This window comes from Salvelinus alpinus, chromosome 4, assembly GCF_045679555.1.
Source record: "Salvelinus alpinus chromosome 4, SLU_Salpinus.1, whole genome shotgun sequence".
In the NCBI taxonomy this organism is placed as follows: domain Eukaryota; kingdom Metazoa; phylum Chordata; class Actinopteri; order Salmoniformes; family Salmonidae; genus Salvelinus; species Salvelinus alpinus.
Window position 1 is genome coordinate 46256518 of NC_092089.1, and position 144179 is coordinate 46400696.

The window sequence follows — 144179 nt, forward strand, 5'->3', positions numbered from 1 at the left end:
ACATTTTGCTTTTATGAATTTTTTTTTTTTCAATAATGAGGATAACTAATCTTTAAAATATCTTAATTACAATGTCATTAGCCAACCTATTGCCGGTGCAGGTTGGTTTGAAAACCATGCGTAAAACCAAATATTCAGTAGGCCTAAAGTATAAACGGAATACAGCCTGGGTTATTCACATTCACATAAATAAACTGTGCGAACGGAAAAACGTCATTAACGTTGAAGTGATTTCCCCAAAGGAAAAAAGCGCGAAGAGGACGGGACCCCACTTAGCTTTTAGCCAGGTTGAGTGCAGTGCTTCAAGTGCCCCGGGCGAAAAAGTTGGCCTCGCGCTCGGCATAATTGTTGTCACATGTAACCTTACCTGTCTTCCAATTAGCCCCTTGACTCGCTATTAGAGTGTTCCACTGGCTATAGGCTAGTGACCAAGGGCAATTTTTGGTTTGGGGGCCTAATAATTAGGGTGTAATTCTATACATTGAAGGCTTATGAGGAAGGCTGGAGGAGTTATCAAGTAAATGTAATTGAGCAAAGCAACATTTAATGAGGTTCAACCAAAATTGTTATTTAAAAAAAAAATGCATATTATATGTACTCCTCCTCCATTCTTCAACGTAAGTAGATGGACCATTACTAGTTGTATATTATGTTTTCATTGACTTAAGTGAACTGTTGAAATTTGGAACTAGTGAAATTGGATCAGTTTCCATGGCAGATGAATTAGAAGGCATAAAAACGATCCCTGAAATTCTAATTGCATTTATTTGTCACATGGTTCGTATACAATAGGTGTATACTAACAGTGAAATGCTTACTTATGAGTCCATTTCTATAAATGCAGAGTTAAAGATAAAGATATAAAATAAAACATAGAAATACTGACAGGAGGAAAAAATTACACAGTAAATAACGAATACCAATGAGTAAAAATAACATGACTATATACAAGGAGTACCAGTACCGAGTCGATGTGTAGTGGTACGAGGTAATTGAGGTAGCTATGGACATATAGTTAGGGATAAAGTGACTAGGCAACAGGATATATAATAGACAGTAGCAGCAGCGTATGTAGTAAGTGTGAAAGTGTATAGGCTGTGTGTGTGTGTGGGTGTATGTAGTGTGCATGTGTGTGTTGGTGTGTCAGCGTAAGTATGTGTGAGTGTGTGGGTTGAGTCAAGTGGGTGTGCATAGCCAGTTCAAGAGTCAGTGCAAAAAAGGGTCAATGCAGGTTAAGATGTGCCACCTATAAAGAGACCTGATTTTATGGACCTTGATAATTGCTTATTAAGATGACAATAACATTTTGGATTGTATTTCTAAACATAAATTAGGGTTATTTTTGTTGTTATTTAGCTGTATGATTGAAATTGATATTACAGCTCATACCAACCTAACCCATGTCAAACTAGTTAGTTCTAAGTGAATGAACCAATACCTTTGCATGTTTAAGTGATAGACTACCACAACAACTGGCGATCAGGTTTGGGTTTAAGGGGTAAGAGGGGTTGGGGGGGGGGGGGGGGGGGGTAAACATGACCGCATAGGATTGCCCAACAAATGCAAAGGCAACAGGTTTACTGGGTCATTTAAGGAGGCTCTGACAACGCCAGAGGCCCACAGTGCAATGCTTCTTCTGGCTATGCTAAATATGACCCATTTTCAGAAAGGTGTCCATAAACTGATCAGGTATGTGAGCTGAGTGTGGGGCGAAAATAGAAGCGGGACCTGAATGACCTGTTGGACAGGGCCTCGCTAATCCCCTTAGAGAGACAAGAAGTGGTGTTTGGACTCTCTATGTACGTGATCGAGTCCAACTAGTTACATGGAGTGTAGTGTTCAAGAACTAGGCTAGCACAGAGACAGACATACATGAAAATCCAAGGAAACGTGCATTTGTTTGTGTGTGTGTCAAAGTGAATGTGTGAGCATGTTTACTTTTTGTAGTGGTCTGAGCCGACAGTTTTTAGGCCTCGCTGTTTCCTTAGGCCGATTGGGGTTGATTAAGAGGTTAACCATGGAGAAGCACGGCGTCTTTAAGGGAGATTTATTTGTTCCTGCGCTGACCCCTTAGGGGTTGCTTCCCTCACCCCAGTGTCCTTAGGATTTATTTAGTTATTTGTTTATATGTTGGAAGGGGTCACTCGTTTCCCCACTCCATTTTCCCCGTTTGTCCATCCCAAGCTCATTCCTCATCCTTTTTTTTGCAGTGGTTATGAAGTTGTTGCCATTTTGCTGAGCAAGCTATGTTATGACATGAATGAAGTCCCTGCTAAGTCTCATGACCTTTACAAAACCAGTAAGACACTCCCTAAAATGTTGTATTTTTGTTATCAGTTCAACTTTGACACTCGGATAAATGACTGTGTTTGTTTTACAGCATTCACTGCTTATTTCAATTCAGTACCATCTTATGGTTTTCAGTTTCCTACTAAATTTATTCCTACATTATTTAGTTTTTTACATTTTTAACAAACACGCTCACTAACTTCCTGTACATTTGTCCAAAGAGGAAGCTATGACACATGATCAAGCTTGTTATAGTTATATAGATAAGGAGTTAATAGTTCTAAAACCATCTATTATAATTAAGTTATTCTAACTACTGATATTAGGACTTGGGTTGGAAAAACTACACATAAAAAATTCTAAACACATGGACACTTTCTCCCAAAAGTCTTAAACATTTTCAACCGACTATCTTTCGAACACACACACTTACTCACACCTATTGTGTAGGGTCCTGCCACAGCCTAGAGTCAGTGGGCCTTTTCCAGGGGGGCTATACAGGGAATGCTATGTGCTAGCATGACCTGACATGTCTCTGAAGCTGGAGGGGGTCTCGACCTCTGAACTCAGGCTCCAGAACTAGGAAGATGAAAAAAGGGATTGGGTGGGAGGGTTGCTCCTAAACAAGGGCTTCTGTTTCGACCACTCCAGGAATGTCAGTTCCATAAAAAGATGCCTACAGAGAGAGAGAGAGAGAGAGAGAGAGAGAGAGAGAGAGAGAGAGAGAGAGAGAGAGAGAGAGAGAGAGAGAGAGAGAGGTAAGATACCACACTTTGCCCATAGTCCTATATACTTATTCACCAAAAAAAGATACCCTATCACAATTCCACACTATTTATGATACCATCAAATTGTCCACAGTTTAAAAAGTTGTTAGTTCACATTTATGTAACAAACAAATAATAAGCAGAACTCTTGTGAAATATGAAGTGCATTTCAAATCTTCAGTAGTGTGTTACTATTTCCTCTATACCGTCTATTGGCTGTGCCACATGAGGACCATGTAAGTGTGTGACTACCTAAATCCATACATACGACTGTATAAGGAGGCCTTGTGGCAGGCAGCCTTGTGTCCTGGTAGACACAATTATAAATGATCAGGCATTGAGGCTGTGACCAATGGGCTTAACAAGACAGTGTACTGGGGGCAGAAACAGATACTCTTCCCCCTAGCCTTCTCCACCTTCATAACGTAATGTTTACAGCCATTTCTACCCTGAACTGCGGTCATGTGATCGGGCAATAAATGAACCCCTGGCCCCTGCAGAGGGAAGGGAAGCCCTTGTGACTTGCTAGCCTGTGCGCACTAGGCTAGCCCGGAACAGTTCTGAAGTCGCATGGCTGGGGCCAAGTCAGGAGATAACCTTGTGTGACACTGTTTTCCATTGAAACAACCATGAAGAAGACAGACATCTGGAGAAGAACACCCAGCACCGCCTAGCAAGGCATTCCCAGTGGAACCTGGCTAACACAGGCCTGCCAACTGTACGTCTCCTGGAAGCGGCTAGCTTTTTAGTCAAATGTCGTCTTTGTGCTCTTATGGTGATAAGAATGCCAAAAACAGGAAATGAGGCAGCATACGAGCACAATGCGGAAAGATTGAGGATCCTGATGCCGTTTAAAAAAATTATTCATCTCCAATAACTCCTGCATGAGATTAATTATCTTCTTGTGTAAGGAGGTTTGTCTGTGTGAACGATGATTTAGTCTATTCAATCTAGTCTGTCTAGACGTCATGCTTTTGGACCACATGCTGTTAGATTTACCTCATCAGGCCGTATAGATTATTTTGTGATCATGATTCACCAATGGCCATGTCAAGGGCCACCCAGACTTCTGACTGGTCCCAGACCTGCTCTGGTGTCTGATTGCATTAGATGTCCACCATGTGACGTCCTTATGATGGAATCTCTACTAGCCAGGCTACAACCCATGGTCCAATCTCTAGGCACAGAAGACAAGAACCACCAGCAAATGTTTGGAGAAATCCTCTGTTCTCAGTAACAAACATATGGAGAATACTCCTCTCTTCTTAGTAACGTAACATTAGGCCAGCAGGCCAGGTCAGTCCAGCCATCTCTGCGTAGTTAACGTGTGCAGGGGTGGAAAAAGGCCAAATTCCCTCCCCACTGTTAAAATCTCAGATGGTGGTCTTTAACACATTCTCCCTCTCCCTCTCTCCTCCTCTCCCAATAAAAATCTCTGACCAACAGTTGACCTTTCGCCGTGGCCCCCTCCGTTTCCTCCTCCTCCTCTCCTTCCATTCCCTTCTTCTCTCCCTCTAACCTCCACCACTGAGGCTCCACTGCCGGCCAATAGGGACCAGCAGCTGTGGGGAGGTGGGAGGAATGGGTGGGTGGGGGTGGGGGGGGGCAGGTGTGGGGGGGTTGAGGTCATGAGGGTCATGGCACTGGTAAAGTCATCGCTGGGGCTCCGATGCGGGGCATCACTTCCCCCTTCAAAGGCAGTGTGATGACGTCCATAGCCCCCCCCGCCCCGTTTTCCCCCGCTGTTCCTGGGCTCTCAGGGTCGAGACAGCCGAGGGTTAATAAAGTGATACCAGGTGTTGGCCAGATAGGCTTTTTTCTTCTTCTCTTTTTTGTTTTACTCCGCCACCAAACCGGGGCCCCCCTGTATTTCACACTGCTGAATCCTGCTGGGGATCAAGCATGAGAGCTAGCTAGCCAGGAGGGGTGGCCACGTATGTCAACATGAAAACACCCCTCAGGTAGCAGTGAGTCACAGAGACATGGTGGACGTGTGTGTGTGTGTGTGTGTGTGTGTGTGTGTGTGTGTGTGTGTGTGTGTGTGTGTGTGTGTGTGTGTGTGTGTGTGTGTGTGTGTGTGTGTGTGTGTGTGTGTGTGTGTGTGTGTGTGTGTGTGTGTGTGTGTGTGTGTGTGTGTGTGTGTGTGTGTGTGTGGACATCCTAAGCAGAGGGGAGGACACATGTCATGTGATGGCAAGCTGAATAGCATCAGAGTTCCAATGGGCCTCTATGACAATATGGGTTAACTGAGCCAACAAAGTGTCTGATTATGTACCACGGAGGAGGATTTTAGCCAAAAAGATCCCAAGCCCAAATCCCACCAGTCACTTTCCCGGCTCAGTGGATACACAAGCACAGATCAGAGGTTTATAGGGTGGTACACTGGGGCGGCAGAGAGCCTAGTGGTTAGATCGTTGCGCCAGTAACCAAAATATTGCTAGTTCGAATCCCTGAGCTGACAAGATAAAAATCTGTTGTTCTGCACCTGAACAAGGCAGTTAACACACTGTTCCTAGGCCGTCATTGTTATATAAGAATTTGTTCTTAACTGACTTGCCTAGTTAAATAAAGGTTACATTTTTAAAAAATGAGTTGTGTGGGGTGGCTTGAGCCCAGGAACAGTAGAAAAGAGGACCCCCTGAAAAGCTGTGAAGATCAAACCCAGTGAAAGGGAATCATTGTGGCCAGAGCAAATTGCCTCTGACAACGAGTGAAGAGCAACAGAGGGAAGCCGCTAGCGGCTGCAGCCGCGATGTTAACTAAGGGAGTCCTCGGCTTGTGTGTGTATATGTGTGTAAAGCTGAAATTACAGTATATACAGCAAACAACCACCAGATTTGGTTCCAACACCCTCAGAACCAACTCATTGTGAGTATGCCCCCACCCCATGGCCCAACCAGCAATTCATATCAGTTCGATGTGGTCCTGATGGCACGTGAAAAAAAGGGTCAGTGCCCGAGGCCTGTTTCATCAGACTTGTTGTGTTTATAGGCTGCAGAAAATGTACCTGTCACAGCAGGAAAAAAGTTACCACCTGAAGAGATGATATATGCATTGTTTGCACTTTGCTCCATCCATATTGAGATGTGCTGTTTTTCCCCACGTGGGACCAACGCCATGCTTTGGGAATGCTTTCTCGCCCGCTCTGTACTGATTGGCTCGTGATTTGCTAATGTCATAGGATGTTGAACTGACGAGACCGGACGAGACGATCAGATTCTCCTGGAGAATTTCTACCAACGCACTCCCGACATTTTCCCAACATGCTCCGAATTTCATTCACATTAAAGCGACGGTACTTAACTCTTCCGAGTCGCCCAGGTCTAAATTGACCCTATGGGCTCTGAAAGAAAGCCTCAAGCGTACACACACAGGTTCCATGGCCGTACCCCCATCCCGTTTAATGAGGGGCACCTAATTAACACTAATTAACGTCAATGACAGGCAAGGGGCCATTAGTCAAGCTAATCCGTAGTTTACATTTTCCCCTCTCTTGGAACCCTGCTGGCGAATTCTCACCCCAATCACAGAAAGGACACATTGTTAAGAAGCTCAGCTGGCATCAAAGCTACGGCCCCCTCAACAAGTTGCCCCATTAGGACCTGAGAGAGAGAGCTGGGCCTGATCAGAACACACCACTCACACAGCCCTAGGACTGGAAGGGGTGGTTGGGTGTGAGGTGGGGGCTGTGCCCCCCGGCCCCCCGAGTTTAGACCCTCGCCCGATCCATCAATGACTCGTTTGCTCTCTTTCATGATCCCTGGTCGTGTAAAAAATGTTGAGTGTGAACGTGGGTAGTAAGGGATCTGAAACTGTAAACAGGCCTCAGTGTATGGGCTCTGTTGGGACAGGATGGGAGCCTGAGAGTGGAGGGAAGTGTGTGTGGCTGAGGGGCGAGGGGTGGGAGAGTCTCTGGTTTTGGAAGGGGGACAGGGGGTGGTGGGAGTAGGTTCTGACCTTTGTGTGTTTCTCTGTGTGATAGCACTGTTCTCTGGGTCAGGGTTGTGCAGTGGAAGCTGTGAATGGGACAGTGAGTGGAGCACTTGTTCACTGTTAATTTGTAATAAAGCCGACACTTCTATTGGCAACCACACAAAACCCCAAAACCGCATGATCTGCAACACACATTTTGTGCATTAATCAAAAGGGATAATTAAAGTAACTGTCCAGTGTTTCCAGATTTCTATAAAATATTACCTATGATTAATTACAATATGAGTAAAATAGTTTTTTTAACCAATTTTTTTTAACTGAATGGATATTTTGGGATTTTGGCAAAGAAGCACTTTATCTACTTCCCCGGAGTCAGATGAAATTGCAGATCCAATCACATGGATCACTAATCAATTTAAACAATGTCACTTTAAATAATGCCACTTTAATAATGTTTACATATCTTACATTACTCATATCACATGTACTGTATATACTGTATTTTATACCATCTACTGCACCTTGTCTTTAAATGTACATGTTCTCATTCACCCCTTTAGATTTGTGTCTATTAGGTAGTTGTTGGGGAATTGTTAGATTACTTGTTAGATATTACTGCACTGTTGGAACTATAAGCACAAGCATTTCGCTACACTCGCATTAACATCTGCTAACCATGTGTATGTGGCCAACAAAATTGAATTTGATTTTGGATACCATGTTTATGTCTCTGCATCCAGTATGAAGGAAGTTAGAGGTAGTTTCGTTAGCACAATGACTGGATATCTATGGTAACAGCTAGCATGCTATAATGCTATATTGTAACATAGACATCCAGTCATTGCGCTAATGCTAGTTAGCAACTTTCTTCAAACTGCAAGCAGAGACATAAAAATGGTATCCACGTTTTTATCTGACTCATTGCCAAAATCTCGATGTATCCCATTAAGTATGTTAAAAAGCAGATTTTCAGTGTTGGAATGGTGTCGGCGTACACCAACAACAGAATGGTGTGGGCATATACCGGTCATTAAAAATATTCAATATATAACATCATCCTCTATGAGGAAATAGCTAATCTTTTTTTAACAGTCTGAGATAAGTTTGAGGTGTTGTTCTTGAAGTGTTTTTTTCTCAAATGTATACTTTGGCCACAAATACGAGTATAAAATGAGTCAACAACATTATTTGGTTATGAGTTAACAGAATATGAACTTTTAAAAGTTAGATTTACTTCAACGTTATGTTGTTGGAGTGTCACTCAAACTTCTGGAGACATTTCTGAATAAGTTGCTATGGGCTGCTGTACAGTATGCAGCATTCACAAATTGTTTTACTCCTCAATAAAGAAAATATTGCCTGGTGGCTCATTGAACATAAAATCAACACTTCCTTTATATGGTATGTTAATATTACCCACATGATTAAATAGCTATTACATCCATGGATTGGTAATATAACAAACATGGCTTAAGGAAGAGCAGTCATAGTTGACTGACTTTCCCCATGTTTGCACACTGCAATAATAACACACTATTCAGCTAATTCTCCATGGGTTTGACCTGACATGTCCCTTTAAACTCTCTTTAGTTCTCTGTGTAACTTTATCGGCCACAAAGAAACTGTGCACCACCTGCATGTTCATAAATCAGTCATTCTTTTTGAAATCATAAAAGTGAGCCCCCACGTTTACTCTAGCGCTTCCTACACGTCAACTGTCCAACACCTTTTTCACTCATCTCCTCCAAGTCTTGGAAAGTAAACGTTATAAATTCCAGCACATAGCCAGGCAGTAGGCTTCAGAGTGTTGTGTTATTTTGTGGCTCCATGGATAAGTACAATGGAAAGACAGCTGTGCTCTCTATTTGGGGTCTTGGAGCCACTGGAGACTTGGGAGCACATGTTCGTTAATGATCAATTACAAAGGCTACAATGGGGGAACTAGTCGCTGAGGGCTGTCGTGCTTTGCATCTCAAACCATTTGACTGACCAAACCTTCTGCTAAATGTATAACCGAGGATGTCGTCTTAAATTGATCGTGGATGAGTCGACGGTTTAAGCCCATTAGGGCTGGGTGTAAAAACAGTCATTAGCTATTAAATATTGATTTACTGAAGATACGAGTCAGCTAGTTACTTGCTTCCCCTCAACTTTCCTCTAATTATAAAGAAAGGCTGTCATTAATAATGTTTGGAGAAACTTCTACATCTGAAAACACCTCAGATTGTTTAAATGCATTTCAAGTTTTCCTGATCAAAATAGTTCAGTTACATTTTCAAACACAACTATTTTGGCAAAAACAATACATACTGAACAAAAATATAAATGAAACATGCAACAATTTCGAAGACTTTACTGAGATACATTTCATATAAGGAAATCAGTCAATTGAAATACATTCGTTAGGCCCTAATCTTTGGATTTCACATGACTGGGAATACAGATATGCATCTGTTGGTCACAGATACCTTTAAAAAAAAGTAGGGGAGTGGATCAGAAAACCAGTCAGTATCTGGTGTGACCACCATTTGCCTCATGCAGCACGACACATCTCCTTCACATAGAGTTGATCAGGCTGTTGATTGTGGACTGTGGAATGTTGTCTCTCTCCTCTTCATTGGCTGTGTGAAGTTCCTGGATTACATTTTTTTTTAACCTTCATTTAACTAGGCAAGTTAGTTAAGAACAAATTCTTATTTACAATGATGGCCTACTGGGGAATAGTGAGTTAATTGCTTTGTTCAGGGGTAGAACGACGGATTTTTACCTTGTCAGCTCGAGGATTCGATCCAGCAACCTTTCATTTACTGGCCCAACACTCTAACCACTAGGCTACCTGCCGCCCCAAATTAGAAGGGAACAGGAACATGCGGTCATCCACGTCGATCCAGAGCATCCCAAACTTGCTCTATGGGTGACATGTCTGGTGAGTATGCAGACCATGGAAGAACTGGGACATTTTCAGCTTCCAGGAATTACTTGCGACATATGGCCATGCATTGTCATGCTGAAACATGAGGTGATGGTGGTGGATGAATGGCACAACAATGGACTTCAGGATCTCGTCATGGTATCTCTGTGCATCTCAAGACATTGGAGGCGGCTTATGATAGAGAAAGGAACATTTAATTCTCTGGCAACAGCTCTTGTGGACATTCCTCCAGTCAGCATGCCAATTGCACAACACTTGAGACATCTGTGGCATTGTGTCATGTGACAAAACGACACATTTTAAAGTGGCTTTTTGTTGTCCCCAGCGCAAAGTGAATCCGCCATATATCGAGCCTGTGTTCCAAGTTATTTTGAAGAGTGCTTAAATCATTTGTTTGGATGAAGAGGCATAGCTTTGGTTCCCAAGTCCTGTCTTGAAATCTCTTCACACCATAGTCACTTTATCACTAAAGGTTTAAACTACAAAATGCATTACAGTATGATAGGGGTGTTCTAATCTAGACACCAAGTTAGGAGTGTTAGATTTGCAACATGTTGGGCAAGTTTTCCCAAAAGGCTTTTGCTGAGCAGTACACTTCAAGAGAAACTATCAAATGCTGTGAGCACTAAAGCTGTAAGGAGAAGTTTTAAATAAAGAGCTGTCCGGACAAGCTCTCTCGCTCTCACACGCACGCACACGCACGCACGCACGCACGCACGCACGCACGCACGCACGCACGCACGCGCACACACACACACACACACACACACACACACACACACACACACACACACACACACACACACACACACACACACAGAGAGAGAGGCACCTATCCCTCTAGGGCAGTCCACGTCCCTCCCCCACCCCTGAAACCCGATCTGTAGGCATGCAGCAGGAATTCTCCAATCGCCCTGACTTTTGACCTCTGCCCTTTTTGGCAGCAGTGAGAAGAGAAGATGAAGTGTCCAAGCCTCTCTTTTCCCCCAACACAAAAAAATCCCCTGTTCTAGCAATCCTCCCTCTCTCTCTCTCACACACACACACACACACACACACACACACACACACACACACACACACACACACACACACACACACACACACACACACACACACACACACACACACACACACACACACACACACACACACACACACACACACACACACACACTCACACAGAGAGAGATGACCCTGGCATAATGAGTCTTAATATCTTGGTCTCTAACTAAGGTTTGAGTGCGTGTGTGTTTGTGTGTCTGTGTGTGTGTGTTCATGCTTGCATTCATGTGGGCTTGCAGACGTGCCTGTGTGTGCATGCCCGTTGTTGTGTTTGTGCGTGTGCGCACACGTGCGTAAGTGTGTGCGAGCGAGTGTGTATGTTTGCGAGATGGTGCAAGTCCTCCGTTCCCATGCCGCTGCCCCAACAGCCCCAGTACGAGCTGCCCCAACAGCCCCAGTACGAGCTGCCCCAACAGCCCCAGTACGACTCTAAAACCCTGTGGTGCACCACCTCTCTTTCCATCATCTGACCACTGCCATTTGTGCATTGTGTGTGTCCGGCATGACTGCTCTCGTCATTTTTCTCTTTGATTGGCCCTCTCACAATGTAATCAGTGTTGCAGCTGTCTGAAAAGGCCTCTTGTGCAGTATCTGAGCAATGTCGATCTGAACGATGTGTCCGCACTTCTCGTTTAGTTCCATTCACGTCCATGACAAACGGCAAACTGTCTGGTGAGCATTTGTCAAACCACTTGATTTACTTCTTTGTTGGACTGTGGTGGCCTTTTAATGCTGTCTCGTTTCTGTATTTCTAAGAATTGCCATGGCCATAAGCTTGAAATTCTAATGTACAGACTGATAGACTGGAGAATAGGACCACAGACTGAGAAGAGAAAGTCACGTGATCTTGCTAAAAAACAAGGCTTACTTTTTCCCCTTTTGCTAATTCTTTGAAGATTGCCTCATTTTGAAATGATTGATGGACTCATCAATTGAAAACATGGTTGACCAATATCCTTATTAACTAACCCAGTCTAACGTCTCCAATTATTAAACAACACCGTTTTTAAAGTTTGAAGCCCAAAAATACGAGAAAAATTCCAGGAAACACCATGTGGTTTGAGTTAGTTTGTTACTGAGTGGCATGCCTTCATCTAAGGTAACTCGGTGTGGTGGATCCCTAAACTGTAGCCAATCCATTAAGACAAAGGTCTCTTGATCCCTTTCTTTAAACTCTGCACCGTGTCTGATTAAATGTAGCTGATTTTTACGCCTGGGCTGTGGAGGCCATGAAGCTGAATGGGTCCTCACAGTCAAACCACCATGTGCTGTCACTTCAATAGCCTGAGGAGAATAAGCCAAATAACCACCAGACTGGTTAGAACTGCTAGCTTACGATATGAAGGTACATTTCATCAAGAGCAGTATGAAAGGTCTGTTTGTAGTTTCTCTCAAAGAGCTGTAACATGAAGACATACTGGGGCCAAAAAACTACAGTAGTATGGATATTAACAAGAACAAATGTGATTAGGGGAATGGTAACTGGAACTACCTTTTCAAATGTGTCGGTCCAAAAATCGTAGTTAAATTAACCATATAAAAGGTGAATAATGAAATAACTATATCCAATTGCAACTGCATTCAACTGTCGATTTTTGTTGCCCAAACTATCCATGTAAAATACTAGGCCTGTAAAATACTTGTCTTTACGGGATACCTTCATAGAGAACGACCCAATTAAAGGCCAAATCAGTAAAATCACCCAAAATTACCCCAAACAACGCATTCATTATGCATCACTTAACGCCTAACACGTGACCCCTGGACAACAACAACCCACCCCCTCCCTCCATTCATTTGTCCCCCAATCCCTCCATCCCCAAAAGGGCGTTAAGGCCTGTATACTCTCTCCCTTGGGAATGCTGGGAAAGGAAGGCCTCCGCATCTGTCCTCAGCCCCAGGGGGAGAGGGGGAGAGAGACGGAAACAGAGAGAGGAAGAGAAAAAGAGAGGAAGAGAGAGAGGAAGAGAAGCCAGAATTCCTTCACCACCACGAGCCCCTAGTCTCACCCCAGAAAGCGAGAGAGAGATGGAGAGAGAGAGAGAGAGAGAGAGAGAGAGAGAGAGAAAAAAAAGGGAGAGAGAGAGACTGAATCACTAATCAGTGTCCCAAAGCTGAGGGAGTTAAAATTATTGAGGGTGTAGGGGCTAACTCGACCCTCCAATAGCCACGTCAACCGAGCCAGCTATGCTGCCAGCTTCACAGCAAAGTTGTAACCCAACACACACCGCAATATGTTTGGAGTTTGCATAATTTCATACAGAAGAATGGAGAGGCGTGACTAAATATATGACATTGATTTCCAGGTGTAACACATGTAACAAATGAAATTATTTAAGTCACGGCTGTGTCCCAAAGTTGATGGGTTTATTTGATCCCCTCGCCACTCTGGAAGTCACCCTTTGAGTTTCGTCAGCAACATGTGACAACGGAGGGCCTTCCGAGCAAGTTGGTAGGGGCAAGGGGCTGATTTGGGATTCAACAAGAGTCTCTTTATGAAGCCATCCATCACTTCCTCAATACCCCAGTGGGCAGAACTAGAGAACCAGGCACCCCGGGCGTCCTCTCAATGGGATGGGGAGGATAGAGGGAGGAGAAAGGAATACAGGAGGGAGGAGAGGGAGGAGTATGGGACTGCTGCATTGTGCTAGCGGGGCTGTGATCTGTCACTCCTTCCCCTCTGAGAAGTCAGCGGGGAAAGTGATTAGGCAAAGCAGCCGCTCCTCCTCCTTCTCCTCCTCCTCTTCTGCCTTCTAATGCAAGTTGTGACAGTTTGCACTGTTAGAGAGCCTTGTTGCTATTTTCCTCACCTCTAAATGGATTGGAAATGCAAAATCGTCCTATCTCCACCTCCCAATACACATCCTTGCTTTGCCCCAATACACATTCAAGCGCGTGCGCGTGCGCTCTCTCTCTCTCTCTCTCCTTCTCCTCTGTTTCCCTAGCAGCAGGTTACCACTGATCATCATTCTATTTCAGACTTGTCATTGACATTGGTTATTGAGCTAGCCATCTACCACAGGTTCCCATTGAAGAGAAGTGCAGACCAAGGCAGCACAGAGCAACACTCAGTCAGCACTCTTCATTCTCGCCATAGTGTTTGACCTGCTTACTCTGTACACGTTGTCAGAAGTATGTGACGTTGTTGACCTTAGCTTGTCCCCTTCTCTCTCAGGTTTCCTAAACATTCAGGTCACAACTCAGCAGGTTTTATTGTCCCTCTAAAGTCATCAGCGCTTTAGGATTGGGTGAAAGCCTTCTGATGGAGTTGATAATTGGGCCAATCAGTTTATTAGGTGCTCTGGTGGTGGGAACAGCTTTAGAGAAAAGTACACATAATTAGCAGAATACTAGTTTATTCAGGCAAGGTAAATGGAATTCAGAAGCTGAATTTTTTGGATAAAGTATCTGTATTGTAAGAGAAATACATACAGCACTGAAATGAGAGGAAAGGGGAGAGGTGGTCTAGAATGGTGCAAATTTTGTACAACATCATAACTGCTTCATCCACTTTGCCGCTAACTTGTCGTGAAAGTATATTTCCTGTGCTCTATTTGCGGTTGGTGCTCAGAGAATTGACAGAGTTGTTAAGAATCTCGCCACTGTGCCTCTGAAAAAAAAGAAAGCTTTGGTCTTTAGCCTTTCCCTTTATCTGTGTGACCCGTCCTCTTAAAACACAGGGATGAGTGAAAGGTCCTGACTCTGCATTGAGCCTCAGCTTAGATGTCAAACTATGGCATTCAATCTGCAACACCCCATCCTCTAAGACAAGGAAGCTGCACCCCCCGTCCCCCCCCCCACACTTCACACACGCATGCACACCCCTCGATAAAACCACTGCCGATCTTCTCAGACCAAGGGTTCTGGATGAGCTGACGAGAAAGAAAAAGAAAACAAGAGTGGGAAAAGCCCCCGAAATAGCCCCCACACACAACCCCCTAACCCATGGGGGGCTTTCTCCTCTGACCACTGTTTGGGAGCACCCCCACGCCCCCGGCCCTTTCACCCCGGCACAATGGCGGCCTGGCCGTGTTATTTGAGGCACTAAAGAGGTGGACCTCCTCGCCGCCCCCGGGACAATAGCTCCCCCGTTGAGGCCTTTCTTCCCTTCACCTTTCTAATGACAGGTTTCATCCTCTCTCCCCTGACCTCAGGGAGGGGCCTCGCCCACCACCACCACCTTCCTCCTGCTGACTGACCCTCCAGCCCTACCGCCTACCACTCCTAACACACACACAATCACAAACAAAATGGAGACCATAAGAGATACATACTATCTGTGAGTGGACTTGTTTTGGGTTGTTTTATGGTTACTGTACTTGAAACTTTATCAACTATGTTCATGTTTATGTAATAATGTGTAATTGCTCATGGTCTTTAATTTCCTTTTGCAAAGCTGTTAAAATACATTTTTACCATCCAACACACGCCCACACACACCGCCAGGTCCTCGCACACGCACACACCCCCTGGTCCTCTGACTGACCTTTACAGTAAATTCCTCAGTCGTCACTTACAAGCTTCTGACCGTGGCTACCATAGCTTAATAGTCGTTCATTATGTGGACTTTCAGCATGGTGGGGCTAAACTACGCTAACAGGGGAAATCACTCTCCATGCTCTTACATAAGCTTACATAAGGCCTCTCTCACGGATGATCGATTATAGTTTGGATTCTTCTGAAAGAAGCCAGCTCTGACCAGTTTAGTATTTTAGATTAGTTTTGGAGGGAAATTACCATAAGTCATTATGAACATAACACAACAATCTTTGGTTTTGAGTTCATTAACATCCCAAATCCTAACTTAAGATGTGTGTGCATTACTCAAGTTGTCACGTAAATCTTAGTTTGACATCAGTGCATGACAGTCTTACGCAATGGTCAGAGTTCAGAGTGTTCAACTCAAGTTTTTGGACAAGATTTGGGCGAGAAAGGGAACACTGAGTCTAGGACTCCATGACACTCTCTAGGACCAGAATGGCTACTACTTTAATGAGTCAATGTGATGTTCATTTAAAACACATTTCAAAAGGAACAGTGGTCACTGGTCAGTTTGCGTTTGGGGGACGTACTATCTGTGTTGATTGCAACTTGTTTGGCCTCAGTGTCCTACTGGAAAATAAATTCCCTTCTTAGGAAGTCTCCTTTATAAGAATTAAAATAACAGTTTTAAGTGCTAACAACGTCTACCTACACTGTAATTACACTTTCCCTGTCTACGTTACTACAACCATCAATGTAAAAAATCTTAGCGTTTAATAATAAGCATTGAGACTAAATAAGGATTTACAGGAGAAGACAATCCCCTAGTAAACAATATGTGAGTAACCATAGCGGTAGTACTGTAGGTGAGTGCTGACGTGGAGAGAGTGCAAAAAAACCCTGCCAAGTGGGGCGACATGAGGCGACAGGGTATGACAAGGATGAGTTGTTTGACTGCAGGGCGGATAAAGAGGAATCCCCGACCTAGATACGCGCACACACACATACACGCAAGCACACACGTACGCACACGCAAACATACATGCACACACACCACAAAACATGAATAGAAATAGTATACACACACACACTCAACATGAACAGACATACTATTCTATCACGCACTCGCACACACCCGCACACACCTGCACGCGCACATACACACACACACACACACATTCCTCTCCAGTCCTCAAGACTCCTCCCTGGGGGGTCACAGTGGCAAAGAGGGGGGAATTTCACGGTTGACCTTCTCCTCACGCCTTTGTGAGCCCCTTCACCCCCGTGTTGATTCTCTTGACCTAGTTGGCCGTCCAGGAGCAAGCCACTTATATTACTCACATCTCTCCTCTCAGCACCATCTCACATCTGTCTGTCTTCTGCTGTCGGCCGCATCACAGAATTATGATTCTGGGTGTCGATTATTTTCAGATGAAGAGCTAATCGATTTTTATCAACCCTTGCCATGTTGGTGATCCTGTCTTGGTTTGGTGCATTTACAAAACCTCTATCAAGTATCTCACCTTATTCAGTAATGAATGGGTCAAATCTTTCTTTGAACAACCTGTGCTAGGCTGTTGTGTTCTGTGCTAGGCTGTTGTGTTCTGTGCTAGGCTGTTGTGTTCTGTGCTAGGTCGTTGTGTTCTGTGCTAGGTCGTTGTGTTCTGTGCTAGGCTGTTGTGTTCTGTGCTAGGCTGTTGTGTTCTGTGCTAGGCTGTTGTGTTCTGTGCTAGGCTGTTGTGTTCTGTGCTAGGCTGTTGTGTTCTGTGCTAGGCCGTTGTGTTCTGTGCTAGGCCGTTGTGTTCTGTGCTAGGCCGTTGTGTTCTGTGCTAGGCTGTTGTGTTCTGTGCTAGGCTGTTGTGTTCTGTGCTAGGTCGTTGTGTTCTGTGCTAGGTTGTTGTGTTCTGTGCTGGGCTGTTGTGTTCTGTGCTAGGTTGTTGTGTTCTGTGCTAGGCTGTTGTGTTCTGTGCTAGGCTGTTGTGTTCTGTGCTAGGCTGTTGTGTTCTGTGCTAGGCTGTTGTGTTCTGTGCTAGGCTGTTGTGTTCTGTGCTAGGTCGTTGTGTTCTGTGCTAGGCTGTTGTATTCTGTGCTAGGTTGTTGTGTTCTGTGCTGGGCTGTTGTGTTCTGTGCTGGGCTGTTGTGTTCTGTGATAGTCTGTTGTGTTCTGTGATAGACTGTTGTTGTCAGGTTCTCCCTAGGAGAGGTGGGTGTGGAGTCAGGCGCAGGAGAGAGCAAATTGCAAGAAAGGGCGTTTATTTAGAGGCCGGAAGTATGGGGGTGGGATTGATGGACCGCTCCTCGGTATCGTAGAGACGGGACAGTGCGTCGGCCTTAGCATTACGGGAACCTGGTCTATAAGAGATGGTGAAACGAAATCTGGTGGAAAACATCACCCACCTTGCCTGACAAGGATTCAGTCTCCTCGCCGCCCGGATGTTCTCCAGATTACGGTGGTCAGTCCAGATGAGAAAAGAGTGTTGCGCCCCCTCAAGCCAATGTCTCCACACCTTCAGAACCTTTACCACAGCCAGCAACTCCCGGTCCCCCACATCATAGTTTCGCTCCGCCGGACTGAGCTTCATCGAAAAGAAAGCGCAGGGGCGAAGCTTCACGGGCATGCCCGAGCGCTGTGATAGCATGGCTCCAACACCAGCCTCGGACGCGTCCACCTCCACTATGAATGGCAAAGAGGGGTCCGGATGGGCCAATACGGGAGCATCAGTAAACAACGCCTTCAGACGACCAAAAGCCCTGTCCGCCTCAGCCGACCACCGCAAACGCACTGCCCCCCCCTTCAGCAGTGAGGTAATGGGAGCAGCCACCTGCCCAAAACCCTGGATAATCCTCCGGTAGTAATTGGCAAACCCTAAAAACCACTGCACCTCCTTTACCGTGGTCGGAGTCGGCCAATTACGCACGGCCGCAATGCGGTCACACTCCATCACCACCCCAGATGTGGAAATGCGATACCCCAGGAAAGAGACGGCTTGTTTGGAGAACACACATTTCTCAGCCTTGACGTACAGGTCATGCTCCAACAGTCGCCCAAGTACCCTGCACACCAGAGACACATGCGCGGCATGTGTGGCGGAATAGATCAGAATGTCATCGATGTAAACCACCACACCCTGTCCGTGCAGGTCCTGGAGAATCTCGACTACAAAGGATTGGAAAACGGCTGGAGCATTTTTCAACCCATACGGCATGACGAGGTACTCATGATGGCCAGATTTGGTACTAAACGCGGTCTTCCACTCATCTCCCTCCCGGATTCGCACCAAGTTATACGCGCTCCTGAGATCCAGTTTTGTGAAGAAGCGTGCTCCGTGAAATGACTCCACCGCCGTGGCAATGAGAGGTAGCAGGTAACTGAACCCCACTGTGATGAAATTTAGACCTCTATAGTCAATGCACGGACGCAGACCTCCCTCCTTCTTCTTCACAAAAAATAAACTTGAGGAGGCGGGTGACGTGGAGGGCCGAATGTACCCCTGTCCCAGAGATTCGGTGACATATGTCTCCATAGCCACCGTCTCCTCCTGCGACAGGGGATACACGTGACTCCTGGGAAGTGCGGCGTTCACCTGGAGGTTTATCGCACAATCCCCTCGTTGATGAGGTGGTAATTGGGTCGCCCTCTTTTTACAGAAAGCGATAGCCAAATCGGCATATTCGGGGGGAATGCGCACGTGGTGACTTGGTCCGGACTCTCCACCGTCGTAGCACCGATGGAAACTCCCACAAACTCCCCCCTCAGGGAAGGAGACTTGCATTGTCAGATATCCCTCTCCCAGAATGAGCGCCTAAGTACTCCTGTCTTGCATCGCAATTTAACGCCAGGCATGCTGCTGGTATACAGAGAGTGTACAAAACATTAGGAACACATGCTCTTTCCATGACATAGACTGACCAGGGGAATCCAGGTGAAAGCTATGATCCCTTATTGATGTCACTTGTTAAATCCTCTTCAATCAGTGTAGATGATGGGGAGGAGACAGGTTAAAGAAGGATTTTTAAGCCTTGAGACATGGATTGTGTATGTGTGCCGTTCAGGGGGTGAATGGGCGAGACAAAAGATTTAAGTACCTTTGAACGGGGCATGGAAGTAGGTGCCAGGTGCACCGGTTTGGATGTGTCCAGAACTGCAACACTGCTAGGTTTTTCAGCCTCAACAGTTTCCCGTAGCAATCAAGAATGGTCCACCACCCAAAGGACATCCAGCCAACTTGACACAACTGTGGGAAGCATTGGAGTCAACATGGGCCAGCATCCCTGTGGAACGCTTTCAACACCTTGTAGAGCCCATACCCTGACGAATTGAGGCTGTTCAGAGGGCAAAACCATTTTCTGCTTAGATGATCCCAAACAAAGACATGCATGTGAGGAAAGAGGGGGGAGGGCTGCAAGAGAGTCTGTAGGTCTGTTTAGTAAACAGTCGAAAAGATGATGCGAGAACCAACTGTAAAGTGGAGGAACAGGGGAAGAGGAGGGAAGTAGAGGAGAGGGAACAAGAGAAGTGGGCATACAAGCCCTACACAGGTTCAGTGGAGCGGAGACCTATGTGGAGAGTGTTTACTGTAAATTGGATTCAGGAAGGGGCAGGGACTGCCTACCTACCACCACTATTCACTAGGTCAATTCAGAGTTAGACAAGGGGACAACAGCCCCCTGGCAATGAACATACACCACACCAGGACTGGTGGTGTGTGTGTGATTTATTTGATTTAATCCCCATTAGCTGTTGAAGAAAAAGTGTGTGTGGGGGGGGGCATACCTTTCCCATGTGTTTGTTTGTGTGTGTGTGTGTGTGTGTGTGTGTGTGTGTGTGTGTGTGTGTGTGTGTGTGTGTGTGTGTGTGTGTGTGTGTGTGTGTGTGTGTGTGTGTGTGTGTGTGTGTGTGTGTGTGTGTGTGTGTGTGTGTGTGTGTGTGTGTGTGTGTGAGTGTGAGAGAGAAAATAAAAATAACAACCCCTGCATTGGTCCTTGGTCCAAAGTGTGAGCCCATATGGTCACCAACCCCCCTCATTCACTGACGTCAAAATGTGATCTGGGGTCTCCAAGTCCGCGTTTTTCACCATTTGAGAGCTCCAAGGTCAAAGACAAAAACGGAGGGGTTCCTAAAATCAAACACGGTGACAACCCCATCTGACCTAGAGCTTCACCCGAGCCCCGTTGTTTAATTTGAACCCTAATAACTCTTCAAATTAAAAGGCTATCCTATTATTATTTTTTCTCTCCTCCCCTTTAAAAGGCCTGGGTTTCAAAGTGCTAATAAAATAAACTGGAGGGCCCCATTTCTTTATTTGTTTGTGTGAAGGGTGTGTGGGAGAGTGAGGGCGGGGACTGAGGTTTTAGGTTCAGAGGGGGGGTAAAAGCAACAGAGGTCACTGGGAACAAAAGAGCAGAGGACCCGAGAGGTCAAACACCCTGGTGTCCAAACTCCCTGAGCTGGCGTTGTTGCAGGCCAGTGGCCCCGCTTGTATAATCGCCGGGTACGTTTTGTCCGAGAGTGTAGGATAGAATATATCACGGGCGCCCGACAGATGAACAATAGATCACATTTTGTCGGAGCCCCGAGTCAAGCGTTCTGGCTCTTTTCAGCTTGACCGTACATCTGAAGCGATGAAGATTAACCCTCTATTCACTGGCCTTGCGTTGGGATGCCCTACGCCCGGCCAAACAATCTCTCCCATGGGTTTTTATAGGACACTACTACCACTAGCAATGCACACCAGGTGCCTTTTCTCAGCAATTCAGCAGGTTGGGATAGAATGGGGGGCATTCATGAGAGTTTACCGCAACGTTAGGTTTGGGTGACCCGACCGTGACCACTTGTTTTTCCAACAGGAAAAATAGGCCCCATAGCACTGTGTGGAATAGCTACTGTTTGCTCTTAAATACTTCCTCAACATCCTGAGAATGAAGCATTCATCTATTCAGTATCTGCGCATGGTCTGATCATTTCCTATAGAAAGGGAATGAATTATGAGTTGAAGTTACATTTATGAGTAACCATCCATGTCAGTGCATTTTGGTCCAACAAACTAAACCAGAAAGAGACCATAAGGAAGAGAGAGTTGATGCCAAAGCAGGCGCCGCACCCTACAGCCATAGGCTCATGTACTCTGTCAGCTGTCACTCAAAATACTAAAAGATTCCTAACATTTATGTTTGAATAACTTACAACCTCTGACTAAAAACATGAACATTAAGTAATACTCAGGGGGCAAAGCAATAACATCACATGGTAATATGATAATAGCTTCAGGCTGTGCATTAAACATAAATAGGCTCTGTCAGCTCTCTGGGGGGCTCAGCATTGGTATTCCTCTATAAGAAGCGGAGCATGGAGCTCATTTGAATGGCAGGGCTGGTTGAGAAAAAGTTAAGGGAAGGTTGGAGGACAAAGTGCAGCCAGGCTACGTTAGGTGGTCTACAGAGGATTGAGATGAGGGCCAGCTAAAAAGTTGAGAGAGAGTTGAGGAAAAGTTAAGAGTGGATTGGAGGTTGAGGGAAGGGTTGAGAAAGGTTAGAAGAAGGCTGCGAGAGAAAAAAAAGTTCAGAGAGGATGAGCAAGGCGGGTGGAAGTGGATTCAGAGGGGGTGCTTTGAAACAGTTGAGAGACAAGGTTGAGGGAAAGTTGAGAAAAGTTTGAAAATAGTAGGACATCGAGAGAAACTACGGGTGGGGGCCGAGAGCAGATCGAGAGCGGATTAATAGGGGGTTTAGAAGGACGATTAGAAGAAGAGGGAAGGTTGAGAAAGGAACGGGAACAGGTTAAAAGACGCATCATAGATCAACTAAAGATCAGAGGTTGCTCAAACGCTGACAGGGGGCTGAGAAAGAGAGAGCTTGAGAGAGGCAGCAGGGAGGACAGAGAGAGACGAGGTTGAAAGAGGGAGTCTTATCTGTGTCCCATCTGTCTTGACATGTACACTCCTCTAGTTGAAGCCCTGCAGGGGAGAGTGTAAGAGGCATGCATGTCAATTACTGAGTGTGGATCCTCCAGAGGGCTTAGGGGTAAGGCCTGTGCACTCTGGCCCAAAACCAGCCTTAACCAGCCCCAGCCTCAACTCTGATGTCATGGTTTTCCACTGTCATGTGAGTCAGCGAACCATGCGCACCAAAAGTCGTCATCACACAAAGGCAGATACTCTGCGTGGCACATGCAAAATGTTACTCGATTTCATTATTTTTTTGTGTTTGGCGATTGAGTAGATATTTTTACACAACTGAACATTTTGTCTTCTTTGGTTGAAAAGGGGGAAAAAAACTATCGATATGACCTGCTTATTTTATGACTGGAGTTTGTGAAGAGGTCAAACGTTCTTGCACCCAGAATAAAATAAGTGAAAATGTAAAAGGGCAAAGGTAGAAAAATGCTTCTCATCTAATGACATGATTGACAAATGTGCAGAGGAAAAGGTGCAAAAGGGATTACGTGTGATTGATTGTTTGAGATTGTTTAACTCATCTCCCATGAAGACTGAAATATGCTTAGCCTCATTCTTAGTCTCAAATCACAACCCTTATCAGTATGACTATTTACTGACCATTATGAAGTTGAGATCCAAGATGTTTCTCATTAAGCAACCCTCCGAGATGTTTTGTTTGACTTGGTTGCACTGCACACCTGGGAGATCTGCCTTAATAAATACCTGATGTGTAGTGCCAGTTAATTCCCCTATAAAATAACTCCCTTCCTTCTTCCTGTGAGCACGGCTGGTGTTTATCAAACGAGGTAACGTCCTGTCATGTGACCCTGGTTTCTCCCAGAGCCCACCTGTGTGGACTTTTCTCTTAATCCATGCAGCCCTTTTACTCTGCTTTGAATACTTAGACTACTGAGTGTAACTAATTCTCCCACACAAGGATATTGTCTTCCCCTATCTCTTTCTTTGTCCTTCTCTTTCAAGGCGCCCATTCACTGAATTCATTAGTAGGCAGTGTGGTGTGAGAGAGAGAAAAGCTTTCCAATTAAAGGACTTAATAGGCTATTACCATCATCTTAAATCCAACATTTGTTTTTTCTCACATTGTGAAACCAGATAATGATTATTTATCAGATCAGTGTGAACTTTTAAAACCCTTTCTGAAGTTTCTAACTTATAATTAGTGTTTTGAATGTGATGTATTCCCTATTTTGACCTACGAGTGTACTGTGAAGACATGCCAAAGTATGTTTTTAATGCAAAATAGGATAATAAAGCTAGTACAAATCATCCCATGTAATAGTCATAGGTCTGTGTAACATTTCCTACAATGATAAATAGTGTTTAATGTGTACCACCCCCAGTTTTATCATTCAAAACACGTAAATTTAACAATTGTTGTTTCTAGTGGGGTTGAACTAAATGTGTTAAACAGGCTCTTTTCCCTCCACACACATGCTGCACAGACACTGCAGATGACCAGGGGGGCTGTGGAGGCAGATAGTCCCCTGGGACGGTCAAGCAGGCCCCAGCAGGGCCTTTTCTCAGAGTAGACACCCATTTGGTGCCTCCCTCCCTCCTCTCCTCGAACCCCCCTGACCGCCAACCTGGAGGGGTCAGCTGTGCTAAAGGAGCCCTGGTCCAGAGCCGGGAGCGTAAATCAGGGGCCATCGCGGGAACCCTGCCTTGCCCAGGGTCCCAGCCCGGCCTGGCACCATCACTCCTGGCTCTGACGTAGAGCAGGCTACCACTGAGGTGGGTTCCCACTGACCCAGACCGGGACACGTGGGCAACCCGGGACCCCCTGAATGATCCATCATCACCAGGGACCAGCCAGAGGGAAAGCAGCCTATCTACCAGGTTTGGCTTTCATTTGTTTTAGTTTTTAATATTTAATTTCCATTCAGTTCATGAATTGAAGATACCACATATGTCAACATTATTTATACTTTTAATGAATACATTTCAACGTATTACCAATTGGAAAGCAATTGACCCCAGCCCATGCTACCTATACACCATCAGAATTGTCTGATTGAGTTGTGTACTAGCAGTTCAATAAACTCTGACAAACTCTAATCTCATAAAAACTTATGATGGATATCAGCCAATCAACTTTGTCATTTTTGTTGCAACAGCACTATGCTATGCTAGCTTAAAATGGTTGACGTGTCCTCCTTGCCACTCCCTCATAACAGCACCTGGAATTGTGACAGGTAAATCTAATTTGCAGAGACAAGTCTTTGCTTCCCGAGGCAGTAGACTTTATTGCAATTGCCTTCACCCTTCGCTTTTTGCCCGTGTAGTAGTTTACGTCTCCCCCTGAGGCCTGACTCTAATAGACAGGGTCATAAAATGGTTGTGTTACTGTTTTCAAACCAGTGACACCAGTTGTTCACCTTCCTCACAGGGCCTTTTGTAAGGCCTGACAGGTCGTCTATTCCAGACAGGGACATTTGTAGAAGTCAACCTTGAGTCGTCTCCACATTCAATAAGGAGCTTTCAGCACTTAAAAAATTCATGGGAAAAATGGCCGCTTGGATGGTTGTTTTGATTTAGTTGCATATTTTAAAGTTATCCTGTTTGTTGATGTACTGAAATATTTCAATAAAACCTCCTAAAACATTCAAATGTTTACTAATTTATCGGAAAAACAACACATTGGGAAAAGACGTTCGTTCACTGTTTGTTTGGGCTATCACCAACAATGTTTTTCGTGCCATTACTCTTACATGTTTTTGTAATAACAGATATTTTGACAGGTCCTGGGGTTGAAGGTAGGACAAGAGGACCTTCACGTTGACACATACAGCCGAGACAGAAATAGAAACACACGGCCATGATGGGGTTAGGACATGTCATTCTGAGAACCACCAACATCTTTCACCCTGTCTTCTGGCCCTAAGCCATCCACAATAATTAGAAAAGACAGGCTAATAAGTCAAATTGATAACGAAGTAAGTGAACTGTGATACACCCTGTATGTGAGTTAAGACAATCGAGTTTGACCACCTCTATTAACAAACACTTTATATTACACAAATTGAGTGATTATCCCCTGTTGCTATAACACTGACATTTTGGTATGGTGAGAAATGAAATAAAAAGTATTGGATTTAATAATTACCGTATTGAAGAATTGATGAAAGGCAGTGTCATAGGGAAATAATGAAGCCATGTGTCATCATTCTGTCAACGCTGTACTTCACATCAACAGAACATTTGCACATACTGCCCTCACGTGGTACCACTAGTACTACATTTAGTGTTCCGTTTCAAAATCAAAACGCAGCACGTTTTTAAACCTATATTGCAGATGTGTATTCAAAGGTAGCATGCAAAACAAAAACATTACAAGCAATATTTCATCAAATGTGTATTTTTATTAACAGACACCCAAGCCTTTTGGGGGGAAATAATGCTAATCACAAAACTGCCCCAATGCACCTTGAGAAAACATATTCTTTATTCTGTCTTGACTTCTTGTACTTCTGACCTCACATACAAGACATTTTATTTTCAGACAAAACAGACACACTCCATCACTTCATATCATATAGTTCTAGTGATGGCCACTAAATGCAAGAGTCTAATCTAAAACCCAACTCTTCTTGAATTAAACTGCCAAGAGACCGAAGTGATGCTGCTCATTTAGAAACAACCTCTCAAGCAGTAATGAAATCACACTAGTTTACAACAATGTTAATTGACACCCTCTTCAACTGCAGGCATATGGGGCGTTCAGGCTTTTGTTCCAGACCTGATTAAACTTATCAAGGTATTGAACAGACAACACATTTTAATAGATGAGTTAGTGCTGGAACCAAAGCCTGCACTGGCTGTTACTCTCTAGAGCCAGGGTCGATGACTGCTGAGTTTTGCTGGTCAGTCCCGTCCAGCCTTGAGTTTCTCCTCCACCGTGTGGTCCCCCTTGGATCCTCCCATGCAGGGTGGGCTCTTGGCTATGCTGGGGTTGCTGCCCCACTGCAGGGGTGTCTTGGCCTGGATGGCCAGCGCGTGGACACAGGTCTTCAGCTCCTCGGCTAGGGTCTCGTTGACAAGGCGGTGGCGCTGTAGCAGGGAGAGGCCGTCGAAGCGTGGGCTTACCACCAGGACTCTGAAGTGGGACTCGGATCCAGGGGGCACGGCGTGCATGTGGCTCTCATTGTGGACTTCCAGGTGTTCTGGCTCCAACTGCTGGGTGAGCTTGGTCCGTATGGCCCCCTCCATGGGCCGGTTGGGATCAGGAGCCATGTGGGGTCTGAAGTGGGCTAAGGGCCTGGTGAAGGCGAGGGTGGTGGAGATTGGACAGGCACAGCGGAGAATACTGGGCAGCATTCAGTAGATTGGGGAAGGCGACGACTGTAGAAAGCCTGAAATGAAGAAGTGGTCTCTCTTCAGGTTCAGAAGTTACAATCTTAGAAAAAAAAGGTGCTATCTAGAACCCAAAAGGGTTATTTGGCTGTCCCGTCTGTGGAAAGGGTTCTACATGGAACCAAAAAGGGCACTACCTGGAACCGAAAAGGGTTATCCTATGGGGAAAGCCGAATAACCCTTTTGGAACCATTTTTTTCTAACTGTAGCTTGCATCCAGTAGCTCGCTATCTGCTGTTAAGCTAGCTATTTTACAGCACTCTGCTTTACATAGCTACAGTATCTGTTAGTTATAGCTACAATACCTATGTTCTTTAGATACATGAAAATGCAATGCTGCGCAACGGCGTTTGCTAATTTCTTTCACAACATACTATAACTAGCTACGTTAGCTAGCTAACGTTATCAAACTGGCTAGCTAGCTTCTTGCAGTAATCACAGCAATATTGACTGCATTTCGTAGCCTCGAATAGTACCTTAGCTAGTTTGGGTTGTTATTAATAAATGATCAAAGCTGTAATAACCCAAAGTGAGTTGTAATACATGTATTAGCTACCTACCTTTTCACAGTGTCCTCAGTTTTCCAACGTACACAGGAAGTGCTGCCTGCTTTGGACTGTCTGGGACTTGTAGTCTTTGTTTGAATTGTAGTCTTTGTAGACGGCCTGGGACTCATATTTCAGCAGTAAATTGTAGTCTTTGTAGGCTAGTAAATCTAGTACTGGTGGAGGTTTGTTGCAAAGTAATTTTTTTTCAAAATGAGCTATCATGCCTGTTGGTGAAATTACGTTGAACCAACGTGGAATAAGACGTTGGATTGACATCTGTGCCCAGTGGGATGCTGTTCCGGCCCCCAATTCGGCCCCCAAGAAATCCATTATATCATTGATGATCAATTCGGTAAATTAAATAATTACAAGGGTTTCATCATTAGGACAGTAGTTTATTTTTCTTTGCTATCCATTGCAGTTCTGAAAATGTCAATTGCACAACAGTGCAAATAAATAAACATAGACAAAAGATAAGAAAAAATCTCACACACAAACTTTATAACAGAATCATGACGTTGTAACATTTAAGTATTCTTCATAACCAGTAGTATTTATTTTGATGTATTTACTTATATTCCATTCTCATTTACAAAATACACAAAATCAAAGACAACATATAATAGTATTCTGTCATTTACACTTCAGTTTTTTTGTCCTTTGTATTTTATTTATGGTTCCACATGTATAGAGTATTGTAATTCCTAATACTATGATCTATACTTACATACAAACAACTACAGATTCTACAGCACAGTACAATGACAGTGATAAATTCTCTGTTACATGAATTAATCACAATGTATTCTTATTGACAAAAGCCTCAAAGACCTCGGGGTAGTTTTAGAAGTAAATATAAGCTATTCAGTCCCATTTAGTAGAAGCCAACACACAGCATTTCAGTGGAAAAGGCCCAGCATATAATGTGCTTAATTTCCCAATAGTGTTTTGGGGAGAGATAAAAGACAAATAATCAAACATTTATTGCTATAATTACGTTTTTGCACTCATGATTGACCGTTGACCGAGCAACAAGTTAAGAATACAAAAAAACCCTGTAACAGAATTGAAAATATGCAACTACAGGTACTAGAAATAATTTTGACGTAAAATATCCTGAACTGGTTCACTGAGAGAGTAAATAGATAGTTAAGCATTTCACAGCGTTCCATGTTGTACTATACAACAATAATATTGACATCCTTGTTTATCATTTCATGGGCGGTATAATTAGGACAACATAGAGATAGGATATGGAAACACAGATCAGACACATGCTGCAATGCTGAGCCTGATTCTTCAATAACAAATGGAATCTTTTAAGATTACTCTGCTTCTTAGAGGAATTGTTAACAAATGTACTTTCCGACAGACTGGCCATCCACGTCCCAGATCAGTTTATAAAAACTGCTCCCCCTACTACAGGAATATTTTCAAGGGGTCAAAGGTTATAAAGACCTATAATATTTATTAATGATCTATGTTATATTTCATGTATTTTAATTTACATATTTAAATCTATATTCCAGTTATTTTTTATGACATAGTATAAACTTAAGACATACAAAAATATTTGGCAATAATAAATTAGATAAGTTACTCATGGCACACTTATAGATCGGCGGTCACTAAACCATCAGTGAAAGGTTTGGGTGTGTAGACTAATGCATGTCAATTGTGTGGAATATGCTAGTTTATGGTCATGTAAACATAAAGTAAAGTGAGAGGTTGCTATGTCAATAAATAGTCAACTGTGACAACTGTAAATCAATGTATACTGATTATTTTGTGTGCTGTTCACAACTGCATGCATGACTCATTTGGTACCAATTAATCATTTGGCTAATGTCTTAAAGTGGTCACTTGTAAGCAGTTGTTGTGTGTACGTCAACTGCTTGACCTTCTGTTACTCTTCATGTGCTAGCTACTGATATATTTTATGTCACAAAGGTTTTGGTCTTTTGAAGAATGCAAGGCATTAACAACTGTGCATGTACAGCTAGGTACATTTAGTGCAATGGATTGGTCTCTATCTAGAATTCTGTTAAGTCTACATATGGCTGCTATCCTAAAAAATGGCAGTTTATGATCATTTCCTTTGTTGCTGAATCAGTGCTTGTGGCTTTTCTCTGTTTGTTTCTTTGTAACATGCAATTGTGAACATACCACACTTGATCAATGTGCTAGCTATAAGGGAAATGTGAAATGTTTTTTGGTACCAAACCAATGTACAGGAAATCTATGGATCAGATGCCCTTTGCAGTGTGTTTAGTCCTAGTCTATCATGTATGATAAAAACCTCAGCGGAGGTGTGTAACATGTTAAATGTACCCATATATCATGAGGTTCTAAGCTTCAAGGGTGGAAATCAAAGGAAAGTTATACTACTTCTATTTCAATGCTCGGTGAAATGTTTCCCATAAGCATCCAATAGCATCCAATAATGTTCTCCTTCTCATTGAGTTTTAATTCTCATTTTGATCATCCGATCAATAAAGCAGCTTTTACTTATATCGCCACATCAGTTAATCCTACTCCAAGTATCGAATAAAACAACTAATAAACAAGCTATCAAGAATCCACAAAAGAATAATCAATATTACAGGTCAAAGTTCAATATTGCACAGGCAAACAAGCACATTCTCACACCCATATCAAAATTATACTCAGAATAAGATATGGGCTATGACGTACATGTTAATATTTAATGACAGTGCATATATGTGCTTACCATTATAGTCTCTCTTGAAACACATATATTGCGCCCAAAAGTAAATATATCTAAATATCTTTAAAACTCAAAACAAATATCAAATGAAATCTACTGAAAATATATCACATTGTTGCAATGTTTCACTGAAGTTTAGTGTATCCTTTCCATACCTTTGTGTATTATTTTCAACTTCATTATTTTGAAGATTTTCGCTCCACTTTGAACATCTAGTTCCTGTATCAAAATATCACAAAAAATGAAAACGTATGTTTCAGTTGTGCACATTAAAATGGTTTTATGTGTTTATGGGATGCGAGAATGTTCCAGAAATCCAAGGTCAATGTTAGAACAGCCAAATTATATCAAAGGCAGTGTGATTTCTCTCCTAAAAGGACATGGATATAACATCTAACATCTGACCTATTGATGTACAGTAACATAACACACTTCAATGCCATTTTCATACTGTGTTCTACCTTTCTAGCAAACTGTCCATGAATTCACTTACATACTTAGTTACATTCATACCACTTTCCAAAAACACATTTTGTAAGAGCAAAAGATAATGCTATGACAGATGGAACAAAGAAGGCAGGATATATGAAGCAAGAATGACGATTGAACTGTGGGATTTTAAACATTTGTTTAAAACGTGACAATAGTAATACCTATTGTAACAAGTTGTGACAATAGTCATATTTGCATCAGCCAACATTTGTATTTAAATGTGGAATGTTTGGACAAAAGTGTTGTTCTACAATGTACACGGCGAACAATATGGGCTGAACAAATTTCAACATTGTCAGAAATGGAGATTGAAGGATTGATTCGAGTGACCGTTTACGATTGATTGAGATAGAATGGCTAGAAAGAATGTTTTAAAGGGAAAAAGCTCAACAGATCACGTTTGTCAACAGTCTCATTCAAACCATAATGAAAGTAAATCTGGAATGTTCTAAAATTTATAAAATGGCAGTTATTTTGTACATAAAATAGACACAAGACCTTGGAAGGTATGATAATGAGGAGGCCTTGGTTTAACGAAATGTTTTGGTTTACCTATTAAGTCAAAAATGGTTCAAATCAAGGCATAACGCATTATTTTTGACTGACGTTCTCCCATAACAATGTAGATGGGAAGTGAGCTGAGCTTATCGGAGAAATTGATCTGAATACAGATCGGATGGCTAGTGGTCATTTCTATTACGGGCTATTGGCATGGCTCATTAACTAGACCCCATGTCCCTACCCCATAACCCCATAAATCTGTCTTCATTTTGGGGACCTGCATCTAAACTAGTTCCTCAACCCTCCTAAACACATACACTCAGTGATTAAGATTGCACTGAACAAGCATTAAAGTTGGAACAGCTTCTGTTGGTCTAGGGGCAGAGTTTGGTTGCACTTCCCTTTCTCTACCAACTCACAGCATATTCATGGGGATCAATGTCAAGCAGAGGCAGCACAGTTCCACAGATCTTAGTAGTATAGAGATGTGTCTATCTAAACAGTACATCCAATATCAGGCAATCCACAATATTTACAACTTAGTAGATCTGTGCAGCATCTGCATTGAACTAATTCCTGTGAATAGGCTGGGACTTCAATGGGGCATACAGGGCAGAGTTGAGGGGTTTCTTGGGCTGCTTGTTGTTCACAGTGTGGCTTACTCATTCCGACCCCCCACGTCGCCCCCTAGGGGTGTGGCCACATTATTGCAGCACCTGGCCCCGTGTCTCCGGCAGCTTGAACGCCAGGAAGCTGCCCGCTGCAAGCGCCCCGGAGGCAAAAAGGATGGGCACAGCCTTGGTAATGCCCACGAAAGAGGTGAAGATGCTGATGCCCAACACGGCTGCCAGCTTACAGAGGGCGTTTAGAAAGCCAAACGCTGTGCATCTGGGAGGAGAGAGGAAGATCAGTCAGTTCCATAATGACCTCTATTCAAACAGTCTCAGATTGAACTCATAATGTAACACCTGCAGGAGGACTGTTCAGCCAGATAGGGAGCGCTACTACTTTTTCTGAAATTGGAAAATAATATTTAATCATGGTCAGATATTATTAAGCAATGAGGTATGGGGGGTGTGGTATATTGACCATTTACCACAAACCCCTGAGGTGTCTTATTGCTTTTATAAACTGGTTACCGACATAATTAGAGCAGTAAAAATAAATATTTTGTCATACCCATGGTATACGGTCTGATATACCACGGCTGTCAGCCAATCAGCATTCAGGGCTAGAACTCCGTTGATAATAATGAACAGCCAGTCTGCTATGATGAGATCTCAGAGTTTTGAAATGGCCAGACATTTTTCAGTCAACCCAGTTTACTGGGATATACAGGATTTTTTAGTATAGGTTGGTTGAGGCAGTGCAGTGTTCACTCAGCCATGGGGTGGCAGTAAGGATTCCCACCCAGTCTCACACACCACTACCACCGATGCTCTTACACAGTACTACTTCCTCCATTTGCCTCCATCTAGTGTAGCCAATCACATCAAGGCACCACTTTTGCCAGTAAACCCTGGAAGCTACAACCTTCCACAGTGCCAAGGTTTTGGTGTGGCTCTCTGGTTGGGGTTTCCTACCTCTTGTCAGAGGGGTAGAGCTCCACCGTCAGCACGTCCAGGGCGTTCCAGGAGGCGATGCTGATGCCCCCGAACAGACAGAGCAGAGCGATCATGGCCGACTCGCTGTTGCCGAACGACAGGAAGAAACAGCTGACACAAGAGATCACACTGGAGCCCGCTGGAGAGCGATAGGGGAGGAGGGAAAGGGTGGGAGATATGGGGTAAGGAGGGGTAGAGATGGAGGGAGAAAGGGGAGAAAGAGAGAAGAAGAGAGGGAAAATGAGTGAATCTATGAATATGTCATCTAATATGCCTGCTATTCTTGCTGAATCCATTTTGGCCGTTGTAAGACAGGAAATTCTGCCCAATCTACCATAGGTTAAGCAGACAACATTTTGTTTTCTTAAGGTTGCTGATCTCTATGTGTCGAAGACATGCACCAACAGTACGGTGCAAAATCAAATGACACCATTGTAGCCATGACGACACTGTGCCTCTCCTCGCTCTATTACCCAGCATCCTCAGCCGTCCAATCTTGTCCATGAGCAGCGCCGACACAATGTTGCCAGGCAACACGGCCAGGGTGCCCAGGAAGCTGACAAAGTAAATCATGTAGGCACTGTTCTCGTCGCTGAAGTCGCTAAGCATGCAGCCCTCCTTGTTGTGCAGGAAGGTGCTGTTGACCAGTTTGCTGTTGATCAGCCTGTACTTGAACAGATCTGCAGGGGAGAGAAGGAGGGGAGAGAGAGGAGAAGGGGGGGGGGGTGTATTGATGAGAATTGTGGTTAAATAGATTCAATGTAGGGATAGACTTTAATGCATTCTGTACTGCTCGGATCTTTAATGTCAGCTATTTCATATGAACACAGTACCATAAACCACAGTCATTCTAACGGATGAACGACAGAATATGAACTGGGGCCTAAGGTTCACATATCTAGGGCCTATTCAATGAGTTACACAATAAAATACACTCATAATACTGAATCCTTTATTCTACTGTACATAAGAGAACGGTTTGTCCATACTGTCCAAGCCTAACCTCCAATCTCTAGGATTTGCTCTGCTGTAATTCTCAGCATAAATCCATCATGTGGTTGGTCCCATAGTGGGTTAACATGCTGCACTATGGCAACAATCTAGCAGCTTCCAGCTCTTAGTGGGAAATCACAGAGGGATTAAGACCTAAAGCAAAAACAGTGAAATTAGTTTCTAATTCAAATTCAAATGAGTAGCTCCTGCATGGCATTGATAGCAGCAGAGTGATTGCTTGACTAGTCTAATGACGGACAAACACCTAACAGAACGAGAGGGAGGCGTTTAGATAGTCCCTATCGTACGCCCTGATAACGTCTTGAGAGAAAGAGAGAGAGAAAGAGAAAGAGAGAGAGAGAGAGAGAGAGAGAGAGAGAGAGAGAGAGAGAGAGAGAGAGAGAGAGAGAGAGAGAGAGGCTAAGCCATTATAGGCTTGTGTTTGGCTGATAGTAGCTTTCTATCGTTGAGTGTGTAATGTCAGAGATGAAATTGGATTCTGCCGATGGATCGAGAGGACTTCAAGCTCATCAATATTACCCATATTTTGTCATCAGCCATACAGATTAATCATCTTCTTGTGCAGGCTGCTTTTTGTTCTGGAAAAATCTATCATTCAGTTTGAGATGACTGACAGTTATGTAATTTGCAGGCTGAAGTAAAATAGGATTGGGGCTGTGTTGCTAGGATACCTCTCTCTGTCTGCATTGCTACATTATGTTACAGGGCAAGGGAGTAGAGTGACGGTAATTGAGCCATTTTGTCTTGTATGAAGCATATAATTGGAGCTGATTCTCTGCTCTGTTTCTGTAAGAGAGGTTGAACACCTTAGTAAGAAATGCATAAGATCTATATGAACAACATGAGACATTTCTAGCTCCTTAGACAAAATATGGTATACAATTGTATTTTATCTGTCAATCAAACACAGAAGCCACTAACACGATTGAGATTACAGTACTTAGATGAGTTAATGAATGAAAACCCCTTATAAGCAAAATAATACATCCACAACTTATAATTCCAACAAACACTGATACAACCGACCTGTGTTGTAGAAGAGGGTGGCGATGAAGGTGCAGTTCTTGAAGAAGGTGTTGCTGGAGGTGATGTCTTCAAAGTAGCACTCCTCAAACAGAGAATCCTCGAACACCATGGACTTCATCTTCAGATTCATAAACCTGACAGAGAGACAGAGAGAGAGGCGGAGAGAGAGAGAGAGAGAGTGTGAGAGAGAGAGAGAGAACGAGTTTGTTTTAACATCAGAATGACCGATTGACCCTTGACCTATTTACTGTGTGAATGGCTTGGTACCCTGCTGTGTTCCCATGACAACGCTGATGAGGGAAGAGGGAAGGGGGACCTACTTGTTGTTGAAGTACTCTCCGTTGCGGTGCACCTGGTTCTCCAGGGTGAAGTTGAAGGTGACGTGCTCCACCTTCTCCTTGATGAAGACCTTGGTGCGCGAGGAGTACTCCTGCTTCTGGAGGTACTTGATCATGTCAGGGAACCACACCGTCAGCCCGTAGTAACTGAGGGAGAGAAGGGAGATGGATGTTAAGACAGACGTAGGGATCCATGATGATACACTTAACATAACCCACTTAGAAGGGATAGGACACTAACTACATCATCCATATCAGTAATGTAAAACTACATTCTCACTTGAGTCAGACAACCTCTAATCAAAATGTATTGGTCGCATACACAGATTTGCAGGTGTTATAGCAGGTGCAGTGAAATGCTTATGTTACTAGCCCCAACAGTGCAGCAGAATGCCTTGCGAATACAATACTAGTACACAAATAATTTAAAAATCTTAACAAGAAATCAAGTTAGTTTATTATACCAGTAATTCATTCTATGCGGATCTGGCTTTGGCTGTATGTTATGTGAAAACAGTTTTTGGAAGCTTGACTTTACCTGAACGACATAGAGAACCACACAGCCATCATCATGAGAGTGGTGCGACGGTACTCGGGAGAGAATATGGCCATGAAGTTGCTCCACACCTACAGGGAGGTTCACACACACACACACACACACACACACACACACACACACACACACACACACACACACACACACACACACACACACACACACACACACACACACACACACACACACACACACACACACACACACACACACACACACACACACGCAAACAATGTATCTCAAAGGAAGTCTTCTACAATCTACAACAGCATTAAATTAACATAAAGTTCCACACAAGCCAACAGTAAACACAGCTAGTAAACACAGCTAGTAAATACAGCTAGTAAACACAGCTAGTAAACATAGCTAGGGATTCTCTGCACACAGGCACTTTATAAACAACGAGGGCTGATATACAAACAATCGTTCCAGTCTCTCACTCTGTAGTTAAGAACATTTTAAACATGAACCTAGTCCGCTCTCTTTGACAGTAATAGCAGTGGTGATTGTCATTCAGGGAAGTATGAGAGACTATAGGCGGAAGGTAGCCTAGCGTTTAGAGTGTTGGGCCAGTCACAGAAAGGTCGCTGGTTTGAATACCTGAGCCGAGGTGAAAACCAATGTTAGACCAATGATGAGCATTCAAAATGTAGAAGAAGAAGGAGAAAGATGGATAATCCTCCCATTCTTGTTAAAGTATTCACTCAATTTAGCCCCAGTTGACCAAAGATCCTTAAGAGAGCAAGTGAAACATTAGTTAGTCTCTGGTTTAGCTGTTGATTACCAGTATGATGCTATGTTACCTAGTTGAACAGGTTAAGGTAGAGTATGTTACCTGGTTGAACAGGTTAAGGTAGAGTATGTTACCTGGTTGAACAGGTTATTAAGGTAGAGTATGTTACCTGGTTGAACAGGTTAAGGTAGAGTATGTTACCTAGTTGAACAGGTTATTAAGGTAGAGTATGTTACCTGGTTGAACAGGTTATTAAGGTAGAGTATGTTACCTGGTTGAACAGGTTATTAAGGTAGAGTATGTTACCTGGTTGAACAGGTTATTAAGGTAGAGTATGTTACCTGGTTGAACAGGTTATTAAGGTAGAGTATGTTACCTGGTTGAACAGGTTATTAAGGTAGAGTATGTTACCTGGTTGAACAGGTTATTAAGGTAGAGTATGTTACCTGGTTGAACAGGTTAAGGTAGAGTATGTTACCTGGTTGAACAAGTTATTAAGGTAGAATATGTTACCTGGTTGAACAGGTTAAGGTAGAGTATGTTACCTGGTTGAACAGGTTATTAAGGTAGAGTATGTTACCTGGTTGAACAGGTTAAGGTAGAGTATGTTACCTGGTTGAACAGGTTATTAAGGTAGAGTATGTTACCTGGTTGAACAAGTTATTAAGGTAGAGTATGTTACCTGGTTGAACAGGTTAAGGTAGAGTATGTTACCTGGTTGAACAGGTTAAGGTAGAGTATGTTACCTAGTTGAACAGGTTATTAAGGTAGAGTATGTTACCTAGTTGAACAGGTTATTAAGGTAGAGTATGTTACCTGGTTGAACAGGTTATTAAGGTAGAATATGTTACCTGGTTGAACAGGTTATTAAGGTAGAGTATGTTACCTGGTTGAACAGGTTATTAAGGTAGAGTATGTTACCTGGTTGAACAGGTTAAGGTAGAGTATGTTACCTGGTTGAACAGGTTAAGGTAGAGTATGTTACCTGGTTGAACAGGTCAGCCAGCTTCATCCTCCATCTCTGGTGCCAGGCGGTGCCGTCTCCCATGTCCACCAGCTCATCCATCTGCTTAACTGTCTTGATGGTGGTCACCTAGGGGCAACAACACAACTCAGTCACACTAACTTCCTTAACATAATTACTCCCTAAACAAGTTTATCAAAGCTTAATTCATCTTCAAATAACTAATAAGTTCAAGCTAATTCATGCAAATTGAACAAGGGTCCTCCTCACTGTAAACGTATGAGAGAGGCTGTGTTTGCTCAGAGGCAGTAATTGCAAGATGATAAATGAATATAAAAATGTCCCCTCATTTCTTTTATCTGAATAAAAGACTGCTTCACTTCACAGACTAGATGTGTCTGATAGAGGTTTGAAAGTAGTTTAGGATGGATGTACTGTGTGTGCGTGTGTGTGTGTGTGTGTGTGTGTGTGTGTGTGTGTGTGTGTGTGTGTGTGTGTGTGTGTGTGTGTGTGTGTGTGTGTGTGTGTGTGTGTGTGTGTGTGTGTGTATGTATCACTCACAGAGAAGACCCTCTCTGGGTAGCCCTTCGCCCTCATGTTGGTGTCATGCACCTGCTTCAGAATCATCCAAGCCTCATCGTGTTTCCCATTCTACAACAGACAAGACAGGCACATTTGTCTAATGAATAGCTAAATTTGTCAGGATAATCAGGATCCCAGTAGGTGTATGATGAAGGTAGCTACTGTAGGTGTCATGATATTCAAACACAGCAGTAAGTCCCAAGTTAAACCCAGGATGATAAACAATGCCTTGGGTAGCTACTATTTTGTTATATTTTCATTGGTGGTTGGTGGATTGACCTCCAGGAAGAAGCGTGGGCTCTCGGGCATTGTGGTGAGGGCAGAGATGGCTGCCACAGAGGGGAAGGCACACACTAACACAAACACACGCCAGCTGTGGAACTGGTACGCAGAGCCCATCTGGAAACTCCAGCCTGGAACAGGGACATAAAGAGGTTGAAGAACTATGGTGCAAGGGTCATACCAGACAACAGTATACAGGACGATAAGCATATGCATCCATGTTTGATAGGAGCATAACAAAAAATATGATGATTGTTTCTGTGTATATAAATCGTGTGTATTAATTTGTGTTTAAATGTACAGTATGTGTAATCCTTGCATGGAAACCAATTTTCACAATGGGGTGGTAGAAATGATCTGACTTATTGACCGACGAACAATCCCCCAACTGACTCACTGATTTGTTGATTGATTCATTGACTGATTGACTGGTTGGTTGATTGGTTATTAATTGACATTTCTCACCATAGTGGGGGATGATGGCCCAGGCCATGGCAGAGGCGTAGATGCCACCGATCATCCAGAACATGCAGAGCCAGCTGAGGTGCTCTCCTCTCTTCTCCTGGGCCAGGAACTCAGAGTAGTAGGAGAACACGATGGGGATGGAACCACCGATGCTGCAGAGAGGGAGAGAGAGAGGGGGGAGAGAAAGAGAGAGAGAGAGAGAGAGAGAGAGGAGAGAAAGAGAGAGAGAGAGAGCGAGAGAGAGAGAGATAGAGAGAGCGAGGGATAGAGCGATGGAGAGAGTGATAAAGACAAAGAGAGAGGTGAGAGAGGGAGTGGGGAGAGAGGGAGTGGGGAGAGAGGGGCCAGGAAGACACAAGAGGAGAGTGAGAGGGGATGAGACATTGAGAAAGCGTGAGCGAGGGACAGGGATGACAGAGCAAAAATTTGGAAAAAGAGACGAGGGGGAAGGGAGAGTTATGAAGACAGGCGATGAAAGAAAGAGAAAGAGAGAGAGCGAGAGAGAGACAGAGAGAGGGGAAATAAAGAGTCTCTTCAGCATATTAAACCATTTCAATAATCTGTGCCAGCATAATAACATGATCAACATCAATAATAGACAGGCTTTATACACATTTCATCCAGTTGATTTAACCAAGCTGGGATCGCTTCCAGACTTCCAGCATTGGGAGTCATTGCGGGGCACATTCATTTTGGGATCATTTACAGTCGGCACTAGTATTTATAGCCGAGTCGTTCTCAGGGGAGAAGGGGTGTGTGACACAGCGTCCTTCCTTACCCCACGCCGGAGAGCAGACGGCATAAAAGGAAGGAGCTGTATCCTTGAACGAAGGAGGAGAAGAAGGCAAACACGCTGTTGATGGAGAGAGAAATGAGGAGGGTCTGTCGCCGTCCAATCCGGTCGGCCAGGCCGCCCCACAGGAAGGCCCCCACCATCATCCCCAGGTACACAATAAGACCTGAGAGAGGGAGAGAGGGAGAGAGAGAGAAGTGGTGGGGGAGTGGGAAGGAGAACAAAGGAGAGAGAGAGAAAAAGACAGGAGAAAAGGTGAGAGAGAATATAGGGATGGAGGCGGAGAGAGGGAAGGAAAAGTTATTAATACCAACTCTGAGACGTTTGACACATAAGGCCCCAGATGTTAAGAAACTGAAGTTATATTACAAAAAAGTGACTGTCACGTTCACTGTCTTCAAACTCCCTGTCATAGATGAGCCAAGGCACCGCGTGCATGTAATTCCACATTTCCTTTTAATCGTAGTGAAACCTTCACAAAAAGAACAGGTAAACAGAAACAAAGTGACACAACCGTGGCGCACACAAACACACACAGAAAATAAATAATTACCCACAACATTAGGTGGGAAAAAGGCTGCCTAAGTATGATTCCGATAGACAACGATAGACAGCTGCCTCTGATTGGGAACCACACTCGGCCAAAAACAAATGAAATAGAAAACATAGAATGCCCACCCAAATCACACCCTGACCTAACCAAATAGAGAAAGAAAACGGCTCTCTAAGGTCAGGGCGTGACAGTGACAGGCGAAATGCTTACATGAATACTGTGGAAGATAGTGATAAATGAAATGATTAAATAAATCTCAGTGAAATGACATGTCCTTAATCTTAACCACCAACATGTCAAAACTGGTTGCCACTAGACAGCACCATCACCACTTCCTTAACCCATTCATGTCCATAACGGAAATGTATAATTTCCTTTAGTACACTTGTTCTCTGAGCTTACTGATGACAAATCTGAAGACATTCTTTTAATCGGTCAAAGTTTGTCTTCATTGAGAGTTTTTTATATTTAAGCAATAATAAATGAGAGGCCATGCGTTTTGACATGTGTTATGACCACCACAGCCAAGATAAAAAATGTATAACACATGGACTCGGGTTACAGGCGCTAAAAAGCAAGATTATTTCCCAAACCATGCATTTCTTTACAAAACGTGATACTACATTCACTAACACTGGTTGTCAAGTGCAATTCCAGGCGTTCTCTGGTTGTTAGTTATATTTGTATTGACTGCCATGGAAAGCAAAACTACCCAAGCGCTGGTTGATAGTTCTAGAACTTTGCAGGTTGCTATGGCAAACAAAAATGGTTGTTATGGAGGCTCTTCCCCCTGCTAGCTAGCCAACTACACAGCTAGCACAATCACTTCAGACTGAAGCTGGAAAGACAGCAAACTAGCTGCATTTTGTTTTACCTGTTTTTCTATTGACATTTCTTTGTATATAGCCATAATAATTATGCCGATTCGTTATTTTGACTGGCTGAGAAAAGCTGCCTGTCGGTCTCATTCTGACTCCTGATAAGTTCATTATTATGGGACACAGTGGAGATCGAATTTCAATATTGCAACAATGTTGCAAATGTCGGAGATAATGTCAAGATGCTTTTTACAGTGGAGATCAAGTTTATAAATTGCATGGCTGGGCATATGAAACAGTGGATCTGTAAAAGTAGTCGTAGTAGTGCGTTGCTAGGTAACAATGTAAACAATGTAACTTTTTATGAATGTACCGTCTCTAACAATGGGAATTCCAATCCACCTGTTGTATAATTAAGCAAAAAGGCACTAGGGGGTGTGGTATGTTTTATTTCACCTTTATTTAACCAATATACCACGGCTAAGGGCTGTTCTTATGCACGAAGCAAAACAAAGTGCCTGGATACAGTTCTTAGCCGTGGAGGTTGAATGGGCAAGACAAAAGATTTGAACGGGGTATGGTAGTAGGTGCCAGGCGCACCGGTTTGAGTGTGTCAGAACTGTAATGCTGCTGAGTTTTTCAAGATCAACAGTTTCCCGTGTGTATCAAGAATGATCCACCACCCGAAGGACCTTCAGCCAACTTGACACAATTGTAGGAAGCATTGGAGTCAACATGGGCCAGCTTCCCTATTGATTGCTTTCGACACCTTGTAGAGTCTATGCCTCGACAAATTGAAACAGTTTAGAGGGCAAAAGGGGTAGCAACTCAATATTAGGAAGGTATTCCGAATGTTTTGTACACTCAGTGTACAGTCGTGGCCAAAAGTTTTGAGAATGACACAAATATTAAATTCCACAAAGTTTACTGCTTCAGTGTCTTTCGATATTTTTGTCAGATGTTACTATGGAACACTGAAGTATAACTACAAGCATTTCATAAGTGTCAAAGGCTTTTATTGACAATTACATGAAGTTGATGCAAAGAGTCAATATTTGCAGTGTTGACCCTTCTTTTTCAAGACCTCTGCAACCCGCCCTGGCATGCTGTCAATTAACTTCTGGGCCACATCCTGACTGATGGCAGCCCATTCTTGCATAATCAATGCTTGGAGTTTGTCAGAAATTGTGGGATTTTGTTTGTCCACCCGCCTCTTGAGGATTGACCACAAGTTCTCAATGGGATTAAGGTCTGGGGAGATTCCTGGCCATGGACCCAAAATATCTATGTTTTGTTCCCCGAGCCACTTAATTATCACTTTTTCCTTATGACAAGGTGCTCCATCATGCTGGAAAAGGCATTGTTCGTCACCAAACTGTTCCTGGATGGTAGGGAGAAGTTGCTCTCGGAGGATGTGTGGGTACCATTCTTTATTGTTGGCTGTGTTCTTAGGCAAAATTGTGAGTAAGCCCACTCTCTTGGCTGAGAAGCAACCCCACACATGAATGGTCTCAGGATGCTTTACTGTTGGCATGACACAGGACTGATGGTAGCGCTCACCTTGTCTTCTCCGGACAAGCTTTTTTCCAGATGCCCCAAACAATCGGAAAGGGGATTCATCAGAGAAAATGACTTTACCCAAGTCCTCTGCAGTCCAATCCCTGTACCTTTTGCAGAATATCAGTCTGTCTCTGATGTTTTTCCTGGAGAGAAGTAGCTCCTTTGCTGCCCTTCTTGACACCAGGCCATCCTCCAAAAGTCTTCGCCTCACTGTGCGTGCAGATGCACTCACACCTGTCTGGTGCAATTCCTGAGCAAGCTCTGTACTGGTGGTGCCCCGATCCTGCAGCTGAATCAACTTTAGGAGACGGTCCTGGCGCTTGCTGGACTTTCTTGGGCGCCCTGAAGCCTTCTTCACAACAATTGAACCGCTCTCCTTGAAGTTCTTGATGATCCGATAAATGGTTGATTTAGGTGCAATCTTACTGGCAGCAATATCCTTGCCTGTGAAGCCCTTTTGTGCAAAGCAATGATGACGACACGTGTTTCCTTGCAGGTAACCATGATTGACAGAGCAAGAACAATGATTCCAAGCTCCACCCTCCTTTTGAAACTTCAAGTCTGTTATTCGAACTCAATCAGCATGACAGAGTGATCTCCAGCCTTGTCCTCGTCAACATTCACACCTGTGTTAACGAGAGAATCACTGACATGATGTCAGCTGGTCCTTTTGTGGCAGGGCTGAAATGCAGTGGAAATGTTTTTTGGGGATTCAGTTAATATGCATGGCAAAGAGGGACTTTGCAATTAATTGCAATTCACCTGATCACTCTTCATAACATTCTGGAGTATATGCAAATTGCCATCATACAAACTGAGGCAGCAGACTTGGTGAAAATTAATATTTGTGTCATTCTCAAAACTTTTGGCCACGACTGTAGATTGTCTGGACCAGTATACAGTACCAGTCAAAAGTTTGGACACACCTACTCATTCAAGGGTTTTTCTTTATTTTTTACTATTTTCTACATTGTAGAAAAATAGTGAAGACATCAAAACTATTAAATAACACATATGGAATCATGTAGTAATCAAAAAAGTGTTAAACAAATCAAAATATATTTTATATTTGAGATTCTTCAAAGTAGCCACCATTTGCCTTGATGACAGCGTTGCACACACTTGGCATTCTCTCAACCAGCTTCATGAGGTAGTCACCTGGAATGCATTTCAATTAACAGGTGTGCCTTGTTAAAAGTGAATTTCTTTCCTTCTTAATGTGTTTGAGCCAATCAGTTGTGTTGTGACAAGGTATACAGAAGATAGCCCTATTTGGTAAAAGACAAAGTCCATAACAGCAAGAAAAGCTCAAATAAGCAAAGAGAAACAAAAGTCCATCATTACTTTAAGACATGAAGGTCAGTCAATACGGAACATTTTATGAAATTTGAAAGTTTCTTCAAGTGCAGTCGCAAAAACCATCAAGAGGACCGACTCTGCTGCAGAGGATAAGTTCACTAGAGTTACCAGCCTCATAAATTGCAGCCTAAACTTTTATTTATTTTTTATTTTACTAGGCTTGTCAGTTAAGAAAATAATTATTATTTTCAATTACGGCCTAGGAACAGTGAGTTAACTGCCTTGTTCAGGGGCAGAATGACAGATTTTGACCTTGGCGATTTGATCTTGGAACCTTTCGGTTACTAGTCCAACGCTCTAACCACTAGGATACCCTGCGTCACAGAGTTCAAATAACAGACACATCTCACATCTGTTCAGAGGAGACTGTGTGAATCAGGCCTTCATGGTTGAATTGCTGCAAAGAAACCACTACTAAAGGAAACCAATAATGCTTTGCTGGTGACATGGTCTGTGATTTATTTAGAATTCAAGGCACACTTAAACAGCATGCCTACCACAGCAATCTGCAGCGAAACGCCATCCCATCTGGTTTGCGCTTAGTGGGATTATCATTTGTTTATTCAACAGGACAATGACCCAACACACCGCCAGGCTGTGTAAGGGCTATTTGACCAATAATGAGAGTGATGGAGTGCTGCATCAGATGACCTGGCCTCCACAATCACCCGACCTCAACCCAATTGAGATGGTTTGGGATGAGTTGGACCGCACAGTGAAGGAAAAGCAGCCAACAAGTGCTCAGCATATGTGGGAACTCCTTCAAGACTGTTGAAAAAGCATTCCTTGTGAAGCTGGTTGAGAGAATGCCAAGAGTGTGCAAAGCTGTCATCAGGGCAAAGGGTGGCTACTTTAAATAATCTAAAATCTAAAATATATTTGAATTAGTTTAACACTTTTTTGGTTACTACATGATTCCATATGTGTTATTTCATAGTTTTGATGTCTTTACCATTATCCTATAATGTAGAAAATAGTAAAGATAAAGAAGTAGGTGTGTCCAAACTTTTGACTTATACTGTATATAAAAATATATTCAAAGACATCCACACACACTCCTACAGTATATTACACAGCATAAGCAAATCCAATGTCAGTCAATGGTGAGTGAGATCTGCTAAAGGATTCTCCTTCTTTTTACATTTTAGTCATTTAGCAGATGCTCTTATCCAGAGAGACTTACAGGAGCAATTAGCGTTAAGTTTCTTGCTCAAGGGCACCTGGACAGATTTTTCACCTAGTCGTCTAGGGGATTCGAACCAGCAACCTTTTCGGTTACTGGCCCAAAACTCTTAACCGCTCTCTCACAAGCACAAGTGTGCACACACATACCACAGACATCAATGCAGACCCGCATGTGTGTACTGTATGTCTGTAGTATGTGTGTATACCACAGACATACAGTCTCAAGTTCTTATTATACCTCAGTGGTGTAAATACACTGACACGATGACTCACACACACAGACACACCGGCGAGAACAAAGCTTGGCATACACACACTCTCTCTCTCTCACACACACACACACACACACACACACACACACACACACACACACACACACACACACACACACACACACACACACACACACACACACACACACACACACACACACACACACACACACACACACACACACACACACACACAATCTATCTCTCTCTTTCAACCCCATTGACTTCCTGTCAGTGGCGTTGGCACTTGCTAAGCACCCAATGACACGAGATAGTGGGTGTGATTGATCTGACTGAAATAGGAGTGCGTTCTGTTCTCTCTGGCTGTCTGGTGTGGGGATGTCTGTGTTTGAATATTTCCTCTCTCTGTGTGGTGCGGAGAGCTTTTTGTCTGCTTGATACTGAAGCGGATTGATTCTAATGTAACTAACTTGGATGAAGAGAATAAAAAGCTCTTGATCATGTTTTAACGGTTATTGGACTTACCATGTCATTGAGAAATGATTTCTGTAGTCATAATGATTTTATGATATATAGCATTCTCACTATGTCTCAAAGCTGTACATTGTATGTGTAACGATTGTCGTCGGGAGAAGGAGAGGTGGACCAAAGTGCAGCGTGGTACGTATCCATAATACTTTTAATAAAGATGAATACGCAAACAAAAACAACAAAACGACCAACGAACAGTTCTGAGAGGTGCAACAAACACTAAACAGAAAATAACCACCCACAAACACAGGTGGGAACAGGCTACCTAAGTATGGTTCTCAATCAGAGACAACGATAGACAGCTGCCTCTGATTGGGAACCATACCAGGCCAAACACATAGAAATACAAAACAAGGACAACATAGAACACCAGACATAGAATGCACACCCAAACTCACGCCCTGACCAACCAAAATAGAGACATAAAAAGGATCTCTACGGTCAGGGCGTGACAGTATGAGGATGATGGATGGCAGCCATTTTGTGCCAGAATTCTCAGTTGCTCACCACACAATGGCTATCACAGTGAATGCACCAAATCACAATAGAACAGTAACACAGCCCTAATGTTGCTAAGTGGCACAGCCAGTGTTGGCCTGGCAGATAATAACACCCTATAGGCCCATTCACACCGATAAGTCAACAAGCCCACAATGGGTTCAAGGGATCTGTAATATCAGCTGTGCTAATCCATCACTAAGGCTAGAAAGCTAATTAGTGTTGGAGCTCAGGTGAATGCAGGGTCAGTGTTAGCTAACGTTCAAATAGTCTTGGTACCATGAAAGTGCTAACAGTACAGAAGCACTGTGTTGTTGGTGAGTCAGAGACCTGTGTGAGGTTGGGTGTCCCACCGCCTTCACCTTCAGCTGTGTGCGTGTGCGTGTGTGAGTGTGAGTGTGAGTGTGAGTGTGAGTGTGAGTGTGTGTGTGTGTGTGTGTGTGTGTGTGTGTGTGTGTGTGTGTGTGTGTGTGTGTGCGTGTGCGTGTGCGTGTGCGTGTGTGTGTGAGTGAGAAATTATTGCAGTGCCGAAATTACACTTAAGGTGATTTTCTGTGTGTACGCATGTGTGTCTTGTACAAAGCCTACAATGTCTGAAGGGGACTTTCTTCCTCTTGCTAGGAAGTATGTACGAGACCTCTCTATCTCTGTGTGTGCAGCGACGGTGTAGAGAGGCAGCTGTCAATGCCGTCGTGTGTCCCCCGCCTTAACAATAGACCTGAGCTTGAAAGCCATCGCCGCAATGCAGTAGCAGTGGCAGCCAGTGTGGCCTGTTTGGCTGTGCCTCTCTCCCTCTCTTCCCTGGCCTATAGTGGGAGCAGAGCTCTGCTGGGGGAGCTGTCCGTGGTGCTGATCCGCAATCTACCCTAGCACTCACTGTATCACTCTGTGCTTCCCAAATGGTACCCTACTTCCTGTATAATGCACTTATTTTGTCCAGGGCCCATAGGGCTTTGGTCATAGGGCTCTGGTCAAAAGTAGTGCACTAAATACAGAATAGGGTGCCATTCGGGACGCAGCCTCAAGCTCTATATCTGTATTTCTGTCGTTAAGTTAGCCACCAAGGCTATCGCAGCCACAGTCAGCAGCACATCCCAGGGACTGGCCGGAATGTAATAGCCCAGCCACAGAGGAAATCACATAGGGTGTGATAAATGCTTTATCTTTTAATGTTGTGAGAGATTGTTCCTGGTGAATTGAGTCAGTCTGACACAGTCTGAAAAATACATCTACAGGCCTTTTATTACTAATACAGTAGGAGAATATTAAAATGCCAACCCAAGGTCTGAAACAGAAGACCTGACAAAATGAATCATTTGCAATTTTATTAAAATAAATGGTTGCTGATGGTAACTGTATAAAACATCCACACTCACAAAAAAAATGCTATAGTTGAGGAGGTATTCACAAATGGCTTGTGAATTCTGCCATGATACCCCTTCCATATTTCATATTAGGCATTTTACAGATTCTGGCTTATTGGCTACGGATCCCATGATGAAACTTACAGTAGCCTACTGTAGTACTCATAAACATCGCTGATGTTTATTTTTCATTCAAGCGTAATTGAGTGAGTTTATTACGATAAACTGTCGTGCCGGCTTGCATCCAATGGTGGTCTGTTAGAATTCTGCCAACCCTGAGTGCTGTTGCTAACCAAAGTTGAATCTGTTTACTGTACCCAAGAGGCCCACGGAAACAGTAGCGGAGACTCACATGGGAGGCAGTGAGAGAGAGAGAGAGAGAGAGAGAGAGAGAGAGAGAGAGAGAGAGAGAGAGAGAGAGAGAGAGTGGGAAAGAGAGAGAGGTAGGAGGAGCCTTCCAGACAGCTGAGCTCCACATGATTCAAAAGAGAAAATAGGATGTGGGGAGGGGAGGGGAGAGGAGGAGAAGAGAGAGAGTGATGAGAGGAGGGAGTCCACAATCTGTGAGCTGCAGTGCGGTGACAGAGCTCACTGAGGCTTCAGGGCTATGGAGGAGTGTGTGTGTGTGTGTGTGTGTGTGTGTGTGTGTGTGTGTGTGTGTGTGTGTGTGTGTGTGTGTGTGTGTGTGTGTGTGTGTGTGTGTGTGTGTGTGTGTGTGTGTGTGTGTGTGTGTGTGTGTGTGCGTGCGTGCGGGAAGCGGGGTTAAGGGGGCGCTATTAATAGCCATTTTCCCCTTTCTGCGAGAGCGCACAGGGCTTTTTTGAGTGAGCCAGGGGCAGAGGATCCATCATAGAGTAGAGAGCATTGTGCCAGTTGAATTAGTTGACCATCACCATTACAGTCAAAATGCTACTGCTCTCACAAATTCTGTCCGCTCGTAAAAAAGCAGTAAATCTTTCATGGTGTTAATGTTTCTTTGCAAAAGCTAAAAAGCTTCCTACTTTGTTGTACATTGTTAAAATGCTGATGTTGCGCCTTTGCTAAAAACATAAAAACACTAAACATAGGACATTCTGTTCCCTCACAAAATCCCCTAAATGCTAATATAATACTACCAATGCTAAGATTGTTTTCTAATACACTACTACATCCATCATGCATCACTAAATGCTAACATGACAGTACCTTTGCTAAAAAGCCCTACATCTTCCATTGCTAATATGCGAACACACTGCCTTAACAGTCCCTTAAATGCCTACGATGTTCCTCCTTGCTTTGCTGAGTAAAACAGACACAGCTCTGCTCTGCTGTCACGGTCCAGCCCTTTTTTAATCATCCCTCTCTCCCTCCTTCCATCTCTCCCACCCTTCCGTTGATATACTAAGCAGTTTGTGCCATGTTTATCTAAAGGTCAAGGAGACACCGGGAGAGAAAGGTTCTCTTTACCCTCAGGGCTACCAGCCGAGCTATCTGAAAACAAGAGACGAGCACACAATGAAAAGACCGAAGGGGACCATGTGAATTTTCCCAAGGTTATGGCTATGTTAACATCCACCTTGAAAACATGAACACGGTAAAGAGAAAAGGCACCATAACTAACGGTTTGAATATAACCACACTGTCAACAAGACACAATGAGTCTTGATATTGCTTGTCAGTAGAAATGAAGTGTATCTGCTCAACTGTGTTAAATCTGTCTGACAGCTACATCTCCAGCAGTTCTCCATAAATCTCTTGCTGAGCGGCAGACAGTACTACCGTAAAATGGCAACCAAAGATTCTCCATTTGCGTTCTGTACAGAGAAATGTACACAATGCATCTGTGGCTATGTACCTTTCTGTCTTTCATGAAAAAAAATGGATGTTTCAAGCACAGTGTCACGATTTCCAAATTCACCTCTTTGACTAATGTGGATGCTTACCGCTGCTGGATGGGTGCAGCAGGGGTGAATATATTATGGTCATTATCGCACACACAAACATACACACACACACACGCACACGCACACACACACACACACGCACACGCACACACTGTGTGGTTCCGCCAGAGTGCATCAGGTTAAAGAGACTGGCTCTCTGACAACACTAACAGCGGTCTATTCTGCCTACTAATACAACGGCAAGTAGGGAGGAGGGAACAGCGAGGACACTAGGACCCATGGGCGGCACAGTGGCATACATGAGAGAAGCACTCCAGCACGAGTCAGGCATGTTGTGTAACAGGGGAGAGACCAAGGGCCTTGTTTCCATATGGGCTCCCCCAACACAGCACATACAGAGACCCAGTGAGGGACAAAGAGACAGAGAGCGAGAGAGAGAGAGCGAGAGAGAGAGATATACACATGCAAGACAGTCGTCAGCCAGAGACAGCACACATGCCGTTCACACAGACACAAACACAAGCATATACGCCTGCCAGAGCACATGTGGGGAAGTGTCACTGCTGGGAGTCCATACCTACACATCCATTACATACAAAAGCATGCACACATACCATATGTAGACTAGAAAACAACCCACACATGCATGACTGGATGTCAAATGAGTCATCTCTATGTCAGTGTTATGTGGATGACCAGACACTGAATAAATCTAAATATGAAAACTTCCATTGACAAAACAATCAATATGGACCAGTATGACTTTTGGCCGAACAACAAGAGAGGAGAACGTAATGGTGATGGAGAGAGATTCTTTTGAATCCATTCTCAATCCTGCTGCGCTATAAAAACATGATACCCCTTTGAACACACCATTCAATACACTGACCTCACTCCCCACATCAAACAAAAAGCAACAAGACAAACAAAATGAATCGATAAAAACATGCACAACACAGCATGCCAGTAAAACGGAGAATGAGTTGAATGTGTTAGGACCATAGCCCTCGTTCATTGTGTCCTTGCTGAATGGCCAAAGACAGATGGCGTGTTAGGCATGGAATCTGACTGGACATTGTCCCCCAGAAAGGGAAATGGTCACATGAGTAACTTCGCACAGCACACACCATTCTCTTAATGGGCCTATGCTATGGTCTCCAGTGTGCAGTATATTCTGCTACAAAACACCTGAACCAAAGCATGTATAGGATTTGGCTTGGATTTCAGAGATGGTTTGAGAATTAAAGGGGGCGTTCAGTAGTTACATGGGCAGTGAATCCTAAAGGCCTTTAGATACTGTAAACCCATATAAAGTGTGTTAAAATAATAAGAGTATGGGGAAAATGTGGCATGGGGAACATTTTATATTAAAGGGATACTTATGGATTTTGTCAATGAGGCCCTTTATCTACAGTCGTGGCCAAAAGTTTTGAGAATGACACAAATATTAAATTCCACAAAGTTTGCTGCTTCAGTGTCTTTCAATATTTTTGTCAATGTTACTATGGAATACTGAAGTATAATTACAAGCATTTCATAAGTGTCAAAGGCTTTTATTGACAATTACATGAAGTTGATGCAAAGAGTCAATATTTGCAGTGTTGACCCTTCTTTTTCAAGACCTCTGCAACCCGCCCTGGCATGCTGTCAATTAACTTCTGGGCCACATCCTGACTGATGGCAGCCCATTCTTGCATAATCAATGCTTGGAGTTTGTCAGAAATTGTGGGATTTTGTTTGTCCACCCGCCTCTTGAGGATTGACCACAAGTTCTCAATGGGATTAAGGTCTGGGGAGATTCCTGGCCATGGACCCAAAATATCTATGTTTTGTTCCCCGAGCCACTTAATTATCACTTTTTCCTTATGACAAGGTGCTCCATCATGCTGGAAAAGGCATTGTTCGTCACCAAACTGTTCCTGGATGGTAGGGAGAAGTTGCTCTCGGAGGATGTGTGGGTACCATTCTTTATTGTTGGCTGTGTTCTTAGGCAAAATTGTGAGTAAGCCCACTCTCTTGGCTGAGAAGCAACCCCACACATGAATGGTCTCAGGATGTCTTCTCCGGACAAGCTTTTTTCCAGATACCCCAAACAATCGGAAAGGGGATTCATCAGAGAAAATGACTTCACCCCAGTCCTCAGCAGTCCAATCCCTGTGCCTTTTGCAGAATATCAGTCTGTCCCTGATGTTTTTCCCGGAGAGAAGCGGCTTCTTTGCTGCCCTTCTTGACACCAGGCCATTCTCCAAAAGTCTTCGCCTCACTGTGCGGGCAGATGCACTCACACCTGTCTGGTGCAACTCCTGAGCAAGCTCTGTACTGGTGGTGCCCCGATCCCGCAGCTGAATCAACTTTAGGGGACGGTCCTGGCACTTGCTGGACCTTCTTGGGCGCCCTGAAGCCTTCTTCACAACAATTGAACCGCTCTCCTTGAAGTTCTTGATGATCCGATATATGGTTGATTTAGGTGCATTCTTACTGGCAGCAATATCCTTGCCTGTGAAGCCCTTTTTGTGCAAAGCAATGATGACGGCACGTGTTTCCTTGCAGCTAACCATGATTGACAGAGCAAGAACAATTATTCCAAGCACCACCCTCCTTTTGAAGCTTCCAGTCTGTTATTCGAACTCAATCAGCATGACAGAGTGATCTCCAGCCTTGTCCTCATCAACACTCACACCTGTGTTAACGAGAGAATCACTGACATGATGTCAGCTGGTCCTTTTGTAGCAGGGCTGAAATGCAGTGGAAATGTTTTTTGGGGATTCAGTTAATTTGCATGGCAAAGAGGGACTTTGCAATTAATCTGATCACTCTTCATAACATTATGGAGTATATGCAAATTAACCTCACACAAACTGAGGCAGCAGACTTTGTGAAAATCAATAGTTGTGTCATTCTCAAAACTTTTGGCCGCGACTGTACTTCCCCAGCGCCAGATGAACTTGTGGATACCATTTTTATGTCTCGGTGTCCAGTATGAAACTTTTTTTTTAACTAGGCAAGCCAGTTAAGAACAAATTCTTATTTACAATGACGGCCTACCCCGGCCAAACCCGGACGACGTTGGGCCAATTGTGCGCTGCCCTATGGGACTCCCAATCCCGGCCGGATGTGATACATCGAACCAGGGACTGTAGTGACACCTCTTGCACTGAGATGCAGTGCCTTAGACCACTGCGCCACTAGGGAGCACCGTATTAAGGATGTTAGAAGTAGTTTCTCGAGCCAATGCTGACTAGCGTTAGTGCAGTGACTGGAAGTCTATGGGTATCTACTAGCATGCACGCCTCATTGCCAAAATCCCAAAGTATCCCTTGAATAGGCTTCCTCTTTGAACTCAAGCTTGCTATTGTAGGGAATAAAGAGATGCAGACAAAAACTGATAAAGAGAGTGAGAGGGCTAAAGAGAGTGAGAGGGAAAAGAGAGTGAGAGGGAAAAAGAGAGTGAGGGGCTAAAGAGAGTGAGAGGGAAAAAGCGAGTGAGAGGGCTAAAGAGAGTGAGAGGGAAAAAGCGAGTGAGAGGGCTAAAGAGAGTGAGAGGGAAAAAGAGAGTGAGAGGGATACAGAGAGTGAGAGGGCTAGGGAGTGAGGGGAAAAGAGAGTGAGAGGGCTAAAAAGAGTGAGAGGGATAAAGAGAGTGAGAGGGGGAATAAGAGTGATAGGGATAAAGATAGTGAGAGGGGAAAAGAGAGTGATAGGGAAAAAGAGAGTGAGAGGGCTAAATAGAGTGAGGGGCTAAATAGAGTGAGAGAACAAAAGAGAGTGAGAGTGCTAAAAAGAGTGAGCAGGCTAAAGAGAGTGAGAGGGATAAATAAAGTCAGAGGTAAAAAGATAGTTGGAGGACTAAAGAGAGTGAGAGGGAAAAATAGAGTGAGGGGGACAAATAGAGTGAGAGGACAAAAGAGAGTGAGAGTGCTAAAAAGAGTGAGAGGGGAAAAGAGAGTGAGAGGGAAAAGAGAGTGAGAGGGGTAAATAGAGTTAGATGCCTAAAGAGAGTGAGAGGTAAAAAGAGTGTGAGTGGGCTAAATAGAGTGAGAGGGCTAAAGAGAGTGATGGCTAAAAAAGAGAGTGAGCGGACTGAATAGAGTGAGTGGGTAAAAGAGAGTGAGAGGACTAAAGAGAGTGAGAGGACTAAAGAGAGTGAGTGGGATAAAGAGAGTGAGAGGGCTAAAGAGAGTCAGAGGGAAAAAGAGAGTGAGAGGGATAAATAAAGTGAGAGGGCTAAAGAGAGTGAGACGGATAAAGAGAGTATGAGGACTAAATAGAGTGAGAGGGCTAAAGAGAGTGAGATGGAAAAAGAGAGCGAGATGGAAAAAGAGAGTGAGATGGAAAAAGAGAGCGAGATGGAAAAAGAGAGTGAGAGGGCTAAATAAAGTGAGAGGGCTAAATAAAGTGAGGGAGCTAAATAGGGTGAGAGGGATAAATAAAGTGAGAGGGCTAAATAGAGTGAGAGGGATAAATAAAGTGAGAGGGATAAATAGAGTGAGAGTGAAAAAGAGAGTGAGAGGGCTAAATAGAGTGAGAGGGCTAAAGAGAGTGAGAGGGCTAAATAGAGTGAGATGGAAAAAGAGGGTGAGATGGCTAAATAGAGTGAGAGGGATAAATAAAGTGAGAGGGCTAAATAGAGTGAGAGTGAAAAAGAGAGTGAGAGGGCTAAATAGAGTGAGAGGGCTAAAGAGAGTGAGAGGGCTAAATAGAGTGAGAGGGCTAAAGAGAGTGAGAGGGCTAAATAGAGTGAGATGGAAAAAGAGAGTGAGATGGAAAAAGAGAGTGAGAGGGCTAAATAAAGTGAGAGGGCTAAATAAAGTGAGGGAGCTAAATAGGGTGAGAGGGATAAATAAAGTGAGAGGGCTAAATAGAGTGAGAGGGATAAATAAAGTGAGAGGGCTAAATAGAGTGAGAGTGAAAAAGAGAGTGAGAGGGCTAAATAGAGTGAGAGGGCTAAAGAGAGTGAGAGGGCTAAATAGAGTGAGATGGAAAAAGAGAGTGAGAGGGCTAAATAAAGTGAGAGAGCTAAATAGAGTGAGAGGGCTAAATAAAGTGAGAGGGCTAAATAGAGTGAGAGGGCTAAATAAAGTGAGAGGGCTAAATAGAGTGAGAGTGAAAAAGAGAGTGAGAGTGCTAAATAGAGTGAGATGACTGAATAGAGTGAGATGACTAAATAGAGTGAGAAGACTACAGAACGAATAAACAAGGAGGGAAAGAGGGAAGGGAACCGGAATAGAGAGTGTAATACACTTAGAATAATCGACAACAGGCTGGCCATTAGAACCATCTTACCCAACATGCCCTTGCTTTCCTCTGACAGACACATGTCCTTCTCTGCGCTGGGCAGCACAAAGCCCACCACGAAGATCTCCACACCGTCTGCCATCAGCGCCAGCCCCAGCACAAAGTACAGCGTCCACTGGAACTTCCCATGGCCACACTCCTGCAGGATGGTCTCGTACTGCTGGGCCAACTCCTCCTGATCCTTCCTCCTCTCTGCCTCGAACTGGGCCAGGTCCCTGATCTGAGCTTGGGGAGCAATCCCGTCCACCGGAACAGTTTTTCCGGACTCTGCCCGGGGGATTCCCTGGTACTCGCCCTCGTAGATCTCATCGTCTTCGTCGTGACCTTCTGTGGAGTCGCTGTGGCCGCCCTCTTCGTCGTTGGCCCGGCTGTCGTTGCGGTAGTAGCCGTCGCCATCTTGGCTCTGCTGCACGGGGTAGTCGTCATCATCGTCCTCTTCCTCGAAGCGCTTGTACGAGCGCTTGGTGTACTCGTCGGCCATTTTGTCCACGCTGCGGCCCACCTTCTTGCCCGCCTGCTTCTTCACCACTTTGGCGATGTCTTTGGCGCCGCGGATGAAGTCCTGCCGTCCGTCTCGTCCATAGCCGTCGTCCATCTTGGCTCTGGTGGTGAGGTTGGTTGCTGCTAGGAATGGGAGATATCAGGAGTGGCACAAGAGCATGGGTGTGAACTGGGGATCTCTGTGGATCTGGAATTCAGCGCCACGGACAGCTCTTTTATCAGCTACAGCCAGAATATTTTTCCTCCAAATTGAGACCTGGAATAAAAGAGAGGATTCTGTTAGAATGGCACCTCCAACAGTGTAAAGAAACTATGCAGCATCAACTGTCCATCACAGTTCTCACTCATTCTCACTCCAACTTTCAATCAAGAAATACAAACTATGGTGTTTCCATACTGTTCCAATTTTCACAAGAGTATACACCTGCGTCTGTACATGACAGCTGGCTGGTGGCACCTTAATTGGGAGGATGGGCTCATAGTAAACACATGTTTGACACCATTCCATTTCCTCCATTCCAGTCATTATTATGATCCGTCCTGCCTCCTGTACTGCACATGCCACAGAAAGCCAAACTCAAGTGAAGTCAGTAACTGCATGGAGGTTCTCAATACCTGTATTCATGATTCTCAACAAATGGCCTTATTCCTATGGCAGAACCCAGTCAGCCCACCTTATCTGACCCAATGTATTGTCCTTAAGAAGTGGACATGACAGAAGAGCCCCTGTTCTAACTCAGTGGCCTGCATTGATTGAGCACCAGTTATCTCATAGGTCTCTCCCAGCCCATCCACAGGTCACAGCATGGCATTTCCAATGGCTCTCGGCTTGAATCAAACCTTCAAGGGAACATACTGCGACACTGACGGCCCAGTTAGGAGCACTGCAATTACATTTGTTCCCAGGAAGTCTATAAAGAGACATTATTACTTCCTGTCTGACAATCTGGAGAATGGGGTGATATAAGCCTATATGTCTAGCAGATGAATGCATTAATACGATGAGCTACTGTAGGCAATTAGGTAACACTACCAGTTTCTTTTGGGAGATAGCTTAGTCCTTCAGCTATATCACTTTAAAAATCATCTTGTGGTATTCAGTGAACTGATGTGGCGTGGCAATAATGTTTTCTTAGTTTGTCTAGTGTGGTCTAGTGTGGTCTAGTGTGGTCTAGTATGTGTCTAGTGAGTGTCTAGTGAGTGTCTAGTGAGTGTCTAGTGTGTATCTAGTGAGTGTCTAGTGTGGTCTAGTGTGGTCTAGTGTGGTCTAGTGTGGTCTAGTGTGGTCTAGTTTGTGTCTAGTGAGTGTCTAGTGTGTATCTAGTGAGTGTCTAGTGTGGTCTAGTGTGGTCTAGTATGTGTCTAGTGTGGTCTAGTGTGGTCTAGTGTGGTCTAGTGTGGTCTAGTATGTGTCTAGTGAGTGTCTAGTGTGTATCTAGTGAGTGTCTAGTGTGGTCTAGTGTGGTCTAGTGTGGTCTAGTATGTGTCTAGTGAGTGTCTAGTGGGGTCTAGTGTGGTCTAGTATGTATCTAGTGAGTGTCTAGTGTGGTCTAGTGTGGTCTAGTGTGGTCTAGTATGTATCTAGTGAGTGTCTAGTGTGGTCTAGTGAGTGTCTAGTGTGGTCTAGTGTGGTCTAGTGTAGTCTAGTGAGTGTCTAGTGAGTGTCTAGTGAGTGTCTAGTGTGGTCTAGTGTGGTCTAGTGAGTGTCTAGTGTCTGTCTAGTGTGGTCTAGTGTGTGTCTAGTGAGTGTCTAGTGTGTGTCTAGTGTGGTCTAGTGTGGTCTAGTGAGTGTCTAGTGAGTGTCTAGTGAGTGTCTAGTGTGGTCTAGTGTGGTCTAGTGTGGTCTAGTGAGTGTCTAGTGAGTGTCTAGTGAGTGTCTAGTGTGGTCTAGTGTGGTCTAGTGTGGTCTAGTATGTGTCTAGTGTGTATCTAGTGAGTGTCTAGTGTGGTCTAGTGGGGTCTAGTGGGGTCTAGTGTGGTCTAGTATGTGTCTAGTGAGTATCTAGTGAGTGTCTAGTGTGGTCTAGTGGGGTCTAGTGTGGTCTAGTGGGGTCTAGTGTGGTCTAGTATGTGTCTAGTGAGTGTCTAGTGAGTGTCTAGTGAGTGTCTAGTGTGTATCTAGTGAGTGTCTAGTGTGGTCTAGTGTGTGTCTAGTGTGGTCTAGTATGTGTCTAGTGAGTGTCTAGTGTGTATCTAGTGAGTGTCTAGTGTGGTCTAGTGGGGTCTAATGTGGTCTAGTGGGGTCTAGTGTGGTCTAGTATGTGTCTAGTGAGTGTCTAGTGTGGTCTAGTGTGGTCTAGTGAGTGTCTAGTGAGTGTCTAGTGAGTGTCTAGCGAGTGTCTAGTGTGGTCTAGTGTGGTCTAGTGTGGTCTAGTATGTGTCTAGTGTGGTCTAGTGGGGTCTAGTGTGGTCTAGTGGGGTCTAGTGTGGTCTAGTATGTGTCTAGTGAGTGTCTAGTGAGTGTCTAGTGAGTGTCTAGTGTGTATCTAGTGAGTGTCTAGTGTGTGTCTAGTGTGTGTCTAGTGAGTGTCTAGTGTGTATCTAGTGAATGTCTAGTGTGGTCTAGTGTGGTCTAGTGTGGTCTAGTGAGTGTCTAGTGTGGTCTAGTATGTGTCTAGTGAGTATCTAGTGAGTGTCTAGTGTGGTCTAGTGTGGTCTAGTGTGGTCTAGTGAGTGTCTAGTGAGTGTCTAGTGTGTGTCTAGTGTGTGTCTAGTGAGTGTCTAGTGTGTATCTAGTGAGTGTCTAGTGTGGTCTAGTGTGGTCTAGCGAGTGTCTAGTGAGTGTCTAGTGTGTGTCTAGTGAGTGTCTAGTGAGTGTCTAGTATGTGTCTAGTGAGTGTCTAGTGTGTATCTAGTGAATGTCTAGTGTGGTCTAGTGTGGTCTAGTGAGTGTCTAGTGAGTGTCTAGTGTGTGTCTAGTATGTGTCTAGTGAGTGTCTAGTGTGTATCTAGTGAGTGTGTAGTGTGGTCTAGTGTGGTCTAGTGAGTGTCTAGTGAGTGTCTAGTGTGTGTCTAGTGTGTGTCTAGTGAGTGTCTAGTGTGGTCTAGTGTGTGTCTAGTGAGTGTCTAGTGTGTGTCTAGTGTGTGTCTAGTGTGTGTCTAGTGTGTGTCTAGTGAGTGTCTAGTGAGTGTCTAGTGTGTGTCTAGTTTGTGTCTAGTGTGTGTCTATTGAGTGTCTAGTGTGTGTCTATTGAGTGTCTAGTGTGGTCTGGTGAGTGTCTAGTGTGTATCTAGTGTGTATCTAGTGTGTGTCTAGTGTGTGTCTAGTTTGTGTCTAGTGTGTGTCTAGTGACTGTCTAGTGTGGTCTGGTGAGTGTCTAGTGTGTATCTAGTGAGTGTCTAGTGTGTGTCTATTGTGTGTTTAGTTTGTGTCTATTGAGTGTCTAGTGAGTGTCTAGTGAGTGTCTAGTGTGTGTCTAGTTTGTGTCTAGTGTGTGTCTATTGAGTGTCTAGTGTGTGTCTATTGAGTGTCTAGTGAGTGTCTAGTGTGGTCTGGTGAGTGTCTAGTGTGTATCTAGTGAGTGTGTAGTGTGTGTCTATTGTGTGTCTATTGTGTGTCTATTGTGTATCTAGTGAATGTCTAGTGTGGTCTAGTGTGGTCTAGTGAGTGTCTAGTGTGGTCTAGTATGTGTCTAGTGAGTGTCTAGTGTGTATCTAGTGAGTGTCTAGTGTGGTCTAGTGTGGTCTAGTGTGGTCTAGTGAGTGTCTAGTGAGTGTCTAGTGTGTGTCTAGTGTGTGTCTAGTTTGTGTCTAGTGTGTGTCTATTGAGTGTCTAGTGTGTGTCTATTGAGTGTCTAGTGAGTGTCTAGTGTGGTCTGGTGAGTGTCTAGTGTGTATCTAGTGAGTGTGTAGTGTGTGTCTATTGTGTGTCTATTGTGTGTCTATTGTGTATCTAGTGAGTGTCTAGTGTGTGTCTATTGTGTGTCTGTTGTGTGTCTAGTGTTCACATCAAGAATCAAGGATCCTTGGAGGATCATATCACCTCCACCCTACCTGATACCCTAGACCCACTCCAATTTGCTTACCGCCCCAATAGGTCCACAGACGACTCAATCGCCATCACACTGCACACTGCTCTATCCCATCTGGACAAGAGGAATACCTATGTAAGAATGCTGTTCATTGACTACAGCTCAGCATTTAACACCACAGTACCCTCCAAACTCGTCATTAAGCTCGAGACCCTGGGTCTTGACCCCGCCCTGTGCAACTGGGTCCTGGAGTTTCTGATGGGCCGCCCCCAGGTGTTGAGGGTAGGAAACAACATCTCCACCCCGCTGATCCTCAACACTGGGGCCCCACAAGGGTTCGTTCTCAGCCCTCTCCTGTATTCCCTGTTCACACATGACTGCGTGGCCATGCACGCCTCCAACTCAATCATCAAGTTTGCAGACAACACTCCAGTGGTAGGCTTGATCACCAACAACGACAAGACGGCCTACAGGGAGGAGGTGAGGGCCCTCGGAGTGTGGTGTCAGGAAAATAACCTCACACTCAACGTCAACAAAACAAAGGAGATGATCGTGGACTTCAGGAAACAGCAGAGGGAGCAGCCCCCTATCCACATCGACGGGACAGTAGTGGAGAAGGTGGAAAGTTTTAAGTTCCTCGGTGTATACATCACGGACAAACTAGAATGGTCCACTCACACTGACAGTATGGTGAAGACGGCGCAGCAGCGCCTCTTCCTCCTCAGGAATTTGGCTAGTCACCTAAATCACTCACAAACTTTTACAGATGCACAATCGAGAACATCCTGTCGGGCTGTATCACCGCCTGGTACGGAAACTGCTCCGCCCACAACCGTAAGGCTCTCCAGAGGGTAGTGAGGTCTGCACAACGCATCACCGGGGGCAAACGACCTGCCCTCCAGGACACCTACAGCATCCGATGTCACAGGAAGGCCAAAAAGATCATCAAGGACAACAACCACCCGAGCCACTGCATGTTCACCCTGCTATCATCCAGAAGGTGAGGTCAGTACAGGTGCATCAAAGCTGGGACCGAGAGACTGAAAAACAGCTTCTATCTCAAGGCCATCAGTCTGTTAAACAGCCATCACCAACATAGAGTGGCTGCTGCCAACATACAGACTGAAATCTCGGGCCACTTTAATCAGTTTAATAAATGGATTTAATAAAGGAATCACTAGTCACTTTAAATAAGGCCACTTTAACAATGACTACATATCCACATTACTCATCTCATATGTACACTACCGTTCAAAAGTTTGGGGTCATTTAGAATTGTCCTCGTTTTTGAAAGAAAAGCAAATTGTTTGCCCATTAAAATAACATCAAATTGATTGGAAATACAGTGTAGACATTGTTAATGTTGTAAATGACTATTGTAGCTGGAAACGGCAGATTTTTTGGGGGGATTATCTACATAGGCGTACAGAGGCCCATTATCAGCAACCACCACTCCTGTGTTCCAATGACCAGTTGGATTAGCTAACACAACGTGCCTTTAGAAAACCCTTTTGCAATTATGTTAGCACAGCTGAAAACTGTTGTTCTGATTAAAGAAGCAAGAAAACTGGCCTTCTTTAGACTAGTTGAGTATCTGGAGCATCAGCATTTGTGGGTTTAATTACAGTATTAAAATGGCCAGAAACAAAGAACTTTCTTCTGAAACTCTTCAGTATATTCTTGTTCTGAGAAATGAAGGCCATTTCATACAAGAAATTGCCAAAAAACTGAAGATCTCATACAACGCTGTGTACTACTCCCTTCACAGAACAGCGCAAACTGGCTCTAACCAGAATAGAAAGAGGAGCGGGAGGCCCCGGTACACAACTGAGCAAGAGGACAAGTACATTTGAATGTGTAGTTCGAGAAACAGACACCTCACAAGCCCTCAACTGGCAGCTTCATTAAATAGTACCCGCAAAACACCAGTCTCAACGTCAACAGTGGAGAGGCGACTCCGGGATGTTGGCCTTCTAGGCAGAGTTGCAAAGAAAAAGCCATATCTCAGACTGGCCAATAAAAATAAAAGATTAAGATGGGCAAAAGAACACAAGCATCCCGGAGTCGCCTCTTCACTGTTGACGTTGAGACTGTTTTTTTGCGGGTATTATTTAATGAAGCTGCCAGTTGAGGACTTGTGAGGTGTCTGTTTCTCGAACTAGACATTCAAATGTACTTGTCCTCATGCTCAGTTGTGTACTTTCTGTTCTTTCTGTTGTGTATTCCTATCGGCAACGCTAACCTGTCTGGGCTGTGCCCTTTAACCTCCCAGAGTCTCTCTACTCCTGCTAGAGTCTCCAGAGATAGCAGGCAGGTTAAACCTTGACCCGGAGAACAAAGCCGACAGAAAAAAGGGCTGTTTAAATCTGGCAGCTGAGTGGTCTGCTCTTTTCCCTGCACCTCTGTCACCATAACACACACAGGCCCGTCTAATTTGTCTCACAGAGGAATACAGCAATACAGCAAAGGGAAACAGATGCAGTCAGATTGTTAGATTAATATACAGTATCTTTAGAGAGAAAGTGTGCACACTGTTCATTGAAATCCCTGCACAATATATAGCCCAGCCTACTATACAACCTTAAAATATGATGTTTCTTTGGTGAATACTAATTTGATTATCTCAGAAATGTGACTGTATGCTGTTAGTTTGATAATAACACCAATCCCAAATGGTGGTGTGTAGGAGACAGTGTGAAGCTGATCCCTTGATAGAGTGGTGTTGGTGCCCACTGTGGCTGCCTAGTGCTATTGGATTCTCTGGCCCTTTGAAGAGGAGGAGACACAGCAGGAGAAGAGAACAGGCCTCAGGGAGGATCCATAGACCATAGCTGAACCCAATGACCATGCACACACTCTGAAATACTGTAACAGTTGGTTAGTGGCCCCCCTTTTATCTGTTAACACTATTTTACAGTCCTATTTCAGCTAGTACCTGTTAGACAAGGGGTTCTCTCTGGTGCTGTGATTCAGTACCTGGTACCTAAAAGGCACATACGTAACTACCAAGTCAACTGTTTAACAGGCTACTATTACAGCCTTACCAAACTGACTACTTCCTGTACTGTATTAGGAGTGTCCTGGTTAAGTAGCATGAGATCAGATTGATAGAAACTGGAGGAGATGAGAGGGGGAGGAGATGAGAGGGGGAGGGGCGAGGATGGAGGGCTGGGGAGCAGCTCACACAACAGACTGGCAGAGATCACTGAACCCAAAGGTCTTCTGGGAAGACTGGGTTTCCAAGAAACACTCACTAAGACTGAAAATCAACCCCTTAACCAACAATGCAGTTCTAAGAAAATACAAAAACAAGTAAGAGATAAAAATAACAAATAATTAAAGAGCAGCAGTAAAGTAACAATAGCGTGGCTATATACAGGGGGTACCGGCCATTTGATTAGATGATCAGGAGTCTTATGGCGTGGGGGTAGAAGCTGTTTAGAAGCCTCTTGGACCTAGACTTGGCGCTCTGGTACCGCTTGCCGTGCGGTAGCAGAGAGAACAGTCTATGACTAGGGTGGCTGTAGTCTTCCTCTGACACCGCCTTGTATAGAGGTCCTGGATGGCAGGACGCTTGGCTGCGGTGATGTACTGGGCCGTTTGCACTACCCTCTGTAGTGCCTTGCGGTCGGAGGCCGAGCAGTTGCCATACCAGGCAGTGATGCAACCAGTCAGGATGCCCTCGATGGTGCAGCTGTAAAACCTTTTGAGGATCTGAGGACCCATGCCAAATCTTTTCACTCCTGAGGGAGAATAGGTTTTGTCATGCCCTCTTCACAACTGTCTTGGTGTGCTTGGACCATGTTAGTTTGTTGGTGATGTGGACGCCAAGGAACTTGAAGCTCTCAACCTGCTCCACTACAGCCCTGTCGATGAGAATGGGGGCGTGCTCATTCCTCCTTTTCATGTAGTCCACAATCATCTCCTTTGTCTTGATCATATTGAGGGAGAGGTTGTTGTCCTTGCACTACACGGTCAGGTCTCTAACCTTCTCCCTATAGGCTGTCTCATCGTTGTCGGTGATCAGGCCTACCACTGTTGTGTCATAGGCAAAATAAATGATGGTGTTGGAGTCGTGCCTGGCCGTGCAGTCATGAGTGAACAGGGAATACAGGATGGGACTGAGCACGCACCCCTGAGGGGCCCCCGTGTTGAGGATCAGCGTGGCGGATGTTTTGTTACCTACCCTTGCCACCTAGGGGCGGTCCATCAGGAAGTCCAGGATCCAGTTGCAGAGGGAGGTTTTTAGTCCCCGGGTCCTTAGCTTAGTGATGATCTTTGAGGGCACGATGGTGTTGAACGCTGAGCTGTAGTCAATGAATATCATTCTCACATACAGGTGTTCCTTTTGTCCAGGTGTGAAAGGACAGTGTGCCGTGCAATAGAGATTTCTTAATCTGTGGATCTGTTGGAGTGGTATGCAAATTGGGGTGGGTTTAGGGTTTCTGGGATAATGGTGTTGATGTGAGCCATGACCAGCCTTTCAAAGCATTTCATGGCTACAGACGTGAGTGCTACGGGTCGGTAGTCATTTAGGCAGGTTAACTTAGTGTTCTTGGGCACACGGCCTATGGTGGTCTGCTTGAAACATGTTGGTAGTACAGACTCAGACAGGGAGAGGTTGAAAATGTCATGAAGACACTTGTCAGTTGGTCAGTGCATGCTGGTAATCCATCCGGCCCTGCGGCCTTGTGAATGTTGACCTGTTTAAAGGTCTTACTCACATCGGCTGCGGAGAGCGTGATCACACAGTCCGGAACAGCTGATGCTCTCACGCATGTGTCAGTGTTACTTGCCTCGAAGCAAACATTGAAGTTATTTAGCTCATCTGGTAGGCTCGTGTCACTGGGCAGCTCTTGGCCGTGCTTCCCTTTGTAGTCTGTAATTATTTGCAAGCCCTGCCACATCCGACGAGCGTCAGAGCCGGTGTAGTACGATTCGATCTCAATCCTGTATTGATGCTTTGCCTGTTTGATGGTTTGTCGGAGAGCATAGCAAGATTTCTTATAAGCTTCCGGGTTAGAGTCTCGCTCCTTGAAAGCTGCAGCTCTACCCTTTAGCTCAGTGCGAATGTTGCCTGTAATCCATGGCTTCTGGTTGTGATATGTACGTACACTCACTGTGGGGACGTCGTCATCGATTAACTTATTGATGAAGCCAGTGAGTGAATTGGTGTACTCCTCAATGCCATCGGATGAATCCCGGAACATATTCCAGTCTGTGCTAGCAAAACAGTCCTGTAGTTTAGCATCTGTTTCATCTGACCACTTTTCAATAGACTGAGTCACTGGTGCTTCCTGCTTAAATTTTTGCTTGTAAGCAGGAATCAGGAGGATAAAATGATGGTCAGATTTGCCAAATGGAGGGCGAGGGAGAGCTTTGTACGTGTCTCTGTGTGTGGAGTAAAGGTGGTAAAGGAGTAAAGGTCCCTCTGGTTGCACATTTAACATGCTGATAGAAATTAGGTCAAACTGATTTAAGTTTCCCTGCATTAAAGTCCCCAGCTACTAGGAGCGCCACCCCGGATGAGCATTTTCCTGTTTTCTTATGGCGGTATACAGCTCATTGAGTGAGGTTTTAGAGCCAGCATCGGTCTGTGGTGGTATGTAGACAGCTACGAAAAATACAGATGAAAACTACATCTTATCATGAGATACTCTACCTCAGGCAAGCAAAACCTTGAGGTTTCCTTAGATATCGTGCACTAGCTGTTGTTTACATATATGCATAGGAATTCACCCCGTGTCTTACCAGAGGCTGCTGTTCTATCCTGCCGATAGAGTGTATAACCCGAAAGCTGTATGTTATTAATGTCGTCGTTCAGCCACGACTCTGTCAAACATAAGATATTACAGTTTTTGATGTCCCGTTGGTAGGATATACGTGCTTTCAGTTCGTCCCATTTATTTTCCAGCGATTGCACGTTGGATAACAGTACGGATGGCAAAGGCAGATTAGCCACCCGTCGCTTGATCCTCACAAGGCACCCCGATCTCTTTCTGCGAAATCTCAGTTTTTTTCTCCTGTGAATGACGGGGATGAGGGCCTGTTCGGATGTTTGGAGCATATCCTTCCCGTCCGACTCATTAAAGCAAAATTCTTCATCCAATTCGAGGTGAGTAATCGCTGTTCTGATGTCCAGACGCTCTTTTCGGTCATAAGAGACGATAGCAGCAACATTATGTACAAAATAAGTCACAAAGGCTTCCATTAGCAGATACTGTGACACTGAAACATGGTTGCATGTCAATGTAAATGAATTAGATTGCATTGAATTGCATGTTAATATTCTCTACATATCATGTCCTCTCCTTGTTCGCTGCTGGGCTAATATAGGCCAGTATATTGTATGTGGATTTGCTTCATCCACTTCACACGGTAAAGTGTGCATTAGGTGCCACCAGAGTGGTACATAGAACCCTGATTTCCATATAAATGGCAGTGAGTGAGATGGCCCCTACAAGCCCTTGAAATCCCTGCCTCTGAGTCAGACCCTATCTGCTAGCTACAGATGTAGGATCTTAATCTGATCACTCTTTTGTTGCTGAGAATTTTCCTGCACAGCAAGAAATGCAAACTTGTAGTGTATTTGAGTTTTAAAAAGGCTTCTAAAGTTTGTAATTTCCACTTGAAATTTCAGACTTGATTTGCCCTTACGAAAAAATGTATCAACCCCTACAAAAATGTCCATTAATTATAATCCACATAATAATTCACATTTCCTGTTGCTGTAGGATTACTTTCCTGCTGTAGCAAACTGGCTCAAATTAAGATCCTACATCTGTATGGCTCGAGAATCCTGAAGCCATTGCATTTAAACCAGGGTCCATTGTACCACAAGCATCTTTCATGGAAGAGAAAGCACAAGAGAGACAATCTTCCATTCCTACTGTACAGAGCTTGTTGTGCAGGTGGGAATATGAATTCTAGTAAAGCCAAAAGGCAGAACTACTTGAAAAACATAAGGAGGTAAATATGAAATGGAAATCCTCCTGTAGGACCTTTGGCAGGTGAACAAGAGCAGACATACAGTATGCATAAAACATGAGGCTCGCAGTAACAAGCAGGTTTCCCAGGATGGGAACAACCGTGTGGTTGCATTACACATGGAGTTAGTGCGTAAAGAGGCGGAAGCTCAGGAATAGTACTATATGCTGATTTGTATGCCAGCAGCCTCTCTAAGAAAACAACATTGAATACATTGAATCATTGCATACTTTGACAACACTATATTCATTGGAAATGAGATTGGAAATGTGGGCTGAGAGGGAATCCAATGAATCCATGTTGATATGAATTCTTTTCAAAGAAGAGAAAATGATATCATTTGAAACAGACAGACAATGTATCAGAATATGTCGCCATGCAAAAAAACTTGTGTCCCTTGTGCCTGCCTGTATTGGTGGAGGAGTTTCCTGCCTTAACATCATTAGTGGTTAATGGGCCATAGTTTACAAGGATCCTTACACAGAATGACTCTGTTGGGAGCTGTCTGCTTTGGTAAGACATCTCAATCTAGCAACCAGAGAACATATTTCATGTGTAGTCAGAGAAGATGAATGAGGCCCTCCCACAGGACATATTTAGTTATATGTTTGGATAAGAAAACGTGACACTAAAACAGAAGCGTAAAAGCTGTATTAAACCTCCCCCACCTACTGAAATATAGTTACTCCTTACTCCCTAAAGGTCTAACCTCTGCTCCTGATCTTTAATAGTTTAAGAGGGCTATTACTCACCTACCCCATTCTAGAGACCCTGGTGTACCTTACTTTAATGGTCCACTGAGCTAGGCTATTCTGTAAAATAGCTGCTCCAAAACCAAAAGCATATTGTATCAACTCTTAGCAATCCAAGATCTTCAGGGCACATAAAACCGCCCACCTCTGCTCTTGGTCTAGAAATCTTGATCTTCACACAGTGCCTCAATCAATCTTCTATCCCTCTCGGGGACACCAGCCGTTTGGCTGGCTGTCCTTTGTCTCCATGGTCACTGACTTTCACACCAGGAGCCACTCACTACTCCATCTAAATGCAATGAGCTAGCCATCACCATCAGATTACCCTTTAACCATCCCCACTACTGATAGATATGAGTAGGTACAGATAGGCTCTTTAGCCTGGAATAATAAACCATTCTCTACTTGAGAGTTATGTTGCAGCAAGTATGTGGCTGTTAGTACTAAAAAAACTTGAACTAATCTGTGAGTCATATGTGGACATTTGGGCACAACAAGACAGCAAATCCTTTTGGAAATATGCAACAACAAAGGGCTTAATATACGGGATAAACAGCAAGAAAGTCGATAAGATAACAATGTAATGAGTTATTCCAAAGTAAAGCACATCTCCTATTGGGCCTGGCATCTCTAATGAAGTGTAAATTGATAATAAATTAGGTGTCCAAAGGGAGCCGGACCAAAACCGTAGCTGTCGTTTGCCAGTGATGAAAGACTTAATTATTTAAACCTATTTCCTTCTAGTGAGCTGAGAGGATGCCAGGGGGTCAGTGGAGCTCCTCTCTACACCACACACAATACCGGAACAGAGCAGCAGCTTGCTCACAATAAAAGAGAGCAGAGAGAAACAGGAAATAACCTACCCTGAAGCTAAGATAACGCTAGCTAGCACGTTAAAACTGAGGCAGTGCACTAAAGCGGAACAGCCTTTTGCTCTAGCTGAAGCTACTGTATTTGCTTAACTTAAAAGGCCCTACCACGGCTAAAATACAGCTATTAAATTTAGACTCGAGCACTGGGCTAGGCAACAGTCAACAGCTGAAATTGTGTGGGTCAATTTCCAATCAAATCATTGCTAATACTAACAGGAGCAACCATTTGCTAAATGTGATACAACACTGTCAATTTCCACCCTAAAACCATTGTGCTAATAGTAATGGAGGAATATATGCTGAAGTTAAAGACAACAACAAGTTCAGACAGTTCTGTGCCAGAAGGGTACGTCACCGTGGCTTAAAACAATTCTAGCTTAGTGCTAATGCTACCAGGGCTATTAATCCAGCCAAGAAAGTTTATGAGTTGGGAAACTATGTACGTTGAAAGAGAATACTAGAGACATAGGCCCAACTTTATGTCATGCGGTATAGGCCCAACTTTATGTCATGCGGTATAGGCCCAACTTTATGTCATGCGGTATAGGCCCAACTTTATGTCATGCGGTATAGGCCCAACTTTATGTCATGCGGTATAGGCCCAACTTTATGTCATGCAGTATAGGCCCAATTTATGTAATGCAGTATAGGCCCAACTTTATGTCATGCGGTATAGGCCCAACTTTATGTCATGCGGTATAAGGTGTGAGACAATCAATAAAAGTCACAAGTCAATGAAAACAGATACAATGGAGTAGGCCCTACTCAATATAAGGCTTGTTTGCACAGTACAGTTGTCTGGCTGGCTGTCCAAAAGCCTTGTTTGTTTAATCACAGCACATGAGACCCTACATACCTTTTGGTGTATAAATTCATACAGTAAGCTGTATCGATCTTTGTGCACAGTGTCTCCCTCTGTTCAAACAATGGAGTAAGGAGGGAATATGATGTTTCCGTTTCAGTCGACTCTCTCTGACTCCTCTGTTTACAGTTCACTAGAGCACAGATTGTCAGTCACTCTGCCAAGGACAAGAGTCAAGATCCCATTACAAAATGGCATGAGTGGCTTGGGGAGTCTGTCAGTAAAAGCTAACTGTTGTCATATATCCTACTAGCAAGAGAACCCTTCCACAGAAAACCCACAACTGTGCTGAATAGGGACACTTCAATTTAGCCTTTGGCTACACTTGGATAGGCTAGGTGAATGTGCATATAAATCGGTCATTTAGATCCACTTCAAACAGATCTCCATTTGACAATGTGGGGTATATATCCACCAAAGAGAGTAATGCACGTGATAAAGGAGTGACGTTTTATTCAGCGGAGGCTTTATAAACGTTTAGCAGGAGACAGGGTTGCCGGGGAAGTCAGCCAGTAATGGAGTAAGAAGATGGATGACAGTAGGACTAAAAACACCGAACAGATCAATAGTGCACTGTGTAGACTCTCCCACTCAAATCATAACCTCCTGACTAAAATGTGGTTTGACGAAATCCCACAGATTCTGTATGTGGTTGGACAACTCAATTTACTTCCATGAGAGCATAGTTTGCCTCAACAATATAGTATTGTTTGGCTGTCCAATACAGTAGTCTGGCGAGTGCTTACATGAACTAGCTAATCAGGAAGATTATCCATAATGCTCTGGATGGAGTTTACAGTGAAGTATTATTTTAGGACAGAAGAGTGAATGAGATTGGCTCTTAATGGATGTTTTGATCTCCAGAGTTTTTGTGACAGGGTACAAACAGTAGGGCTTTAGCATTGTGTCAAGGTTAAATCTCTCTAGGGATGCATATACAGTTGAAGTCGGAAGTTTACATACACTTGGAGTCATTAAAACTTGTTTTTCAACCACTCCATAAATTTCTTGTTAACAAACTATAGTTTTGACAAGTCTGTTAGGACATCTACTTTGTGCATGGCACAAGTCATTTTTCCCAAAATTGTTTACAGACAGATTATTTCACTTATAATTCACTGTATCATAATTCACTATATTGACTGTGTCTTTAAACAGCTTGGAAAATTCAAGAAAATTATGTCATGGCTTTAGAAGCTTCTGATAGGCTAATTGACATCATTTGAGTCAATTGGAGGTGTACCTGTGGACGTATTTCAAGGCCTACCTTCAAACTCAGTGCCTCTTTGCCTGACATCATGGGGAAATCAAAAGAAACCAGCCAAGACCTCAGAAAAGAAATTGTAGACCTCCACAAGTCTGGTTCATCCTTGGCAGCAATTTCCAAACTCCTGAAGGTACCACATGCATCTGTACAAACAATAGTACGCAAGTATAAACACCATGGGACCCGAGAAGAACATACTTTGGTGCGAAAAGTGCAAATCAATCCCAGAACAACAGCAAAGGACCATGTGAAGATGCTGGAGGAAACAGGTACAAAAGTATCCATATCCACAGTAAAACGAGTCCTATATCGACATAACCTGAAAGGCCGCTCAGCAAGAAAGAAGCCACTACTCCAAAACCTCCATAAAAAAGCCAGACTACGGTTTGCAACTGCACATGGGGACAAAGATCGTACTTTTTGGAGAAATGTCCTCTGGTCTGATGAAACAAAATAGAACTGTTTGGCCATAATGACCATCATTAGATTTGGAGGAAAAAGGGGGATGTTTGCAAGCCGAAGAACACCATTCCAACCGTGAAGCACGGGGGTGGCAGCATCATGTTGTGGGGGTGCTTTGCTGCAGGAGGGACTGGTGCACTTCACAAAATAGATGGCATCATGAGGGAGGAAAATGTGTGGATATATTGAAGCAACATCTCAAGACATCTGTCAGGAAGTTAAAGCTTGGTCGCAAATGGGTCTTCCAAATGGACAATGACCCCAAGCATACTTCCAAAGTTGTGGCAAAATGGTCTAAGGACAACAAAGTCAAGGTATTGGAGTGGCCATCACAAAGCCCTGACCTCAATCCTATAGAAAATGTGTGGGCAGATCTGAAAAGCGTGTGTGAGCAAAAAGGCCTACAAACCTGATTCAGTTACACCAGCTCTGTCAGGAGAATGCACCCAACTTATTGTGGGAAGCTTGTGGAAGACTACCCGAAACATTTGACCCAGGTTAAACAATTTTAAAGGCAATGCTGCCAAATACTAATTGAGTGTATGTAAACTTCTGACCCACTGGGAGTGTGATGAAAGAAATAAAAGCTGAAATAAATCATTCTCTCTACTATTATTCTGACATTTCACATTCTCAAAATAAAGTGGTGATCCTAACTGACCTAAGACAGGGAATTTTTACTATGATTAAATGTCAGGAATTGTGAAAAACTGCGTTTAAATGTATTTGGCTATGGTGTATGTAAACTTCCAACTTCAACTGTACCTTCACTTCTAATCACACACACACTATCTCTCTCTCTCCCTCTCTGTGTCTCTATCTCTCTCTCTCTGTTTCTCTCTCTCTGTTTCTCTCTCTCTGTGTTGCTCTCTCTCTCTCTCTCTCTCTCTCTCTCTCTCTCTCTCTCTCTCTCTCTCTCTCTCTCTCTCTCTCTCTCTCTCTCCCTCTCCCCCCCAACACCTCCATGTTGGCGCTCTGCCACCTCATCCAACTGCAGATGTCTATAATAACTCCCCCCGTGTAGGTGTGTGCTCCACTGTCATCACTCTAAATCCCATTTGGAAGCAGACCGCCTTCATAAAAGGACATGTTTGTCTCAATGATTATAGACTAGACCTATAGGTTGTTAATTCCCAGGCATAAATCCTCAGTGAGAATACTGTGCAAACAGTACCATCTGCACATTATAGAACAGGCCTTTTCCGATGATGACACTTCAGATGATAGATGCCTTTTATTAATAAGATAAGAAGTGTCCTTAGTTACAACCCAAAACAGATCAGGTCACCACCGATGACAAAGCAACTATCAACTCTCATTGGCTGTGTTTACACAAGCAGCCCAATTCTGATATATATTTTTCTAATATTTGGTCTTTTGACCAATCACCTGATCTATTCACATCAGATCTTTTTCAGAGCCAAATATAACAATAATGTGCAATTGAAAAGCCACTTATTCTTACATCGGTTCAAAATACCACCTTCAACAAGGCAAAAGGAAGTGTCCTTTCCAGCTGTGGATTAAGAAGGACAGTTGTCGGTTGGTATGATCACATATCTTCCATTGAGCTATGCTATTCTGGTGAGAAGACATGCTAAATGTTACAGCATATTAACTAGAACTTCTGAAAGGTATGAATGAAATTAGCAGAACATAATCTTTTTTTTTATCAGAATTGACCTGTTTGTGTAAACGCGGACATTGAGGCTGACTAAGAGGTAACATAATAGAACATTTAATGGAAAAGCTCATCAACACCAAGTTATAGTACAATACTGCAGAGAAAGAGTGGCTTGGAGTCACCAGCAGCCTTGCTATAATCATCAGAAGTGTAGCTATAGCAGCTCAGCTAAACTGCAGCTCCAGTGCATTATGACTCATGCCTGATAAACCCAACTGAAATACAGTGGAACATGCCAGTAATTGCCTGCTGATGTCCAGAAGAGTTTTCTTACCATTAATAAACACACAGTCAAATGTGAATTACATTTCTGGGAATTTCCGTGTAAATGATTTGAAGTGTTATGGTCCAAATTAATAGCAATTGGCTTCAGATTTACTGTACATGGTGAGGAGAGAAGACGCATGGCCATGATTAGTTATGGGGAAAACCATCAATATCCTTTATAGGTAACTGCAGTAATCTTCATCCCTGTTTCTTCACTACCTGGGTAGGCCGACAGTATATGTAATTATAAGCTGGGTGGTTCGAGCCTTGAATGCTGATTGGCTGACAGCCGTGGTATATCAGACCGTATACCACGGGTATGACAAAACATGTATTTTTACTGCTCTAATTACGTTGGTAACCAGTTTATAATAGCAATAAGGCACCTCGGGGGTTTGTGGTATATGGCCAATTCACCACGGCTAAGGGTTGTATCCAGGCACTCTGCGCTGCGTCGCACATAAGAACAGCCTTTAACCGTGGTATATTGGCCATATACCACACCCCCTTGTGCCTTATTGCTTAAATATACCTCAAACAGTATCCAATGTATCAAGTTTCTGGTTGAGCCATATTTTCACACCATACTCCCAGCAAAACCTTGGCTTGCCTCAGTGTCATGTGTGCAGAGCACTGCATGCTGGGCCGTGTCAGTACGGCCCACTCACTCCTGGCACACGTCTGGTCTGTTTGAAGTGATCCCCACAGGGTCCAGTCAACAAACCCCTACGCTGGTACCATTCTGTCCACCATGGTGAAACACATACACACTGAGGAGCATGTGTATCTAGTCAAGTCCAGACCAAATTCACAATCTTGTGAGTATCTTTTTTGCTTTCTATAATTTCCTCAATACCAGAAAGCTTGTTAGTGAGGGGGTAGCAAACAACATGGAATACAAATATCTCAACATCTGTTTGTAACAGACTAACTGCAATGGAAATATATGTCCTTCTAGAGACTAAATATTGAACTAAATGAGGAACCAATGGTCCAAAACTAAAGATCCTATGAATATACTGTAGAATGCTCCTGAATGTGTGAAATTAAGTAAATGTGTTTCAATTGGTTCCCCTTGAGGTGCCGCTCTGAAAGACCAGAGGTTAAACCAATACCATTTCACTTATTCTAATTCCAAGCGGAAGTTGCATGAGTTGCAGTTTTGAGAATACTCTACAACATGATAGACTAGACAGAGTCTGTCTAGGAAATAAAGTCATTGAATTGCCCTCAAGGAATAAGTCTAGGTAGACAATAGAGTGCTCTGTTGAGGTAAGGCAGACAGGTAGAGAGCCTTGGAAATCCCTTGAGGACATACATACAAGCTCGCACGCACGCACGCACGCACGCACGCACGCACGCACGCACGCACTCACACACCTTTTTATTTAATGTCAATCTACCACAAACTGCAAAGAAAGGAGAGAAAAGCGTATCATATTAAAAAGGAAAGTTGTGGAAAATAGGGAAGGGTGAGGTGAGGTGAGGTTATTACAGTAACTTTCAAAATATGATCTACTTAGACAGCTAAGTTATGACTCAGTTCCTTTTTCTCTCTTGCCGTTATTCAGATATCTGCTGCTCTGGTCTGAGAGTCCAGGGGTGGCCTGGTCTAGTCGAAACATCCATCAGTTATTGGCTGCTCTGGTCTAAGCGTCCAGGGGTTGCCTGGAGCGATCGAAACACCCATCCATTATTCATGCCTGGTTTTCTGGGCATAAGGACAGGGGTGCAGCGGCCAAGTCATCCCTCAGTGATGATGTATGGGCGCGTGAGGTGATAAACTCCCACCAACAGGACATTGGTCAAATGTATTCAGTTTACAGTAGTCTACAACAATGTGGGCGATATACAGTACCCGGCAAAAGTTTGTACACACCTACTCATTCAAGGATTTTCTTTATTTTTACTATTTTCTACATTGTAGAATAATAGCGAAGACATCAAAACTATGACATAACACATATGGAATCATATAGTAACTAAAAAAGTGTTAAACAAATCCAAATATATTTTATATTTGAGATTCTTCAAAGTAGCCACCATTTGCCTTGATGACAGCTTTGCACACGCTTGGCATTCTCTCAACCAGCTTTATGAGGTAGTCACCTGGAATGCATTTCAATTAATAGGTGTGCCTTGTTAAAAGTGAATTTGTGGAATTTCTTTCTTTCTTGAAGGGTTTGAACCAATCAGTTGTGTTATGACAAGGTAGGGGTGGTATACAGAAGATAGACCTATTTGGTAAAAGACCAAGTCCATATTATGGCAAGAACAGCTCAAATAAGCAAATAGAAACGACAGTTCATCATTACCTTAACCTCTATGGGATCGATGTCCGCCCCGTTTGATGGTTGAGCTAACGTAGGCTAATGTGATTAGCATGAGGTTGTAAGTAACAAGAACATTTCCCAGGACATAGACATATCTGATATGGGCAGAAAGCTTAAATTCTAGTTAATCTAACTGCACTGTCCAATTTACAGTAGCTATTACAGTGAAAGAATACCATGCTATTGTTTGAGGAGAGTACACAGTTATGAACTTGAAAACGTATTAATAAACCAATTAGGCACATTTTGGCAGTCTATATACAACATTTTGAACAGAAATGCAATGGTTCATTGAATCAGTCTAACACTTTTCACATACACTTCTGCCATCTATAAATTGGGCCTAACCTGGAATATTACATTTTGGCCTTTCTCTTGCATTTCAAAGATGGTGGAACAAAACAAAAACAAAAATATGCATGTTTTTTTCTTTGTATTATCTTTTACCAGATCTAATATGTTATATTCTCCTACATTCATTTTACATTTCCACAAACTTTAAAGTGCTTACTTTCAAATTGTATGAAGATTATGCATATCCTTGCTTCAGGTCCTGAGCTTCAGGCAGTTTTAGATTTGGGTATGTCATTTTAGGCGAAAATTGAAAAAAGGGTCCGATCCTTAAAGACATGATGATCAGTCAATACGGAAAATGTCAAGAACTTTGAAAGTTTCCTCAAGTGTAGTTGCAAAAACCATCAAGCGCAATGATGATACCGGCCCTCATGAGGACCGCCACAGGAAAGGAAAACCCAGAGTTACCTCTGCTGCAGAGGATAAGTTCATTAGAGTTAACTGCACCTCAGATTGCAGCCCAAATAAATGCTTCACAGATTTCAAGTAACAGACACATCTCAACATCAACTGTTCAGAGGAGACTGTGTGAATCAGACCTTCATGGTCAAATTGGTGCAAAGAAACCACTACTAAAGGACACCAATGAGAAGAATAGACTTGCTTTGGCCAAGAAACACGAGCAATGGACATTAGACCGGTGGAAATCTGTCCTCTGGTCTGAGGAGTCCAAATTTGAAATGTTTGGTTCCAACCGCCTTGTCTTTGTGAGAGTAGGTGAACGGAGGATCTCTGCATGTGTGGTTCCCACTGTGAAGCATGGAGGAGGAGGTGTGGGGATGCTTATTTAGAACACAAAGGCACACTTAGTCAGCATGGCTACCACAGCATTCTGCAGCGATACACCGTCACATCTGGTTTGCACTTAGTGGGATTGTCATTTTTTTTTTCAACAGGACAATGACCTCCAGGCTGTGTAAGGGCTATTTGACCAAGAATGAGAGTGATTGAGTGCTGCATCAGATAAGCTGGCCTCCCCAATCACCAGATCTCAACCCAATTGAGATGGTTTGGGATGAGTTGGACCGCACAGTGAAGGAAAAGCAGCCAACAAGTGCTCAGCATATGTGGGAACTCCTTCAAGACTGTTGGGAAAGCATTCCTCGTGAAGCTGGTTGAGAGAATGCCAGGAGTGTGCAAAGCTGTCATCAAGGCAAAGGGTGGCAACTTTTTTGGTTACTACATGATTCCATATGTGTTTTTTCATAGTTTTGATGTCTTCACTATTATTCTGCAATGTACAAAATTGTGAAATCAAGAAAAACCATTGAATGAGTAGGTGTGTCCAAACTTTTGACGGGTACTGTACCTAGAAAGAGACCCAAAGGAAATGTATTTCTTTATTTGATTACATTGTGTCACTGCTGCCTGAACACTGCACAGGCTAGAAACTCCTGGGTTGGGCATTGCAGGGTGGAGGTATACCTGAGAGAGGATGATGAGAGGCTGTTCAGCAGGAGCAGCAAACAGAGAGTAGACAATATCTATTTATTTAGCTGTTCCTTTCTGTCCAGCTCCAATGCCATGTTTGAATGTGCGTAAACACACTCCTTTCATGGCTCATACAGTAGCTCCACTCACCCAGACAGTATGCATGGTTCTGCAGAGAAAGAGAGAGAGAGGTCCCCTCTGGAAAGGGCGAAGCCCAACATGAGTCACGTCATCACTGTCATCATTCCCTGGGTGGAACCTCTCAGTGTGCGTAGTCAACCTTGGCTCACTACAGCAGTTAGCAACACCATGTCAAACAACATGTCATCCCAGCATCCATTTTAGTTCCCCACACTGCTATATGGATATTCAAAGAAAAAACAGCTGTGGATGCATTCCCAGTGCCGATAATGAAAAATGTTATTATAAGCATCTGTGGAAGTTGCCCTTGCTACAGAATAGTTGAATATACACAATATTGTACAATTTGAGAGGGCTTCTTCATGTCGGTTTTGAGAGGCAACAAGGGAATGAAATGGGTGATATATGCAGAGGGAGACAACTCAATGAGCTTGTATACCCCTCAATGATGTAACAGTCCATAGGTTTTAACAGTACAGTACTTGAATTTGATGATGGTGGTATCCATGTCAAGGGGAACTACTTTGTACCACTCCTGTCCACCTTTAAACGGAGGCTCTGATTCTCTAATAGAAGCTATTGGCATTTGATTATACCTACTGTAATGCCTGAGTGGTAATGCCTACGTATGAAATAATAGATATGTAGAGGGTTTTTACAATTTTCATGGTCGTTTCCTGACTCATAACAACAATGTTGTAGTCAATCTACTGTTTCAAATGTAGCAGCAGGTGTAGATGCTAACACAATAATGCCCGGCTTTCAACTGAAATATGAAAAAATCATGACTATGTGTGCTGGATGTGACAATTGTGAAAGGTTGGAGAGGAAAGTATAAAATGTCCTTGATGGAGAAAGGGAATCTTACAAACAGGAAATTGTACACTGCAGTGAAATACCAGAGAGGAGAAGGGGATTTCTCTAACAGAACCCAAGAATATACTGCAGGGATTATGGGAGGAGAAGATTATGATGCTGGGGACTGGGGTACTCTCTATGCAGATATCCTCACCACTGCATTCTGTAGAAACTATGGCAAGCTCTCCATTCTCAGTGTTATGCATTGGCTTAATACCATTTGCTGCTGTTACAAATTTAGCCAATGTGAAGCGTTTGAAATTGCTACTATACAGCTACAAGGTTTGCTCTTCTTTTCCTACTGCGTGCACTGAGGCTATTTGTTTTGCTACCGCTTGACAGTTTGGTTTACAACATTACATTCCTCTGAGGTAGATACCCCTTATGGCAGATTAAAAGCAAATGTGCTGTCAGTGGAAGACTGATGCTAATGTGCTTTGAGAACTCCGTTGAGACACAGAAAAAAGGCATTGATTATCTCTCAGTTGTACAGTCAATCTATAAGAAAGTGGAAATGTAAATGGCCTGTGTTTCTGGGTTGCTAGGTGGTGATGGAAGTGGACTGTCTAAATTTAGCAACACCTGCACTGATCAAGTGATCTCAACGATATATATTGGATACCGGTGGATGAGAATGAGTTGAATGTCTGTGTTGCTGGTCTGTTTCAGGATGTGTTATGGTAATGCAGTAAGCCACAGTGCTCACAGTGCTCACAGTGCTCACAGTGCTCACAGCCACCATGGAGTCAAGTTGTAACTTATGACAAGGCTCATCTTTGAGGACAGCCCAGAGCACACCCTAATCAGCAGAGGTAGCAGGCAGAAAATAAGAAAACCAAACTGTCCAGCTCCCTTCCCTGTCGTCTGGCTAACTGTGGAGGCTGGAGCTGCTGTCGCATATCCATGATACCCTCCCTCTTCAATGGATAACCTCCATTATATTGTTATTGTACGATTAGACCAACTCTCCTTTAGTATAGCCACCCAGAGCTGGATCCAGAGGCCCTTGTGTCTCAATACTTCCCCAGTTTGTCAAGCTTGCTGGTACTTGATGTACTTGGTTGTACTTCTGTGCCACATCACTGCTCAAGGAGCCCAAACAGCCACTGTATTTAATGAATACTGCCTTTAACGCCACTTTAGAAATGGCTCATCTGGCCTCAACGGGTTGTTGAACAAGTACAAACAACAGAGGGAGTAATATCAAAACTTCAATGAAGGTTATGCATTGAAGAGGAATGTATCATCATGGGCATGACTGTAACTGTCACCAACCTGAACTGCCATGCCATTCTCAATGTATTCTGTTTTACCCTGTACTCTACAGTACACACACCTTTCAGAAGTAATCTCTCAAGGTTACACTACAATGAGTATTGCAGCATCAGAAGAGTAGTGAATCAGCCAAGAGACTGACGGAGGAATTACTGCAAGGTTAGAGAAAAACATACATTTATAAACTCAGCCAAAAAAGAAACGTCCTTTTTTCAGGACCCTGTCTTTCAAAGATAATTCGTAAAAATCCAAATAATTTCACAGATCTTCATTGTAAAGGGTTAAACACTGTTTCCCATGCTTGTTCAATGAAACATAAACAATTAATGAACATGCACCTTTGGAACAGTCGTTAAGACACTAACAGCTTACAGACGGTAGGCAATTAAGGTCACAGTTATGAAAACTTAGGACACTAAAGAGGCCTTTCTACTGACTCTGAAAAACACCAAAAGAAAGATGCCCAGGGTCCCTGCTCATCTGCGTGAATGTGCCTAATAGGCTGACCACACTGCTCGCGTTGCGTGCACGAGCGTTGCAAAATACATTTAGGAATCTATCTTATTCAATTATTGCAACCACACTGCTCGCAGTGAAAGACGAATTGTGTTGCCGGTTGTCGTGGTAATACTATGAAAGTTTAGATGCCAATCACCATATAAGTTCAAATATGAAAAAGCCTGGAAGGAGGAGAGAAGACTAGAAACGATTCAGTTGACCATTTTATGTGTGGATTAATTGTTGGAGTAGAGGACCTTGTGCATTTCAGGTAAAATAACAACCTAATGTTTATATCCCAGGACAAATTAGCTAGCAACAGCAAGGTAGCTAAATAGGACAAATTAGCTAGCAAGTGCAAGCTAACTAGCTAAATTGCCATACATTTACATTTACATTTAAGTCATTTAGCAGACGCTCTTATCCAGAGCGACTTACATAAAAGTTTAATGCTTTTCGACCTGTCCCCAAATTAATGTAATTGGTTCAGAGTTTGTTTTGATATTTTAACCTGTGTGTCGTGATCGCGTTTGGTGTAGGGGCACAAAATAAATGTATGCACGATGTCGCACGATGTCGCACGATGTCGCACTTGCGCAGCCGGTTTGGGTTCCGTGTTAGGCATGTTGAAAGGAGGCATGAGGACTGCACATGTGGCCTGGGCAAAAAATTGCAATGTCCGTACTGTGAGACGCCTAAGACAGCGCTACAGGGAGACAGGACGGAAAGCTGATCGTGTAACAACACCTGCACAGGATCGGTACATCCAAACATCACACCTGCGGGAAAGGTACAGGATGGCTGCCGAGTTACACCAGGAACGCACAATCCCTCCATCAGTGCTCAGACTGTAATAGGCTGAGAGAGGCTGGACTGAGGGCTTGTAGGCCTGTTGTAAGGTAGGTCCTCACCAGACATCACCGGCAACAACGCCTATGGGCACAAACCCACCGTCGCTGGACAAGACTGGCAAAAAGTGCTCTTCACTGACGAGTCGCAGTTTTGTCAAACCAGGGGTGATGGTCGGATTCGAGTTTATCGTCGAAGGAATGAGCGTTACACCGAGGCCTGTACTCTGGAGCGGGATCGATTTGGAGGTGGAGGGTTCGTCATGGTCTGGGGTGGTGTGTCACAGCATCATCGGATTGAGCTTGTTGTCATTGCAGGCAATCTCAACGCTGTGCGTTACAGGGAAGACATCCTCCTCCCTCATGTGGTACCCTTCCTGCAGGCTCATCCTGACATGACCCTCCAGCATGACAATGCCACCAGCCATACTGCTCGTTCTGTGCGTGATTTCCTGCAAGACAGGAATGTCAGTATTCTACCATGGCCAGCAAAGAGCCCGGATCTCAATCCCATTGAGCACGTCTGGGACCTGTTGGATCGGAGGATGAGGGCTAGGGCCATTCCCCCCAGAAATGTTCGGGAACTTGCAGGTGCCTTGGTGGAAGAGTGGGGTAACATCTCACAGCAAGAACTGGCAAATCTGGTGCAGTCCATGAGGAGGAGACGCACTGCAGTACTTAATGTAGCTGGTGGCCACACCAGATACTGACTGTTATTTTTGATTTTGATCCCCCTTTGTTCAGGGACACATTATTCTATTTCTGTTAGTCACATGTCTGTGGAACTTGTTCAGTTTATGTCTCAGTTGTTGAATCTTATTATGTTCATACAAATATTTACACATGTTACGTTTGCTGAAAATAAACGCAGTTGACAGTGAGAGGACGTTTCTTTATTTGCTGAGTTTATATCTGAGTCACCAACAGGCGTTGCAAGCTACAGCAGGACTTGATTGACAACAAGCATAACAAATGAAAGGGAGGGTAGTAAATACGGTGTCACTATTTGGCAAGCACTGTAATCCAATCCATAGGCCTAGTCAATTAGATTATAAACTGATGTAAATCACAAAGCATCTTCCAATCACATATTGATCTTAATAAATAGTGTGTTAGCCTACAAATGTTTATTTTATTATGTTATCATTCTATTGGTAAAGGCCATATTGTAGTTAATCCTATCCAAGGTGAGAACACATGGACATTGTAACAACATTATATGGCTATAGCCTAGTAAACAAAATGTAACAGTGATTGCGAATAAAGGATTGTAAAAGAGATAGGTGTCAATTGTTGTAAAATAATTTTACAATCAGATCAAATATTTTTCCCAGAAGGCCTTTTCATACAGGCCAATGTGTCAATCAGTAACCGTAGCCTATCCATTCATAGACGCTGGGACAACCCGACGTTGCCTTCAAAAATCGACCATATGGGGTTATGTGTCACGTTTTTTAATGACAAGGTCATTGTAGCAGAACTAACGCCACACTGCAATGACATAGAAAGGAAGAAAATAAGAGTTCGTCAATTCGTTTAGTTCTAAGCAAGATTCGTTCATCTTCAGGTTCACAGAGCGCAAGGTCATTTATCGCGTTCTACGCGTAATGAATAGGTCGCAGCCGTTTATGCCGCTTCTTTTAAAACTCAAAATAAACAGTCTACATATAGCCTATGTTAAACACATTCACTGATGCTCAACAGTGTGTGTAGCCTATACCTTATGGTTCAGGGTGAATATATCCAACCATCAAATCAAATGCAAGCTGTCCAGACTGGTGAAGGGGCGAGGCGAAGGTGAGAGTCATTGTGTAAATTAACGCCACTTAACCATAAACTAAACTATGGAAGAGTCTTCACCACTATACGTACACGTACTGTAGCCTATATTTAGCTAGGTTATGTCATGCTTGAGAAGAACTCAGTTTTCAATAGTAATAATGGCTAAGATGTGATAGCGCAGGGATGGAGCTGGGATGCAGGTTTACATTATTACGCACGAGACCACGGGACAAATTTGGTGGCTTTCGAAATGCTATTCGTTCTTTGGAGATATGTTGTTTTTGTTTTAAAAACAGATGTATATCACTTGTATTTTACTCACAGACGTCGACTTCTCCTCTGGCTCTTTCACTAACAGGCTATTAAGGGATGGGGTGGGGGTCATTTTCTATCGGTTGTGCGTTCTTGCTATCGCTCAAAATAACATCCGGAGCTCGCCGTGGACAGCCGTGGGAAACTATTGACTAGGCTATTTAACACAATTATTGCAATACTACCCTAAATGCTCTTGATAAACATCGAGTATGACGAAATAAGCGGGAAATAAATGTAACCAAGACTTATAATCGTCCTTACCTTTGGTAGAAAAGGTTGGCGTTTTTCCACTTGACCTTAACTGTATTTATCTCTTAAGGTTGTCACCGTGTTCAAAAAAATATAAAGGTGTTAAATCCGGTCTATGAAAATTGTTCTGTGGTCACCTACCCAGTTTAGAATACAACCTAACCCTGTTATGTGCACAAGGCTGACGTGGTACGACAGCGCTACCCTACCACACAGCATCCTTCTTGGAGCATCCCCCTCCTCTCGAGCATCCCCCTCCTCTCGAGCATCCATCCCTCTCCTCTCGCGTACCCCATTCTCTTCAGAGAGGGGGTTCCTCTTTTGCTTCAGTGTGGACGTTAGAATGTCAATGGAGCCGTATGCTGTTTGTGACGTGGCATTCATTAATTCTTCCAACCACGGAAGCATTTGAAGACATATTATGATATAAGGTATCTTAAGGGTTTTTTCGTTTTTATAGACGCTATAGATTTCTTCCCAAACTGATATGGATTCGACTTAGATTTTCGCCATACTCACCACATTGTTGGTGCAATGATCTGTGCACGAGATGTCTCTGCCTACACGTACTGCAGCTCGTGGCTATAATTGGCCATGAAAATGATACTGTTTGATATTCATTTGGATGACTCAAGTGTTGTTCTGAATTAAAGCAGCACTGGCTTGAATTTAAATGTGTAAATCTTGTGTAGAACTGTACTTTTAGGTATTTATTTTGGGTATCATCTTGAATACCCATTAGGCTATCAGTATCAACTTTAAATTAATACATGTGCAATAAAAGACTGATAAATCATTTGGGAGAAGTAAAATGTGTAACATATTTTCAGGAAAGTTATTGCTGTAAATTAATCTGTTAAACTGAGATGGAGAAACCTTACCACTGTCTGTGCAAACCATAAATTGTAACACCAAGATAGACTAACATACACTACCAAACTGTACACTGCACCATACGTCTAACCCTGATAGGCCTACCTATTGCCATGCCAACTGCAAACCCTCTCCATCATGATCTCATCAGACCAGATGAGTCCCTGGCCTTTAGCTTCAGGCCTTACTATAGTTGCCAGCCACAGTCTATTTCAGAGATGGCCAGCTGCCATTTGGACAGGTCCTACAGGCTGGTATTTATTGACCACAACAGTCCTACTACTATCTTTACCCCAATCTCTGCCCTGATTACACATTAGATTAGCCTATACCCTTTAATTCACAAAAAGTGAGAAGAGTGATTGATTGAAGCTGTCAAAATGACAGGTCACATGACCATGATGTGGATGGGAACAGGACATCAGGACATCCCATAGTACTCCTAACTAGAGGTCGACCGATTTTGATTTTTCAACCGTTCCGTATTAGCTTCAGGCCTTACTATAGTCAGGTCACTTGACCATGATGTGGATGGGAACAGGACATCAGGACAACCTTCAATGTTATGTCATAATTAAGTAAAATTCTGGCAAATTAGTTCGCAATGAGCCAGGCGGCCCAAACTGTTGCATATACCCTGACTGCGTGCAATGAACGCAAGAGAAGTGACACAATTTCACCTGGTTAATATTGCCTGCTAACCTGGATTTCTTTTAGCTAAATATGCAGGTTTGAAAATATATAGTTCTGTGTATTGATTTTAAGAAAGGCATTGATGTTTATGGTTAGGTATACGTTGGAGCAACGACAGTCCTTTTTCGCGAATGCGCACTGCATCGATTATATGCAACGCAGAACACGCTAGATAAACTAGTAATATCAGCAACCATGTGTAGTTATAACTAGTGATTATGATTGATTGATTGATTGTTTTTTATAAGATAAGTTTAATGCTAGCTAGCACCTCGTGAGGCAGGTGGTTAGAGCGTTGGACTAGTTAACCGTAAGGTTGCAAGATTGAATCCCTGAGCTGACAAGGTAAATATCTGTCGTTCTGCCCCTGAACAAGGCAGTTAACCCACCATTCCTAGGCCGTCATTGAAAATAAGAAAGTGTTCTTATCTGACTTGCCTAGTTAAAAAAAGGTGTAAAAATATATATATATAAATCGGCCCTAATTAATCGGCCATTCCAATTAATCGGTCGACCTCTACTCCTAACCTCTGATGCTCTGCACTCAGTCCCAGTGGGATGCTCAGTGCATGCCTGGCATTATGTTAGAATAGCTATATGGCTTCTCTTACACTCTTCCCCCCACCCTGGCTGACATATGTGAGGAGTACAGTGGAACGCATCACTGTCTTCCAATCATTTCCAGCACGGTTTGTTGGTGAGAGATCTGATTGGTCGGGGTCAAAAGTCGACAGATTAAAGCTGCCTTGTTATTTAATCAGCATTGATGTGAGAGGTCTGCATTAGAGTTCCAAGTGACTTCTCACTCGTAGCACGATCCAACTTGGAAAGCATACTTGAAAAGCATACAATTAAGGTCAGAACAGAAGTCAGGAATGGAACTCTCAGGGTGCTGTGATACCATCCCAGAATTCATTAGGGAGGCCATGCTGGTTTTAAGGAAACACATTAAAAGATTTTTGGGGAAGTTGTGGTGCCTATTGCTACAGTAAACAAAACATGTTTCTATAAGGTCTTTATATTTTCATGTTGTGAAATTGCATGTTAACAATACTGTAATGAAAAGTGACCAAAATCGTATTTCCTTTATTATCTATAATACTTTAACTAAATTCATATTAATATAATACTATAATCACTGTATCACTGCAGCCACACACAACCCTGAGTAAAATGATAATCCCATATTGCAGTAGGTGCTTACAATGCCATACTGTATCTCACCTAGACATCATTTCCACAGATGGTCCAGACTCCAGTGGAGGGAGGAGGAGCAACACCTATCCATGCATCACCCTCAGAGGAACCAGAGGAACAGCTGCACAAATTGCCCCTAAACCAGTCAGCAGATGGCTGGTGTGAGATCCACATAACTGACAGAAAAGATTACAATCTTAACAAACAAATGTGCTTGAAAGTAAACACTGCCCAGACTAGCTAGCATTTCATGTGGCCTACAATATAATGATCTTCATTGCTATTTGAAGCTATTTGACTATTATTTGCCTGTTATTACATTTAATTTAGAAAAATATAGGACTGCATTATATCTTTGTACAATAACAAAAGTGAGCCTAGCCAGTGCTGGTTTGCCAAGAACACCTAATTTAATTACAAAGAGATCCAATTTCCTGAGCACAATAGTGGCATCATGGGCCAATATTACGATGCATTTCCTTCCCTGCCTTATAATTTCATACTTTATGATAAAAATATAACACAAATAATAGAATACTTGCATTGGAACCACTCTTTTTTTCAAACGTAAAGTTAAAACCATTGACTGACTATATAACTAAAAACGTATTGATTGTAGCCCATAGCTGACGTTAAAACTCAGTGGGACAGTAAGTCTAGTCAAAGAATGCTCAGGTATGTATCGCCACCATGTGGCTACCTTGTGAAGTTATGCCTTCATGTAGCGATTGCCGCATCCTAATAACCCGATATTCCACATGAACACATGCACATGGCCCATAAAGAGAAAAACCCTATGCGCGTTTGGAGTCAGAGCATTAAATTAACGTATTGCTATATGTCGAAACGCTAAGTGTAACCTATAGACTTTCCATGTATGATAATAAATAACGTAAACGTCAATATCAACTGTTTTAATCGTTTTGGTCAAATCCAGTCTACGTCGTGTGCGCTTTTAATCTATCCTGATTACTCCAGCTGCTCTACTTCGTATTCAGTTCTGTTCGCGTGCCGTGAATACCTGGTGTCAATGTAACCTACTGTAGTTAGAGGAACAATCGAAAGCAATTGCCATTGTAACGTTATTCATTTTCTCTCGACTGGAACTGGTACAACGATACTGTTTTGTTATGCATTTTGTATTTGCCTAATTTCCATATTTAGATAGGGTGGTTTTAAAGACAACAGAGAGTGTAACATATGAAATAAGACCGACGCATAGAGGATGTGCCCCAGAAACCAGGTCGATGAAATATTGGCACTACCATGAGAGGAAACGGTATGGACCTTTTATGGAGAATCTTTGCGGCTCTGAGCTTCGATTGTTTTAAGGATTCGGCGTCTTCACAGAGGTGAGTGTGAGAAAATTCCATCAATTTTTCCCACGTGCAATGACCATAATTGTTTAATATTGTATGATATCCCACAGTTTTTATGCCATTCTATATTACACTGAACAAAAATGTGAACGCAACATGCAACAATTTCAAAGATTTTACTGTTTTACAATTCATATAAGGATATCAGTCAATTTAAATAAATTATTTATGTCCTAATCTATGGATTTCACGACTGGAAATACAGATATGCATCTGTTGTGCACAGATACCTTAAAAAAGGTAGGAGCGTGGATCAGAACCAGTCAGTATCTGGTGTGACCATCCACACATCTCCATTTGATCAGGCTGTTTGTTGATTGTGAAATGTTGACCCACTCCTCTTCAATGGCTGTGCGAAGTTGCTGGATATTGGTCGGAACTGGAACACGCTGTCATACGTCGATCCAGAGCATCCCAAACGTGCTCAATGGGTGTCATGTTTGGTTAGTATGCTGAGCCATGGAAAAACTGGGAAATTTTCAGCTTCCAGGAATTGTGTACAGATCCCTGCGACATGGGGCCATACATTATCATGGTGAAACATGAGGTGATGGTGGCGGATGAATGGTACGACAATGGGCCTCAGGATCTAATCAAGGTATCTTTGTATAATTCAAATTGCCATCTATCAAATTCAATTGCGTTCGTTGTCCGTAGCTTATGCCTGCCCATACCATAAACCTACCGCCACCATGGAGCACTCTGTTCCCAACATTGATATCAGCAAACCGCTTGCCCACACAATGCCATACACGCTGTCTGCCATCTTCCCGGTACACTTGAAACCGGGATTTATCCGTGAAGAACACACTTCTCCAGCATGCCAGTGGCCATCGACGGTAAGCATTTGCCCACTAAAGTCGCTTACGATATCAAACTGCAGTCAGATCAAGACCCTGGTGAGGACAACGAGCATGTAGATGAGCTTCCCTGAGACAGTTTCTGACAGTTTGTGGATAAATTCTTCGGTTGTGCAAACCCACAGTTTCATCAGCTTTCTGGTTGGCTGGTCTCAGACGATCCCGCAGGTGAATAAGCCAGATGTGGAGGTCCTGGGCTGGCGTGGTTACAAGTGGTCTGCGGTTGTGAGGCCGGTTGGACGTAATGCCAAAGGCCAAATTCTAAAACGACGTTGGATGTGGCTTATGGTAGAGAAATTAACATTCTGGTGGACATTCCTGCAGTCAGCATGCCAATTGCATGCTCCCTCAACTTGAGACATCTGTGGCATTGAGTTGTGTGACAAAACTGCACATTTTAGTGGCCTTTTGTCCCCAGCACAAGGTGCATCTGTGTAATGATCATGCTGTTTAATTGGCTCCTTGATATGCCACACCTGTCAGGTGGATGGATTATCTTGGCAAAGGATAAATGCTCACTAACAGGGATCTAAACAAAGTTGTGCACAAAATTGGAGAGAAATAAACTTTTTGTGCATATGGAATATTTCTGGGATCTTTTATTTCAGCTCATGAAACATGGGACCAACACTTTACATGTTGCGTTTTACATTTTGTTTGGTATATTATGGAGTCAGAGCCGAAGTGTCAATATCACAGTAAATAATATTTCATTTCAGTTTTAAGACTAGATTAATAGCATATGGGATAATCTATTTGATCCCCCCTCTATAAGCGTTTGTAAAATGTAACAATATATTTGCTATGAAGAAATAATCCATCCTTTAATTGTTATGACAAAAGGTTTGTGAAGCAAAAAGGTTTGCCTCCATTCTCCAGCATTGTCTTCATGAGACAAATTATGAAGGGATGAAATAATGTGTTACATGACCACAAATGTCACGTTCGCTGGAATAAATGTCGGACCAAGGCGCAGCGGATGTTGAGTTCCACATTATTTATTAGAAAGTGAAACTAAGCAAAGACAAAAACAAATAAACAATAAACTAACCGTGACTACAGAGATGCTACGTGCACTAACTCAAAACAATATCCCATAAACACAGGTGGAAAAACAGCTACTTAAATATGATCCCCAATTAGAGACAACGATTACCAGCTGCCTCTAATTGGGAATCATACAAATCCCCAACATAGAAAATAAACTAGAACACCACATAGAAATAAATCAACTAGATCACCCCCTGTCACGCCCTAACCCACTTCACCATAGAGAACGAATGGCTCTCTATGGTCAGGGCGTGACAACAAATGTAGCCAGAAATGCATCTGACTTTGTTGGAAACCCTTTGTTTAACCAAAGCATATCATACACTATATATCTTACTGAAAATGCAATGATATCTGCATGTATGATATGTTTTCTATTCAAGGTTGCTGAATGATAGTTTCTGTACTTATATGATTCTATTACATACCATTTTGCCCCACCACATTTGTTTGGACTAAATTCATTTTAAAGATTCTCAAGAGTACTATACACCCCCCCATACAATTGCAATTCAGCAAACACCTTGTCACGCCTATACCTGCTCCCTCAGGCGCTCGACATCACCGGTCTACTAACCACCGGTCCTAGCAATCCACATTGTGCAAACCTGCTCCCCATCGTTAAGCACACCTGGACTTCATCACCACCCTGATTACTTTCCCTTCATATAGCCCTCAGTAAGCCTCAGTCATCTGGCAGTATTGGTTTTGGTCACGTTCAGTACACGTATCCTGTTTTGTATTTTCTTCATGTTTATTATTATTAAACTCGCCTTCTGCACCTGCTCCCTGACTCCCTGCGTATACGTTACTCACCTCTTACCCAGAGTCGAACCCCTAACTTCTCATCCCCTCTGTAGGTCTTCAGGCAAGCTGAGCTCCAGTCAGGCAGGTAGTCTGGAAAGCAGCTCCCTAACTGGCTCGCTCTCCCTGGGGCCAGACCTGCCTCACTGCCAGTGCTGCATCTCCTACGAAGCCCGCCTGAAACGCCTGTCCTGCGGCCATCTCTACTGTGACCCCTGCACAGACCAGATCGTCAACCTGGCCTTCGAGGACATCGAGGGCCTCTCTGATTACCCCTGCCCCATGTGCAAGTCCCTCCGCAAGCTAGGGGACCTGGGCCCCCCCTCTTATGTGTACCTGGGGACCCCCTCCTTTGGGCCATGTGGGAACCTGAAGCAACAGGTGGCTAAAGAGCATGGGAGCAGGTGGGGGTAAAACTGAGGCAGTTTATACTGTACATCAAGGGGTGTGGGTAAAAAAAAAACATGTTGTCCCCTCTCCAGATTAAATACTGTAGGAACCATTTTGTCTTTTCAGTTATGTCTTTAGTGTTTTGATTTGAATATTTGAATGCACTGCCTTACACTGAGATTGTGATCTGGTAACATGTGGTGGGAAGTGGCTCAGTGTTTCTTCTTTGTGTAATATGGTGGTGGAAGTGAAACTAATGGAAGTGCATAACATTACAGATAATGTCCATTGGTGTGCCATAACATGAGTGGATATTGCAGGGTGATTAAGCCAGAGCTAAGATAAATATTAGATGTTTGTGTCAGACAGTTCTTTACATTTATGTGTACTGATTATTATTACTAGACATTTGCACCTTATTTTATATTTTGAGTGTACTTACAGCTTATGCCATGCTACTTTTAAAGTGTTCAATATCATATTGTAAATATTTATTTTGCTAAAAAATAAAGTTTGTGAATTGTATTACTCTGTCTGAAGACTTGAATGATTGCAGCACATCATCATCTGGGGTCCACGGCATGAAAAATGTGTCTTCCAGAGCTTCCTGTCCTCCATTGTGATCTCTGGCCTGACTCTTCTGCAGAACGGAATATGTTCCGGGATTCATCCGATGGCATTGAGGAGTATACTACCACATCCGTGACCGGGCCTTCATTAATAAGTGCATCAATGACGTTCCCCACAGTGACTGTACGCACATATCACAACCAGAAGCCATGGATTACAGGCAACATCCGCACTGAGCTAAAGGCTAGAGCTGCCGCTTTCAAGGAGCGGGAGACTAATCCAGGCGCTTATAAGAAATCCTGCTACACCCTCCAATGAACTATCAAACAGGGAAAGCTTTAATACAGGACTAAGATCGAATCCTACTACACTGGCTTTGACACTCGTTGGATGTGGCAGGGCTTGCAAACTATTACGGATTACGAAGGGAACCCCAGCCGTGACCTGACGTGAGGATACCAGATGAGCTAAATGCCTTCTATACTCGCCTTTAGGCAAGCAACAATGAACCATGCATGAGAGCACCAGCTGTTCCAGACGACTGTGTGATCCATAGGTGATGTAAGACCTTTTTTAAACAGGTTATAATTGACAGATTACCAGGACACATACTCAGAACATGTGCATTTCCAATCTCTCCCTGACTCAGTCTGTAATACATGTTTCAAGCAGACCACCAAAGTCCCTGTGCCCAAGAACGCAAAGGTAACCTGCCTAAATGACTACCGCCTCGTAGCACTCACATCTGTAGCCATGAAATGTTTTGAAAGGCTGATCATGGCTCACATCAACATCATCCTCCCGGAAACCCTGGACCGACTCCAATTCGCATACTGCCCCAACAGATCCACAGATGATGCAATCTCTATTGCACTCCACAATGCTCTTGACAAAAGGATCACCTACGTGAGAATGCTGTTCATTGACTACAGCTCAGCGTTAAACACCTGCGCTGCAGGCATCTTATGTGACCCAGGATTCACAGCTGTAAAGAAGTGTAGTGATACAGACTGCTTGATAGACAGCAACTTTGGTGTGGAGGTGGAGATCCCTGTTTTGGAAGACCCTGAGTCTGAGTTTCCTGAAGGCAGTTGATGCTTTATCCTATTTTGAATTTTGAGGTCGATCCTGCAGTCCTCCGAGAGGATGCTGCCCAAGTATTTGAAAGATGGGACTATTGCCAGTGATTTTTGTTCAATGGTGAAGACAGGCATGGTGGGTGGAGGGCTAGATCTCCATTGATAGACCACCTCTGTCTTGATGGTGTTGATATACCGTCTCATCCTGCTGTAGACCCTCACAGCCACTACAAGGACAGACTGAAGGTCTTCCAGAGTGTGGCCACGAGCACAGTCATCAGCATACTGCAGCTCAAGAACCCACGCCGTCAAAACCTTGGTGGTTGCTTGGAGCTTCCTGACGTTGAATAGGTTTTCATCCAGCCCGAAGTCCACTGCAAACCCGCTGCTGTCCTCAAGCTCCTTATGGAGAAGCTGGGTGACACATATGAGGAAGATGTTAAAGAGTACATGTGCCAGCACACACCCCTGCCTCCCACCGATGCTTACTCCAAAGGTCACTCCTATGGCCACCCGAGCCATCATCCCATCATGGAACTGGCAAAGGATGTTGACAAATTTATCTGGACAGCCAAATTTGAGTAGAATGCCCCATAGTAGTTCCCTGTTCAGTGTCGAAGGCCTTGGAGAGGTTGACAAAGGCAATGAAAAGGTCCTGATGTTGTTCACAGCACTTCTCCTGGAGATGCCGTGCGGTGAATATCATGCCGACTGTACTCCTGTTCTTTCTGAAGCTGCATTGTGACACTGTTGTTTACCAGCCTGTGTAAAATGACCTTGGCCAGGACCTTGCCGGCAACAGCCAGAAGGGATATCCCCCAGCTGTTGCCGCAGATGGATTTGTCACCCTTGTTCTTATAGATGGTGCAATGTTGGCATCCCGCCACTGTTGGGGGACGATCTCCCGGTCCCAAACCTCAGTGATGTACTGGTGGAGCCCTCTGGTGCAGAAGTAACCTCCCTTCTTAAGTAGCTCTGCCGGGATGCTGTCAGCACCAGGAGCCGTGTTGTTCTCGAGGGAACGGATAGCTGATAACACCTCTTGGAAGGTTGGCGAATGGTTGAGGTCTTGACTGGGTGGATGGACAGGGAGTTCTTCCAGGATGGAGTGGTCAGTAGGAGAGTGTTGATTGAGTAGTGCTAAAAAGTGGTCAGCCCACCATCAGGATATGGTTTTGGTCCTTCAAGAGATTCAGACCATCAGCTGTTTTCAGGGGGGTGATGGAGCGACATCTAGGGCCAAAGATAGAAATTGTGCATGTTGTTTTTGTCTGCATAAATTTGGATTTCCTGTGCCTTATTCATCCACCATTCGTTCTGCAGAGCACACAAAGTTGTTTGCACTTCCTTGCGCGACACATTTTAACCTTTATTTAACTAGGCAATTCAGTTAAGAAAAATTATTATTTACAATGACGGCCTACCCCGGCCAAACCCTCCCCTAACCCGGGCCACACTGGGCCAATTTTGCACCGCCCTATAGGGTTGTGATACAGCCCGGGATCGAACCAGGGTCTGTAGTGACGCCTCTAGCATGCCAATGGTGGAGGGTAGCAGATGTGTGGCTGTTGAGAGTAGCCCTGTGCGCTTTGCGCACATTGTCCAGTGGGGTCGTGATGGTGTCAGTTCTCATCGAACCAGTCCTGATGTTTCCTACCTCTGTAGCCAATGGAGTGGGCCTCTGCCTGATAGAGCACTGAGATAATAGATGCCCACTTCTGGTCCATGGGGTCCTCTGCGATCAGAAGAGGCTAAGTCTCCCTCAGCCTTTTAGCGAGAGGGCGAAGGAACTAGTCCCTTACTGCAGCTTTCTCAAGCCGAGTACAGTGCAGAGGCCTCTTACTGGACTTCTGCAGACGTTGGGTGGACGTATTCTCACCTGGAGTTTAGCCAGTATCATACAGTGATCTGTCCAGCATTCAGCACCTGTAACAGTTTTGCTTCCGTCCCTCTCCTCGCCCCTACCTGGGCTCAAACCAGGGACCCTCTGCACACATCAACAACTGCCTCCCACGAAGCATCGTTACCCATCGCTCCACAAAAGCCACAGCCCTTGCAGAGCAAGGGGAACAACTACTTTGTCTCAGAGCGAGGGAGGTCACCGATTGAAACGCTATTAGCGCGCATCCCGCTAACTAGCTAGCCATTTCACACCGGTTACACACCCCTCATAGTATGTCTCAGCAGGACGTCATTCGAGTCAGAATGTCTCACTATGACGTAGTCGATCAGGTGCCAGTGTTTGGAGCGTGCGTGCATCCATGATGTTTTATTTGTTCTTCTGCTGGATCAAGGTGTTAGTGAAAATGAGATCGTGCTCTGCACATAGTTAGCAGTCTCATGCCGTTCTCATTGACCTGGCCAACACCATGCCTACCCAGTACTCCACTCCATATCCTGTTGTTCTGTCCCACCCTAGCGTTGAAGTTACCCACCAGAAAGATTTTGTCATTCCTGGAGATGTGGTGAATGGCCTCAAGTAGTGACTGGTAGAAGCAGTCCTTTGACTCATTTTCAGATGGTAACGTTGGTGCTTATGCACTGAGAGGAGTAGCAAAACACATCTTGGCTAGGGGGGATATGGAGAGACATATGTTTCGGTGAGGCTGGGTAAAAGGCTGTTCTTAATTGCCAGTCCCACACCATGCTGATGTTGTCCACCCGGAGGGTAACCTTTCCAAAAGAAGGTGTAGCCTTCTCCCTCCTCTTTCAGGGAACCTTCATCCAGGAACCTGGTCTCGGGTGTCAATGATGTCAAATCAAATCAATAATTGTATTTGTCACATACACATGGTTAGCAGATGTTAATGCGAGTGTAGCGAAATGCTAGCGCCTTAGTTCTGCACCAATCAAAGCTGTTCTCCGATAGGGTCTATCGCTATTATCATCAGTGTCCAAAAGAGTTTTGATGTTCCATGTCGCCAGTTTCAGGGGAATTTTTTTCATTTGCATTTTTTGACTGCTGAGTGGAACTCCCGATAGGTGCGGTAGCCTATCCAGGATGGAGCGAGGGGGCAATTTTTAGACCAGCATTTCTAGGCCTCTCCCCAGCTGGGGTGAGCAGTGTGGCTCCTAAATAGGGCTGCTCAGTCACACAGGGGTCTGCCAAGAGCAGGTGCCACTCAAGTCCTAACTGTTGGCGACCATAATAGTCCTGTGCCGCTGGCGTACAGAGGTCTGATTAAGGGATCCCGGTGCATTCACTCCTGCCCCTGTCACCAGACACCCCATGCCACCAGACTTCAGTCCGGTTTCCGGTTGATGACTTCACCGAGGTCAGAAGTGGATATCTGCGCAAAGGAAGTTATTTAAAGTGCCACTGATGGTGCGCAATCCCCAACAGCACTACTTCACTGTAGATAGGTGAATTCCAGTGGCAAGGAGGAAAACCCAGGATGTCCGGCATCTTCCACAGCTGCAGGAGGCTGCCGGATCCCCAGACTGTCGGTGTCCACCTACCGCTCACCGCCAGCACGCTACTTTTCTCTCAGGGTGTGCTCCCCTAGCATTTGTCGTACCAGACTAACCCACAAGGCAGCAGAGCAGTGGTTGATGGCTGCCAGGACGTGTCCACACAGAGGTGGGCCTGTACAGATGCATCTCTGGGGTCCACTGCTGCTCTGAGATCCCCTGCCGATTAGCCTGGAGTTTCAAGACAACCATCTAACTGGGAGGAGGTCAGAGACTTGGCAGTGTGGTGCCACGACAACAACCTCGCCCTCAATGTCAACAAGACAAAGGAGCTGATCATAGACTACAGGAAAAGAAGGGCAGAGCACGCCCCCATTCACATCGACTGGGCTGTAGTGGAGCGGGTTGATGGCTTCACGTTCCTTGGTGTCTACATCACTAAGAACCTATCATGGTCCAAACACACCAACACATATTCCCCCGCAGGAGACTGAAAAGATTTGGCATGGGACCTCAGATCCTCAAAATGTTCTACAGCTGCACCATCAAGAGGATCCTGACTGGTTGCATCAATGCTTGGCATCCGACCGCAAGGCGCTACAGAGGGTAGTGCGTATGGCCCAGTACATCACTGGGGCCGAGCTTCCAGCCATCCAGAACCTCTATACCAGGCGGTGTCAGACGAAGGCCCTAAAAATGTTTAAAGACTCCAACCACCCAAGTCATAGACTGTTCTCTCTGCTACCGCACGGCTTCCGGTACCGGAGCGCCAAGTCTTGGACCAAAAAGCTTGTTAACAGCTTCTATCCCCAAGCCATATGGCTGCTGAACAGTTAATCAAAAGGCTACGCAGATTATTTGCGTTGACCCCCTTGTTTTATTATTTATTATAATTATTTTGCACTCACTCTTGCACAGGCTCATTGTACACTCACTGGACTGTAACTACACATGCATATTGACACCACACACACACATACATTCACACTCATCACATGCTGCTGTTACTCTGTTTATTATTCTACCTGCATGTACATATTACCTCAATTACCTTGACTAACCCATACCCTTGCACATTGACTTGGTACTAGTACATCTTGTATATATCCTAGTTATTGTTATTTTGTGTTACTATTTTTCCTTTAGTTTATTTAGCTCAAATCTGCATCGTTGGTTAAGGGTTCGTAAGTAATCATTTCACGGTACCTTCTACACCTGTAGTATTCGGCGCATGTGACAAATATTAGATTTTATGATTTGGTTGCCAGAGGATCAGTTCACTAGCAGGGGCGTACTTCTGCCTGTAGACATGGCCGACACAAACACAAACACACACAGACACAGCAAAAGCAAGGCTGCTTCCCCAATCAAAAGCCCTGGATTAACACAGAGGTATGCGCTAAATTAAAGGACAGAGTTACCGCACACAGGGCTATCGCAGCCAACCCAGAGGCTACGACTAAGGACACAAATGTGTACATGAAGTCCCACTACGACCTCTGCAGAGTCATCAAACAGGCAAAAGGACAATATAGGAACAAGGTGGAATCCTATAGCACCGGCTCTGACGCATGTGGCAGGGGCTACAGTCCATTACAGACTACAAAGGTAGACCTAGCCGTGATCTATCCAATGGTGCCTCTCTACCAGACGAACTCAATGCATTGTATGCACACTTTGACAAAAATAACACAGGGCCCAGAGGATTGGGATGGCGGGGTCTCATGCTCTCCGGGGCTGATGTAAGGTTTTTAATCTGGTCAACACTCGCAAGGCCACAGGGCCAGACGGTATTCCAGGGCGCGTTCTCAGAGCATGCGCAGACCAGCTGGCAGGCATCTTCATGGTCATGTTCAACCTCTCCAGTCTGTAATCCCTACATGTCTCAAGGTGAACAACATCATTCCTGTTCCCAAGAACTCTGAGGTTAACTTCCACAATGACTACTGCCCTGTAGCACTAACATCTGTAATCATGAAGTGTTTTGAAAGGCTGGTCATGGCACATCTCACCTCCATCATCCCAGACACCCTAGACGCGCTCCAATTTGCATACCGCCCAAACAGATCTACAGACAAGGGCAATCTCAATTGCACTCCACACAGCCCTCCCACCTGGACTAGAGGAATACTTGTGAGAATGCTGTTCATCGACTACAGCTCAGCGTTCACACCATAGTGCCCTCCAAGCTCGTTATCAAGCTCGGGACCCTGGGAATGAACACCTCCCTCTTCAACTGGATCCTGGACTTCCTGACGGGCTGACCCCAGGTGGTGAGAGTAGGCAAAAATACCTCTGCCACGCTGACCCTCAACATGTGGGACCCCACGTGTGTGCTTAGCCCCCTTCCTGTACTGCCTGTTTACCCACGACTGTGTGGCCACACACAACCAACTCTATCATCAAGTTTGCTGACGACATGAAGATGGTAGGCCTGATCATCAACAGCAATGAGACAGCCTACAGGGAGATCGTCAGAGAACTGGCAGGGTGGTGCCAGGACAACAACCTCTCCCTCAACGTCAGCAAGACCAAGGAGCTGATCGTGCACACCCCCCATCCACATCGACGTGGCCGCAGTGAAGAGGGTCAAGAGCTTCAATTTCCTCTGTGTCCACATCACTAAGGACATAACATGGTCAGCAACACCTCTTCTCCCTCAGAAGGCTTAAACGATTTGACATGGCCCCTCAAACTTTTACAGCTGCACCATTGAGAGCATCCTGACTGTATCACTGCCTGCAACTGGAAGGCCCTACAGAGAGTTGTGCGGCCAGCTCAGCGCATCACTGGCGGCGAGCTCCCATCCATCCAAGACGCACATGCCAGGCGGTATCTGAGAACGGCCTGAATAATTGCCAAAGACTACAGCCACCTGAGACATGGACTGTTTTCCATGCTCCGTCTGGCAGGCGGTACAGGTGCTTCATGGCTCAGACTAACAGAGTCCTAAACAGCTTCTATCCCCTGGCCATAAGGCTTAATGGCTAACTGGTCATCCCCCAAAGCCAACACCTACTTTGGCCGCCTTTCCTTCCAGTTCTCAAATGACTGATGACTGAAACGAATTGCAAAAATCACTGAAGTTGGAGACCTATATCTCCCTCACTAACTTTAAGCGTCAGCTGTCAGAGCAGCTTACCGATCACTGCAGCTGTACACAGCCCATCTGTAAATAGCCCATCCAACCAACTACCTACCTCATCCCCATATTTGTTTTTGTTTTTCTGCTCTTTTGCACACCAGAATTTCTACTTGCACATCCTAATCTGCACATATATCACTCTAGTGTAAATTGCTAAATTGTAATTACTTCGCCACTATTGGCCTATTTATTGCCTTACCTCCTTACTGGTCACTATTACTCCTGTTTACATGTCTATCCTACCAGTCACTTTTCATGTAAACACACCTCAACCACTCCAGTTCCCCTGCACATTGAATAAGGTAAATACTGTAAATACTAGCATTCTCGTGTTCTTTAGCTCTCGTCATAGTTCTTGAGGTTTTTATTCTTATTTGTTTTTTTTTATTCCATGATCTACTGTATATTACTTTCATTGCATTGTTGGAAAGAGCTCTCAAGGTAAGAATTTAACTGTACTGTTTTACACCTGTTGTATCATGTGCACGTGGCGTATAAACTTTGAAACTTGAAAGCAAAGATTTTATGAACTTATAATAGTTTATTAATCAGGATCCTAACATGTTGATACAAAAAATATGTACATCTGGCAAATCATTGTGTCATTCGTACCAAAACATTTAAATATATAATAGTGTATGGAAGTAGGTTTGCATGCAGAAAAGGACTTTCATTTTCTCTTTGTATAGCCAATACCATTAGGGAATGTGATGACCGTGTGTTTTTTCCATGGAAGACAAGCGCAAAAGTACTGGCATCAAATCCAAAAACTCAAACAACCTGATATTCAGTAACTGATATCAAACAGTGTGCTGTGATATTCAAAAAATGAATATTTACAGCCATTGAATAATTCAAAATGCTCTCGTACTGAGGCATAGGAATGACTGTAGGTAATACAAGAGTGATGTACACCAATGTAAGTCATATACATTACCACCTTCAGCCTTTATATTTCATAATAAACATAACGAGACATTTCAGTGAGAAATACATTGTATGCCAGCCAGAAACTCTTTCATCCGATGTCACACAATACAAGTACTTCTCTGTATGGAAATGCTAGTTTTGTATAAACATACAGTACATCCCTGTAGTCTGAAGAGTGTTACAGTATATGGAAATCATGCCAGTGTATTTGCTGCTTAATATCCACATCATACAAACAACAATCTGTCTGGACTGAGTAGCCCAGTCCCAATAGCTCACTGGGCTTTGAATGAAAGGACGCATTTAGAAGTCCTTGACCTGAAAGCTAGCTGCATACGAAACTAGCAGTCAGGACAAGTAATGAAAAAATACACTATTGGGGGAAAAAAAGTAGCTTACCTTAAAAAAGCTACATCTAGAAGAACCAAATAAAAGTGAATTATAAATATGAACCATCAGAACTTATGGTTTGCACAATGACACCATAAGGGGAAAAAAAAGAGTAATACTCATCTTGGTCACGACCACTTAAAAATGTATCGTTAAATATTCTGAAATTCATACGCAACCAAAGTTGGTCAATAATACTTAGAACTCTCAATAGAGATGCACAGACCATAAGAATAATAGCACTTTTACCTCAATCATGCACACTTACAGCAATATTAACTGACCATGGCCATATTCTGAATAACAGGGTTATGATACAGAGTCATACAACTCAGCTTATGCCTCTCATTGTTCACTACTAGCATGCATGCAAGTATAAAGATATGGGAACAGTATCAAAATAGCTCCAGTGGCCTAAATTCCAGATCAAATTTACTGGACAAAATGCCTGGAGTTAAAACTGCATGTTTTTTTGTGACGCCAATGTCTGTCCCTAGTGTTTACTTGGTGAACAGCTCTCTGTATTTTTCCTCTCAAGGCTGAGTTGGTTTTGGAATTGGGGGTCATTGTCACTCAAAAGGGCCGAAGAGTCAGGACAACAGTCCTATTATAGCTGTCTGGTCAAGAATGAAGGTTGTCACTCAGTTGAAATCATGATTCTAAAAACAGCTGAAGTCTGATCAATAGAAGTATTTGATTCCATATTTCAGCCAACGGCTCATTATTTGTGCTCTCATGTCATTAGCTCATCAATCATCATCAGCCCTTATTCATTTTGGGTAATAGCTTGCTGCTTTTAGAAACACCAATACGTTCTTAGGGAATGCTGACCAGACCATCAGTTTGGGTGTCATATTCAGTAAAACAGACAATTTGTTACAAGTAAAACAATCTTTCAGAAACATTTCAAATACTATTTGTGCTTTGCACTGCTCAATGCATTATTACTGCAGTTTAGTCTCTCCTCCCTGCTCAGTACATGACTCTCCTCGTCTTGTTATGGCCTCAAAGCCCCTCAAACAGGCCTTGACAGGAAAATCACATCAGGTTCCACCCAGACATCATGTGTCGGGGAAGGAAATCGAGTCTTGGAGGGTGTGTATAGGTTCTAGAGTTCTGAGCCAGGAGGAACAGTTTGTACCATTTGTGCTAACTTACAGCGGACACCCAGAGCTCAGGAACCCAGTGAAGGACCGTTGCTCTTGGGCAGCTTGGCATTATTATTGGGCGCGGGGAAGTAACGCTGGTCTGGACGGGCCTCTGAAGAGGATGGGTGGCCAAATAGGAATGTGTGCTTGCTGCTGTCTCTGTGGCCAGGTCTAGATAGAGGGGCAGGGGAAGCTGGAGGAACCCTGGGTTGGAGGTTCAAGATAGGGGGCGTGGTTCTGGAGACAACCGGCCCAGGCGGTCTGCAGGCTGGGAAGAGGAAGGTGCTGTTGTTGGTGTTCTGGTTGAGGTTGGAGTCTGTCCGACGGGGCTCCTGTGTCTTGGCTGGGACTGTGTTAGTGGGGCTGGAGGCCAAAGCCAGCTTGTCTCTAAGCTGCTGGACCTCCCAGGCTAGCTGTTCCACTGGGTGCTGGGTGGATGAGGAGATGGGGTGGGAGAAAGCCTGAGGGCACAACATGGCCAGGTTTTCTGTTAGTTTATAACACCATCATGACTACAGCCATCCATGATGAACTAATTGTAGTTTCTGATGTGACCAGCAAAAATTAGAAGCTTGTCCAGTACAACGTTGCATCAACTATTCAGTTGAATAAAAATATTAATTTCAATTTCTTACTACATTTTTTTATGCAATACCTCTAGTTGAAATCCTTTTTCAGATACAGAGTTCAAAGTTCATTTTGATCTCCCACCCACATACCAGTAGAGTAGGCTATTATAAACATCCCCATGGCAACAGTGTTTTAGGCTCTGTATAATAGTGAGAATGATCCTCCTTCCCTATGTACCTGAGCATGAAGAGCCCCACGGAGGTAGCAGTCTCTCCACACACCTAAGCAGGGCCCCAGGAGCAAGGGCAGCAGAGGCTCATAGGGGTCCAGGGGCACCTGGAGACCGGCTATGGTGGTGGTGTGGCCCTGGGGGAGCTCTGTGAGGGCCCAGGCCTTCAGAAGCCTCTCCAGGCCCGGCAGGTTCTCTGAGGAGGACCCCCCTCTCCGGTGGCTCTTCCGGTAGACGCCTGAGCCCCCTCCGCTGCGCCAGGGCAGGAGGTTAGCAGAGCAGGAGAAGGAGCCCCTGGAGAGCAGGAACACAGAGCCTGGTGCGCTGTCACTCAGCTGAGAGAGGGAGGGGAGAGAAGAGAGAAATAGGGAGGAAGAGATAGATGGAGATTAATACGTTTAAATATCCCTTATGTACCTTAAGGGCGGCAGGTAGCTGAATGGTTAGAGCGTTGGGCCAGTAACCGAAAGCTAGCTGGATCAAACCCCCGAGCTGACAAGGTAAAAATCTGTCGTACTGCCCCTGAACAAGGGAGTTAACCCACTGTTCTTAGGCCGTCACTGTAAATAAGAATTTGTTCTTAACTGACTTGCCTAGTTAAATAAAGGTTAAAAGAAAATATATAATTAAGCATGTTGCAATACTGAGACCTACCACACGGAGGTGCAGTGGGCTTGTGCTCTTCCCTCATCATGGCCATTAATATTTGTGTGTGTGTGTGTGTGTGTGTGTGTGTGTGTGTGTGTGTGTGTGTGTGTGTGTGTGTGTGTGTGTGTGTGTGTGAGTGAGAGCGGGGTGGCTTTTGTAAGACAAGAGCTCATTAAAATAGCAAGCACTCAAACATGCATGATTTGCATTTATATTGTGCTTTTCACACTCCTAGCGCCTGGCTGTATACCCCATAACAACATCCTCTCTCTCCTACCCTGTGTGCCTCAGGGTTGGTGTTGAGGTTGCCGTTGAATAGGGGCTGTGGCAGGGCGGGCATAGACACTGGCTGGGTGAAACGTTCCCGTCTCTGGCTGCTGTACTGCAGAGCCCAGTCCCACACAGGGGGCAGAGGGGGGTCTGAGGAGTCCGGGAAGGAGCCCCTGGGTACCACGTCTCTCCAGCCGTTCACTGGAGTGTAACTCTGGGATAGGTTCTGGGAGAGACAGGAAGGGATGGAGGAAGAAGAGGTGAGAGAACAGTGATTCGTCTGATTCAATCTGAGCTCATTCAAGAGTTATCGTTGAAGACAATCTGAGCTGATGCATGTGTGGGATTGAAAATGACGTGGACTCGCCTCGCAAATCAACCGCTTTAATCTAAGATGGTTTACAGAATTTACGACTTTCAAACTTTGATACAGGTATTTCCAACTTTTTCCATGTTAGCCTAGGGTAGCATACCTACAGTGTATCTTGTCTAGTACTACAGCTTCAGCATTAGCGGTGGTGTTGCTGAACAGTGGCCTACCTGTGAGCGTTTGCACCTCTCCCTGTGGCAGTTGGCCAGAAAACTGCTGAAGAGGGGCAGGTGGAAGCTGTCATGGAGGGCCAGCAGGAAGTCCCCTGTCAGCTGGAAGCGGGACGGATACTGGACCCATAGCTGCCACACACAGTCCAGGAAGAGCAGGAACACTGGTGCCTAGTGGGGACAAAACACAGGGTTAAGAAAGATGGGAGAAAGATCACCACAGACAAATGACTGGCATTAAACACTGTGTCCTAATGCAAATAGTTTTTTCCTCCATGACCACTGATAGGTGAGTTAACTGATAGGTGACAGCTTATCCTCTCACCTCTTCCTTGTCGCTGTCCCTGTGGTAGTTGATGCGGCTGAGGAAGCGGTGTCCGGCCATCACCCACTCCTTCTGCACCAGACCCTGGAAGCCCACCCTGGTCCTGCAGTGGGGGTCACACATCACCTGGACCAGACTGGACACCACACAGGTCATGTCCCGGTCTTCCGCCTCTGCACACAACAGGAGGAAATAGACCATCAGTAGTCATTTGTAACTGAATACAGTAACAGAACACATATTCAGGGCTCAGATATCAAAGGATAAGATAAGTGTATAAAAAAAACAACACAACATGACAATCCAAATGCCACAGTCTCACAACAGCCCTTTCATTCTCACAAAACGTGTCCCCCTGTGGACAAGAATAGAACTTCTCCCAAATACCCACATCTGGTTGGCAGGTTTTTTCTAACCACAGGCAGGAGGGAGTGTTGGCTGGGCCTGTCTGAAAATACCATTGGGTCATTTCTCCAGTCATTTACTTGTGTTCAGGACACTGTCAGCTCTGTGGTTTTAGGGGGGTGATATGCAACCCTCTTCTCCAAAAAGCCCACTTGAGGCTGGCCAGGCAACACAACTCATATGGGGGAAGGGAAAATCACAGAGCAGTAGCAGCCATTATTCATGTGACACAGAGTTCTGTTGACTTTTCAGTCTGTGGTAGCTACCTTAGGTATCAACAGACTAGGACTGACTCTCACAGACCAATTATATGTGTCAGTACATGGAGTCATGTAATAATAATGTATGAACATAGTTGTACTTAGTCAAGAACGTCTGCAGCTTTGCCATAATACTGTTCTCTCTCATTATAGACTGTTGTATTACACTCACTTATCTCTCCAAGGCTGTGGGCTCCAGCCTGGGTGCCAGACTATTTATGTTCAACATCGCTAGTTCGTTACGTCCTTGCCTTGTGTGGCAAGACAATCACAAGCTGGCTAAAACAGAAACAGACAGACTGGCACCCACCTTGAACTTCCAACACACTACAGTAAACTTCCACAACTAAGTGAGCCAGTCAGCATGACAATATGGCACACAATCATAACACAATCTCACCAGGCACAATAGACTTACCACCTGCTGTATTAGTGTCCTGGTAGAGTAGTGCTTCTAAAGTACGAGTCTCCTTCAGGGTAAGCCCTAATGCCGCTTTAATGAGGGATGCAGCGTGAATAATAAATGAACGGATTGAATATTCGGTACTGCTTAGCCCTCATCACGGGACTCACCTTGAAGCACCACGGTCAGGTGACCTCCGCGGAGCAGGCAGGCCACCTCAGCAGCTTTCCTCAGACAGCACCTGGGGTGGGAGCAGAGCAGCATGCGAATCAGGCTAACGCTATGCTACTATCAGTTCTAGCTAGTTTCAGCACATAGACGCTTCAACATCCACGTGTGTAAGCCTGTAAAAAAGCTATGCACTAGGTCTTGGTCTACTGTGTAGATATAACAAGCTCCCACACTTATTGAATATATGAGAGCTACATTCAACATCCATGTGTGTGGGACTATTATAGCCTCATGCTAAAGGTATGTTCTGTAACAGTATGTTGGAGCATTCCAAATCTGCTTACATCTAATGTAACACAGTAAAGCCACATATTCAACCAGGGCTAGGCTAATGTGCTATAATGGTACATTCATACTACATCAACATTGAACTACAGGCTATTCACTAGCATTACTAGGTAGACATAAACAAATCGACCAAATCAATGTAGGCCCGGCACATTTATTACAGATGATTTATTGCTTTGATGAGAAGCCAATCAGGACCTCTCACCTGGTGTAGTCCAGCCAATGAGTGCTCTCCAGCGTAGACAGCCATTTGTCATCTGGCACAGACACAGATGTGGAGATGTCTGTGGACCAACACAGAAGACAAAGCAACCTTGTTCGTGTTTTTGTCGAAGGAGCCTTATTGTACATAAATTACAGTGGGGATTTGACAAGTTTTAGGATATACTATTGCACCTGAAATTTTAAATAAGATCCATAGCGCTACATATCAAATGAGTTTGGTTGTAAATAAATATCTTCTGAAAACATATTGTTTAAGTCTTAAAGGTTAACGTAGTTCAAACATGATGAGTGAGGCCCATAGATTTGTGTGGTTGTTGTCGATCCAAATCCCTCAGCCTTGTGTAGAGGTATCACACAATAAACCAAACAATGTGAGCATTGTGTTGGCAATGTGTGAGCCATGGGAGTCAGTGACCTGTGGTGTGCCCTGCCTTGACAATGTGAACTCCACATCAGCACAACAGAGAGGGTGTTGTCTAGGAAACTAGTTGTCTCCTAGTCTACATAAACAGTCTCTCATAGCTTTTTTGACTTCTCACAGCATTACAGGAAGAAGCGTCAGGAAAAACACGCCACCATCACATGGTGCTCACATATCGTAAAATTCGCATATCGCTACATATTCGTCGCCAAACCCACTGGATCCAGGTCATCTATAAGTCTTTGCTAGGTAAAGCCCCGCCTTATCTCAGCTCACTGGTCACCATAGCAACACCCACCCGTAGCACACGCTCCAGCAGGTATATTTCACTGGTCATCCCAAAGCCAACACCTCATTTGGTCGCCTTTCCTTCCAGTTCTCTGCTGCCAATGACAGGAACGAATTGCAAAAAGCACTGAAGCTGGAGACTCTCTAACTTTAAGCATCAGCTGTCAGAGCAGCTTTGCGATCACTGTACCTGTACACAGCCAATCTGTAAATAGCACACCCAACTACTTCATCCCCATATTGTTATCTTTTTGCACCCCAGTATCTCTACTTGCACATCATCATCTATCACTCCAGAGTTAATGCTAAATTGTAATTATTTCACCTCTGTGGCCTATTTATTGCCTTACCTCCCTAATATTCTAAATTTGCACACACTGTACATAGATTTTTCTATTGTGTTATTGACTGTACATTTGTTTATGTGTAACTCCGTGTTGTTGTTTTTGTCGCACTGCTTTGCTTTATCTTGACCAGGTCGCAGTTGTAAATGAGAACTTGTTCTCAACTGGCCTTCCTGGTTAAATAAAGGTGAAATAAAAATACATTTTATTTTTTAAATGAGTAGTGTATGCCAGTGGTGGGAAAAGTACCCAATTTTCATACTTGCGTAAAAGTAAAGATACCTTGAAAGAAAATGACTCAAGTAAAAGTGAAAATCCCCCAGTAAAATACTACTTGAGTAAAAGTCTAAAAGTATTTGGTTTGAAATGTACTTAAGTATCAAAAGTAAAAGTATAAATCATTAAACATTTCTTATATTAAGCAAACCAGACAACACGATTTTCTTGTTTTTTTATTTATGGATAGCCAGGGGCACAGTTCAACACTCAAACATAATTTACAAATTAAGCATTTGTGTTTAGTGAGACTGCCAGATAGAGTAGTACTTTAAAGTATTTTTACACCACTGGTGTACGCTTATATGAGGGGGTATACATTGATTTATTGAGGATCCAATTGAATCCAAATCCGTAATTTCAGGAGGTAAATTGGTGTCTGGGGTCTTGTCATCTGGATGTGATCTCTACTAACCTACCATCTCTGTCTCAGTAACATTGTAATGGGAAGCACATGGAAATAGATTAACACCACTTTATGTCCTCTATAAAATCTGCATGCCCACTGTCCCTCAGGGCTAGAGTGCCCCTCCATAGATGCGGTGTAAAACCTGTGCTAAAGCGAATGAATTTGTCAACAAATAAAAAAGACGTCACGGGAGAGGCAAGGGGAGGGCTTGTCAATGAAACTGGCAACCCCAATCAAATGTCTATCAGGCTATCATGTGAAACGAAAACAGAATACACTCCTATGTTTAAATGCACTGTAGCAACATTTTGACCAACATTTTATCCAGTGTGGGTCTTTGTCAGGTACATTAAAACACAGACTAATACACTTGTCCTTCCAAAAGGTGCAGATGGTTTGTACTGACCTCCCAGACACAGAGCCCGTAGGCGGGTGTGTGCCAGCTGTATGTCTGTGGGTGAAGGCATCTCGTCTCCCAGCTCCACCACCACACATAGAGACTGGCCCCCAAACAGGATCAACTCCAGGTTCCTACAGTAACACCCCATAGGACAGACAGACAGGGACCCCTTAGCATTATTCTCTGTGATTAGACATGTCACATTCCATTACTTTGTAACCATAGGCCAGGGCTAGTAAACTGTCTTTGCCCCCAGTCTAAGCACTGTCTCAGACATGCACAAGGAATAGCATTCAACGATAGCCTGCTAACCTGTCCCATCTCAGGAATGGCCGGGTAACATGTACATGATTACAGGTTAGTTTTGACGTAAAAATTCTGATGTGAAGCAATTGCCTTTGGCATAAAAATGAACAACAACAGTATTACTATGTTTATCTCTCTCTATCTTCCTCTGTCTCTCTCTCTCTCTCTCTCTCTCTCACACACACACACACACACACACAAACATGCACACACACCTGATGTCATCCTTCTCATGGTAGATGTTGTTCTGGAAGCTGGCCATCCGTAGCAGGTCACTGCCCCGAGGATGTCGCCAACACCAGCGCTGGACGACAACAGTCACACAGATTTAGACACAACGTGGTCTCAATAGTAATGGTTTTTGGATATGTTTTGAAATCCCTGTATGAGTTCTTAGTGACCAGGGCATGAGATTTTAACTGCGTTTTCTGACATGACTGATATTGTGGGGTCATATGATGAGTGGTGGAGTTCTACTTTCAGGAATGACTGATATTGATGAGTGTTAGAGTTCTACTTACAGGAATGCGTCCCTCGTTGAAGTGGGCAAAGGTCTTCTTCAGCTCAGTGTCCAGAACTTTCTGAGGGACCACGTTGAACTTGGGCAGACTGACATGAAATAGGAAAAAATGACATTAACCATTGCAAGTTTAATGGACATTTGGGCTAGGACACTGACTATACACCAGGTGCACAGTGTGCGCAGGCTTCTGTTCCAACCCAACACTAACAGGACCAGAGTGGGCAACTATATCATGTATTTGATATTTTCCACTAATAAAGTTCCAAACAGGTTAACCACCAGGAAGCGTCAGATGGTGGGTGTATAGGCTACCTGGTGGACATCTCAAAGCGGTCATTGACAGAGCTGACCCTCCAGCTGCAAGCCCCGGTCCTCTCTAGCTCCTGCTCCCAGTCCGACAAACTATCAAACCAGTTCATCTGGGCGTCACGCCTACGGTTGCTTAGAAGCTGCTTCATCTCTGGGGGGGAAGAGAGAGGGGGTGGTGGAGAAATGTAGCTTTCCTTGAGAGAAGCTTTCCTTGACACACTGAAACATTGGTTATGCTGATTTGATGTGTATCACTATTAATACAATTTAATATCCCGTTTAAAGCTGCATTATGTAACTTTTTGGGCAATCCGATGAAATTCACATAGAAATGTGTGTTATAGATCTGTCATTCTCATTAAAAGCAAGTGTAAGAAACGGTAGATCTGTTCTATGTGTGCTATTTCTATGGTTCCCGTTCTTAAGTTTAGTTTTTACTTTCGGTTTTGTACACCAGCTTCAAACAGCTGAAATAACTATATTTTTGGTTATGTAAAATATATTTCACAGCGGTTTACATGGTACCTTATTCTCGCCCCGATACTTGCTTGTTTTGTCACATTAATTGAAATTAGGGGAACTATTAGAATTTTAGCAACCAGGAAAGGGCTGAGCGATTTCTGTATAGTGTATCTTTAATGCTATTCTATTCAGCTAGAATAGAATGGTTGTAGGTCAGGAGTTTGCAGTTGTTTGGTGTATAGACCTGAACTGAACACATCCTGACCACACTTGAACCTTTGACAGGGTTCAGCAGGGTGATGTTTCAGATAGCTTATCATTAGAGCTGCCTGAGAGCTAGCTGGATGTATCCTGGCCAGTGTAGTGTACCGTAGCATTGAATAGCATTACATATTAGCATGGTGTATAGTAGTGGCTCATGTTTCTGTATACAGTATGTTCTGTCCAGTCAGATATTCACTGTAATGGTGAAAACCAAGTGACTTCTTAGTTGGCAGCTACATGTTTTATATTTTGTGTCTGCACCTGTAACTTTCAGTTGAGATATATATATATATCATATATTCTTTTTCAAATGTTTGATGACATAAAAGGTCCAACCTTTTTACCATGTAATACAAAAGAAATACAATAATACAGTTTCTAACTTGTATGTCTAACAAACCCCTCTAATGCTTTCAATATGTGAAGAGCTTCAGTGCACTGTATAAAAAACAGTATGTTCTTTATTTTGGGGGGGATCTTTGAGAGCCAGAGAGAATACCTGTAAGCTTGAGATCTTATCAAGGGCCTGCCTGCAATAGCAATTATTTTCAGCCCCATAACCCTTCGGACAAAAATAGATGTGTGTGTGTGTGTGTGTGTGTGTGTGTGTGTATTTGTTTGTGTGCGGGTGTATGAATGACTCATGAAGAAATTATTCCAAGTATCTGTATGACCTTTAAAATACTTCAGTTATTTGTACTCAGAATGTACTCTCTTCAATGTGACTTTTTTAATAAAGTATTCCAGCATGTGTGTGACTCACCAACACTCCCCAGGGCTGCGTTCTGGAAGGAGAGGACAGTCCCTGGCTTCAGAGGCTGGTAGGTCTTGGCAATGGTGTACGTTATCTGAGGAGGAACAACAAGACTCTGCTGATCAGCATGACAAAGTGCATCAGCTTTCAACATAGAGGGAGACCCTGTATGCATGATCACAATGACCTAGCAGACACATCAGTTTCTCTAATAGCCATTTGACTCAAATCACAACCCTCTGAAGTCAACCTTCAAATAAGGAGACGCTGGGCATGCTACATGGTAATTATTATAAATGTGCTTTAAAGGTCATTTTGTATTTAATCACAAGGACTCGTATACTAAAATATACACACACACATGCTGACATAGAGTACAGTGCATTTGGAAAGTGCATTCAGACCCCTTGACATTTTACACATTTTGTTACGTTACAGCCTTATTCTAAAATGGATGAAAATGTTTTCCTCATCAATCTACAGTACACACAGACTACTTCATAATGACAAAGGCAAATTTATATTTAAAAAATGTTTTAAAAACCTTATTTAGACAAGTATTCAGACCCTTTGCTATGAGACTCGAAATTGAGCTTAGGTGCATCCTGTTTCTATTGATCATCCTTGAGATGTTTCTACAACTTGATTGGAGTCCACCTGTGGTAAATTCTATTGATTGGACATGATTTGGAAAGGCACACACCTGTCTATATAAGGTCCAACAGTTTACAGTGCATGTCAGAGCAAAAACCAAGCCATGAGGTCGAAGGAATTGTTCGAAGAGCTCTGAGACAGGATTGTGTCGAGGCACAGATCTGGGGAAAAGTAGCAAAACATTTCTGCAGCATTGAAGGGCCCCAAGAACACAGTGGGCTCCATCATTCTTAAATGGAAAAAGTTTGGAAGCACCAAGACTCTTCCTAGAGCTGGCTGCCCAGCCAAACTGAGCAATCGGGGGAGAAGGGCCTTGGTCAGGGAGGTGACCAAGAAGCCGATGGTCACTCTGACAGAGCTCCAGAGTTCCTCTGTGGAGATGGGAGAACCGTCCAGAAGGACAACCATCTCTGCAGCACTCAACCAATCAGGCCTTTATGGTAGAGTGGCCAGACGGAAGCCACTTCTCAGTAAAAAGCACATGACAGCCCCTTGGAGTTGGCCAAAAGTCACCGAAAGGACTCTCAGACCATGAGAATGAAGACTCTTTGTTTTGATTAAACTAACTCTTTGGTCTAAATGCCAAGCGTCACGTCTGGAGGAAACCTGGCACCATCCCTACGGTGAAGCATGGTGGTGGCAGCATCATGCTGTGGAGATGTTTTTCAGCGGCAGGGACTGGGAGACTTGTCAGGATCGAGGGAAAGGTGAACGGAGCAAAGTATAGAGAGATCCTTGATGAAAACCTTCTCCAGAGTAGGGCTGTTACGGTGACCGTATTACTGCCACACCGGCTGTCACGAGTCATGAAGGCAGTCAGTTAAATTCCACGTGACCCTTTAGTCACGGTAAATGGGTTTCTCCAACCTCTGATGCTCCCAAACTTGCTAACTGCCTGCTACTCAGCACTCTATTGTCCCTCTAATCACTCTGACGTCTATGCAAATGTAATCGAAAATATAATCAAACACTTCATGAGAGCCTATGAGCTTATGTTTATGCAATTGCGTGAGAAAACAGGTTGATGACCTCTATTAAAAAGAGGAGGATTCCATCAGCTTTTTATAGGCTAGGCCTACTATATTTATTTCTCAACTTTCCTAATATTAAGCACATTGCTTCTCTTTACAACAGGAGTATAGCCTACCTAACTGGCATGACAATTAACTACAGAAAAAGCTGCTCCCTTCACTATTTAAGTGCATAGATTACATTTATTTCCCCCCCTGCCACTGTTTCGAGACAGGTGCATGATAATGGTCCATTCTAAATCAAAACAAATTTCCCACATATATGTAAAGACAAGACTAAAATCAAGAATAGTCTGATGGGTGACAATATTAGCCTATCACTTGTGAATTATATATTATCACTTGTGAATTATGCCCAGCTTAAGACAAGAAACAAAGCCTTTTTTTGCAACTTTTTCAAATCATAGTCACACACCTCATGTAGCCTAGCCCATAGGCCTATATGTTTTGATAGGGTTTGTGCCAAATAACTTCTTAAAATTAAGCAGATTAATCCACTTTACAAGGGGCATAGAGGCTAACTGGCAGGTATAAGCAGTGCGTGAGTTTCAAGTTTGGGGAAGATAATTTTCACCATAAAAATGCACCTTTATAATAAAAGCATCACATACTTATAATGTGAATAAATAGCCTAATAGTTTATCAACATTTTAAGCTAAACGTTCTGATCTGTTGCATCAGCCTCATTGCGTAAAAAATTATTTTTGATGCTACTGGTTGTATTCATTTGGGATCTATCGCATCCCACAACTGTCCAAGACTATGTTTGGAATATTTATTTCTCGCACAGAAGAAGTCAACTTTGTACTATGGGGGATAGTAGATTGACATAGGCTAGTGCTTTTGCTATTCGTTAGGCCTACTCATCTTGTTGGCTGACGAAATGTAAATGTGGACAGTTCTTCCAATATCTTCAATATGCAACTTGGAATTGGATAAGGACGCCCGCAGTTGCGAACCCGATGTGTCTGTCTTCACTTGTAGCCTGTGAGGAAGACCTGATGTGATGGAGAGCCATGTGAGTGAGAGGTGCTGTTGAGCACGCAGCACTCAGGGAGAAGGGAATTCTAATTGTTATAAACTCAGCAAAAAAAGAAACGTCCTCTCACTGTCAACTGTGTTAATTTTCAGCAAACTTAACATGTAAATATTGCATGAATATAATAAGATTCAACAACTGAGACATAAACTGAACAAGTTCCACAGACATGTGACTAACAGAAATGGAATAATGTGTACCTGAACAAAGGGGGGGTCAAAATCAAAAGTTACAGTCAGTATCTGGTGTGGCCACCAGCTGCATTAAGTACTGCAGTGCATCTCCTCCTCATGGACTGCATCAGATTTGCCAATTCTTGCTGTGAGATGTTACCCCACTCTTCCACCAAGGCACCTGCAAGTTCCCGGACATTTCTGGGGGAATGGCCCTAGCCCTTATCCTCCAATCCAACAGGTCCCAGACGTGCTCAATGGGATTGAGATCTGGGGTCTTCGCTGGCCATGGCAGAATACTGACATTCCTGTCTTGCAAGAAATCATGCACAGAACGAGCAGTATGGCTGGTGGCATTGTCATGCTGGAGGGTCATGTCAGGATGAGCCTGCAGGAAGGGTACCACATGAGGGAGGAGGATGTCTTCCCTGTAACGCACAGCGTTGAGGTTGCCTGCAATGACAACAAGCTCAGTCCGATGATGCTGTGACACACCGCCCCAGACCATGAAGGACCCTCCACCTCCAAAATCGATCCCGCTCCCGAGTACAGGCCTCGGTGTAATGCTCATTCCTCCGACGATAAACGCGAATCCAACCATCACCCCTGGTGAGACAAAACCGTGACTCATCAGTGAAAAGCACATTTTGCCAGTCCTGTCTTGTCCAGCAACGGTGGGTTTGTGCCTATAGGCGACGTTGTTGCCGGTGACGTCTGGTGAGGACCTGCCTTAAAACAGGCCTACAAGCCCTCAGTCCAGCCTCTCGCAGCCTATTGCGGACAGTCTGAGCACTGATGGAGGGATTGTGGGTTCCTGGTGTAACTCGGGCAATTGTTGTTGCCATCCTGTACCTGTCCCGCAGGTGTGATGTTCGGATGTACCGATACTGTGCAGGTGTTGTTACACGTGGTCTGCCACTGCGAGGATGATCAGCTGTCATTCCTGTCTCCCTGTAGCGCTGTCTTACGCGTCTCACAGTACGGAAACTGCAATTTATTGCCCTGGCCACATCTGCAGTCCTCATGCATCCTTGCAGTATGCCTAAGGCACGTTCACGCAGATGAGCAGGGACCCTGGGCATCTTTCTTTCTGTGTTTTTCAGAGTCAGTAGAAAGGCCTTTTTAGTGTCCTACATTTTCATAACTGTGACCTTAATTGCCTACCGTCTGTTAGGTGTTAGTGTCTTAACGACCGTTCCACAGGTGCATGTTTATTAATTGTTTATGGTTCATTGAACAAATCAAATCAAAGTTTATTTATCACGTGTTCCGAATACAACCTTATAGTAAAATGCTTACTTACAGGCTCTAACCAATATTGAAATAAAAGCAACAGTAAAAAGACAGTGAAAAACAGTAGCGAGGCTATATACAGTAGCGAGGCTATAAAAGTTGGGAGGCTACATACAGACACCGGTTAGTCAGGCATGTGAAACAGTGTTTAAACCCTTTACAATGAAGATCTAAGAAGTTATTTGGATTTTTACAAATTATCTTTGAAGGACAGGGTCCTGAAAAAGGGATGTTTCTTTTTTTGCTGAGTTGATTTAGACCAAGCGCACAACGTCCACTGGCTGCAAAAAGCATGGATTTTGTTAGGGGACATTAAGGCCACACAAAGGGGATGCTGCCGGGAAATTCTAGGCATTATCAAGTGTTTGTCAAATTGAATGAGAGACTGATGAAGTGTGTACAGCCTGCTCAAAAAACAAATCAGAGGGGCCTCCCGAATGGTGCAATGGTTTCAAGGCACTGCATCGCAGTGCTAGCTGTGCCACTAGAGATTGAGGGTTCGAGTCCAGGCTCTGTCGCAGCCGGCCGTGACTGGGAGACCCATGGGGCGGCGCACAATTGGCCCAGCGTCGTCCGGGTAAGGGGAGGGTCTGGCCGGCAGGGATGTCCTTGTCCCATCGAACACTAGCAACTCCTGTGGCGGGCCGGGCGCAGTGCACGCTGACACGGTCGCCAGGTGTACGGTGTTTCCTCCGACACATTGGTGCAACTGGCTTCCGGGTTAAGTGGGCATTGTGTCAAGAAGCAGTGTGGCTTGGTTGGGTTGTGTTTCAGAGGACGCACAACTCTCGACCTTCGCCTCTCCCGAGTCCGTACGGGAGTTGCAGCGATGAGACAAGACTGTAACTACCAATTGGATACCACGAAATTGGGGAGAAAAAGTGGTAAAAAAACTTTTAAACATGCCTTTCAAGCAACTTTTTTCAAATCCTCATTAGAGTCGAGTCATGCAGCCTTACAATTAATAAAACATCTAAACATATAGCCCAACATTTGTAGAAAAACTAAAGTTAAATGAATAACTCTAAATTAGGCATATAGGAGTACCTATTTCTTTGTTAACTGCTCAACACAGAATAGCCACATGTGCGCAGTTCCTCAAATCGTTATGTGAAAAAATATCCTTTCTACTCAGCTTTGTTCAATTTTATTCTATAAAATAATATAAAATAATGGCACGGAATTCTAAGCAAATCTTGTCTGCTAAACGAACTAGTGTAGCCCACAGCCATATGGCAGAGCCAGATCAGGACTTAACATAAGGACATACATGGATTTATTGTGAAGGTGTAGGCTATATTACATGGATTTTTTTGACTTTATAAAACCTAGACGTTCGAACAGTCTGTATCAGTGGCTTGTAGGCTATGTGTGGAAGCCAGGCTATGTGTGGAAACTCCCAAAATACAGGTGTGCCAAGCTTGTAGCATCATACCCAAGAAGACCCAAGGCTGTAATCGCTGCCAAAGGTGCTTCAACAAAGTAAAGGGTCTGAATACTTATGTAAATGTTAATGTAAAATTTCCATTTTAAAAACCTGTTTTTGCTTTGTCATTATGGGGTATTGTGTGTAGATTGATGAGGAAAAAAATAATTTAATCAATTTTAGAATAAGGCTGTAACGTAACAAAATGTGGAAAAAGTCAAGGGGTCTGAATACTTTCCGAATGCACACGCATGCACACACACACACACACACACACACACACACGCAGACACATACACACATACACACGCACAGACACACACACACACACTACCTCCACAGCCTGTGTGTCGGGGGTGAGGCGGTCGAAGAGGAAGCAGAGAACACGCAGGTCCCGGCAGTACAACACCAGCTCCTCAGGAGTGAACTTCAGAGAGGAGCTAGCCGTCACCAGCTTGGTCCGGGATGGGCCCACTGCAGCACAGAGGTTACACAACCATCTTACAGTCAAAACCCACGTACACAGAACACAGTACACCACTGATGGTTCATAGCTACAGCTTCCTGTGTCAAGCCGAGTCTTGAATTGGGTTTAGGATATTACCACTGTTTATTATTTATATCATTCATCAGATTTTTTTTTACAAGTACATCTCGTGCCTCTCATAGAACAAAGGATTTTGGGAGCACTACAGCCTAGTAGTTGTAGAAGCCTTACCAGCTACAACCTTCTCAATGGAGGCCAGGGCCACGTCATGATCCCCCAGGAGAACAGGGTCTGCGTTGTCCTACATACGGAGGGTTAGAGGGATGGTACAAATATAGGTCCGTTTGTTTGATCAGGATTTTTTACACCAATGAATGGATGGTCTGAAAACGTTCTATATGATGTTGTTGATTGTGATGATGATGATTACGCCCACAAGCCTTCTTCTAGCAATAATACGGCATCATTACTACTTTCCTACTATGATAGCAGGTGAGCTGTCCTTCAACAGTCCATACTCAGAGCTAGTCCAGTACTCACGTCAGGTTTGGGGCTGTCCTGAGGCACAAAGGCCACTCTGAAGTGGGTACAGAAGAGAGTGCCAGACAGCCATCCGCCCCCCTCCTTGGCAGTTAGCTTCTTCCTCACCAACACAGCCATCTGGAGCACACACTCTCCTGGGGAACACAGACAGTGGGTTTAGGCTGGAGCACACACTCTCCTGGGGAACACAGACAGTGGGTTTAGGCTGGAGCACACACTCTCCTGGGGAAGACAGACAGTGGGTTTAGGCTGGAGCACACACTCTCCTGAGGAACACAGACAGTGGGTTTAAGCTGGAGCACACACTCTCCTGGGGAACACAGACAGTGGGTTTAGGCTGGAGCACACACTCTCCTGGGGAACACAGACAGTGGGTTTAGGCTGGAGCACACACTCTCCTGGGGAACACAGACAGTGGGTTTAGGCTGGAGCACACACTCTCCTGGGGAACACAGACAGTGGGTTTAGGCTGGAGCACACACTCTCCTGGGGAACACAGACAGTGGGTTTAGGCTGGAGCACACACTCTCCTGGGGAACACAGACAGTGGGTTTAGGCTGGAGCTTACTGAACATAATACAACAACTTTATTGTCCACAGAGTGTTTCAAATGTCCCTGATATTGAAAACAATAAAAAAGTACCCAATTTTAGAACATCATGAGAGTTTCATTGTCAAGACTGAGCATTCCAAGGTAATGTGATAAATTGTGCAAATACCAGAATGATTGCGTGTTTGAGGGAAGGGAGAGGGTAACGTTGAGTGCTATGTATAACAGAAATGTGAATGAAAGTAAACTTCAGCATGGAGTTTATCAAGGGGCTGGGAGGTGCTATTTTCTCAGCTATGTCAGCCACTGAACGGTTGAGTCAAGCAGATGTAGTTGTCAGGCATCCGGGTCCAGCTTGGCATTTGCCTCATATTTCCGATCACATTGACATTTCACACACAAAATTAAATATGATGTGTGCAACCAATGTGATTACAGTTCTACTGTACATAACAGTTAGCATAACAGCCCTTACATATAAGACCTCTCTCATGTACTTTGATGCGCAATCACAATTCACCAGCTTGTGATCGGGCTCCATAAACTCAAAATCACTGAAAGAGGGTTTCAGAAAAGGTACTCAGACATTCATTTTCTCTCTAAGACGGCACGCAACATTCAACTCTCTTTTGTCCTTCCACACTCTGAATTGGTATCTATTTCTTTACCTTCATACAAATATTTCAGCTCAGCCTGTCTACCTAGCTATCAGTCTGTATCAAAACGGCAGCTGCTAATGTTTCAGTAGAGAAGGTCCAATTCTCCTGTCCGATCAGGTCTGGATCTACTGAAAGATCCAGTGACAACTGCCTGGGGACAAAGCTACTGTAAGGACTGTATTGAGCGCTACTGGGATCAGGATGATGAGAAGGTGGTCTACAGCAGCCCCCAGTGCAGACTGACCTTTATCCCTAAGGACTTTTCTAAACAGAAATACCATCCTGGCTGATATGGTGGAGAAACTGAACGGAGAATTCCAAAGTGTTTTCTTTTATGCTAGACCCGGAGATATGCAGTGTGACGTCTGCTCGGGGAGAAAACGGAAAAGCGGATATTTCCTGTCTGGTGTGTATGGCCAGTCTACTGTAGGACTGCCCTCCAGCATCACTATGAATCTTCTGCATCTAAGATGTACACGCTAGTCAAAGCCTTGCCAAAACTGCAGGAGAAGGTCTGCTCTCGTCATAACAAACTGCTGGACGAGTACTGCAAAGAACAGCAGTGTTTCTGTTATCTGCGTAGATGAACATAAAAGCCATGATACAGTCTGAGCTGCAGCAGAAAGGAGTGTGAAAGAGATTCGGGTGAAAATACGGTGGGAAACATTCCAACTGAAGAGAAGAGCGAAGACATGGGAGATAGAACGGCTCAGAGAAGCTATGGCGTCACTCAAGAGCTCTGCACAGGCAGCAGCGGAGGACAGTGAGAGGATGTTTAGCTGGAGATGATCCACTCCATTGAGAGAAGGTGCCCATGAGGTGAAGGAGTCGATCAGAGCCCAGGACAAGGCTGAAGTGAGTCGGGCTGACCTGCTCCTGAAGCGACCGGAGCAGGAGGTGGGTAAGCTGTGGATGAGAGAAGATGAGTTGGAACAGCTCACACACACACACACAACATATCACATCTATTTCCTTCAGACGTACAAGGAACATTGTAAGCCTGTCTCTGAAGATTTGCCTGCCACTTCCACTAAACCAGGCTGGGATTTTGGGGCGGTGAGGAAATCAGTCACTGAACTCAAGAAAAAGTTGAAGAGCTACTAGAAGGAAGGGGTGGAGATAACCATGGCAGTGAAAGCTGTCCAAATACTAGTGCGACACGAATATATTTAAAGCAAGTGAGGAATCATTCCGTCATCGCAATTATTGATATCAATGCAAACATTGTCACAAATACAAAAGGCAGCATGATACCAGAGGCATGTGCGTATCAATAAATGTATTTTCCTATTTAGATTGATGAACAGTTCCCTGCCTTTTCTCACTGTGTTTTTTTGGCCTTAAACGAAGCTGCTTGTATCAACGCCAGTCATATACTATTCCACCTCACACTCCAACTTCTTCTCATCAATATACTGTACTTACAGTTGAAGTCAGAAGTTTACATACACTTAGCTTGGAGTCATTAAAACTTGTTTTTCAACCACTCCATAAATTTCTTGTTAACAAACTAGGTTTGGCAAGTCAGTTAGGACAACTACTTTGTGCATGAAACAAGTAATTTTTCCAACAATTGTTTACAGACAGATTATTTCACTTATAATTCACTGTATCCCAACACCAGTGGGTCAGAAGTTTGCATACACTAAGTTGACTGTGCCTTTAAAAGGCTTGGAAAATTCCAAATGATGTCATGGCTTTAGAAGCTTCTGACAGGCTAATTGACATCATTTGAGTCCATTGGAGGTGTACCTGTGGATGTATTTCAAGGCCTACCTTCAAACTCAGTGTCTCTTTGATTGACATCATGGGAAAATCTAAATAAATCAGCCAAGACCTCAGAAAAAAAATTGTAGACCTCCACAAGTCTGGTTCATCCTTGGGAGCAATTCCAAATACATGAAGGTACCACGTTCATCTGTACAAACAATAGTACGCAAGTATAAACACCATGTGACCACGTAGCCGTCATACCGCTCAGGAAGGAGACGCGTTCTGTCTCCTAGAGATGAATGTACTTTGGTGCGAAAAGTGCAAATCAATCTCAGAACAACAGCAAAGGACCTTGTGAAGATGCTGGAGGAAACAGGTACAAAAGTAAAACGAGTCCTATATAAACATAACCTGAAAGGCCGCTCAACAAGGAAGAAGTCACTGCTACAAAACCGTCATAAAAAAGCCAGACTACGGTTTGCAACTGCACATGGGGACAAAGATTGTACTTTTTGGAGAAATGTCCTCTGGTCTGATGAAACAAAAATAGAACTGTTTGGCCATAATGACCATCATTATGTTTGGAGGAAAAAGGGGGAGGTTTGCAAGCCGAAGAACACCATCCAAAGCGTGAAGCACGGGGGTGGCAGCATCATGTTGTGGGGGTGCTTTGCTGCAGGAGAGAGTGGTGCACTTCACAAAATAGATGGCATCATGAGGGAGGAAAATTATGTGGATATATTGAAGCAACATCTCAAGACATCAGTCAGGAAGTTAAAGCTTGGTCGCAAATGGGTCTTCCAAATGGACAATGACCCCAAGCATACTTCCAAAGTTGTGGCAAAATGGCTTAAGGACAACAATGTCAAGGTATTGGAATGGCCATCACAAAGCCCTCACCTCAATACTATAAAACATTTGTGGGCAGAACTGAAAAAGTGTGTGCGAGCAAGGAGGCCTACAAACCTGACTCCGTTACACCAGCTCTGTCAGGAGGAATGGGCCAAAATTCACCCAACTTATTGTGGGAAGCTTGTGGAAGGCTACCCAAACATTTGACCCAAGTTAAACAATTTAAAAGGCAATGCTACCAAATACTAATTGAGTGTATGTAAACTTCTGACCCACTGGGAATGTGATGAAATAAATACAAGCTGAAATAAATAATTCTCTCTACTATTATTCTGACATTTCACATTCTTAAAATAAAGTGGTGATCCTAACTGACCTAAAACAGGGCATTTTTACTAGGATTAAATGTCAGGAATTGTGAAAAACTGAGTTTAGAATATTTGGCTAAGGTGTATATAAACTTCCGACTTCAACTGTATGTATCCTCATTACACTTCAGATGCATTTTCCAATCCAAATGCATGACTTCCCTTCTGGGCAGGGATGTATTGGTGCATATTTACAGAGCCTTTTTTTATGTCAATAAAACTTGCAACTTAACCTGCTCTGGTCTAGTCCCATGGGATACAGGGCCAATATATTTTCCAGGCTGATACAGCTTTGACTCTACAGCTATCAATATTAGTCTATTACCATGTTATTACGCCATAAATGTGTTTAAATGCTTTGTTAGGAATGGTGAATTTATGCAACATATTTTGAAATCTGTTTGTAATATTTTGTTGATGCTTGAAAATAAAAACTAGATTCCAGAACTCTAGAACTCCAGAACAAAGCTTCCAAAAACAAGCACTTTCACCCATACAGCTCTCTCACATCTAAACACACTGAGCACAAAGATACACCCTCTTTCACACAGCAGTGAGACAGCACATTTGTAATGCTCTCTCCCAGCAAAACAAAGCATTTGCCAGCTAGACTTAGGTTTCCATGGCAACAAAGTCCAGGACAGAGTAGAGGGGGAAAATAGCCTTTTTGTCTCTTGCAATGGAAGTGTTTGGCCAGACACCATCATGGTGGAGAGAATGTTTTCAGTTTCAGTTTTTAGAACAATAAAAAGGATTTGGTGGGTTGTTGAAAGGGCTGAATTCCTTCAAAACTAATTTTAAGGAACAACTGAATTCCTTCAAAAATAACGTTGAAGGAAAACAAAAAGGGAATAAGTCAAAAACATAACTGCACAAAGCATGCCATTTTGGTAGTGCTCAACCTCAGACAGCCAATTAGACCTCGGTTGAGAGAAGATTTTCAGGGATACCAAATTACATAAAAACATAAAAACAGGAAATCGTAATTTAACACATCAAATGCTTGTTTATCCTATGAGAAAGGGAAGTGGGGTTGTAATCAAGGTCTTCACAGCTAACACTCCAATACTTTGCCCATTGCACAAGATTAACACCAAAGCCTGGCAAAAACTACAAAGAAATCTTCAAAGGGTCCCTCAGCAAAGCCACAAGATCTTTGGGGTGTGTGAGCTGAGGACTGGAATCAAGCAAGGCACTGTGATTAGGCTATGTTTACGCCGACTTCGGTCTCACGATGCCGGATCAAAGTCACAAACCCTCAGCACAAGTATTCCCTTTCTAAAGTCCCGGACATATAGCTACGAATTAAACTCTTGAACCAGGCGCCCTACGGACACTTTAGGTTTTAAACACAAATGAGCTCTTGTTTCTAGGATTGCCTGTTACTCTGTGTCCAATCAGGCTCAGTGGGATTTGCGTGCTCCTTTTAATGGCTCCCCGGGTGCAACAGTGCTGAAGACATTTCTCAGGCATTGTGGCTCACAGACATGAGAGAGGGGACAGGAAGTGTCTGCTTCTGGTTTGACTGTTCTGGACTGGAGAGTCTGCAGGTGGTTTACATTCCTACAACATGGGAAGCTGAGGATTGAGTCACTCAATACTCTGTATACAGTGAGGCTGTTTATAAGATGACACTGGTAATTTAACAGTTTAAACAGTTTTACTTTCGTCCTACAGAGTGCAGGCCCCACACCCACCACACACACACAAAGCTCAAGTGCCTTTGTCTCTCTCTCTCTTTCTAACCCTCTCTCGCACACAAAAACGCATGTACACACAGACTCACATATGCACTCAGACAAACACATACACAGACACTTTCAAACAAACACACATAAACACTGGAAAATCCCCACTGTGGCTATCTTTCTCTTTGTCCATTGGTGTTCTGCCAGTGGATTGAACAACCTGAGAAATCGGGCCAGAGAGAGCACAGCTGAATGTGATATGAACCAAATGCTCCATTTTCAATTTCATTTGTTTCCAACCACATTTGTTCTCCATTTTGTTCCTATGTGCGTGCAGAGGAGACGTTTCTGGCCCTCTGCTAACCAATGGGAGAGAATAAGACAAAAGGTTTACCAGAGCGGTGTCATGAAATGTCTGATGAAACAGCACACACACAGCTTTGTTTTCATACATTTACAGGACTTTTTGGGGAATAGAAATGTATTCCCATTCAACAATCCTATTTTCCCTAACTCCTAAACCTAAATATAACCCTAACTTTAACCCCAAACCTAATAATTAAGCCTAAAATATCATTTTAACAAAATCCGGACATGAAGTCCTGACTTTTCAAAATGTTTCTTGTTTTCCTACCTTGTCAGGACATTCTGGTGACCTGTCAAGACATTGTGGTCCTGATAATGTAGGAAAACATGTATACATATGCACACACACAGACTGCACAGAGCTCTTCGCTACTTCTTTAGGTAGTTAGTGTGCTATCCAAATTGAGCTCATAAAGCATACAATTGTATAATCTTCAGAGATATTGACCTGCTCTTCTCTTGTCACTCAGCAAGGCCAGCAGTGACAGTCCAATGATTGACACCAAACCAAATCCAGTGTAACATAAGCGCATGGATCAGGGGATTGAGGTCATGCTCTGAGGAGGGTCCTGTCCACTTGGCTTTGTCTGTGGATCTACAGTAGGCCCCTCACATTCAAAAGGTACACAATCTATCTATCTATCCACCCATAGCTGTTTGTGCTGCCCTGACCCATTCACCCCCTGGAGCCCGCTCTGGTTTCCCCTGTCCTGTGTACGAATGTTATCTGAGAATGTGATGAATGGCACGCAAGATTGTATAGTATACAGTAGACTGAGGCCTGGGACTGTTCCGACTGTCTGTGTGTCTTTGGGATGCTGCAACGTGAACCCTTTCACCCAGTTTGCTGCCACAGATTCCCCATTCCCTTGCGTGGTGCATCTGTGAAAGTGTGTGTAGCACATTTTTCAGAGCTGAAAGTCAGTTTCCAACATGAGAGAACTCCTTCGCAGAAACTATGACAGTGTTTCCAATTCGGATGAATCCTTTCTGCCTTAACGTGAGGCAGATTTCCATGACCAGATGTGTTTCAAATCTGCCATGGCAGGACACAGAAAATTGGTCAGAGAAAGGGAAGAAGAGGGAAGTGAGAGCCGGAGAGAAAGAAAGACAGACGGACAGAATTTCACAGTCACGCGATAACAAAAACAACTCAGAATGGGTCCACAGTGACCCTCAAACAGACTGGGAGAGTCTGGAAAGAATGAGATAAAAACAGTTTCTGAATCAGACAGAAAAAGTGAATGAAGTGGGAAGTGAGGGAGGAGGGACGGGGAGGGGTGTGTCTAGGTCAGCGGTACAAGGTGGAAGTGAGAGCTGAAAGTGAAAGGGACAAGGAAACACACACACTGCTCCCACAGAGGTGCTGTGAATAACTGCTGATATGAATCGTTAGAGATTAGCTTGGCTCTGGAGGGGCCCTGGCCTGCCAACATTCCAGTTGGAAAGCTCCTGCTGCGGTGTGCTGCTGAAACTGAGATTATGACCAGGGGCAGGGGCCTGCAGCACTTCTCTCCACAGTACACTGACACACTATTCTCAGAGGCTACATTACAGTAGCTTAGCACTAGGATTTAGTAAGAAAACAGAGATACAGATGGGTGCAGTTTCAAAAGATGGACTTGCCTAAAGAGATGTGGCTGACGCTGTGTTTTCAGACCCACATGTTATGATACGCGTATAGCTACTGTATTTGTCACATGGAACTAGCCTCATATTCATCATTGCTCTTCAGTCTGGGTCTTACCTGGTAAGCAGCGTAGTCCAAACATATCTCTCCCCCGTGCGTTGACACCACTGTGACTCAGCATCCTCTCCTGCGGGGGGAACAGAGAACAGACCTGGTGTTATTACTGCATCCCATCAAAAATAACAAGAGAACAAACACTAATGTGATTTTGCTTCAACTCAAGATTTTCTTATTGACCACATTCCCCAAAACCATAGCCAATCCCACAATGCTCCATGATGACTCTCAGTTTCCATGTTTTATTAGTTGTTTTGCTCTGTACTGTATGATTTGACGCGGTCTCAAAGTACTCCAGGCTGTTCTGCTAGCGGCATAATCCAATCCCATAGAACCACAGGTTGCTATTACCGGACTACTGGCTAGCTGCTAGCACATATGGGCCCATTTAGCCTGAGCTCCCACCCACCACAGAAGACCATTTACATAGTGGAGAAATCACACAATGCACAAGACATAGGCCTAGGCATTGAAAAAGGAACTGTTTGTTCTGGTAATGACCACTCTGGCGGTCCAGTATAGAGACATGGAAATTGCTATAAAGTATACAATGAATCTTTATGGTACTGACTACTCACTCAGCAATTCTTCACTGCCTACAAGGCCACTATTCACAAACATGTTACATTTTTGCTCCAGTTTAGTCACATATTTCTTGGCTTGTGAACTAAAAACAACTTACTATAATGTGTGACAAATACTCTTAGGTTACTATAACTCTTGTGACACACACAATGTAGAGGTGAAGTGAACTGTGTGCTAACATGCTAATGAGAACGTATGACACTCTTCTGGTTTCCTTTAGATTAACGTTCTCGTGAGGTTTTAGCCACTGTCAAACAAAGATAACCGTTGCTCCTTAAACAGGTTGTAAGTTCCACTCATTCATAGCATAGCTGTTTGCCTTGTCTGTGAAACGCATATGCCCAACTGACGATATCAACAGTGGCCTAAGCTCAAGAGCACTCTGCTAACATTTGCATGATGCTAGCATCATGCTAATGTTAGCAGAATACTTGAGTGGCTGAAAATGCTAGAGAATATGGAGCTTGAGGAACTTGTCAACAATAACTATAACAGAACTTGCACATCTGAGTAATAGTAGTATTGGTTTTCAGCTTCTTTCCCATCATCAAATCACACAGCTTTTAAATTCTTGCCTCAGAAAACAAGTGCCAATTCTCAAGTGAAGTCATGTGGTTAATCAATTTTCCAAATGTATTGGCTGCAGTTAGAGAGAAACCCCAACCCCAAACTGCCAACCCCCCTAACAAAAACCTCAGAAATGGGCTCTAACAAAAATCTCAAAAATAGGCTAACAGTCCTGACTTTCTCAAAACGGAAGATGAAGTCCTGGGTCATATCAAGACATCCTGGACAGGGTCCGCTACAAGACCATGGTGCTTGCCTACGGAGCTGTGAGGGGAACGGCACCTCCGTACCTTCAGGCTCTGATCAGGCCCTACACCCAAACAAGGGCACTGCGTTCATCCACCTCTGGCCTGCTCGCCTCCCTACCTCTGAGGAAGTACAGTTCCCGCTCAGCCCAGTCAAAACTGTTCGCTGCTCTGGCACCCCAATGGTGGAACAAACTCCCTCACGACGCCAGGTCAGCGGAGTCAATCACCACCTTCCGGAGACACCTGAAACCCCACCTCTTTAAGGAATACCTAGGATAGGATAAAGTAATCCTTCTAACCCCCCCCCCCCCCCCCCCCTTAAAAGAGTTAGATGCACTATTGTAAAGTGGTTGTTCCACTGGATATCATAAGGTGAATGCACCAATTTGTAAGTCGCTCTGGATAAGAGCGTCTGCTAAATGACTTAAATGTAAAAATGTAAATGTTATTGTTCCACCAATTTTATTGACTCAATCCTCCACCCAAGACCTGAGTTAGCAGAAGGGCATGGTGGATAAACAAGCCAGTTTTTAAATTACAAGGGAGAACACTAAAACTTTACAACGTTCTTGGTTTCTGCTCGCCAGCAGACCATTGTAAATTCTGGTTTTCACCCACAGCTGCATTCCTCGCTCTTTTTCTGAACTTATTTTGATATTTAGATCTTGTTTTATTATCTGAAACTCAGTTCCTATCATCAACCCTTTTGGGAGTTACCAATATTAACAAACTCGGTTTCTGTGCCTTGGGAATGTGTTATATTCTGTAGTTCAGTAAACATATTTGGATTCCAACAGCAGAAATTCTCCAAACTGCTCCACCAGCTAAAACTACATTGGAGGCTGAGGAAGAATAGAGTGAAAACCCATCAAATAAACTACAACAAAATGTGTCATAACATGAAGAGTAACTGCACTAGACAAAGGTAGAACAAGTCAGCAGGTAGATTAGATAGGAGAGAAGGGCGAGGTGAAGCTGTCTAGACGAAAATGACTGGAACCCTAAATCGGTGAGGGAGAGGAAAAATCACAAATTAGAGTCCTAAATCCAATTCACCTCCCAAAATGAATAACCACATGTCCAGGCTCTGTTTCTGCTGATGTTTCACTCCTTGACTCTCCCTTAAGTATCTGGCTTCTGCGTGTGTGTACTACTCGATCACTCATTCCCTCCCTCCTGCACTCCTTCCCTTTCTCCTCAGGGAGTGCAGCCAAGGCCCATTGCAGTTTCCATTGCTCATGGCTTCCCCTTGCCACTGTGGCCAGACTTCTTCTACAGAGGAGAACATACCTCCTCTGCCCTGAACTAGACCAAACTTACTGGTGGAAGGAAAGTGGCAGTCCAACACCACAGAAACCTCACACTGTAGGGTTGAACAACGTCCCCCGCCAACAAGGGGCCTGTGTGTAGCTCAGGTAGTTACATTTTTACTAGTTAGATCATTAAAACACACTGTTTTAACATGTGGTGCTGCTGTGGAGGGAGGTTAGCCTGTAGGTGTATGTGGTATTGTCCATTTCCTCACATCAATAAGCAGGTTTGTGGCTTTGTCGTAGGGCCTCTAAAAATGTAAACAAGGATGTTGGGTCTTTTCTCTAAACATGGACTCGCTTTAAAGTGTTTTATCTCTTGCCCCATTTGGAGCAACTCCTGAAACATAACCAGACAAAAGTCGTCCTGAAACCCAAAACCGTTTCTGTCTAGCCGTGAGCCGTGGCTTTGCTTTAATGCTGCCTCATTTCTTTTGCTTTCAAGGAGCGTCTACGACAGTGTAATACATTACCTACAACAGAAATAGTCACCTCACACACTTTATTACACCGAGAGAACAAAACCCCAACGACAAAACAATGAAAGAGATCCCACACTGGAATAGACTACTGAGAATTCCACCTCGGAATGTACAAAAGACAAGGAAAGTGATTTAAACATATAGGAGAAAATATGAATGTTTTGATGAATCGTAAATTCATATGCCATTATCCACTTGCCCTGCTTAAAATGCAGCTTTGAACCACTAGCTTACTCTACTGCCTGCAGAAGCAGTACTATAACTCTCCCTATGGAATCTAACGTGCCCACTACTCTCCATATAAATGAAGGTAGAGGGACTATTTATAGTAATGCCTATGGCGTCTTGGCCTTATATCATTATAACGACCTCAGTATAGACGTGGTCTGCAACAAACACTCATTAACTGCCCTTAATGACAGTCCAAATGAGTTGCTGCTCATGGTGAGACATTTTGCATTCTAATCCTCTTCTATATTCAATTCAATTCAAGGGGCTTTATTGGCATGGGAAACATGTGTTAACATTGCCAAAGCAAGTGAGGTAGATATTATACAAAAGTGAAATAAACAATACAAATTAACAGTAAACATTACACATACAGAAGTTTCAAAACAATAAAGACATTACAAATGTTATATTATAAATATACAGTGTTGTAACAATGTACAAATGGATAAAGCACACAAGTTAAAATAAATAAGCATAAATATGGGTTGTATTTACAATGGTGTTTGTTCTTCACTGGTTGCCCTTTTCTTGTGGCAACAGGTCACAAATCTTGCTGCTGTGATGGCACACTGTGGAATTTCTCCCAGTAGATATGGGAGTTTATCAAAATTGGATTTGTTTTCAAATTCTTTGTGGATCTGTGTAATCTGATAATCTGTGTAATCTGTGTAATCTGTGTAATCTATATCCCTCTAAATTAAACTGTGTATCTAGTCTGAAGGAAACTGTTTGTATACTCAATGATGCACTCCCTGTGTAAGGAGGGTTCAAAGTTCAATCAGAGGCTGTGTGTGTGGGGCACGTGTGTGTCAGAGGGTGTGTGTGGCGGTATGTATTTCAAGCTTCTATTTGTCACTGTTTGTGCATGTGTCAGTTCATAGCTTAAGTATGTCTATTTGTAGACTGTAATAACAGGACAGGTTTCAATAACTCGTGTTTTAAATGTGCTTCTTGTTTAACAAACATTTGTGACTCCAGCAACTCATAAACATTCAACTCCCACATTGGGTGTTGTCCAAAACATTCTAGACACTTGAAATGGACAGGAACAGGCTACCATCCTTATTTCACGCTTCCCTCGGGATAGCAGTATTGGTTAATAATCACCCAATGTACGATCAATAAATCCTTGAAAACAAGCATACATCTTGTTTACTAATGAGAGACGGCATCGTTTTGTTCAGTTTCCGCATGGGAAGCACCGCCAGTTCCATAGCTTGTTTCAGGATCGGAGGCCTTGGCCCTATGGGACCAGGTGTGTGAATACCATTTTGGCTCTCTTTTATGAGCCCTCATGGATCTCCAGCCACTCTGAATAGAGCTGAGCCCTCCTCTGACATTTTCACTACTGTGGCACTTGCATTGTGTTGTGTGGTTGACTGACTGCTTCCAGATTCTAGCTAGCTGAGGAGCCAGCATTTGAACAACTCAAGGGAGGGGATAGACAGTGAGAGAAAACAACAAGCCTGGACTGTAATTATGAACAGAAACATGCAAGCCTCCGTATAACCCAACCAGTCTGCATGTGATGTGAAATGGATGGCAGGACTTTGCTTAACCTTATGCCATTTCTCAATGGTAACTAATTTGGTATTACTGTACATAGCCTACATACACAAGAGTTACAACACTTATTCCACAAATGAATTTGGTTCAGTACTGGGACCAACTGTAGCCTACTTCTTAAATACAAAATGTGCACGACAAAGGTTTCAGATCCATAGACAACTCATTCCTCATTTCCATTCAGTGCATTTCTAAACCTCAACACTTTAGTGGTAGTGAAACCAGCGTGTGTAGGTGTATAATATTCAGGACATCACCATATGTTTATCTGCAGCCACATTGCAAACGTTTATTTTCAAGGTGGCTAAAAGAAACTGCTATTTCTGTTAGGCACTTATATCCAAGAACTCCTGCTCCTCAGGCTGTCGTTGCCATGGCAACAGTCAGATGTTGCGCTAATCACCCCCACTCCACATGTGAGCAGCAATGCCTGAGGGTGGACTTGTGGCATCTATTATCGTTTCCCCCTGCGGCTTCTCAGAATAACCATGGAGGCGGAGCTAAGCAGCACAGAGCGCACGAGCGCACGAGCACACCACCATAAAATTCAAAATAAATATCTAGGCTATGATCATCACTATAATAAATCAGTCTACCAATTTTCACCAAGGTTCTTCGATTTAGATTGGTTTGAATTGTATTGGGCTTATAGACATGTCCCTCGCCCCGAATGTGTTCACACAGACACAGTCTTCCATGCAATGATGTCCAAATCTCTTGTATCTCTGTAAATCTGCATGGCTTCTGCCTTTACAAAATACTTTCCCCAAAGACGGGGGTGACATACTGTAAGTAAAAGGTTGATCCCTTTGTGGTGGTATAACAGACGTGAAGGCATCAACAGTGTAAACCTGTGCACAGACAGACCCATCCAGAGCTACACCACAATGTGTTCTGTGCAACAACAAAACTCAAGGCCACAACACATGAAGGATCTCAGAAATAAACCTGAATGTGAAGAAACCACAGGTCTCTGAGGTTCAAAATAAATAAATATAGGCCTTTGGTGATAACGTGTGATGGTAGCAGCTTCCTGGATGATTGCTTCCTGTCCACCCAAGTTAAGAATCAAGAGGTGCTGCTGAAGAGGAGTTCGGAGTTATTTAAGAAAACAGGCATCACTACGCATAATGATCCAAGGTCTTGAATATGTAGGCTAATCCCACTTGTCGTATTCAATTCATATTCCCACATTTCATTCTTCTCTTATAATACTGTACAGTATGCAACTGTACACTGTCTGTAGGGTTTAAGTTTGTTTAGTCCATCAGCTCAAAATATTTTTTCTCTCTAAATCCGTATTAACCATATGGGCATTCATAGCACATGCCATCATTTGGTATGGATAATAATAAATAGAATCCAAACAGACAAAATTAATCAGTGCACATGTGCTGCCTGTCTCTTTACCATACAGAAACCTAGTGCATAAAACAAAGAATGCTACGATGGACAGCTTCTTTTGGATGCTGTATAAAAGGAAATCAACCCCCTTAGTCCCAGACAGTAAGAATAAAATGCCTTCAGTCTTCTGTCTGTGGAATGTAGGTTATCAAACCATTAAACTGTTTCCACAAGTAATACATACGTCTTACAATGTTTCATAGAATTCGAGACGTTGTCAAATTAGTTGGACACATTGTAACTAACCATTCTGAACACAGCAAGATATCTAGGTGGAATCTACATCCGTTTATATAGTCCACCAACGATGGAACAAAGTATTTGTTTATTATTCTCATTGGTAGCTAAAGTTGACCCACGGCAAGCTACCTTCCAGAACACGAAAAAAATCAAACAGAATATTAAAACATTGAGTCGAAAGCCTACCTTTATATCTGGAACCATCTGTCTCACTTTGAACGTGGTTTTGGATCCCGTTAACATTTTGACGTCCAATACTCAACTCTCTCGGAGCGAAATATAGAAAGTAGACCTTAGTTAATTTACGTGTTTTTCGATAGCGAGAAGAAAAAGGGCCTTTAATCGCTCCATGTCTGTATCAGCAAAACATAAGAAACGGTCCACTTTCTTCGAATGTCAGCGATACCCTGCATCACCGGTTTCGAGAACAGAGGTGGTCTCTGTGAATTAGAAAACTAATTTCGTTTCTGTCACGGTTATCATTGCCGAAAGAATCCATGCATGTAGGCTACTGTGTAGAGCACGCCCCACATAAATCAGCCTGTCAGGAATATTTGCCTATAGTTGTTAGTCACTGGAATGTGGAAGAAATGTTTACCGCTGCTTGTATCGATTCCTTTCCATTTGTTGATTCCCTCGCCATAGTTAAAATGACACACCAGTGAAAAAAGCAAGTGCAGTACAGCCTCTTAAAGGGCCAGCAGTGTAAAAAGCATCTAATAGGATCCCAATTTTTCACCAGTAGTTTGTACTTCAATAATGATCCTGCAAATTAAGCCACCTTATTCAGGTAATCAAGGTCTTGGTTAGTTGAATGAAGTGTCACAGCACCGGGACTAAAGCAGTTCAGTTCTTCAGGACTATGAAGAACGCTGTGCTATGACATTTTGAATTTAGGAAAGGTGAGACAGACAGTATGTAGAGCTTTTGAAGTAGGCCTAGTTTTATGGAAATGGAGACGGTTCAAATGGGCCATTTAATAAATTGTTGAATGCAGGCCTATACACAGATACACATATTTCTAAATACAAATGTTTTGCCTCCAATGCTACATTAGTCATTTGTAATTGACAAACTGATTCACTGAAATTAGAAGTATCGAAACAGCCTGAGGTACAGAAATAAAAATGTGATAGTGTAGTCCCGTCGTTAACTTCAATATAGATACTTAACATCAACAGCCCTATAACATTTTACAGGATCATACATGCTTATAAAATAGTTGTAAATCATTATACCCATGTTACTAATGTAGAATGAATTGGATGCTGCATTTGTAGTATTCTGTAAAAGGGCATTGTCACTAAGTATTCAATTTCTCGCCTACCTTGAGAATTTCAAACGAGAATGGAATCAACGATGTAAACAAGAAATTCCCATGATGACTAGGCTTAAAGAGCACAGAAGCAATATAAAAAATACTATTTCAAAATCTAAATAAATTACCCGTAGTAAACTACCTACACAAGATTACAAGACCTAAAAAAGGCACCCATTTGTAGGCGTTAGTCTTAACACAGGCCAGTGATGGATATGAGTGATACAGTACCTGCAGTTGATCCTTTGGTAAATGATGAGCGTCTGAGGTACGGCTGCACTGTCATCTGAACTGACAAATGTAGAAAGGTAGTACTGCAGTAATGCAGACAAATGCTATTGGAAGAATATTCCAGCGGGATTGTACTGAAGAAATTCCTTTGGATGAGCAAATAGAAATTCTAAAATGGATAAAAGTACAGTCTGTCCCTCCTAACAGACAGGTGGGGAGACCGTGTCCTTGTGAACGAGCTATAAATCCAAACCTCATTCTACCACATGGGACCCTATTCAATATTACATAAGGGTCTCCAATTTCTCTAATACATAGAACAGCTTTCAGACACTGTCAGCTGCATCATCTGGGTGAAAGTTACTTCTAATGTGTAATGCTGTAACAAGTTGTTTCTAAAACGTAAAAACAGAAGTTGCTGTTTAATCAACCAAGCGAGAGAGAGACTTGAGTGTTTCAACACAATTGATAATTGGACAATATAATACAATAGTTTTGAACATTTATATCTACTGGCTGGCATCAGATGTAGATGAATCGATGTACACATTGATTCTAACAATGTAAATCGCAGTTAACCCAGAACTAAAATCTGGTGTCATTTGGTCGATAAATGTACTGGACTCCAGTACCATTTATGTTTAAGTACATTTACATTTACATTTAAGTCATTTAGCAGACGCTCTTAAATAGTCTGGCCACGAGAGATTTGAAATCAATAGTGTCACAATTACATCATCCTTAGATCAAGATAATACCAATTCTCACCTTTCATCCAACATTGTACATCCAATGAGTACATTGAAAAACAGACAATCCCTTTTCAATACATCTCTGTAATACCTACCATACATTTGTAACCCCCCAAAAACAGTCAGAAACGGAGTAAAACATTTGGATTGCCACCATGTTGTTGAAATACAAATGAGAATTTATTCAAACAGTGCAAAAAAAATTAAAATAAGATGTTCTTTCCATCCAGATTGCACTGTCACAGCCTCTCCTCTCCAAACGTGAAAGGAGAGAGAAAAATAAGGAAAAAAACAGGTCAAAAACCCAGGACAGCCCAAATCAGCTCAAAATAATTCACAAATTTGGTTAAATGGATAGTCATTTACATGCAACAGTTCCAGTCCCATGCAACTACAGTATCCCATGTTCATGTTGCTGATGACAATTTTGTCCCATAGAAATGAGAGAAAATGTACAATATAAAAATAATGGGTCAGTTACTTTGTAAAACAAATTCAAAGCCATCTTATTCCTAGAGGGATTGCAGCAAGAGCATAGGTTGAAAACACCAACAATCAAGTATTGAATCATTACCGTAATGTGTTAGCATTGCATGGATTGGTGGTGAAAAATAATGCACACGTAAAATTCAAAATAAAAACAAACAAATAAAAGCCAGTCTGCTTGACACATAACATACTAAAAGTTCCTCAACTAAACATTCCAAAAGAAAACTTCTGGAGGAAAAAAAAAATCTTACTATAAATATTCTCAAATCATATCGTCAGGTCAGCAATGAGGAAACTAGTTTGCTAATGAGAAACCTTTGAGTTTAGGAGGCTCTTTTGTGATCAACCTTGACAGCCAAACTGTCCATTCTGGTGAATACTGACTCCTCCATAAACCCAGGCTATTACAAGCTTATATTCCACTCATTTTAGCATCCGTCAATATAGATTATCTTTAAAAACATTGTAAAACTTTGGGTTTACAAAAATAACTTCCAACATATACAACCTCGCTGTCATTTGTTTTTTTATACAAAAATGTTTGCAGTCTATAAGTCAAATGTTCAAGATGTTGTCTGTAAGCCATCCAATTCTTTAAAAAAAAATTGAGTTGATGTAAGCTAATATTATTACATTGAGAGGAGAAAGCACACACACACACACACATTTCTAAGTTATCCATCATCTTTCCATTAAAGATGACCTCTTGTTTGTGCCTTATGAGCTGCAATTTTTTTGTTGCAAAAAGGTTTCATACAGCGTAAGCACACACACACACACACACACACACAGAGAGAGAAATATTGTTTTGGATATAGCATAATGGTATTGTGGGGAATGGTTGGTTCCAATTCAAGATGCACATGCCACCTCGAAGTCATGGAGCATCCCTTGAAGGGTGACTATTTTGAGCCGCATGTTTGAACTACATCTCAAAAGACAAACATTACTTAAAGTCCCTCATACCCTTGGCAAATTGTATTTTTGGAAATAAACTCAAATCTTAGTACCCTTGAAAATTGTTCTCTTTTGTATTTTTGGTTAAGTAGGGCATGGAAACTTCCAGGAACATTGAACACAAATACAAGAGCGCCATCCATTGGGCAAGGCAGTGAATTGCATACAGATATTCTCACACCATTGTGCTTCAAGTGAAAAGACTGAACGGCTCTTTATCAAGTCAGGAAGATTGGTCTTCCTCATGAGTCTACATGGCTCATTGGTAATAACACGGCTTGGATGAGAAAGTGTTAATACATTGGTGATGAGAAAAACAATCAATTCCTAATCTGCAAATCATTGAGAGTAACATGAGACCAAGACGGTATCTAAAAAATGTGATATGTTCCAATCTCCAGAATTATTATTTATATATGTTTTTACATTTGATCTCTAAATCGCTTTGTTCTGAACTTAGAACAATGACTCCATGTCTGGATGCAAAATGAAAATAATTAAAACAGGGGCTTTACACTGAGTAGGGTACAAACATACCAGAAGAGAATCTGCAGCAAAAACGAGTAGTGTACACCTGATGCACATTTTGTAAAACATACAAACAAGACTGTAATGCCACAAGGACAAGAGACTGAAAAAGGCAACTAGGAAATAGAGTTAAACCACAACACTGGCACCAAAAAGCTGTACCCATGGTAACTGAATCCTTAGAGAAGGGGTTCTAGCCCATGCATCTGCCCTCCCGCAAGTAGAGGTGGCAGTGTCTACAGTTCTGACATGACCTAAGGACAACATAACAGTCAGATACCTTCAAAACGGTAACAAAATGTCTACGGACATTAGGAAAGTGCTTGAATTTGTGCAGAAAGAGGTTAAGCGACAGGGGTCAGTCACTTGTTTGGAATCAACACAATGCCCTCAATAGGACTTGAAGGGGAGTTGGGTTAAACAATCCAACTTGTTTTGAATCGTATCAATGGAGTGTCCATGTCAGGAATTTGAGGTTTGCCATAAGCAGGAATTCACGAAAAGTTACATGAATATTTAGACCAAAGTAACACAGCCCTATGGACGAGATTCCAGGAAATACCTGTTACCTTTCTCAGCCACAAGAGAAGCAGAGACTAATTGACAGTTACAATGTAAGTGGACAATGTTACAATGGATAGTGTCTTTTTCAAGCAAAATGTGAACGTTTATCAGTTTAGCATATACTGATTACCTTGAGGTCGAGCTGAAATTGCGAGGGGAGTTTGTGTTTTGAATGCCGGTTTAGTAGTGTTGGATGACCCGAAATGTACCAGCACATTATTGAAATGCCTCATTTTCATGGTGGATATAAAATGACAAAAACAAGTCAGGAACAGTAAGATTCTAGCAACCTTATTAAATACTGTATATTAGTCATTCGGAATATCTACCACAGTACTCTGCTATGTTTGTTCTATAATTGATACTGGGAGATATCTAAAAATTGTAGAAATGTTAAAATGTACTTGACTGACATCTGGACACAATATGGTTTGGACACAATGGTGAATTTAGATTGGATGGTTACTTTGCCATAAAAAGCATCTTAAGGGTGGATAGGGCTATCTGTTTGCCTGTTTATATTTGAGATTAACTTGTATAGAGGGGGTCTGTTGCATTCTGGAACGTTAGCAGCGCCATTGCAGCCCACAGAACAGCAACTACTGTAACATAATACTGTGGTTTCAATTTGCATTACAAGAGCAAGGACCAAAGCAAAAGAAACCCAACTACTCATCAGGAAAGAGCTCCAATCATTCCCAAGTCATACATGAGCACCCGGTAACAGTAATGCCCTAGGCTAGTCCATCTGCATACATCTCTAACCCTCTGGTTGAATAGACTAACAAGACATCGAAGGGCTGATTCATATGTTAAAATACCACCAATTTACAGGGCCAAATATAGGTTGTCTCCACATATAGAGGAGTGATAATCAAGAAGTTTCAGGTTGTGCTTGTGCAGTGTTAGTTTGTGTGTGTAATGTGGATGTAAGAGTGCGTGTATCGCCTGCCGTATACATTCTCTCCACCAGGAGGAGACAGTTGCGAGGTGACAAGGGGACAAAGCGGAGGAGAGCCTGAAGTTCTCACTCTCTCTCACACACACACACACACACAGCCTGCATAAGAGCCACAGCAAATGTAAGAGAAGTGCACAGTCCTATTGTCTAACGCCCGCCGCAGCAGCCGCCAGCCACCTTCTCTCCAGTCACTGTACCGATCCTGTCCAGGACGCTCTCCACACACAGTGTTGCCTTTAGAGAAGGAAGTGATGCGATGAGAGGGCCAGGCTCTGTATCGTCCTATAGCAGGAAACCTCATCCATCAGTTTCCTTGTGGTTGGTGGCCACACAGCCAGTTCTGGTCAGCCCGTCCGTTCGTTCAGAACCTGTGGATGGCCGGCTCCGTTTCCCTCCTCTTCAGCTCCTCTCGGTAGCAGCAGGAGCAGTAGTTGCCCGTCTCGGGGTGTCCGTAGTAGTTGCAGCTGGGCGTCCGGCAGCGGCTGGACTGGAGGCTGGACAGGCCTCCGGCGCTGCCCAGGGAGTAGTGCCTGACCGGGAGAGGCCCGCTGCGAGGAACATCCAGGCCGGAGCGCACGTCCCGGAATCCGTTAGTGTAGCCCCCGCCTACAGGCTCTGAGGTGGGGTAGTCTGGAGGGTCGTGCTCGGGGAGGTACGAGGGTGCGAAAGAAGAGGGGATGAGGCGAAAGGGGCTGAGGGGTACCGGTGCCTGTGGGGGGTGGTACTGGGTGTGAGGGGGGCCCTGCGCCATGGGGCAGTGGCGGGGGAGGGTGGCGTAGGAAGGCAGACCGGGATAAGACGAGGCTGGGGAGCCGCCTGCAAGCTGGCGCCGCGTCTCCATGTAGCCGTGCATGTGTGGGTGCTGAGTAAGCGGGACGGGGGCCGGGGAGGGCGGCTGATCCATGAAGGTTGGCCGGGGGATGGGCACCACGCCAGAGTAGAGCGAGGGGCTGAACGAAGACGACTTGAGGTGGTTGAATGTGGGCGGTGAGTTCTCAGCCGGCTCTTCTTTCGCTTCATAAGTGCGGTAGCCCACCTCTGTGCCCATCGTTGCCTCCTTCTTTGGCTGCTGGATGCCGTTGGTGCTTCCTTTCCGCTCTGCCTCTCTCCGCTGCTGCTCCTGCTCTACCCGGAAGCGCTCCTCAGCGTCAGACAGGTAGCGCTGGATCATCTCCTCCTGGAAGGGCTGGCGGTTGCTGGTGGTGAGCAGGCCAGCAAAGATGAACTTTCTCTCTCCCTGCATGGCCGCCCGCAGGATGCCCAGGCTCGCCTTCACGTCGGCACTGTACTTATATGGGTCACACTCTCTGCTTCCGCCGCCCGTGCCATTCTGACGCTCGCTACCCGACGACGGCGAGCCCTTCCCAGAGTCCTCGGAGGCGTGGGCCGAAGGCGAGCTGTCCTTGCTGCCCTTCCGCCCCCTCAGCGAACTTTTCTTCTTCTCTGTGCCCTCCTGCTTGGCCCCGCCTCCTGCATTCTTCCCCGTCATCAGCCCGCCCACGTTCTTTTTCAGCTTGCTGCCCAGGCTCTTGCCGAAGCTGCCCAGCTTGTTTGCCACAGAGTCAGCCCTCTTCTTGTCTTTGTCTTTCTCCTTCTTGGTCTTCTCCTTTGCCCCCGTACCCGTCAACGTTGCCGAGCTGTTACTGGACGAGCTGGAGGAGGAGCTGTTCTTGGTTGAAACACCTCCACCTGCACTGGCCGCCCCTGCTGTCGTCATTGCATCCCCGTTGCCGTTGGAGCTGCTGCTGACCGACTCCTTGTCGGATTCTCCTGAGTCGGGAGGGGTGCGGGCGTCCTCTCCTGCAGAGGCGGTGGGGGACTCGGGCTGGGCCAAAGGTGCCTGCTGAAAGAACGGATACACCGATGATGAATTATAGGGAAGAGAAATGTAATTTTTTTTAAAGAAACAGGGAGCAGGTGTGAGTGACGCAGAGAGCAACAGAGAGATTAAGAGCAGGAGTGAGAGGTACAGATGACTCAGTTCAGAAAGCTTCTTTGCCATTTCTATAAATTCTATTGGAAAATGTACGCTATAATTGGAGAGGGTGTGACCTACAATGAAGACGTCACTCTAGTTCACACAATGGACAGTTTTAAAAACGGTCCTCTCTGCCAAGCCCCATAACCGTGACAACCGAAGAGCTAAAGGTAACGCCAACATCCTCGTTTTTATTGGAAAGGCCTAGAAAACAGCGATCCTTCTATTGCTACTTCTCACTAGAGGTTAACGGTGAAATTGCCATGAGGTTGAGATCCTTTCTGACTCTAAGGCATTAGATTGGAATGCACGAAAAGGCCACTCAAACCATTTAGTGTGACGTCAATTTATGTGTGGTTTGTTTTCACATGGGATTTGTGAAGCAGAGGGGAAATGACTACCGACTAGATCAAAACGGAAAATTACAACCCACATAATAACAGAAACCCACACAGTTATGTAACACTGTAAATAGCTTATCTACATTTAATAGCTCTCAAATCTGTTTAATTTAATCATCCATTACAACATGCTAAAAACGTAACCAGGTAGGTAGCATATGATCTAAGCTTCACATTCAGATACTATTTGGAGGGGGGGGGGGGGGGGGTTCAGGTATGCTCTTGTTACAAAATGATCTGCAACCAGGGCTGAATCCAAACCAGCACTTAACTCAAATGATCACTTAGTCTCCGATTGACATCAATGCATGACTGAGGGAAATGTGTTAAGAGTTAGGATTCTCCCTTAGTGAATGAAAACACAAAATATACCTCACAGGGCAGGGGCAGCCAGGTGACAGTCATGTAGCTGTGTAGCAGCTGGAGTTTTGCCTCCAGGGACAGGGTCACACTGAGGGAGGAAGACAGACAGGTCAAAGTTCAAACGGAGGGTGAAATCGCCTCGTCATGACCCTAACAGTAACACCATGTTGGGTGAAACATTTAGAGAAAAGGTCTGCTTCCCAGAATATTACATGCATCATTTAGAGAAAGGAAAATAAGAACTAGGCTACATAAGTGATGTCTGATAACATGCAGGTTATTCAAACTATGCTAATGGCGTGGCATCTGTTCAAGTCTTGAGCCCCAAGCGGCTCAGCTGAAACTATGTAACCTTTCTTAATGCATAATTAATATACCGTGTCAGAAATGTAGCCAACATGAATGCATAATTGTGCAGAGCTGAAATACTAACGCCCCCATACAAATGTTTCTATAATCCATTTTCAGACAAACTTCAGAAAGTATTCATACCCTTTGACTTATTCCACATTTTGTTGCGTTTCAGCCTGAATTCAAAATGGATTAAATCTCACCCATTTACACACAATACCTCATAACGGTATACCACACATTTTTTTAAATGTTTTCTAATTTATTGAAAATGAAATACAGAAATAAGTATTCACACCCGGGTCAATACATGTTAGAATTACCCTTGGCAGCGATTACATCCATGAGTCTTTCTGGGTAGGTCTCTAAGAGCCTTGCACACCTGGATTGTACAATACTAGATTATTGTATTCTTCTAACTCTGTCAAATTGGTTGTTGATCATTGATAGACAGCCCTTTTCAAGTCTTGCCATATATATTCAAGCCTATTTAAGTCAAAACTGTAACCAGGCCACTCAGGAACATTCAATGTCATCTTGGTAAGTAACTCCAGTGTATATTTGGCCTTGTGTTTTAGGTTATTGTCCTGCTAAAAGGTGAATTTGTCTCCCAATGTCTGTTGGAAAGCAAACTGAAGCAGGTTTCACTCTAGGATTTTGCCTGTGCTTAGCTCGATTCCATTTATTTATATCCAAAAAACTCAATAGTCCTTGCCGATGACAAGCACACCCATAACAGGATGCAGCCACCACCATGCTTGAAAATATGAAGTGGTACTCAGTGATGTGTTGTGTTGGATTCGCCCCAAACATAGCACTTCGATTTCAGGACAAAGTTAATTTCGTCGCAGTTTTACTTTAGTGCCTTACTGCAAACAGGATGCATGTTTTGGAATATTTTATTCTATATATGTATTCTGTACAGGCATCCTTCTTTTCACTCCGCCATTTAGTATAGGGGAGTAGTGCTGAGAAATGTTATGAAATGTAATTATTATTATTTATTTTTTTAAATAACTAATTGACCAATGTTGGTTCAATTATTTGAAATCCATTTTTTATCCCCCTGTGAGCTCAACGCGCACATTGCAGTTTCTCTAGAGATAAATCCGATCCAGCCTGAACTGAGCAATGTAGTAGTGAGCTGTAGTTTCCAGCTGACAAACATTTTGGTGCTTAAAATGTGGTAATTAACACACCTGTGTGTCCTTTGACACTATATAAACGAGTCACCCCGCAGTGTTTTGTCATTATACCCTGATGAAGACAGCTTGTCTGTCGAAATGTTGGATTTTAGGTTATTCAATTATTGCATTCCTAGAGTGTGGGGCTCTCCTTTCATTTTTCAAGTGTTCTATTCCGCTAGCCAGTACCTCGCCTAAATAGGTGTGAGTTTCTTTCGCCTCTAAATTGATTACAATGACCATAAACCATTGCACATCTACTTGTCGGTCTGTGTTTCTTTTACGCCTGCTACAGAAGAGACAAGAATGCTTGATCGTGAGGGGACATAGAAAGCAGCAGTTGCTTTGCTAGTCATCTATACCTGAAAATACAGTAAACAGCAGTCATAAAAGCATGCCTTATTTACTTTGAAGAACTACAAATATATATTAAAAAAATAGGATTTTTGTCTGACAGTTTAGGCAGCAGCTCTACAGAGATGAAGACTTGGAATGAAATAAAGCCATAAAACAAATGTAATATACACAACTGAAATATTCTAAAGTAATGTGAATAAATTATGGTTAATAAATTATAAGCAGTAATGGACAGTCACTACCATCATGAGACTTTTTCTCATTGTTTTATTCTGTGTTACAGCATTCAACCCAAATAATCTAAACTGAAAAACGTGATTATTTTTTACTAATCAAACCAAAACGACCTCAAAAACACCAATCGCTCAGCACTATTGTGGAATTCTATCACTATTGTCCGAAGTTCTATCACAGCCATTAAACTTTAACTGTTTTAAAGTCACCATTCAAATCCCTGAGTGGTTTCCTTCTTCTCCGGCAACGGAGTTAGGAAGGCCGCGTGTATCTTAGTCACTGGGTGTATTGATACACCATCCGAAGTGTAATTAATAACGTCACCATGCTCAAAGGGGTATTCAATGTCTGCTTATTTTTTATTTTATTTTAAATGTTTCTACCATTTGGTGCTTTTCTTTGCGAGGCATTGGAAAACCTCCCTGATCTTTGTGGTTGAGTCTGTGTTTGAAATTTACTGCTCGACTTTGAGACCTTTCAGATAATTGTATGTGTGGGGTACTGAGATGAGGTAGTCATTCAAAAATCATGTTAAACACTATTATTGCAACTTATGTGACTTTTGCACATTTTTACTCCTGGATTTATTTAGGCTTGCCATAACAAAGGGATTGAATACTTACTGGCTCAAGACATTTCAGCTTTTCATTTTTTATTAATTAGTAAAAATGTCTAAAAAAATAATTCCACTTTGACATTATGGGGTATTGTGTGTAGGCCAGAGACAAAACCTCAACTTAATCCATTTTAAATTCAGGCTGTAACTACAAAATGTGGGGGGGGGAAAAATCAAGGAGAGTGAATACTTTCTGAAGACACTGTATTAATTCCATTTAAGTTATTCTTGTACACCATTCCAGTTGAAACAGCAAATCTTAATCCAATGGAATAAATATCCAGCTATTTTTATTTCAGGCTATTTCTGTATTCCTCTTGTTCCAATCATAGAAGGCATTTAGTCCTAATCTCACTCTCACTGACAAGCATTTCTCTAATCTGGTGCAGGGGTCAATCCCTACCCACGGATACTAGGTCATATGAGGACATAGTGACTGTGTGTGTTTTTGGAGGGGGTAATACAGACCCAATTTGAAGTGTAATGATTCGGGTCATACCTTGCCAACATGACATTGTCTGTGTCATCCTTGCCCCATTCCCAGTCCTTCCCAGGGTCCACTGCAAAGTGTACAGGCAGCATTTTGTGTTCCGAGTCAGTGAGAGGGATCACAACTGTGGGGGAGAGGGAGCAAAAATGATCAAAGTAAATTTAAAGGCATTCTTTCATTCAGCAATTGTCATTCAACTGATGCAAAGTAGTAATTAAAGAGGGCTGTAATGCCCAATTTCACCTCGGTTTTCCTATGCCTCATTAACAAAATGGAACTGAAAAGACAAGATTCGTGTCTTGGAGGCGTACTTTGATGTTGGTCATGGGGTGAGTTCATAAACACTGGCAATCTACTCCAATTAGTACTCTGGTTTGAGAGTCCCAGAATGAAGAATAATGAATGAATTTACAAATGACATACACCCAGTTGACATGTTTCTGTAAAAACTGGCTAAAAATGTTTTTATTGTTGCCAGTATGACAGTTAGTCACTAACCCTTCTAGATAAGAGAACAGTCTAACCAGCTCTTCTAGGGTGAGTAAAATGGTCAGAGGAAGGTGTTCTCTCATTTGTGTCTGGAAGTAGCTAGCAAGCTAGCCAACTTTAGCGTCAGTGTTTGACTGATGTGAGATCAGAATGCTACTCTTCAGTCGGAACGTCAAGTCAGTGTTATTTTACGAACAAACACTGTGTCAGTCAAGGGAATTACTTGAATTCAAAACCGAACCTTCAAATATTACAAAGGAATCAGAGATGTCACAGGTAGCCCTAATCTCAGACTTTTTCATTTTAGAAAAACATTGACTTTCAAAAATAATATTTTTTTTACACGTTAGTCAATTTTGGGACTATGATTGATGTGCAGTTCCTCTAATTTCCACTTTGGTGAGGTGTAGTCTATTCAAGTGGCCCACTTCACTATGAGACATGTTGGCGTGTTGTAGTAGGCTGATGATGGATGCGTAACATTACCTTGCTCTTTGGAGCCGCCCTTCTGCTCCATGGAGACGAGGGCAGAGAAGTGGGCCTGGTCGTACGCCAGTACTAAGGGCGAGCGATGGCACTTGGCAGCTGGCACCTCCAGGGGCAGATAGATCCCTCCGAATGGGATGGGGGCAAAAGCTGGTAAGGGAAGGAGAATATAATTTAGCATAAAAGATCACAATCCATTACAACACTAAAGTTCATAAAGCACAGCTTATGGATGTAAGGCAGCCAATTGGTAATATCAAAATGTGTCTTCCTACCCTCTCCTCCAGAGTCCCTGAGCATGGTGTCTGCCACCACTACTATGGGCCTCCTCAGGACATGGGCCAGGACGAACACGTGGAACTCCTCCAGACTCTCGTACACAGGCTCCTCTGATGACTCCGTCCTGCACATAGGAAACAAACGGGGTCAGATCAGGAAACACACAGGAAGTGACATAGGTAGCCACTATCTAACATTTTCCTCTTACTATCTTAAGTCTTTGTTCCAAAACAGAAGCTCATGAAGGGCTGTAACTGCATGTGGTATGCCTCACTCTTAATATAATAGTATACATACTTAACATAAATAATGCGTGTGAGGTGTCCGAGACAGGTCTTACCCATTGCTGCCATTGGTGCTGTAGTGTATCCTAGGTTCACTGGAGGCCAGTTTTAGCAGCTCATTCCACTCCTTCTGCCACTCCTCCTCTGTGTACACCAGACCAGACTGTGGACACACACACTTCAATACA

The 144179-nt window shown here is 43.6% G+C and overlaps 4 protein-coding genes across 5 annotated transcripts in view; all 4 read right to left on the minus strand.

Annotated features, from left to right (window-relative positions):
* Positions 1-25763: 25763 nt before the first annotated feature.
* bola1 (bolA family member 1) lies at positions 25764-27448 on the minus strand. The gene is made up of 2 exons (XM_071397541.1): positions 27335-27448; positions 25764-26773 (listed from the first exon to the last, which is right to left on the minus strand). The coding sequence occupies exon 2, from the start codon at positions 26736-26738 to the stop codon at positions 26286-26288; it is 453 nt and encodes a 150-aa protein (XP_071253642.1). The 5' UTR covers positions 26739-26773; positions 27335-27448; the 3' UTR covers positions 25764-26285.
* Positions 27449-27696: 248 nt separating this feature from the next.
* On the minus strand, positions 27697-82701 carry LOC139573739 (synaptic vesicle glycoprotein 2A-like). Its single transcript, XM_071397540.1, has 13 exons — positions 82401-82701; positions 54668-55436; positions 39386-39566; positions 38608-38759; positions 38140-38273; positions 37840-37929; positions 37300-37407; positions 35564-35652; positions 35008-35172; positions 34688-34821; positions 33121-33327; positions 32627-32786; positions 27697-31931 (listed from the first exon to the last, which is right to left on the minus strand). The coding sequence occupies exons 2-13, from the start codon at positions 55272-55274 to the stop codon at positions 31748-31750; spliced, it is 2211 nt and encodes a 736-aa protein (XP_071253641.1). The 5' UTR covers positions 55275-55436; positions 82401-82701; the 3' UTR covers positions 27697-31747.
* A 15659-nt stretch (positions 82702-98360) lies between these two features.
* Positions 98361-131342, minus strand: LOC139573741 (myotubularin-related protein 11-like). Its single transcript, XM_071397542.1, has 17 exons — positions 130866-131342; positions 124047-124116; positions 116101-116237; positions 115792-115861; positions 115408-115547; positions 109467-109551; positions 107981-108128; positions 107667-107754; positions 107361-107449; positions 106846-106970; positions 104682-104760; positions 104128-104198; positions 102890-103062; positions 102565-102735; positions 102032-102250; positions 101115-101441; positions 98361-100768 (listed from the first exon to the last, which is right to left on the minus strand). The coding sequence occupies exons 1-17, from the start codon at positions 130920-130922 to the stop codon at positions 100334-100336; spliced, it is 2484 nt and encodes an 827-aa protein (XP_071253643.1). The 5' UTR covers positions 130923-131342; the 3' UTR covers positions 98361-100333.
* Positions 131343-133136: 1794 nt separating this feature from the next.
* The window catches only part of LOC139573742 (OTU domain-containing protein 7B-like), a 30686-nt gene continuing 19643 nt past the window's right edge, over positions 133137-144179 (minus strand). The window contains exons 7-12 of one of the 2 annotated variants that reach the window (XM_071397544.1): positions 144048-144154; positions 143704-143831; positions 143429-143578; positions 142463-142577; positions 139231-139309; positions 133137-138319 (exon numbers count right to left, since the gene is read on the minus strand). In XM_071397544.1, coding sequence (XP_071253645.1) covers positions 136841-138319; positions 139231-139309; positions 142463-142577; positions 143429-143578; positions 143704-143831; positions 144048-144154 — 2058 coding nt within the window. In that variant the 3' untranslated portion in view covers positions 133137-136840. Of the gene's footprint in view, positions 138323-139230; positions 139310-142462; positions 142578-143428; positions 143579-143703; positions 143832-144047; positions 144155-144179 lie in introns of both variants that reach the window. The other variant, XM_071397543.1, reaches the window with a different exon arrangement.

What these genes read in the sequence shown, in the direction of transcription:
- LOC139573739 (XM_071397540.1), bottom strand. Translation starts at nt 55,274, where the DNA reads ATGGACGACGGCTATGGACGAGACGGACGGCAGGACTTCATCCGCGGC. An exon ending in TGGTTCTCTATGTCGTTCAG is followed by an intron (nt 35,173 to 35,563) that starts GTAAAGTCAAGC and finishes TCTCTCCCTCAG; the next exon opens with TTACTACGGGCTGACGGTGT. An exon ending in CTCTACCCCTCTGACAAGAG is followed by an intron (nt 31,932 to 32,626) that starts GTAGGAAACCCC and finishes CTCTCCTCCCAG; the next exon opens with ATGCACAGCGTTTGGCTTTC.
- LOC139573741 (XM_071397542.1), bottom strand. Translation starts at nt 130,922, where the DNA reads ATGTTAACGGGATCCAAAACCACGTTCAAAGTGAGACAGATGGTTCCA. An exon ending in CCGACACACAGGCTGTGGAG is followed by an intron (nt 109,552 to 115,407) that starts GTAGTGTGTGTG and finishes GTTCCTCCTCAG; the next exon opens with ATAACGTACACCATTGCCAA. An exon ending in CGCAGCCCTGGGGAGTGTTG is followed by an intron (nt 108,129 to 109,466) that starts GTGAGTCACACA and finishes CTTCCCCCCCAG; the next exon opens with AGATGAAGCAGCTTCTAAGC.
- bola1 (XM_071397541.1), bottom strand. Translation starts at nt 26,738, where the DNA reads ATGCTGCCCAGTATTCTCCGCTGTGCCTGTCCAATCTCCACCACCCTC.